We start from the raw sequence: 123,793 nt of genomic DNA on the forward strand, positions 1-123,793 counted from the left end.
CATCATCTAGCTTTTTGCAATTAGATTTCTTGACTCTGGGAAGGTTTTTAATGGATCTACAAAGTGAACTTCTGCCCTCAACGGCTGGGCGGGGAAGACACCAGCGAAAGGAGGACACTCAGGCCTAAGAATAGTAAACTATGTTTTATTGAAGGAAGGAAGAACTTACGCTCCAGTCTGCGCGGGGAGCCCCTAGGACACGCGGAGGGGCTGCAGGGGACTCTGGCCGTTCGGGACAGCTGACCAGGCAGGACTCCGCCGGGGAAGAGTCCTCTGTGGCGCTATATTCTCCGTGCTTATCTTGGGGTTACATGGGGTCACAGCTGGCTACATTCTTATACGTATGATTTATGCTTATTACATAAACTGACTCGTTTACAGGCAAAAATATGCTGAGCTATGCTACAATATCTTTTGGCAGGGTCTGTCGGACAAAGTTAATTGAAACTGCCTGCATCCTCCACTTACCTCCAGTCACATACTCAGTCCACCACTTAGCTCCTCGCCAATCTTCCGCAATCTTGCCCCTACAGTACTGTAGCACACTGAACTGCTAACCCTACCCTGTTAGAGCTGCAATCCACTGTACTGCATTTTAAATTGCACTGAGGTTTAAAGTACAGTGCATGGGATTACATTATTGAATAGTATTTATTTTACTCTAATATTAGGGATGTCTTGCCTACACATCCCACAGTTAGCTGTGTGAGTGTTTGGCTTCAGAAGCATTGGACAGAGGAGTATTGGTTTCCTGCAAGGTAACCTTGATCCAGCCAGGTGCAGAGAGCCTTCAACTCCCATTAAAGTTCATGTGAATCCAGGATATTCAGCACCTGGCAGGATTGCGCCCTAACAACTTTGGCAGGCAGTGAGGTGCAATTTTTAAACCTTCTACAGGAGTGTGCTGTGTTTTAAAACATGGTTTTTCCCCTTTAGATGAAACATTAAGGCACTCACATTACTAGGTCACATTATGGGCTGGTCTACACTGGAAACTCACAGTGGCATAAAATCCACCCCCCTGAGAGACGTAGCTATGCCAACTTAACACCCAGCAGTGCTAGGTCAATGGAATAATTCTTCCATCATCCTAGCTACCTCCTCTCAGGGAGGTAGGTTAACTACAGTGATGATAGAACCCCTCCCATCACTGTAGTGAGTATCTACACTGACGTCTAGAGCAGTGCAGCTGTAGCATTTTAAATGTAGACACAGCCTTTAAAATTGCTTATGAAAACACAGTATATTCTCGGACGACTTTAAAGATACACTGATTTTTAAAACTTTTTATAAGCAACCTGTAAAATTCCTAATACAATACGTGTAGGCTGAACCTATTTTGATGTGTTTATGAGGCATTGACTAAAATAAAACAAGTATAGCATTCCACAGTGCGATAAAAAGTTCTCAGTACCCAGCAAAGCCCTGTACTTGTTGACTTAGATCACACATATGCATAAGAATGTCATAAAATAAGGAAGCAGATGGTTCATTCCACCTTCCCCCCTGTCATTTTCGTAGTCAGAGCTTGATCCTGCAAAAATTTACTCATGAACTGAAATGTATGCACTGTGCAGAACCCCAGCAAAATAAATGGATTACTCCCAGGTGGTGCTCAGCTGGTGGGAATCATCATAGTTCTATTCGCATTAATGGATCTCTGACAATTTACATCAGCTCCGACCCCTACCCCTTGTGTGTAAAGTTAAGCATCTGCATAAGTCTCTGCAGGATCAGCGGGTCCGCGCGCTCAGAAGAGTTTACAGTAACTATATATCAGGATTTTCCCACACCAGATCCATGAGCCAGCCTAACTTACACATATACAACTCAGTCAGACTTGGCCCCTTTGCTACACCATTGAGTCATTGGCCTCCCACCTTTGTTCTGCAAAGTCTTGATTGCCCAATTATTACATTTTCCAACAAACATCTTTACCCCTTCTCTCCTGCCACTCCTTATGCAGGGGCGGAGCTCTCCCTAAATAACCTCATAGCCACCCCATTGTTCTCTTTCAAGTCCTTAAACTCCTTTCTCCCTGGATGCCTACAAAAAGCTGGACAATGGGTAGGCAGCTGGTTTGCTGAGCACTGTTTTTCCAGCTGACCCGTGTTCCATTGTCTCCTCATGCTCTCCTTTTCTGTTTGTTGTATCCCTGCATTGTCTGTGGTCTCCCACTTAGTTTGTAAGCTCTTGGGGAAGGTACTGTCTCTTTGTTACATGTTTGCACAGTGCCTAGCACAGTGAGGTCCTGACCTTTAGATGCTACTATAATATCAATAATAATCTGCCAGTTTAGACAGCTATTCCAAAAAAAGGTGCAATCCATGTTTTTTTAAAAGTAAATAAAGTTTGTATTTTAGCAGAGAATGAGCTACATCCCCAACTGCCCAATCTACAGGGGCAAGTTCTCAGAGACGTAGGGATATTATTCCTTGCGTCTCAAGGCCTGATCTATCCCATTGGACTCAAAGGGAGTGTTTGCTTTGATTTTCAATGGAGTCTGCCTGCATATAGTTCATTTACAGGGTTAGGACCGAAGAGCCCAATCCTGTAAGCATGCATTAGTGAGAGGATTTACAGGACTGGCCTCTACAACCATCAGCAAAAAATGAAAATAACATTTGCAAGGTGGGCATATGGGCCACTGGTGTGAAATAAATTGGGGGGGGGGGGAAACCGAGAAACCTAGTGAACACTCAGCAGTTCAGTTATCATTATTTTACTACACAGCTGTGAGAAATGATCAGGATAAAACAGAAATCTCATAAAACATGACTGGTTTTGAGTTTTACTTATGAATATGAAGCTCAGGCCAGGTTTGCCAGCAGCTTTGCTGAAGCTCCCAAACTTCTCAAGCCAGACTGGGACGATTTATGGTTTTACATTGACACCAGTGATTCCTTGCGTGGTTTTGACACAAAATCAGCAGAAGCCTTGGATTTAGAGAAAGATTTGCTTTGAGATTTGGGATTTGTTTGAAAGTGAAACTCAGAGTGGAATTTGGTGGGTGTAATCACAAATGGATGGAACCTGGGTAGACTTTGCACCAGCCCTTCCTAAAGGAAACACCCAAGTTTTACCCAGAACCAGTTGAATATGCTGAATCTGAATGTTTCCTCTTCTCTTTAAAGCTGTCTTAGTCCACTTTAAATTCTAGAGGTTCAAGATGGGATCCAAATGAAAAACTCTGGATCCAAACACAGTGTTACCGACCCCAAGAACCCACAAATCATGAGTCATCCCAAGATTTTTAACAATAAATTTGAAGTTATCTTTATTTGACTTCTGGATTTTGAGCTTTTACGTCCCCACTCTCAAGCTTTTCTCTGCAGCCTTGGGGGCTAGAAACTCAATTTATTTTTTAAGTAAAAGCTCAGAGTCTCACCTAATCACATGACTCCAGGAGCTCAGACATGTAGAAAAACGCCAACCGTTGGAAACAGGGCAAGTACCCTGAACTTTGGGGAAGAAAGTACTGGGAGTTGAACGTCACATGTTTCTCTCATCTCTGCAATGAGTTAAAAAAAACCTTCAGATCTCGCCAATACCCCTAAACCACATGGGTGTGAGCTGCAGCATCAGGACCCAGCCCTGGAGCCCAGCTTTGCAACTGGCCCGTCTGCAGCGCTGGCTGGAGCCAGAACTGAACACCCCAGAACTCTGGGGATCGGCAGGGCTGAACCGTGCAATGATGACCTGCAAATGGAAGAAAGCTTTGGAAACAACCTGTCCCAGCGAACGGGATGGGATCTGTGACGGCCGGGCTCCGTGCAGAGGCCACTGGGCATCGCTGCCAGGTGGCCCTGCACTGATTTAGCAGGAACTAGCCATTGCTGTTATTGGGCTTGTTAATGGTTCTCTGGCTGCCCCCTTCTCCCGCACTCGCCCACCCGATCGGGACCTTTGCTGAAGCCCCGCAAGCCCCCGGATGCTGCTGGGCCGGGGGAGGGGGGAGAAGAGACACTGGCTGCCCGCAGGGCTGGCACCCCCGGGCTCTCCTCCGGTGGTGGGGCGCAGGATCCCCACCGAGCTGGGCAGGGGAAGCCTTGCGCAGGCGCCAGCGGCCGCCTCCCGAGCAGCTGCCCCGGGCATGGCCAGGCGGGCTGCGCTGGGGGACGCGGCCGCGGCTGGGCGCAGAGGGCCGGGGAGGAGGCGCCGCGCTCCTGCCTTCTAGGCGCTCGCTCGCCCCCGGGGCCCGGCTGGGCAGCGCAGCGGCAGCATGCGCCAGTCCCTGACTCAGCAGCGCTCCAGCGCCGTCCCCCTGCCTGACTCCGCGGGTAAGTGCCCCCCGCCGGGCCGGGCGCTGCAGCGGGCAGTGCCGGTCGCTCGGCGGTATTGCAGGCAGCCCCCTGCCCCTCGCCCGCTGCCCGCCCCGGGGAGGGCACGTCCAGCCCCGCTCCCACTGCCCCGGGGCCGGCTGGCGGCTCCCCTGGCCAGGCCGGCGGCGCCCTCGTTGCTCTGCCCGGGCACCTGGCGCTCTGGGGGAAGCGGGCAGGTCTGATGGCAGCCGGGTGAAAGGCGGGTCGCTCAGCTCCCCGCAGCGGCCCCCCCGTTTACACCGGCAAGGCCCCGCTCCGGCCAGGGAATCGGGTTGATGCCGAGAGAGAGGCCTGGGGCCGGCTGCTCCTGCTCCGCGGTGCAAATCGCTGGCAGTCAGCGGAGTTACCTCGCCTTGCGATGCGATCCGGCTTGGGACCGTCTGTGGCTGGCGTTTCGCTGGCGCTTCTGTGCACGCACCAGTGCAGGGGCCCAAGCCTCCGGCCCCTTGCACAGCCACACCAGTGACGGCATGAGCAGGCAGCAAGTGGTTCAAATCATCCTTTTCTCCAAGCTTGCCCTGGTGAGGCTTCTAAACTTGTTGTTACTGGCCACATTTTGCAAAGCTTTGGCGAGCAGTGGCTTCTCTTTACGCTGGCGCTGGCCTTCCATCCCTCCTGCCCATTGGTAGTGCCCACAGAGGATTTTTTAAAAATCTGCACATTTTTAAGAGCAAGTTTAATCATTTGCTTCTCAAGCATGGCTCTGCAATCCATTTTCAGTTGAATAGGGTGTCTAACACAGGACAATGCAGGTTTACAACAAACACTATATGGTTAGGTAGCTTCCCGTTTGCAATTGGAGCAGCATGTTTCAGGAAATGTTGCAGAATTCATAGCTTCTCTCCAAGAGCTTTCCCCCTTATCTCCCTAATTTGGTGGGGAGCAGGAAGCTAATGTGTTTTTTAGCCTTTTTATGTATCAAGAATACTACCTGCTCTTGCTTTATGCTTTAATGAAGCACTAATTCTGGGTCAGGTTCTGCAATGATGAGGAATGCTGTAGACTTGTTCTTGGGAGCCACTGAACGTATAAACATTGTTTTGTGCAAGCGGCAGAGTCCTGTGGCACCTTATAGACTAACAGACATATTGGAGCATAAGCTTTCGTGGGTGAATACCCACTTTGTCGGATGCATGTAGAGCGCCTTGTTTTGTGCAAGGTTTGTTTGAAAGGGTGTTTGTGCAGAAGTCACAGCTCAGGGTACAAGGTGGGTGACAATGTCTTACAGTGGTAAAAGTAGCTTGCGCTAGAGAGATTGTGAGCCTGAGCCAGATAATAACAATGCCTTTAGATGGCATACCCTTCCTTTTTCCGTCCCCTTTTCATCCAGTGAGCTGGCCCACACTAGAGGTCCCGCCTCCCCCAGGTATCACTTTTGGCCATATGCTTTCATGGGGCTGTTTGGCTATTTTGAAAGAGATATTTTCAATCTATTTAATTTATCCTTATGAGAATCATGACAAATAAATATATTTTTCATGCCTCTTTCTTGTTTTAGAGGAAGATATGTTTTAATGCGGTGATCACAAATCTAAGTATGTTCAATTAAATAATTGCACAAAATCACTAGTACAATTCTAAATAAAGGAAATGAATGGTAAAAAGGCTTAATGACCAAGGAATAAGTGTTAAATATGTGCTCATTGTGTGCCATCTTCTCCACTTCTGATAGTCATTTTATTTTTTAGTCAATGGTCGAATGATATACACATGACAATACAAATAAAGATAAACTACCCTAAACTTTTAAAAGTGACCTAAGAAACTGGTGTTAGCTTGTTTCTTCCAGTGGGGATATGTGTTATATATTAAAGAGTTGTGAATATCAGGACTCCTAAGGTTTAAAATGAATTATCTTTTTGAAGGACAGACGTATTTTAAATACGTTAGCAAAACGTACAACACAAACAGCACTGATCTCTATCTCCTCCTTTCTCCTTCCCAAAACAATTAAGCATGCATTCAAACCCACTTGCATGCTATTTTGTAGATTAAACCACTTTAAGTTTACATTCAAGCTAGCTTGTGTATTAACCGTTGATTAAAGTTGGTTAATACAGCAACTCTGTATGAGACAAAATGCAGGACTAATTTAAGTTATTCTTTTATAAAAGAGTTGATGGCATTCTTTTACTTTTCTTTCCACAAGCTCTGCCCATTTGGCTAAGTTAAACCTGTAAGTCTTTGAGAATTTAAGGTATCCATCTGGAATGTAAATTTATAAAAATAATTAAATTGGGATTTAATAAATAAAATACAAACAATGGAGCATTAGGGAAAGCTACATTTTAGTATTTGTCAGGCAGTAAATACAAAGAAAATGTTCTCCTTAAGAGTCAACAGATTTGAAATGCTTTAGCAGGGCATATTTTGCATTGTTAACTTATTTGACACATTTAGCAAAATACAAAACAGAAAAATACTTAGCCATCTATACACATGCACACTAATTCATCCTGTAGCCAATAAAAGCCAGGGCCTGGTGATGAGATCTGGCCTGGATATTAGGAGCCACTTTGACAATCTTTGAAGGAAATGGCTTTAGGGGAAGCTGTTTGAAATCTTTTTTTTTTTTTTTTATTGAAGCAGTTTTGTACCTGTTCTTTGTTCGTTAATGTTAGCGTGGGTAAGCACTTGTACTAGAGATGCTCTCCCCAGTCTCATGCTGTTAACTCATGAGGCATTATTCCCCTGAGTTTTTGCCAATTTTTCAAGGCATTTTTTCACAGGATATCAGAAATAGTAAACAAATCAATAACATTAACAAAGGAGGATTGAGCATCCACCCTGGAGCCGAACTCATCCCCCTACCACAGTGACAAATTGTGTTAGTTCTGAAATGTACGGTATGTAGAAACTTTTTTCCCTAGTGGGTGGCACTTTCAGACTGCTTTTAAAAAGTTAAAGGACTTCGCTGAAGTTGATGGCTCCAGGGGGTGGGTGACGGGGTGGGGCGGGAGGGATGCCAGTGGGTGGAATAGTGAAACTACAGGAAAAGTTAACTGGCCAGTGGTATGCAGAGCTAAGGGCCAAATATTTGTAGCTGGCTGGCTGTCGCTGTGCATGATAACTGACCATGACGTCTGCAGCTAAAGTTAATTCAGTCAGCCTGGAACCGGAATATTACTGGTATAGAATCATAGAATATCAGGGTTGGAAGGGACCTCAGGAGGGTCATCTAGTCCAACCCCCTGCTCAAAGCAGGACCGATCCCCGACTAAATCATCCCAGCCAGGGCTTTGTCAAGCCTGACCGTAAAAACTTCTAGGGAAGGAGATTCCACCACCTCCCTAGGTAACAAGGTATTATTCCTTGATCCTGCGACCATTACTCACATGAGTAAACCTGATTTACGTATGCAGTCCCAATGAAATCAGTGGGAGTCAGAAATACTTGCACAAGTAGAGGTTACAAAATTGTGATCCCAGTGGCTGTTCAACAAGATGCTGAAGTGTGTGGTACAGCGATGTCATCTGATGCAATGGGACGTTGATCAGGCTGCCCTGATGTCACTGTGTGTAGGGAGGGAGAAGGGAACCTTAAAGAGTTTCTATAATACACAGTGAAATGCAATGTACTGGTCAGTGACCATTCGAGAGACCTACAGAAAACTGGTTTCTTAATGGAGGTGGCCTTCTTAAGGGCTTGTCTACAAACACAAGGTGTTCCACTTTCACTGTATAGGTAGAGTTAAAGCAGTACAATCCATCTTGTGTGCATGCAGTTTTCCTAGTATAAGGGAGTTTTTTACTGGTATTCCTGTATGGGAAGGGGAATAAACTGAACTGTTAAAAGGCACCTTTATATTGATAAAACTGCATCCATAGTAAGGGTTGTACCAATGTAACTATTTAGCTAACAAATCATACCCCTAACCTACATCGTTATATATCAATACAAAATCTTTGTATAAACCAGGAAGAAAGGCTAATTGGGATTACAGCTGATGTGCCTGGGGAATACGGCCTCAAGACAGAAGGCTGTCTCATAAGGCTGATTGCTGTATAGGTTTCATTGTATTTAAAGTGGGCGGGGGGGATGGGGCGTGTCTGGACCAGCACTTCTCTGTCTCTGAATAGGGAGCTTTGAGTGTGGGATTCTCCTCTGTTAGGCTGGTTCTTTCTTCTCCCAGCAGAGTTAGCAGTTCCCCTGGGCTGGTTCTTTATAATACCAGATGGAGACTATTGGGGAAGCCCTTAGAATGTTTAGAAGTTGCTGTTTGGGTGATTCTAAGAACCACAGACTTCGCATAACTCAGATTTAGAATCACCCTGACAGCTCCCAAGAGCACTTGCGATCTAGAAAGCCAGGCAGGGGAACCTTTGGAAATATGTTATCCTGCTAGCTGGACTCGACTTGTACTCAGCTATGTTTACATAATTTATAAAATTTAATTAGAAGGATTGATCAGCAAAGTGATTTAAACTTTGCAAAATATACATTGAATAAGTAGGGTTAAAATAGTGTTTGAACATCACAACTGGTTTTCCTGCTGGCAAATGGAATCATTACTTTATATTTACACTCTTTCAGGTACCCTATACATATTTAAACTTATTTTTAAAAAATCTAGTCCATAATCTAAGTATTTATAGGCAGTTTATATACATTTTAATAATCCACAAATTCATTTTACAAACAGCATCTAAAAATACCTGCAGCTTAGTTATAGTTTAATATTTATGAACTGGGATGAGGAAAAATGGTTGTTATAAATGCCCATTTACATAGAAGATTGTGGATACCTGTATTTATTATCATGTGATGAGATCACCTTTTAAACCCTTCACTTTTAAAGTGGATGGTGGCTGTTTAATTTAACAAAAGCAAATAGACTAAATAATAATTTATTTAATACATGTACTAGTAATAAAATAATATTCCTTGTTAGTTTAATTGTCACAGACATTAAGGGCTAGATCTGGTGTAAATCAGTATAAATCCACTGATGGCAAATGAGCTATGCAGATTTACACCAGCTGAGATCCATTGCTATATATCCTAACAGTGAGAGATATGACTTAATTCCAGACCTACAGTGGTTTATATATTCAGCTAAAGCGAGAAATGGCTGACGGAAATAAAAAAGAGCTGAATATTACATTGTCAGAGAGAAAATCAAGCTTTGACAGCATGTGGTGGTGGGAGGGTGACCAGATGTCCCGATTTTATTGGGACAGTCCCGATATTTGGGGCTTTATATGGGCTCCTATTACCTCTCACCCCCGTCCCGATTTTTCACACTTGCTATCTGGTCACCCTAGGTGGTGGGAGGGGGACTTCGGGAAATGGTTGCTGTTCCCAGATGGAATTAGTGAATTCTATTGTGTATGTGTGTTTTTAGGGTCATTCAATAGAAGAAAAAGAAATTCCCTCTACGTAACTGTGACTCTCCTCATTGTGTCAGTATTAATTCTTACGGTGGGCCTAGCTGCTACAACAAGAACCCAAAATGTGACTGTTGGAGGTTATTACCCTGGGGTTATTGTAAGTATAGAACTCGTAGGTAGGTCTAGAAAACTTATTGCCTACAAAGTCGTTTGTAATGCTGCAAATGTTATAAAAGGGTGACCCTCTCCTAAATACTAACGTCTGCTCAGCTACTTTATTGCCATTTATTATGTATTATTGTTTTGCACATTCCAACTCATGTCCATGTGAAAATCCCATCCAGTCAAATTGCGGTCTTCTCCAATCTAGGCTTGCGCAATAATGATATGTTGATCTACACAGCTCCAAATCCTCCAGATAAATGTGATTTTTGGCTGACATATGGTTTGTTGTAAAACATTTTTAGTTTGCATAAGTCTGATTCATCCAGTGTGGGGTAAGAGAGAAATGCCAAAAACAGCTGGGAAATCAAGGCCCAAAACATTAGTTCCGCTGAGCTCGTGTGTGTAATCGTGTATAAAGTTACATTCAAAGTTGTTTATAGGGTCACAGCCCCAGACTGGAAAAAACTAGGAACAGTTGAAGAAGGGGAAAGAAATTAGTGCTGGATTTCTTCGTTTTACAAGCTGACAAGGGATTGATCCATGTCAAAACTGTTAGCATGCCAATTTCTATTTTAAAATTAAAATGGGAAAATAAGATCCTATCACAGACCTCTTGAAAATCATTCATAAAGCGTAAACATTTATTTAGTGATGGGAATATGATTTTGGAGCCTAAACACCGTGAAGTTCTCTGGTTGGAAGCCAGAGCTGATTGCTAGAGATTGAAAGTTGTTACCTTTTTCCAGCTGTCTGAACTATATGAGGAGTGTTGTTAATCTCAGTAGAGTTTGTACCTCCAATAAAAAAGTGTCTCCGTCAGCAAAAAAAACAAACCCCTTCACTGTTCCCATTGGCACTCAGATTCTTGAGGGCACTGATTTAATTAACATACTCAGCGTAGCAGGCAGGGCCACCTGACTATTCAGATTGCATCCCTGCCTGTTAGTTTGTTAATCGGCTGGACGGAAATGTGTGGTGACCTCACATACCTTTCTGCACATGAGAACATTGTAATCTATTGCTGCGTTATCCAGTATGTACTTAAAATAGCCAGTGTTTCACAACGCTCTGGAGTTTCTCTTTACTCCTTCAAAGAGACTGCTGGAAGGTATGCACATGCTATGAGATTTCCCAAAGAAGCTAGCTTCTATAGCTCCAGAGGAATGGCTTCGTTTTGATTGTAGCACCCTGGGAAAGTCTTGTTCACACATTTGAATTACAATAGAACATGCCGAAGTACAGATCATTCAATGCCCTTGTTACGGCAGAAGACGAAAACCCTAATCCATTGAGTTAACAATTAGTTTTTTTCTGAAAACAGGCGAGTTTTTGGCTCTGTTTGGATATTTTTTCCATAAGGGACTCATTCGGTCACATTTTATTCTTAGTCCCATTGATTTCCCTGGGAGATCTGTGCAAAGATCAAAGGTAGAATTGTTTCTGTAGGAAGTCATCGTTAAACACAGACATATTAATAATACTTAGCACTTTTCATCCAGTAATCTCAAAGTGCTCTATAGTCTATGAGTAAGTAATACCCATTTTATAGATTGGCAACTGAAGCATAAGGAGGTTAAGTGATTTGTCTTAGGTCATGCAGCAGAACTGTAACAGTTTTGAGTAGGAACCCAGGCGTCCTGAATGCAGTGTCTTGTTTAAAAGAAAGCTCATTTATATGCTATCTCTCACCTACTTAGTTAATTTGTGTGGAGTCCTACGTTTTGTTTGAAGTTTGTAATAATAGATTTTACACTATTCTACAGTGTTGACAGTGTTTCTAATAACTGATTGGCTTAGTACTAATTTCTTTCTTTCCTTTATTTTGTCTGTTCTGTGCAAACAGAGTTTACCAAGGTGGCTGATGAAGAACTGTGTTAAATTGATGTTTGTCTGAATCAAGTGATTACTTCCTTGGGCTTTTGTTCTTCTTGTGGGAATTTCAATAAAAATGTACCCTGGGTTGCTTTTTACTGTTAACATGGGAAACAAAAGGAACTGGGGCCAGATCCTCAGCTGGCATAACTCGGCATCGCTCCATTGACTTCCCTGCCTGTTTACACAAGCTGAGGATCCGGCCTTGGAGATATAGGTAACACAACACACAGTCATGCTGTAGTGTGGGATGCCTAACCTTTGTGACACTGAGGGCTCTGTGGGTTATTTGCTGGGAATGCCTAATTTGTGCATTCACAGGAGGCAGTGTGGCCTGTTGGATAGAGCACTGGACTGGGACTCGGGAAACCTGGGTTCTGTTCCCAGCTCTGCCACTGGCCTGCTTGGTGACCTTGGGCAAGACGCTTCTGCTCTCTGCGCCTCAGCTTCCCCACGTGTAAAGTGGGGATAATGCTACTCCTTTGTAAATCACTTGGAGATCTACTGGTAAAAGTGCTATTATTGACATAACTTCAGATATGAAAAGTAAAGCACAGCCACCCATTATAACTGCGCTTATGTTTATAGGCCCTGGTTCAACGCAGCATTTATGCATGTGCTTAAGCCTCATTGGCTTCAGTGAAACTTCAGTATGTGCCTGAAATTAAGAACATAAGAATGGCCATACTGGGTCAGATTAATGGTCCATCTAGCCCAGTATCCTGTCTTCCGACAGTGGCCAATGCCAGGTGCTTCAGAGAGAATGAACAGAACAGGTAATCATCAAGTGATCCATCCCCAGTCGTCCAGTCCCAGTTTTTGGCAAACAGAGGTTAGGGACACTTCAGAGCATAGTTTTGCATCCCTGCCCATCTTGGCTAATAGCCGTTGATGGTCCCATCCTCCATAAATTATCTAGTTCTTTTTTGAATGCTGTTATAGTCTTGGCCTTCACAACATCCTCTGGCTGTGTGTTGTGTGAAGAAATACTTCCTTTTGTTTGTTTTAAACCTTCTGATTATTAATCTTATTTGGTGACCCCTACTTCCTGTGTTATGAGAGAGAGTAAATAACACTTCCTTATTTACTTTCTCCACACCCGTCATGATTTTATAGACCTCTATCATATCTCCCCTTAGATAACTTAGTCATCTCTTTCCCAAGTTGAAAAGTCCCAGTCTTATTAATCCCTCCTTATATGAAAGCTGTTCCATACCCTCAATAATTTTTGTTGCCCTTTTTTATACCTTTTCCAATTCCAATATATCTTCTTTGAGATGAGGTGACTAGATCTGCACACAATATTCAATATGCGGGCGTACCATTGATTTATATAGAGGAACTATGATTTTCTGTTTTATTATCTATCCCTTTCCTAATGATTCTCAACATTCTGTTCGCTTTTTTGACTGCCGCTGCACATTGAGTGGATGCTTTCAGAGAACTATCCACAGGGACTCCAAGATCTCTTTCTTAAGTAGTAACAGCTAATTTAGACCCCATCATTTTATATGTATAGTTGGAATTATGGTTTCCAATGTGCATTACTTTGCATTTATCAGCATTGAATTTCAGCTGCCATTTTGTTACCCAGTCACTCAGTTTTGTGAGATCCCTTTGTAACTCTTTGCAGTCTGCTTTGGACTTAACTATCCTGAGTAGTTTTATATTATTTGAAAATTTTGCCACCTCACTGTTTACCCCTTTTTCCAGATCATTTCCCAGTACAGACTCCTGGGGGACGCCATTATTTACTTCACTCCACTCTGAAAAATGACCGTTTATTCCTATTCTTTGTTTGCTATCTTTTAACCAGTTACTGATCCATGAGAGAACCTTCCCTCTTATTCCATGACATCTTACTTTGCTTAAGAGCCTTTGGTGAGGGACCTTGTCAAAGGCTTTCTGAAAATTTAAGTACACAGTATCCTTTGGATCCCCCGTGTCCACATGCTTGTTGACCCTCTCAAAGAATTCTAGTGGATTTGTGAGGCATGATTTCCCTTCACAAAAACCATGTTGACTCTTTCCCAACAAATCATGTTCATCTCTGTGTCTGATAAATCTGTTCTTTACTATCGTTTCAACCAATTTGCCTGGAACTGAAGTCAGGCTTACTGGCCTGTAATTGCTGGGACTGCCTCTGGAATCTTTTTAAAAAATTGGCATCACATTAGCTATCATCCAGTCATCTGGTACAGAAGCTGATTTAAATGATAGATTACTGTGGTGGGGCGCCTGCCCCACACAGGCAGGAGAAGGGTTAAGGCAGCTTTGGAGAGGCTGCACAGAACCCAGCCAGTCAGGAAAGGGCTCACTGGGAGAGCCAATCAAGAGAAGGCTTGCTGGAGCAGACTATATATAAAGGGCTGCTCAACAGAGCAAAGGCAGTCTCTCCCTGGAGGGCAAGGGGAAGAACTGTCTGCAGAGGAGCACTGGAGATACTGCAGTGCTGGGTAGGGTAGCGGAGAAGTAGGGACGCTCTTGGCTGACCATGGCCAGACTGAAGCAAGGGCAGGGAAGGTGGTAGGGCAATAGGGGAAGTGGCCTAGGGAAAGTAGGCAGAGGGAATAGGAGGAGGGGCAGTAAGTGGCTGCCAGCATAGAGTCCCTGGGCCGGGTGGGATTGGGTCCCCCCCCTTTTTTTCCTACTTGCCAATGAGGAGAGTGGCCTAAATCCAGACTTCAGTTTGCCCCTGAAGCCAGGGGCTAGACTAGAAACTGCAGTTGGCTGCTGAGGCAAATAGAGGGACTGAGGACGGCCTGTCCCCTGAAACGGGGGAGGCAGCGGGCTGGGGCACAGCCAGAGGGGTGTGTCCCAAAGAGGATGCCGCGGTCCAGGAGCAACGCAAGTCCAGGAAGTGGTAGAGGAAGTGGAAGTAAAGGCGAGTGAGACACCTCTAGTAAAAGGCACCCTGGTGGTCCAAGAGAGCTAATTCCCAGCACGACCAGCAGGAGGCTCCGTGGTGGTGTGTCTCCACTGTTACAGTTACATACTACAATTAGTGTTTGAAAATGGATTAGAATTTGGGAGGAGAGTCTGAGGCCGCGTCTACACTACAAACTCTGGTTGCTGCAGTTAGGATATTGCACATGCATGCGCACGCTTGGCTCCTTGAGTGGACACTGTGCATACTCACCAGGAGTGCTTGTGTGAATGCACAGTGCAGTGCACCGTGGGTAGGCATCCCAGTGTGCAACTTGCTATGATCTGGTTCACTGTCTTTTGGGAAATTTTGGCGATGCATTGTGGGACAGAAACAACTCGCACAGAGGTGACTGGGAACAAGGGGTCATGTTCCCATCGTGCAACTTTCTCCATTCCATAATACCATCCTTATCCCATCATTTTTGCGCCTTTTTTTTAAATCTCACAAACGTGGCACTTCTCACTGTCTGCCATCTCTGACAGACTCATGGAGCCTCCACAGCTCTGCACTACTGTCATCAACAGGACAAACAATCCCCTGATATTTGCAGAGCCACAGGAAGAAGCGGAGCAGTGGGGGACATGATGATTTTGTGGAGGGACAGTTTGCTGTGGGACACAGAAAAAACCAATTCAAGGTTATTGGCGGCATTCACGGAGCAGTTGCAGACAGCTGAGTGTTGCATCTGTGCCCAAGAAACAAGCACTGACTGGTGGGATCGCATCGTAAGGCAGGTTCGGGATGACAAGCTGTGGCTGCAGATCTTTCAGATGCAAAAGGCCACGTTCCTGGATCTGTGTGCTGAGCTCACCCCAGCCCTCCAGCACAGGGACACCAGAATGACAGCTGCACTGACAGTTAAGAAGTGAGTGACAGTAACTCAGCGAAAGCTGGCAGTGCTGGATTGCTACTAGTCAGTGGGAAATTGTTTTGGAGTTGGTAAATCCACAATGGGGGCTGTTGCCAGGTAAGTATGGGGGGCCATTAAAGTGCAGGACATAGTGGATGGATTTGCAGCAATGGGGTTCCCGAACTGCGGCGAGGCAATAGGGATATGCTTGCCGTCTGTTTTAGCACCAGCCCACTTTGCCACAGAGTACATCAACAGGAAGGGCTACTTTTCTGTGGCTATGCAAGGGTTGGTGGGTCATCGGTAAGGCTACGAGTTAGTCACGGAGGTCACGGAAGTCACAGAATCTTGAGCACGCGGGTGGCGGGGGAGCCCCACAGCTCCCAGCAGCTGCAGGCGGCAGGGGAAACCCCCACAGCTCCCGGCAGCAGTGGTACCCCGCCACCCCCAGCAGCTGCATGCGACTCCTAGCCCCTGTGCAGCTGCCCTGCTTCAGGTGGTGTGGGGACCTGCAGATCCCCATTTTGTTGGGTATATTTTTAGTAAAAGCCACAGACAGGTCACGGCTTCCGGGAATTTTTCTTTTTTGCTTGTGACAAAATCTTAGCCTTCAACATCAGGGATACTTCACCAACATCAGTGTGGGCTGGTCAGGGAAGACACTCGCATCTTTAAGAGCACAGGGCTGTTCAGAAAGCTGTGAGCAGGGACATTCTTTCCTGACCAGCAGATTACCATTGGGGATGTTGAAGTGCCAATAGTGATCCTGAGGAACCCAGCCTACCCCTTGCTCTCCTGGCACATGAAGCCGTACACCAGCCACCTCACAGCACCAAAGAAAGATTCGCCTACCAGCTCAGCAGGTGCAGAATGACAGTTGAATGTATGTTTGGTAGATTGAAGGGGTGCTGGCGTTGTTTACTCACTGGATTGGATCTCAATAAAAAAGCTATCCCAATGGTTATAGCTTCATGTTGTATCCTGCCCACTATCTATTAGGCAAAGGGGTAAAAGTTACTGCCAGGGTGGAGGGCCGAGGTGGAGCAGCTGAGTTCACACAGCCAGACTAAGTTCGCATGGCCAGACTGAGTTTGCACAGCCAGACACCAGGGCTATTAGAGCTCAATGCGGAGCTATGCAGCTGAGGAGGCCTTGAAAGAGCTTTTTGACAGTCAGCTGCAGTAATGTGTTGCGGTGAACTGTGCTCTGTCTGGCCCTGCAGTTCTGGGGGCTGTTAGGAATTGTGTGGTGCTTGGTGTACATTTATGACTATAACCCTGTCTGGTAATGCACCTATTAATTTTGCAGTGCTTATTGTATATTCATAATTATTACTCGGTGTTTGTCACTGATCCTGCGAGTTCTGGTGCCCTGTACAATAACAAGTAGTGGGCGCTTTCAGTAGCACTTGGCATTCTGCAGCATATATTGTGAAGTAATAAAAATGAATTATTTACCAAAAAATAAATTTTATTGCATATCAAAACCAGTGCAAAATTCCAACGTGCAATTAAAAAGCAAATACAATAAAAACTTGTGAATTAAATTAACGAAACTTCACAAGAGGAACGAACACTCCTGTCCAATTCAGTTCATATTGGCTACACATATAGCAATCGTAGCTCTCACAGGTCAGTGTATGTGAAACAGCCCATGATGCCATGTGAAATGTTGGGGGGTGGATGTGTAGGTAGATGCTCAAATCGAGTTCTCCAACGACTGCAAAGGGAGGTGAGCCCTTGATTGTTGGACCTGTAGGTTATCAAGACTGCAGCATCTGTGTTTGCTGCCGGAGAAGCCCCATTATATCCTGGTGCATCTCCCTCTGTGTCTTCTGGGGCTTTCTCCTGTTTGCTCTTTCCCTGTCCATTCTCTCTACAATCTTCACCCTCCAGGCCCTCTGCTCCTGGTCTGATGCAGCCCTGGCTTGCAGGCTCTCACTAAACGTATCCTCCCATGTCCTCTTCTTTCTTCTCCTTATCATGGTCAGGTGTCTGAAGGGGGGACCCCTTGTTGGAATTTTTAATAATGGAAATATTAATATGGGAGATAAATTCCTTTCTTAAGTCCAAAGGCCAAATGGTTATTTTATACAATTGCTCTACCCCCAACACAGTAACAAAGTATTTATAAGCATATGATCAGTATGCTTACAAATCAGCCAGACCCAGGGAAAACCGTCTCATTCTGGCAGGCTCCAGCATGATCAGGTAGGGTCTGACAAAGAACCCTCAAATTCATAACTCTTTTTGCAAACGTATGATGTCACGGCCAGTTACTGATTTCAGCTAAAAAAAACACTTTGAGACAGCTCACCCTTATGTTCAGTCTTATTCTAGATAAGATTCACAACACCCTTTTTCCCTGAGGCCTTTTCTCCTGATTGCTTCTTGCTGACCAGCAGTTCTTCCATTGCTTCTGGGTTCACATAGGCCCTAATTTTTGAGATAATATTGGCATGTGTGGCAAGAAGGTCCATGCTGGCTCCTTCTAAGACGGATTCCGTCTGTTGTATTTAAAACTATCTGCAGTTGCCCCCTAAGTTCCCTGTAAGCTGCATGGCTGTGCAGGCGCTCAAGAAACCCACCCAGGGACCTGCCCCAGCCGGGGGAGGGATGTCCCTGCTGCCGGATCCCAACCTGCTGGGGAATGAGGCACCCCTCCCCCAACCCCAACTCTGCTGCAGTGCGGCCAGGGCTGGCCCCAAGCATGGCCGGAGTGGCCCAGACCCAGCCGTGGACAGGTCGTCCAGACCTGCTGCAGTGGTGTTGCCTCAGCCACAACCAGACTGGCCGGGCTCCCGCCGCGGCCGGGGAGCCCTCCCCCAGCCCAGACTTTCTGGGGCTGGGGTAGGGGTGCCTATCCTGCAGCCCCAACCCCAGAGCTGCCATGGCGGGGAGAGACCAGCCCAGGTGCTGCTGCTGTGGGGAGAAAGAGCTGGGGGGAGTCCTCTCTCCCCGCCGTAGCCCCTGAGCACCGTCCTGCACCCCAAACCCCTCATCCCCGGCCCCATCCCAGAGCCCTCACCCCCTGCACCCCAGTCCTCTGCTCCAGCCCTGAGCCCCTCATCCCCGGCCCCATCCCAGAGCCCGCATCCCCAGCTGGAGCCCTTACACCCCTTCACCCCAACCCTCTACTCCAGCCCTGAGCCCCTCATTCCCGGCCCCACCCCACCCCACCCCACCAGCCAGAGCCCTCACACCCCTGCATCCCAACCCTCTACTCCAGCCCTGAGCCCCTCATCCTGGGCCTCACCTCCAGGCCTGCACCCCCAACCAGAGCCCTCACACCCCTTCACCCCCCGCAAAAAGTTGCATGTCTGTAAAAAGTTATATGACCAATTCTGAAAAACAAAACCAAACAATAAAAAAATACCTGGCGCTTGCAGTTGTTTCTTGCTACTCTAATAAAATACGAATTATTTGTGCTAAGAGAAGTTAAATCATGGCAGGTGGATAAGATAGGAGCACAAACTGAGAGCAAATCTCTAATCTATCATACTCATTATTGCTACTGTAGCACCTTATCTGACCCCCATCACTACAGTGTCTGAACACCTTACAATCTTTTAATGTATTTATCCTCACAACACCCCTGTGAGGCAGGGAACTATTTTACAGATGGAGAACTGAGGCACGGGGAGGTTAAGTGAAATGCCCAAGGTCACAGGGAAGATCTGTGGCGGAGCAAGGAATGGAATCCAGATCTCCTGTGTCCCAGGCGAGTGCCTTAAGTCCTGGACTATCCTTCCTGTAATGCATTTTAGTGAGCAGGCTTCCGAATTTCCTTTTCAAAACCATCCTCCCACTGATCAGGTGGTTACATTTCAGATACCCCCGCCCCAGAAGAAAACCATCAAAATGGGAAATCACAGAAATTATTACTTGACACTTTATTCTTTTCGTGCCATTAGTTATTCATAAAATGCATAAATCAACATCAAGATATCTGGGGTTAATTTTATTGTTTAGCAAAACTAGCTAAGTAGTTGCCTTTTTACATGATCCATTATGCCTCCTAGGGACCCTGCCTGTTTTGGCCAATGTACCTTGTGCATGACATTGCTCTGGATAGCAGATTCTTATGATGACATTTTGGGGATAAGACTTTTTGTTGGTGTGTTTTTTCTTCTTGTACCTTAAGTTTGAGTTAACGTGTGAGCGGAGAATTGGAGTGAAAGATATTTAAGGGAGTATTTGGTGGGTGTAGGCAAGATTGCCATCCCCATGTGTTCAGAAATCATGAGCCAGGCCCAAAAAATTACAAGCTCGGCTTAAAAACAATGAGATTTTTAAAAAAAAAAGTGATAAATTTATCTTTGGGTTTTAGAGACTTCAGATTTCATAATTGCAAGCTTTTCTCCACAACTGAGGGCTAGAAACCTTCTTGTTTGGTTTAAGGCAAGCTGAAATTCTCGTGTAATCACACGAGTCCAGGAGCTGGGAGTTTAAAAAGAAAAAGCATCACCAAATATCATGAGACTTGATCTGTAAGACAGCTGGGTTTGGAAGTGTGACTGTTTTTGTGGAGGCCACACAATGCTTACTGAGATGTCTTCATATTACATCCAAATGTAAGTGTAAAAGGCCATTCGGGGAAGCTATGTACTCTTTTGATGTGACAGCAGATTCCAATGCCACCCTAAATGCCATCTCTTTCTTACAGTACTAACACAGCTTTGGTTGTTTTGTTCTTTCCCGCACTGAATGTAGCCACCAGTGTATAACATGACAACTCAGGCTCACTGTGTTGTCTTTCCCTTTGGTGATGAATGAAGTCTGGTAAATACCAATAACGTATTTTTCTGTCTACCCCTGCTTTACTGGGTGGACAGGCCCATAGACACTGTTACTGCTGCACGTGCACAAGTTTCATTCATACTTTTCCGTTTCAGTTATTATTGCATTTCACCTTTTGGTCTGTGGCTATTCTCTACAGCCAAGGGCACATTTCTCTTTAAATGTATGTCAGATTAACTGTGTACAGGCACATGCAAGTTTTCTTAAATATCTGCTCTAGATACCTGCTAAACCACCTTGCCCTGCTGCTTAAACGCTGTCGGGTGAAAAGTGCTATCTGTAGCTTTGTTGCTGATAGTGCTGTAGATTCCTATGTTGAAATAATTTTAAAAGGTGTAATTTGATATTTGTGAGTTTTGCTGTTTGCCTCCTTTTTGCTCGGTTTGGACAATGAAAATAGACCAGTCAGTTTCATTTTCTGGTTCTTTTGCATTACACAATAATACTGAAGTATTTGGGTTGCAAACAAAGTATGGAAGGACTTAAATCCAAACATCTGTTTTCATTCACTTTGAGTTGGCTAAATTTCATGGACATTTCGATTAATATAGGTTGTAGAAAACAAATTTTCCTTTTCCAGAACCTAAATGTGGATCACAAGCTACTTGTCTCTGTTCCTTGAATCATTCTAATGTGGTCATTCAGGGACACTCTTCCCTGTTTTATTTCTTGGGTAGCTGCTACCAGCATCTAGACCAAAATCCTCAAAACCTACAGCAGCTGATCAATTGGGTTTTCAGATTTAATAAGAGGATCAATAGCATTCAATCATTAGGTTAATAAACAGACTATATAAAACAGGCACAGCAGGGTCTGTTGTACTGAGACATTATGCTGACTAAGGGCAGTGAGATTATTTTCTACTAGTTTGCTTTAGGATTATTGTTAATTGTCCTCAAAAGCATCTTGTGACACCCCTTTAAATGAGGCAGGAATGGAAGAAGTTAAATGAGTGCTAGTATGAATGTCAGTGCAATAAATACAAAAATTTACTTCTAATGACTAACAATCTCATTGTTTAATTTAAGATTTTGGTGATCCTTGGCACAGTCACTTAGGCCCAGGTCTTGCAAACATTTATTGCATAGTCCTGTTGATTTCCATGGGTCTGCTCCACATACATAAAGTTACTTGCGTGCGTAAATGTTTGCTGGAGGGGGCGTGCATGGGCCAACTTTTTTCCAAGAAGACCAGCAATACAAATCCTCATCTTGCATCCGTTTTCCAATGTTTTTTTTATTTTTAATTTTTTATTTTTAGTTTTTATATTTTTCACAATGTTTCTATATTATTTTTTATTTTTATATGCTTGAGGTAATTTTTATTGCCATGTAAATTGTGTACTCAGCAATTTCAGGTAGGAAGAATTAGAGGCATCACACCACGAACATGATTCCAGCATTTATTGTCTTCAGCTGCATGAGATTTTAAATTTGGGCCTCTTGTAAAAAGAGGAAAGGTTAAATGTTTGAAATACATTTTTTTGTTGCTTCTGGGTCTAACCCTACTCTGTGTGTATGCTAACTATGGTGGGTATCTTCCATATGTAAACATTTGCAATATGTTGCTTTTCAGCTTGGTTTTGGGTCATTTCTTGGAATAATTGGATCAAACTTGATAGAAAACAAAAGACAAATGGTAAGTTCAGTATCTGTGTAGCTAATTTATTTTAAAAATTACCAAAACAATAGTAATAAACCTTCTTTTTAAAGTGCTAGAATGTGTTTGCCTAGCACTAAAGTCACACCTTTGTCAGCCTTACATTTTTGTAGACTTGTTGAGCAGTAACGAATGAACTTCCATGTCTTTGTCTCATTTGTAGTTAAGTTTAAAGGGCCAGCTATTCCGCTGCTGTAATTCACTGTAGCTCCATTAAGGTCATTAGAGCTGCCCTGACCTTACCAGCTGAGGATCTGGCCCAAAAACCCTGAATAAAAAGAGTCAGCACAATAGTATTACTGATAACCCGAAAATACTCTTTAAGTCTGGAACCCACAGTCCTTCCTTAGGCAAAACTTCTGCTTTGCTGGTGCCTTACATATGACTCTCCTGTTACATGGATTAACAGGGTGGCTTGTCCATGGACTGGAGAGCCTGGGCCTAAGTCTTTACAGAATGAGCCAGGTGAGTGGAATCAGGTGATTCCAGTATAAAAGGATCAGGAAGTTGCGGCGAAGGGGGAGAAGCTTAGGAAACTGCAGCTACGTCTTTAGACACTTAAGGGCGTAGTCGAAGGCTCCTGCAGGGCCCTGAGTCACCAAGTGGAAGACATCAGCTGCGAAAGCCTGTGGAGAAGGGCAAACTCCAGGCAGGAGGTACTGGGAAGCAGACAGACCAACCGACCCTCAGGGAGGAAGGGCTGTGCCCAGCTGAAACTGGGATGAAGCCTGTGAGAGTTTGAGTTCTGTTTTCAAAGACTTTGTGTTATTTTGGACAACCGGGAGAGAGAGACTGAACTAAGGGTAGGGCCTGGAGGGCCACTGTACACCTAGAGACTAAATAAATGGGACCCCTTGAGGGGATTCTTTGAATTACCCGGGGACTGAAGAAAGAGGAGAAAGGGCAGGGCACTGCAGACTGACCTCTGGCCACAAGGGGCAGCTCAGGAGGCAGCCAACCCTGTTACAGGACGCCAGAATATTAGCCTTCTTTTCAACTGAATCACATTGTTGACTCATATTTAACCCCCCCCATCCTTTTCAGCACTATTACTGCCTAGCCAGTTATTCCCCATTTTGTAGCTGTACGTTTGTTTGTTTTTCCTTCCCAAATAAAATACTGCACACTTGTCCTTATTGAATTTCATCTTGTTGATTTCAAACCAGTTCTTTAATTTGTCAAGGTCATTTTGAATTCTCATCCTGTTCTCCAAAGTGATTGCAACCCCTCCCAGCTTGGTGTCACCCGCAGATTTTATAAGTGTACTTTCCACTCCATTATCCAAGTCCTTAATGAAAATATTGAATAGTACAAGACCCAGGACTTGATCGCTGCAGGAGCCCACTTGATACACCCTCCCAGTTTGGTAGTAAACCATTGATAACTATTCTTTGAGTATGGTCTTTCAAACACTTGTGCACTCACCTTATACTAATTTCGTCTAATACCCATTTCCCTAGTTTGCCTATGAGAATGTCAAGTGGAACTGTGTCAAAAGCTTTAGTAAAATCAAGCTATAGGATGTCTGCAGTTATCCCTCTATCCACTAGGCCAGTAACCCAGTCAACGAAGAAAATTAGGTTGGTTTGTAATGATTAGTTCTTGACAAATCCATGTTGGTTATTACTGATAACCCTCTTATCCTCTAGGTGCTTACACATTGATTTTATAATAATTTGTTCCAGCATCTTTCCAGTTAGGCTGACTGGTCTGTAATTTCCTGTGTCCTGTTTGTTCCCCTTTTTAAAGATAGGTATGACTTGCCCTTCTCTGGGACCTCATCCATCCTCCATGAGTTCGCAAAGATAATCACTAACGGTTCTGAGATTGCTTCAGCTAGTTCCTTATGTACCCTAGGGTGAATTTCATCAGGTCCTGCCAACTTGAATGCATCTAACTTATCTAAATATTTTTAACCTGTTCTTTCCCTACTTTGACTTGTATTCCTTCCCCTCTGTTGTTAATATTAATTGTGCTATGTATTTGGTCACAATTTACCTTTTTAGTGAAGACTGAAACAAAATAAGCATTAAACACCTCAGCCTCCATGATGTCATCAGTTATTAGCGGTCTTTCCCTGCTAACTAGAGGACCTACACTTTCCTTGTCTTCCTTTTTATCTGAATGTATTTATAGAATGTCGTCTTAGTCCCTTCTATGTCCCTTGCTGGGTGCAACTCATTTTGTGCCTTAGCTGTTTAGATTTGCATGAGGAGTGATTATGCATGAGAAAACGTAGAGAAGTTTGTCATGAATGTTCCACGCTTGCCATGCTCAGAACTTGAAACACTGTTGTTTCTTCTGTTGTTAGCAGTGTGCATGCAGCTTATCTGAGGAATGTTTGGGAAATGACCACTCCTTTCACTGAATAACTCCAATCTGCCGTACTGAACTTCTTGAAATTAAAAAAAAAAAAAAGTAAGCTAAGTTGAAGCATGGAAGACATGAGCCCAACAGGAGCTGTTCTGAGAAAGTTTAAGTTTTGAGCAACTGAAAAGGTGTCAGAGGTCAGGATGGAACTTGGAACAGAACTGTATTTACGTGGGAACTACCTGAGCCCATAACTGTACCTACCTACACGTTAACTCCCTGCCATCTTCCTCCTCCCTTAATGTTCAGGAAAGCAGGGTACCAGGGTAATGGCCAAGAGATTTCCCTGTAGCACCTCATATTCCAACATATCAAAGCACTTTATGCACCTCAGGTGACACCTACAAAAAAGGGGGGAAATGAGCTTGTGCCCTACCTTTTTTTTTTTTCTTCCTTCTTGTTTGTCATGTAGGAAAGGCCTGAAATAATTATTTTCACAAAAAGTTACTTCTTGCTTGTAAATTCAGGTCCTATGAAACCTGAAAGACTGCAGTATTTGGAGAAATAGTGAAATGATATCACAAGTGCAATGAGAGGGGAAAGTTGGGCAGGGAAGGGATTTTTAATCAGGCTTTTCAAAATTATGTTTTCCTTTTGCTTATATCCATTTAACTCCAATGCCTGATTAATTCTTTGGAGAAAGGAAGCCTTTGTTAAAGAATGAACATCTTCCCTCTCCCATCCCGTCAGCTGAGGTTTGAGAGATAACAATGTACATCCTTGGAGAACCCAAGCAAGTCCTCCAGCAAAACCAAGGGAAACCAGTGTTGTCAGCCCTGATATTTATAAGGTAAAAAAAACAAGAAAGAAAAATGTAAACAACCCTTTTGGGCTGTCTTTAAGAAGCAAAAATTAGCACATGGGAGCACTCTGGCCCAATCCAGGAAAATATTTAAGCACAGGCTTAACTTTAAGCATGTGCACTGTCCCCTTAAACTCAGTGGAACTACTCAAGTGCTTAAAGTTAAGTGCATGTTTGAGTACTTTGCTGGACTGAGCCAGGGTACTCAGAACGCTGTACGATCAAGCCCCATGTCTTTCCTGTGCTCCTATCATACTGTATTTGAAATCATTTTTAATAAGTCACTTTTCTGAGGGGTGATGCACAATTCTTTTTTGGCCTTACTGTATTTACCAATCAATCTAAAATCAGATTAAATATTTATTTTAAAGCCAAATGATGTGGCATGATTTATACGGGGGGCTAGTGGGAGTGCCAATCCTACAGACAGCCCAAGAGTGATTAAAACCGAAAAACCTTCTGGAAACAATGGTATGTTTTAGAGAGAAAAAAAAAAAAAAGGATGGGTGAAATGTCCATCAGATATTTATAGAGCAGTGTCACTGAGTAATGTAGGTGGTGGAAGTGGGGCGGCAGATTGTAATTGAAACATGATCAACTTCTCAGGCTTCATACGCAAAAGTATTTTAATGCAGTGTATCTGAGGGTGGGGGTCGATCACGCTCTTTATTCCTTATGGCTTTATTTTCAAGCACCTCTCCAACGGGGTAGCATAAAACAAGATTTATTTTTCATCCAGTAACAAAAGGATCCAAACCACAGATATGAGAAGCTGTAAATGACAGGGAAACAAGATACATCAACGTTCCCCTAATATCCGCTAAAATGAGAAGAGAAACTATTAGTTCAGTATCCCAGCTCTGATATAGAGGTTTGTGCCTTGGCTAACATGGACCTTGCCGAACATTCACTTTAAGCCTTTTCGAGGATGCTCTCATGCTCCTGGGGCTGGCGAGCAGGTTCTCACACTTTTTCGTAGCATACTGTAGACCATCTCTTCACAGGAGGACTGTCTCATGCACAACTCCCCTCCCATCCACAATTGTGTCGCAGCCCCGTGGCAATTACGGTAATCGCTTATACTGAAAACTAAGGTGGGGGAAGGCATTTAAAGTATCCTATGCTGTCTTTTTAACGTGATTGAGTGGACGACACAAAGAGGGTTAGCTTTGTGGGAACAGCCAGCTCTTTGCAGACCACAAAAAATTGGTCCTTAGAGCAATTTGGAAGCCACTGCTCTGTAGGAACTATAGCGGTTTGTGAATCCCACTCATTGCTTAGAAGTCTTCCTTCAAACTAAATGCAAAGCTGAACCCAGCCTCTAGGACGTGATCCTCTCCAAAGGATGCTAGTCGGTTTGGCCCATTTCCCCACTCAAGAGTACAAAGGAAGTTACTGCCACCACTCCTGACTTGTAGAGACTGGTTTAGTCATAACTATAATGTGGATCTCTGTGCTGCAAAATTTGTGTCACAGTTATGGGGTTGCTGGTGTCTCTGAGTGTACCCAGGTGATTGGCCTCATGCCCTTATCTGTCTCGGGGAGGAGAATTTCCCACTGTTAGACTGGAATCTGGGTACGACACCCCGCTGGTACCACCCACTTATTGCCATGCAGGCCTGACTAGACACCTGCATTTCTTCCCTTGGGAAACATGATTGACAGCCTTCATAAAACAAGCAGGTTTCTTAGAGAATGGAAAAAAGCATTAAAGAAAAGGATTTCAAAACAGCAAACAGCTGGCATGCATGTTTAGTCACCCAATCTTACACTTCACTACTAGGTACGTTAGATGGGTTCCTTCTTAAACTGGGCTTGCTCTGGTCCTGTAACGCTCATTGCTTTAGGAAGCCCAGGAGTTGTGGGCCCCAGGCTGGTCATTGATTTGATTCCAGAGAGTCAGTGTGTGTCACTGTCTCCTGGACTACGTTTTTCCCTTCAGGGAACACCTTTTCTCAAAGCCCCACCTGCCTTAGCTGTGGATGAATCCAATTATTCTATTGCCCAACGGCTTTTGTTACAGGGCCCAGGTGTGAAGACTTCCCTTAGCTTCAGACTGGTTTTCCCAGTGGCCCAGCCAGAGCATCTAAGGCCATGTGTACACCACAAAATTATGTCGATCTAACTTACATCGGCATCCAGCCGCTGCAATTATTAAATCGCTTGCGTGTGCGCACACTTGGCTCCTTGTGTCAACAGTGTGTGTCCTAACCACAAGGGCTTGTATTGATTGTGTTCTCAGCATGGGGCATAGTGAGATGGCTCCTGAAAGCCAGTAACAGTCGATGTAAGCAACGCAGTGTCTAAACTGACACCACATCGACCTAATTACCTCAACTGTGACTCTACGCCGCATGAGGAGGTGGTGTTAGTATATCGGCAGAGGGAGGCACTTAAGTCGGCAGGAGCCAAATTTAAGTGAAGACACTTCCACAGCGAGGTCGATGCCAGGCAGCTTAGGTCAGCCTAACCCTGCAGTGTAGACCAGGTCTAAGATACTGCTCCAGGGATGATTGCTCCGTTGTTTGGCAGCTAGACGCCTTCAGCCATAATGGCTTGCCATCACAGGTCTCACGTCTGTGTGATTAAACTGTCTGCTCTCTCTGACATTCCAACAAACCGGAGGCCACTCATCCAATTTTAAACAAGACGGCCCTCTCTTTTTGGGTGATTTGTCCCCCATCCAGTACTGAGACAAAACCAAACATGGTTTTGTCCAGGATTGGATGCCTTTTCGAAGAGCGCGCTGCTCCATCCCCCTTAGCGTGATGACCTTGCATGCACTATGTGAGGTCACGCAGGTGGGGTGGGGGTCACGCCGTCTCTGGAAGTACTGGAACGTCTAGTATTCCAGGAATGCGTGAGCGGCCATCCTATGCTCAGAAATCCTGCGCATTTTGGGAGTGCAGATGAATGTTCATTGTCGAGCACCTCCACGTTCATCACAACCAGTAATACAGTTTGGCACGGTTGGCCGCACTGTTCCCTCTAAGCTGTGCGCGTGTCCGCCCGCACACGGATCCTAAGCCCCGCGCGCACGGCAAACCACCACACGCACAAAAATTTGCACAGAAGCACAACAATTTGCGCAGAATAAATTTTTTGTGCACATGGCCTGTCAAAAATTAGAGGGAACATTGGTTGGCCGCCCCTGCAGGAGAAGTCCAGGAATAGGGTTGCTGCTGGCCAGGGCCAATGTGAGTTTGCAAAGCTGGAGAAGCACCTGCCATTGCTGATCCTAGTGCTAGCCAGTGCTGTCCAGCCCTCCATTTTGTGAGTGCTCTGTTCACTGCAGAGTACAGGGATAGTCCCATACATGAAAGTGGCTCACACACCTTAACAAGATGCCTTGCTGCAGTAAGTGCATAACAAATGTTGCAGAGCTAGCTTATAGCAGAGAACCCGACCCTCTGTGTCTGATGTGGTATGAAGGTGTTTGTTTCACTTAGCCCAACCCATGTTTATTGCAATCCACGTTTGTTGCAAGAGCAACACGTTCCCTTGTGATGTGGTCATTCCCCCAGCAGGCTTGTCTGCTGCTTGCAGCTGGCTCATGGTGCTGCAGCACCAGGATATTCAGGCGCTGGCTGAGTAACCACGCCTGCCCTGCATTCTCAGATTACGCCTGCCCTGCATTCTTTATGGGGCTGCCTATAAAATAAGAGAGTGGCTCGAAGTTGGCTCTGTTGCATTTTTTCGAAGCCCTGAGCAGCCTATCAGGGCACGTCTATGCTACAGCAGCAGCCTCGATGCTTCCTACGTCGATGGACGGGGTTTTTCCCGTCAATGTAGTTAATCCATCTCTCCGACTCACGGCAGCTATGTTGACGGAAGAAAAGAATCCTTCCATTGACCTGGCTGCATCTACGCTGGGGGTTAGTTTGACCTAACTATGGCAATATAGATGTATCATTTTTCAGTACCCTAAGCAGTGTAGCGAGGTCGATCTCATGTTCACCTGTAAACTAGGCCTGGTTTGTTACCTGATCAGGACATCGCCCTTGGGGTCTGTCCAAAAAGGTATCTGTGACCCCAGCAAGGACCACACCATGACCTTAGGTTGGCTGGTGATTGCAACTTTGCCGTGGCAGCAGCTAGCGCGTGGGACACGGTTCCTGTCTGTGTTCTGAGAGTGTCTGCTCCTGGCCCTTTGTTCCTGTCAGACACCCCTGGTTTTACAAGGATGGTTCGTATGTTGCATGTTAACATAATATTCACTGAATTGTTTAGGGCCTGGGTGAGGCTTTAAAAATACTGTTTTCTCCATGACCTGCTGCAGTGCATTAGCTTGGTAAAAGCCTCCAGCAGAATTGTTCAACACTGAGGAAAAGCATTTGACCCATTGCCTCTCTTCCCCTTGCTCCCACATATTATAGTGTAGAGTACATATTTGTCACGGCAAATAGAAGGGCTTTCTTCCCTGCATAGACTAGAACTCAGCACAACCTTCATTGTAGAACTGCTAATGGTGCTTCTATAGTCATATCCTGGGTAGCTTCTCCAGTATCAGGATAGAAATTAAATTGCCATGAAGATACCTTCCTGTGTCTGTATGCACAGGAACTGTAGTCAGTTACGCTTGCCAGATAAAAACTTGTAATTGGATCAGGGTACCGATTTTAACTATGATTGTGCAGTGGCCGTGGAACTCCTACCAGAAGAGATGAAACTCTGTAATGTTTACATGGGAGGCTAATAAAATACAACAGTTTACTAACTTAGGACCTGATCCTGCAAACATCTATTACTGCTGTAGTTCCACTGGGAGTCAGAGAGACACTCAGTACATATTTGCAGAAGGAACCCTTCAGTAATCACAGTGGCTTATTCAGATTAACACTACAGTATGCTGCTAGCACGCTGCTAACAGACATGTTTATTAGCTGTGGGACAGGAGAAAGTCTCAGGCATTATGCTCCATTTAGAAAGTTCTTTTAAAGAAGGGAGAAAATAAACAATTGACTGACCTAATTGTGCAGGTGCCATCTTCCTTCTCTCCCTTCCACTGCCCTAAATCTGCTGTCCTGGATAATTGCTAACGTCAACCTGCAGCTACACATGGCTTTGTGTAGGCCAACAGCTACATCTTAGACTCCAGCTGGGCAGCCAGTGCAGATTGCTAAAAACACCAGTGTAGTGTTTGCACAGTGCGATGTCTTGCTTGGCACTTTGGGGCCTGTCACTGAGGACCTGGCCATGGTTCATCCTGAGAGCCACTGTGAGAGAATCCACCTTCTGGCTTTCATGGGGAAAGTGTGGAGAGCATTTCCTGGGGAGAGCGTCTCTCTGACGCACTCCCTGTAGAAGAAATGTAACCGTATGTTGTCTCGGTGTCATTCCCTCTTACAGCCCCAGCCTCTCTTCTCCTCTCCCTCCACTTCTTCCCCTCACTCCCTTTATATTATCTCATTCTCCTCCTCTTCCTTTTCCCCTCTCCTTCCTGTCTTTTCCATCCCATGTTGCCTCTACTTCCCATTACTCTCCTTATCTCCTGCCTTCTGGACCACTTTCCTTTCAGATCTGCTTGAGTCATTTCAATGTGAGTTAACAGCCTAAGCCAGTAGCAGCTCCAAGCCCTGCTAATGTTCCTCTTACGGAGATTTCAGGCTTGCATTAAGCTGCCTCAATTGCACATTTGGCCAACCTGCAAGGTTTTTCTAAGGGTTTATCTACACTGCGAAATTGACCGGCATAGCTATAGCGGAATAATTATTCTGCTATAGCTATGCTGGTACAACTCCCCTGTGTAGACAATCTATTCTGGAATAAAAGTGACTTTATTCTGCAGTAATTACTCCACTATAGCTATCCCAGTCAATTTCCCCAGTCAAGTTCTGGAGAACTTGTGTCCCTGCAAGCAAATGGACTATGTGCCACTCCCTACTTGTGAACATCCTCCATGTGAATGTGTATATTTATTTGTCCAGCTTCCCATCATCACTTTGATAATGCAGCCTGCTTAGCGGAACATTTGTGTACTTGCATCACTAGCTTGGCAATAGAGGAGATTGTCTGATTGTCTTGCTTGCTCCCAGCAACCAGTTGCATTTGCCCTCTTCTTTTTAAGTTATTTAAAGTAACTGGATCCTCGTGAATACGCTCACTGACAAGTGCTATTCTGTGGCTTGGTCAAGACAGGGCATATTCTGGGTTCTTTGTCCTCATTCACTCCGACAGGCTCAAATACGTCCAGTCCCCAACCTGGATTTTCCTGCTTTCTGTGCTGATCCCTGCCTCACATGGGAAGGAGACCTCTGGGGCTGAAGCTGATTTGTCTCTTGATCACAGAAGGCTAAAGAAACCCCCTTCCGGTGCTGTCTCTCTTGCATGAGCACTTTCCTGTCGGGGCCTTAGCATTTTTCTGCTCTCCCTGAGAGGCACCTCAGTGGCTAAGCTGGTTTTGTGGAGCTGTGACAGACACAGCAGGAAGTGTTTCAGATAAAGAAATAAGCCAGCCTTTTCCAGGTAACTTTGGCAGGCAGTAACCTGAGCTCAGGACTTCCTTAAGCTTCCTGCTAACCTCCTCAGTTCCTCCCTAGCAGCAAACTGGATATGATCGAATCAGTAATGAGGTGGATATATGATCCCAGCTCTGTAAAACGACTTTTTCTGTCACAGGGGAGGGATTTCTGGCTGAAAATAGTGAGGCTGGCTTAAAAATCATGAGATTTTAAAGGTAATAATTTGGGGTTGTTTTGGGGCTTCTAGTTTTTGAGGACCGGTGTTCACATTTTTAAGTTGCTCTCCATAACAAGGCAGGTTAGAAACTTACATTTTGAGAGTCTTAAGTAGTCACGTGACTCCAGGAGCTGGGACTTCAAGACAAACACCCAATACCAAAAAACTTGCAGTAAATTTGCAAGTGTTGGCAATGCCATGCTACCCCTATTCTACCTTCTACCAAAGCAGCCCATTCACATGGGCAACAGCAACTTTCCATTCCTGCCAGTAAACAAATGACCGATTTCCTCAACATCAGAGAATGGAAAAAGCATAGGAAACAACCGTTGGAGCATTTCTCTGTTCTGCAAGGGAAATATGCCAGTTCCCTCCAAGCGGTGTCTTCTGAAGTAGCCCATAAATCCGGCTACAGGGCTGCCTTTTCTTAAGGGTGAAAACAAAACCTTGACAAAACGAACAGCTTTTAGTCCTTCACATATAGATGTGCCTCCCCGCCTCCCCATCTCTCGACACTCACTGAACTGGCTTCTGAAGAGACGAGGATAATTTAGAGAGAAAGAAAATCGCAGTATTTCAAGCCTGGGGCAGAGAAGTATATGGAATACACCAGCAGCCTTTCCAAAGGGAAGCCTCATTCTTCTGGAATGCAGGAAAGTGAAACCAAGTGGAAAGGAGGGCAGAAAAGGCTTGGAGGGATTCATATTATAGCAAGGCGCTCTCTCCCCTCCCCATGCTTATTAGCCAAGTCAAGTGGATTTTGGCAAGGGGATGATCAAACAGTTGTTTTCCATAGGCACTTTGGCAGGCAGGTTCGGGCCGCAATATCCAACCAAGACAGTTCATTAGGAAGAGCAGGCATGGCATTCGTTCTTAGCCCCTTCAACAGAAGGCCAGCCCTTCCTTAGGGCATGTCTTCGCTGGGGAGAGGGGGAGGAGTGTTCTTAATTCAGGTTAGCTAACATGGTTAAAATAGCAGTAAGAATAACACAGCAGCTTGGCTTTTAACTTGGGCTCGCAGCACTGGCTAAAGCCTGTAGGAGAGCGTGGGGTTGAACTTGAGCTGATCATGGCTTAGCTGCTGTGTCTGCTGCTCTTTTAACCTGAGTTCGCTAATGTGAGTTAAGAATACACCTTGCTTTTTTTCTTTTCTTTCTTTTTTTTTTCCCCAGAGAAGACAGACATACCCTTAAAGATAATCTTTAAAGCAGGGTAGATTGGGTGTCTGGCCCTTCTCCCCCCCCCCGCCCCATTTCTTTGTTGTATTTTAAACATTTTTAATTCTGCTATTTAATAAATAAACCCTTCGCAATATGCAGATTAGCCCGTCTTGACCACCCTCTTTAGGGTTGCAGGCTTCCATGGAGGACCAGAGAGCTGGAATGTGCTCCTCAGCCTCTAATTGAAAGTGTGGAGGGGGGATGACTCATTAGCCAAGAGAGTTTTTCTCCTAAATGTCTGTCAGGTGACTGAGTGAAACGGGTGGTAGCAAAAAGGAAAAAAACCCACAGCCTGACTGAATATCTTTTCTCCTTGGCTCTGCTTTCACTGTCACTAGTGATGTCCTCATTCTACCCATTGTCCAGTTGTCCATGGAGACTTCCAGGAGAAACACGGTAGAGGAGCCCTGAGTTTCTCATGTAAAAGACACGCAGAACAAGGTCTTTTATTTAGACATTGGGAAGAAGTGCGAAAAAAGGGCACAAACCCATTATTTTGCCCCCCCAGCAGATCATTGTCAACAGTGAATTTCCTGGCTTTTTGGGTTCGTCGTTGTTACATAATATAATTTAGAAGTCTCATGCTCAGCTGCTGCAGCCAAGTCACTGCCTTCAAGGGACCAAGGGGCCAGCCTGGGGGCACCGCAGCCCTTGCTGGGATTGGGCTGGTAGCCAGCCAGCTCTCCCACTGTGTGTGTGTGGACAGCTGCATCTGTCACTGTGCAGTTCTTCTCCACATTGGAGATGGGATTATTTGCCTGATGTTGAATGTGGGGGAGAAAACCCGCAAGTGAGATTAGCCCTCCCCCCAGTAGAGGAAGAAAGAGAGTGGGCGAAAGAACAGCTGCCAGAAGAGGGAGGCAAGAAACTCCTCCCCACAGCAAGTTGGAGGGGAGGGCTGGGTAACCTGAGCCCTTTCCTCTCAAGCGGAGGGAGATGTTCAATCCTAGAGTACTTGATGATGCAGCTCAGTGAATCAATCTCCTGAGACATGGACACGTTGTCGTGGGGACACACAGTGCTACGGTTCTGCCATCCAACCTGGATGGCCACTGGGATGAAGTATCAACCCTCTGGCCTCAGGGCTTTGTCCCCGTGTGGGCAGGGTGCAATACACAGTTGGCCAGATCCTGTCTAGAGAGGAACTCGCACTGACTGCACGTCTCCTTGTTTTCTTGTTCCTGAAAGTTGGAGCCTTGCAAAACACCATGGTCTAGCTTCATGGAGATCCAGCTCGTGTGGATCCAGACCTCCTGACTTTAACTGTGATAGTTGGGCTCCAAATGGAACTGGAAAATTAAAGCGAAATTCATTTGAAAGGGTCGAGTTTCAGCTCAAAATCAAGGGAAACCAAGAATTTGGCCTGGGATTTGGCACTTGCCCAGAAATCAGCTCTGAGCTTGCTCAAAAGGTTGGCAACTCTCAGTGAATCTTTCAATGAGTCTGGCTTGTGGTGTAGCAAAGTCTAAAGCTGGGTGGCCTGGAATCCTGTCGTTAATCCTTCACTCAGCTCTGCTGAATACCAGGCAGTAAAACAATTCGTTATTTCTCAATGGGCCTCGCTCTTGTCTTATACTCGCAGTCAGGAGCTAGGCACTGATCTTACAATTGGATCCTTGCAGGCAGACTTGTGCCTGCGTAGTGCTCTGCTGACTTCACAGGGACTCGCCATGGTGATAAGGGTCCTTCTGTGGATTTGGTGGCAGGATCGGACCTAAGTGAGAACTCTGCTGAAGGCAGTGGCGTCACACGGGTGTAGAGCTGGTTTGCGAGGAGAATCAGGCACATGGTCCCTTCCCTGATGACTTTACAGCAAAAAGGTCCATTCTTGCAAATCCTCCATGCCCAGAATAGCCACTGAAGACAAACAGAACCCTGCATGCAGAGAACTTCCAGTGTCAAGCTCTGTTAGACCATATACAGATGGGTCAAAGAGAGACGTGACATGGTCTTGTAGTACAGATGGCCTAGGCTAGTCACGTGTGTTCTGGTTCCAGGGTTTTATATAGGAAGCATCCTTTCTTGAATATCTAGCCCATTGTAGGGATTCCCATAAAAATTCTATAATCTCAGCAAATGATGACCTTGGTCTAGAAACCAAGAAGAGTGAAAAATCTGTCATTTGCTGACAAGCATGTTCAGTCAATAACAAACTCTTTGGAAACAGCCCAAGTATTTCTGTTAATTTAACAACTGGAATACGTGTTACTGTGTGACAGCAAATTTTAAAATAGCAACACATTTGACTTGTTGAGCAAATCAATTGCTACAACACTTAGTGTAGCACTTGTAAGTCTTGATTACCCTTATGTTACAACAGAAAATCCCCAATACACTTCTCCAGCAGAGACTCAAGTGCTGTTTCGCTGTCGGGTTGCCACATGGGTTGTGATGCATTCACAAAAACTTTCTTTAGTGACAAACTCTTGCCTTTTGATGTGCATCCGATTGATTGATTTCAGTGAGAACTGCATGTGTGCAGCCTAGGGCAGTGTTTGGACCTTTGATCATCTGGACGTTTATTGATTGGGATAGATAGGTTTATAAATCTCCTTATGTAAGTGTGAAGTAGTAAATGTTTTGTAGAAGCAGATGATACTTTTGCTTTGTTTTCCTTCCACAGCTAGTTGCATCCATTGTCTTCATCAGTTTTGGAGTCATTGCTGCGTTCTGCTGTGCCATAGTCGATGGTGTCTTTGCTGCCAGACACATAGTAAGTATTTCCAAAGGAACATGCATGCTGCTATACCTACGCTCTCCGCATTCCACACCGTAGTGGATCAATCCCATGTCTGAACTGAAGGGAAAATACCTTCTAAAAGACAACTCAGCAAAGCTTTTCTGTCTTCTCTGTACTGTGTTTCTGTAGCCATGGTCTCAGATACAATATTCCTCTTCAGTTACTGTCCAATGTGTGATCTTCATTTTCTCTGCAGAGTTCAACAGCCACCTAACTTGAGCAGTAATTACATTTCAGTGGGGGATGAAGTGATAGGTTCAGCTGATAAAGTACATCAGTGTGAAGGGCTCTCTGTATGTGTTACTGTTCTGGTGTAGCAGCTGGATGGGTAGCAGTGAGATATAGTGGGAAGAGTTTAGTGACCTGGAACTTTGTGTAAGGAGACATACCATCGAATAGATGCTGGTGATTTCACTGTTCCTGCTCCAAGGAGTTTACAATCTAAGTATAAGACAAGAGACAACAAATGGATACAGACAGATGGGGGAGCATAAGGAAACAATACGACAGTATTGGTCTGTACGGTAGGCAGTGGGCTCAGTGCACCAGCTGAGATCTTAGATGTATTAGCTATATTGGCGTATATTAGGTTATTAAGGCCATACAACCTTAGTTACTCCTGGGCCATATTTTAGAGAGTGAACCCCTAGAATGCCTCAAACCACAACAAAGCGGTCCAACCCTCAACAATATAAATGACATTTCTCTGCTTGTCTGTCTGGCTCTGATGAGTAGGTTTCTTTTCCATCTCTGACTTCCATGTTTCTGTGCAACATAAAGTATTAGCTTAGGTAAAAATATCAAGCTGTTTTTAATTTCTGGCTGATCCTGGCCATGTGGGGTGCTCTGGACCTGATCTCAGCACTGCTATTTAAGGATCACAGTAGCTGATTTTACCTGCTGCACAATGATGTAAGTCTGAGATTCATCTTTGCCAACCCCCCAATGTTTGTATGCGATGGCGAGAGCAGATCAGTTGGAACAACAAGAGTGCCAGGCTCTGGTTTCTGCATCTTGATTAATGAACCTGGTTTTGGCTTTGCTTCGCCTTGTACCTGTCCAAGAAAATCACCTTTTACAAGTGTTAATGTACCTCTGAGTATGTCATGTTCTTTCTGCTGCCATTCCCCTACCCCAACACTCTGTTATAAGCATTGGGCCAGATCTTTCAGAGAGCGCAGCTTCCAACAGCTCCCTAAATAAAGAGATGTCTTCCCTGCTCTTGCCTGGGCTCTTAGTTGGGAGTTGCTCCTAGTCCCTCCCCCCCTCCGTCCATATACAAAAATCCCTCTCCCTAGGGCCCAGGCTAGCTAGCTGGCTCATCCTGGCATCTAGGCTGAGTTGGAGTGAGCCTTTCACTCAGACTGGTAACCCACCTGCTTTGCAATGAGGATGCAGGATAAACCACTACTATGCTGATAGTCCTCCAGTGCCTTTCCACGGTTCCCCCTCTGGGCCCGGAACGACAGACGAGTTCTCCCACAATTCACATGAAAAGAATCATAGAACAGCTCAGCTTATTGCAGCATAAAGAACCATGGGACATGCCCCCAGAAGTCCTAGGGACACCCACATAGAGGATGATAAAAAACGGTTACTCACCTTCTCGTAACTGTTGTTCTTCGAGACGTGTTGCTCATGTCCATTCCAATTAGGTGTCGTCTGAGAGTTTTTCCTCTAGAAGCACCTGTCGGGTTGGCTGTGGAGCCCCCTGGAGTGGTGCCTTGAATGCGCTCGATATATGACCCTGCTGACCTAGCGCCTCCTCAGTTCCTTCTTGCCGGTTACTCCGACAGAGGGGAAGGCGGGTGGGTTTGGAATGGATATGAGCAATACATCTCAAAGAACAACAGTTACAAGAAGGTGAGTAACCATTCTTCCTTCTTCGAGTGATTGCTCATATCAGTTCCAGTTAGGTGACTCCCAAGCCTTACCTAGGCGGCAGGGTCGGAGTTATGGAATCACTGATTGGAGCACCGCTCTGCCGAAAGCTGCATCATCTCTGGCATGCTGGATGATGGCATAATGAGAGGTGAATGTATGCACCGAGGACCAAGTTGCTGCCCTGGCATGAGGCTTAGGATAAAAAACAGACAGGAAAATGTCCTGACTAGTGTGGAAGTGTGACACAACCTTCAGAAGAAAGGCCTGTAAAGAGGTCTGAGTTGCACCTTATCCCTGTGGAAAACCATATAAGGTGGGTCTGAGGTAAGGGCCTTTAACTTAGACACGCTGCTTGCAGATGTAATGGCAACCAGAAAGGCTACCTTCCACGACAGATAGAGAAGAGAGCAAGTTGCCAGCGGTTCGAATGGAGGCCTCATTAGCTTGGAGAGGACCAGGTTAAGGTCCCATGCGGGGACAGGCTGCCTGATCTGGGGATGTAGCTGTTCCAGACCCTCAAGGAACCGACCATCCATAGGGTTGGTGAAGATGGAGCATCCAGACGCTCCTGTGTGGAAGGCCGAGATAGCAGCGAGGTGAACCCTTATGGAGGACGCTGCCAGGCCTTGCTGTTTCAGGTACAGAAGGTACTCTAAGATGAGAGGTACAGGTGTCTGGAGAGGGGTGTACGACGCTGGTCGCACCAACAAGTAAATCTTTTCCACTTTCCCAGATACATGGCTCTAGTGGAGGGCTTCCTGCTACCGAGTAGACCTCCCTTACTTGTTCTGAGCACAGAAGCTCCACGGAGTTCAGCCATGAAGCTTCCAAGCTGTGAGGTGGAGAGGCTGCAGGTCGGTGTGATGAAGATGACCAAGGTCCTGAGTGATCAGGTTGGGGTGGAGAGGCAACGTGACCGGGGCGTCCACTGACGGTTCCAGGAGCGTGGTGTACCAATGTTGTCGAGGCCACGCTGGTGCCACCAGAATTATCTCTGCCTCATCCCTGCAGACCTTGAGTAGGACCTTGTACACGATAAGGAATGGGGGAAAGATGTAGAGCAGGCGGCCTCCCCAGGGTAGCAGGAGTGCATCCGTAATTGATCCTGGGCTGTGTCTCTAGAAGGAGCAGAACATTGGGCACTTTCTGTTGCTCCAGGTGGCGAACAGATCGACCTGGGGAAACCCCCACCTTTGGAAGATGGAGTGTATGACATCCAGCCGGATGGACCACTTGTGATTGCAGAAGGACCTGCTGAGGTGGTCTGCCAGTGCGTTCTTAACTTCTGATAGAAAGGATTCTTCCAGGTGAATGGAGTGGGCTACGCAGAACTCCCACAGCTAGAGGCTTCCCGACATAAGGGAGAGGAACGGGCTTTACCCCACTTGTTGATGTAAAACATGGCAGTGGTGTTGTCCGTCAGAACTGCTACACACGGGCCTTGTAGTTGGGCTTGAAAGGTCTGACATGCTAGTCACACTGCCCTCAGCTCCTCGATGTTGACATGGAGGGACAGCTCGTCCTGTGGCCGCAGGCCCTGTGTTTGGCAGTCTCCCAGATGCGCCTCCAATCCCGGAGCCGTCGCGTCCATTACCAGGGACAAGGAGGGCTGAGGGCTGTTGAAGGGGACTCCTTCGCATACTGACCGAGTGTCGAGCCACCAATGAAGGGACTCGAGCACCTGTCCCGGCACCATGACCACTGAATTCAGGCTGTTGTGTCCCAGGTGATAGGTTGAAGTGAGACACACCTGGAGTGGCCTGAGCCTCAGTCTGGCATGCTGGGTCACGTAAGTGCAGGCTGCCATGTGGACAAGGAGACTCAGGCATCCCCTTGCTGCAGTGGTGGGGTATTGCCTGAGGCCTTGAATGATGTCCGTCATGACTTGGAATTGGGACTCTGGCAAAAGTGCTCTGGCCTGAACCGAGTCCAACAGCACCCCGAAGAATTCTGTTCTTTGGGTCGGTGGCAAGGTTGACTTGTTCAAGTTGAGGAAGAGACCCAGTCTCTCAAATGTGGATCTGACCAATTTGACCTGAGACTCCTCCTGCCCCCTGGTGTGGCCTCTGAGCAGCCAGTCGTCGAGGTAGGGGTATACCTGCAGCTGCCTCCAACGGAGGAAAGTGGCCACAACCAACATGCACTTGGTGAACATGTGGGGGGCTGTAGAAAGGTCAAATGGAAGGACCATAAATGGATGATGTTTGTGGTCAACCAGGAACCATAGGAATCATCTGTGTGCAGGCCGAATGGTTATGTGAAAGTACGCATCTTTCATATCGAGGGCAGCGTACCAGTCTCCCGGATCCAGAGAAGGGATAATTGTACCCAGGGAGACCATGGGGAACTTCAACTTTACCATGAACTTGTTGAGTTCTCGCAGATCTAGAATGGGTCTCAGACCCCCCCTTGGCCTTGGGGATTAGGAAGTATCAGGAATAGAACCCCTTGCCCCTGAGCTCCTGAGGAATCTCCTCCACCGCTCCCATAGCGAGGAGCCCCTGCACCTCCTGGATAAGGAGTTGCTTGTGAGAGGGGTCCCTGAAGAGGGATGGGGAAGGGGGGTGGCGGGGAGGTAGGAGCAGAATTGGAGAGAATATCCCACTTCTACTGTATGGAGAACCCAGCGGTCCAAAGTTATTTGGGACCAGGCACGGTAGAAGTGGGACAGATTATTCAAGAAAGATGGGGAAGGATCCGGAATTGTGGCTGATGCACTGTCCTCAGGTGAACCTTGAAAAGGCCTGCTTTAAACCTGATGATGGTTTAGTCGGGCCCTGCCCCTGCCCGGGCGGGGGGCAGGAAGACTTGTGTCTGCCATTCCTGTCCCATCTCCCAGAAAAGTCCTGCCTTGGCTGAAGAGGATAGGAGCACTGCTGCTGCTGAGGCTTGAAATGTTTGCGTTGGGTTGCCAGCGTGTGCCTACCCAAGGGTTTCATGGTCGCCCTGGAGTCTTTTAGGCTATGCAGCCTAGAGTCAGTCTGCTCCACGAACAGGCCCGCTCCATCAAAAGGCAGATCCTGCATGGTCTGTTGAACCTCGGGCGGAAGGCCCGATGCCTGCAGGCATGAGCTACAGCTCATGGTGAGGACGAGGCGCGCTCCGCTGAGTCTGCAGCGTCTGGTGAGGCCTGCGTCACCGCCTTGCCCTCCTCCACTATCACTCCAAACTGCTCCCTGGACTCTGTTGGCACTTGCTCCTTAAACTTGAGCATCGAGTTCCAGGAGCTGAAGCTGTATCTTCTCAGAATTGCCTGCTGGCTGGGAATCCTGAGTTGTAACCTCCACGAGGAATACACTTTGCGGCCATATAAGTCTAGGTGCTTGGTGCCCTTGGACTTAGGCACTGGGGCTTGTTGCTTCTGCCTCTCCTTTTCATTTACTGCAGCCACCACCAATGAGCCAGGCTGCAGGTGTGTGAAGAGGTACTCGTACCCCTTAGATGGGATGAAATACTTCCTCTCCACACCCTTCGCGGTGGGAGGGATGGAGACCGGGGTCTGCCAAATGGTCTTAGCATTGACCTGTATAGTCTTGATGAGGGGTAGAGCCACCCTCGACGGGCCTTCCTGGGCCAGGAGGTCAACCATCGGGTCCTCCGACTCCACCATCTCCTCGGCCTGCAGGCCCATATTTCGTGCCACCCTGCGAAGGAGGTCCTGGTGGGCACGGCTATGGGAGGCCTCTATGGGAGGCGGTCCAGAGACGGAGGTGCCTGCAACCACCTCATCCAGGGAGGATGATGAGGAGGCTAATGGGGGAACAGGGTCCTCCTGACCCTCTTGGTCTCCAGGGGCCTCCTGTCCCTCCTCTCTGTCAGGGCCAACCACACCTGGATCAGGCTCAGAAACTGGGGTTGGTTCCAGGGGAGGTAGTGCAACCAGTATCTCCTTGGCACCCCTACGGGTGGAGTGACTGGCTGATGCATCCAGTACCAGCAGTTCAGAGGCCGCCAAACGGGAACCCTTGGAGTGGGTGCCCTGAGCCTGGTGTGTCCATCGGTGTGCAGGCCCCATGTCAGGGTGCCTTCCATGCCCTGACCGGTGCCGGCCCTGCTCTGAGTATCTAGACTCTGTCTCCAAGTCTGAAGACAGAGACCAGGACCACGATGGCCAGGGCAGTGCTGAGCAGAGCGGGACTGGAGAGCGGTGCTGTGAGGCTGGGGAGCGGTGCCGCGAGGCTGGGGAGCGGTACTGAGATTCGGGGTCTGTGCGGGGACACTGACCAGTGCCGGGATGACCGGTGCTGGGAGTGGGACCTGCTGCACGATGGGGATCGGTGTGAGCATCAGCGTCATGATCGGGAGCGCTGGCACGACCTGGACCGGTGTCACGAGCGTGACCAGTGCCGCGATTACCGGGACTCAGAGCGGTGCCATCATTCCACCGGCTGCGCTGAGGGACGAAGCATCGCCGGTTTGCCTCTAGACGTTGCCACGGAGGTTTGGCTCGAAGGACCGTGGTGCCGTCATGGTAATGAGGTCCCTCATGGCATCTAACGTGCCCGGAGTGGATGGCAGTTCCACCTCCTCAATGACCTAGCTCGGGGTGTCCAACGGCACCGGACTCGACAGTCCCGTGGCAGTCCCCATTGGCTCGTTCCAAAGGGGTGGGTCTCAGAGTCGGAGATCCACTCCTCCCCTGCTTCCAGTGCCGCTTCTGCATCAGGGAGTGGGACCGGTGCTGGGTCGATCCCACCGGTTTTGGCACTGGGAAGCGGTGATGCCGCGGATCTCTCCCAGAGTCCTCCCACGGTGCCGCTTCTAGCCCAGCCACCGGGGCACTGTGCACTGATGAGCTCGGTGCCGAGTCTTGCCGCGCCAATGTAGGTTGCAGTCTAAGTGCTGCCCCCATAAGGAGCTGCTTGAGGCAAAAGTCTCGCTCCTTTTTTGTTCTGGGGCAAAACGCTTTACAAATCCCGCACTTGTCCGCTTGGTATGCTTCCCCCAGACACTTCAAGCAAGCGTCGTGGGGGTCACCTGTTGGCATGGGCTTGTTGCAGGACTTGCAGGGTTTGAACCCTTGGGACTTAGGCATACCCCAAGTCACCATGGGGAACGCGGTCGGGGTGAAGGGGAAGACCCCCCACTCCCAACAGCTATCTGCTGTAACAACCGAAAACACTAAAACTAAACATAATGAGGCTTGGAATAACTAAAGTAAACTAACTGAAAGCTAGGGAAAACGAGGAGAGCTTGCTAAGCAAGTCACCACAGTTCCAATGACCGTCACTGGCAGTAAGAAGGACCTGAGGAGGCGCCGGGTCGGCAGGGTTGTATATTGAGCGCCATGAAGGCGCCACTCCAGGTGGCTCCACAGCCGACCCAACGGGAGCTGCTAGGGGGAAAACTTTCTGGCAACCATGCACACGGCACACGCACCTAATTGGTGCGATACGAGCAATCACTCGAAGAAGAACCTACTACTGCTGTCGTTGACTCCCTTAGCTCAAGAGGCAATGGTGCGTGCGGTGGGATTTAAAGGTTCTAACCCTGCCGATGATCCATGTGGGTGTCAGTTTGATGTCACATGATGCACAGGGCTGAGTGCAGCCCCGAGTGAGGACACAGGAACGCAGTTATGGCTTTACAGCGTGGCTGCTCACACCTGGGCTAGGCTAACCTAGGCCTGTGTGCTGCTCACTTGGGTTGACTCTGCAGTGAAGACATACCCGCCTCCGTGGCCAGATTTTCAAACAGTTTTCCACAGGAGCTGCTGGGTGCTAAGCGCTTCTGCAAAGCTGGCCCCTTCACTCCGTTGCCTGTGTGGGCACGGTGCTCTTTTGAAAATCCTGCCCAGCCTGGCCCGTCCTCCCTGCTCAGATATGTGACAGTGTGCTAGATTTGAACCTTGGCTTGGCTTTGAATGATATGCTAAACTGCTTGTTTTCTTCTGCAGGATCTTAGGCCCCTGTACGCAGGCCGATGTCAGTATTATTCCAAAAGTACGACTCCACCCGAGGTGAGAGCGGTTTTGGTGGCATCGCTTTCTAACAGGGCTGGCAGTGGCGTGGAGGTGTGTGCCCTGCAGACCAGTCAGGGACAGAGCCCCCCCAGGATGGATTCATTCGTTCCCTGCATGCACAGGAGAGCAGGACTTTGGGAAGGGCTCAGCATTGGGGTCTTGGAGAGGGAGGAGCGTGAGGCTCCAGTGATTGTCGGGGAGCACAGCAGTGGAGAAGGGTACGCTGGAACACAGCGGGGACTAGAGGGGGCATTTAGGAGTGGGGCGTGCTGGAACTAGGGTTGGGGACCAGAGCGAGCAAGCCTGGAGTCCGTTGTGAAGGAGGTGAAGGACACACGTGTCCATTTGTGTAGCCTTTTCGGCCCTCAGCAGGTCAACATTTGAGGCAGAGGCAACTGTGCCAGCGTTTCCATGGCAAACACTGACCGGGGGAAAGTGAAGGACAGCTCTGCCCAGCTGTAAGATAAGCAGCTCCCCATCCCAAACTGGGACACCTTCTGACAGAGAAATGTGTTCCCTAAAAAGGGGGGAACATCTACAATCACATGGAGTGGGTGAAACCTGTGTGATAAATCAAGTGTATTGCGCGCTGCTCTGCATCCTCTGGGACTTTCCTTCCAAATAGCTGGGCCGCTTTCAGGAGCTGCTGAATAAAAACAATCAGCCTGCCAGCAAAATCCATTTTTCTTCCCTGGCTCCCCCTCCCCAACTGCAATGTCCCCCCAGCACTTGTCTGGGGTGCAGGATGGGCAGTGGTCGGTGCTGGAGCAGTGACAAGGAGAAGATCGAATCTCGCTGGCCCCAGAGAGGTGACATCTCCAGAGTAAGCCTGGCAATAACCGAGATCGGATGGACACACGCACCTGTATCCAGTAACCATCCAGCGTTCGCCACCATGTCATGGTCTTGGCCTAGGGGTTGTACCAGTAGAACTATATCAGTAAAAAGTCACCCCCTCAGCCAACATAGTTATACTGGTACAAAATCTGTGCATAGACCAAGCCTCAGAGAAACAGGACCGAAGGCCATTGCTCGTCTTTTCCTGGGTTCCTTGTATCCCCCTTCTCTTTGTGTTCACGCAGGGGATCTGTAATCCACAGCGCCGGGGACCTTGCACACCTAAAATAAAAACCAACACCTGCTTCTGCTGTGACCTATACAACTGTGGAAAGTGAGTAAACTAAAAATAGCATTCAGCATCCATGCCAAGAGCAAATATGGGATACATTGCTTTGCTCTTGTTTAAAGAGGTTAGGGACTCCTACAGGATATGGTAGGAGCTATATATAGGATTGGTTAATTATAGCTATTATAGAAATAGATATCGCATTATTACTTCAGGTAGCAACCCTACCGTATTATAATGGAAGTTGGATCACGTAAAGCTGCCATAAGATAGTCTAGTCTTTCAAAAAGAAAAGGAGGACTTGTGGCACCTTAGAGACTAACAAATTTATCTGAGCATAAGCTTTCGTGAGCTACAGCTCACTCACGAAAGCTTATGCTCAGATAAATTTGTTAGTCTCTAAGGTGCCACAAGTCCTCCTTTTCTTTTTGCGAATACAGACTAACATGGCTGCTACTCTGACATCTAGTCTTTCAGTATGTTCAAAAGGTTAATTACCAAGCTACTCCCCTATGGTACCTTTTATCTGATGATCTCAGTGTGCTACATAAATGTGAATGGGTGGAGCCTGGCACCTTCGCGATGAGGATGGCAAGTATTATCCCCACTTTACAAAAGGGGGAAACTGAGGCTTAAGGGATATGGTCAACTTGTAAACTATTCAGTTGGGTTTTTTAAGCTTAAAAATCATTTCAGGTACTACACCTGACACCCATATCCCCTGCCACATGTTGTGACTTTACTTGTTTTTTTAAATGTGTGTGTTCTCTCCCCGGGGCTGTCTGAAACAGCAGAAAACAAAAAACAGCACAAACTGATTATAAAGTGGGAGAGAGGTGCAGGAAATGGTGAAACTGACTCTATTCAAAGTGCTGTCAAATGCACAAAGTCAGCAGTGAAAAGAGAGAACAGTTTTGTCTCTAATCTCTTCCAGCTACTGTAATCTTAGGCACACATAAAAATAGTCAAGGAATGTTTTTCAGACGGAATTGTAATGTGTAAGTTGACAATGTCCCTATAAAGCCAAAATTTTCAGCTGTGGTTTCTGGTTTTAGGTGTTTCTAGCTTTGGATCCCCCAACTTAAGACAAACTTGGGGGGTGATTTTCAGAAGTGCTGAGCTCCTGCAGGCCCCATGGATCTAAAAGGGAGTTGTGGGTGCTTAGGGCCTCTAAAAATCAATCTCCCAAGGTACCTCAAATCGGGCCCCTAACATTAGAAGGCACTTTGCAAACGTTGGCCATGCTGAGTTGCCGCAGATGATAGAGTCTGCAGCAGATCTGGGCATAGAACTCCGGACTGGGAGACTGGAGATCTAAGCTTTTATTACAAGATTTTTTTCACCTATTTCAGAGCTGAGCAAATAATGGATTTTTTGGGGTTTGAGACTGAACCAAAAAAAAAAATCCATTTAGATTAGAACCAAAACAAAATGTATTCTTTTTTTTTTTTCAATTTTTTTCATCAAATCAAAAATAGTTTGTTTCAACTCCATCAAAACATTTTGGGTAATTTATTATTGTTGTTTCAATTTGGCTGTTTTGGGTTTGTTTGTTTTTTCTTAATTGGCCAAATATTAGTTTGGAACTGAATGTTTTAAAATGAAACATTTTGACTTTTCAAAAAAATAAATCTTGGCCACGTTTGACCTGAATTCACAAATAATTTCAGAGCACCCCCCAAAAATACATTTTTTATGAAAACATTGATTTGGCAGAAAAATATACCAGTTCCCCAAAGCTCCTGCAGGGTTTGGACTTTGCCACATTATGTGAATTTGTGTGTGACCATAGGAATCAAAGTAATTTGTGAGTTCTGAGACTGGCATGTTCCAAATGCTTATAGTATCCTAACCAGGATTCATTAGGCTCCACTATAGATTCATGTGATTTACTTCCTGGAGTGGCAATCAGAAAGGAGTGATTATGGAAGACCCCAACATTTAGGATTCAGGGCCGTTGTGTTGACAATGGCACTCCTCCTGCCATATCCAAATAATGTGGATTTTTTTTATTTGATATTTTACGGGGAGGGGAAGCTTAAATGGGTAAGATGAGATGTGTCTTAGATGAAATCTAAACCCAGGGTCCCGAGGGCTTCGGGTCATGATCCTATGACCGTATTCTTTACGTCCTGGCGTCATCGTTATGTAACATTGCCGGGTGTTGTAAGAGAGCTGCCAGTCCTTCACCGGCGGTAGCTGCTGTGTTGCATTTCAGTAGAGGACTGGGCTGGTGTGTGTGCAGAGGTTATCAGGCTGTAATGCACTTGGGAACGTTTGGATTGAAAGGCTCTATGTAAACATCTGATGACCTATATATTGAATATCAGCTTTTTACCAAACTTCATTTAAGGGACTCCAGGGTTCAGTTCCCAAGTCTGCTACTGTGTCAACTTGGTCAAGCTATGTGTCCTCTATGTCTTTAAATTGTCCCTCTATCAAATGGCTATGGTAATGCTTACCAACCTCTCCGGGAGGGGTGAGAAATTTAAAGTGTGGAAGGAGCTGTGAAGTCAATGGTGCTGTATTAGGACAGAACATTTGGTTAATTATCTATTATTCTGGCAATAAGCCCAGTGTAACTGGAGGACATGAGGTAGAAATGTAAGAGGCAACTCCGAGACTGCAGCTTCACCCACCCATAACTCACTGACTTCAGTGACATTCAGGGGGGCTTGCGGGATATGTTTGCATCACTGTGTATTCAAGATGAGTATTCTCCACAGCCATGATCATGTGGGGAGATGTCAAAATTCAGGTCACAACATGATGGGCCTACTCCAGCAGGCCTTACCTGTGGAAACATCCCACTGATGTTTGGACCCCTGGTCCATTGCAGGAATGCATTCTGTGGTCCAGGTGGGCTTTTTTGGATTTTATTATACTGTTGTTTAATTCTTTTCTAATCCAGCAGAGTGGAAATTTCTGGTGGGTACTATGAATATATTGATGTCAGCAGCTGCCAGGATATCATTCACCTTTACCACTTGCTCTGGTCAGCGACAATTTTGAACATAGTTGGATTGTTTCTAGGGATCATCACAGCTGCAATCCTTGGAGGCTTTAAAGACATGGTAAGATGATGCACGCTACTAGAGAAATGAAAGGCACATGATCAGACAAGTTTAGACCTACAAATTTCTTAAAAACCTCACTGGCAGTGATATTACAGTACATACAGGTAGTGGTTGTTTAAATATCCTTTGTTTGGTTTGGTAGTGGTTTGTTTAAATATCCTTTCAAACTGTGTTTGAATCCAGATCATGCACCAATGTGCTTGTGCTGTGAAGAAGGAACTGGAATAACTATAAGCAGAAAGTGAAATTGACTAAATTGGCGGATCCGACAAGACTGTCTAAGCATAGGGAATTGCAAACGATTAACAAATAAGCACATGAAGAAATGTAAGATTAAGTCAGTGATGATAATCTCAGACATTAATTCCACTGTGGAGGAATTCCCTTTTAAAATGAATATTTTGCCTGATGTCCCTTTTAGGAAGAAACATGTTTCGGTGGCTCTTAGGTTTATGAATTGATTAATATAATCATGATGGTAAAAATTCTGAATTTTACAGGATACTTACCATTCAGTTCATCCAAATTTATCCACCTGGTTTCTTCATTGTGTAAAACAGCTGAAGCTGATTTTTGGGGGAAACCAGATAAGATAATTTGTGCCTTGGAAGAAGATGGAAATACTGGTCTGACAATAAGTGGGACTTCAGTAGGCTTGAATAGGGCATGTGCTATGCCATTGGTTTTCAACCTGCGGGTGCGACCCAGTACTGGGTCGTGGAATGTAAGGCATTTGTAAAGCCATTCTGAAAATCCACTTCATTTGCGTACTAGCGTGGGATGGGCTTTGGCCAGCCTGTTCTGTTCGTTCTTAAAGGAAACGCACTGAATAGCTAAAGAACGAATTGACTTCAAAGCAATCAGACTGAGCTGCAGGTTGTTCATTCACCAGAACTGGGCTCTGAAATCAGTCACTGTTCCTTTAAATCACTTCTGCAGTCATGCAGGTGTCAGTTATCTGTGAGTGTGGGTCAGGTGCAGGTTAACCTTTGTGTTCGACTGTGTGTGTCTTTGTCTCAACAGACTCCCTCCCTGCCTACACTGAACTGTACAGTTGAAAACGCACATCCCTCAGTGTCCTATTACTCAAGGCCACAGGTGACTTCTTACAACACTTACTACCACAGCACTCCTCATCTGCCACCATACTCAGCGTATGACTTCCAGGTACGGCACGACAGAGAGTGGCGTTAAATAGATGAGGATACCCTAGCCTTGGGACCACGAAGGTGTCTCTTCCCCAGAGGTCTACCGAAGGCAATCCCCCCTCCTACCGGGGGCGCTAGAACTTCCCTGCAAACCTGCACCTTGTTCTGGAGCCCGGTATTTGAGTTTCACTAAGGGCATGTCCAGATGGCAGTCACAGGGTGCGGCTGCCGCTCGAGTAGACGTACCCGAGCTAGCTTTCACCTGGCCCCACAAGTAATTACCCAGGGTTCCAGGCGGGCTTGTACAGCCCAGGCTCAAGTGCACGCTGCCACAGCTTCGCTAGATTAAAGCTAGCTCCAGTATGTCTGTCTGAGCTGCCACCACACCGCAGCAGGCCTAGACAGGACTTCCTCATGCTAAGGCCAGGTGGTAGTGAGGTGCATCCCAATGCTGGGTACCCCTGGGAAATGTGTCACGTGCTGTTAAGGGCCAAGCCGAGAGGTCCCTCAGAATAGGTTGTATTAGATCTTCATAAGATGATCCTGCATGGTCCTCTACGTCCCTTCCCTATGGCCGGAGTATCCTCTGGGAGCTGTGCCAGGACTAGGAACGTTTGTGCTGTTGGATTTAACAAGTGGATCCTTATTTATGATTAGTACTTTGGTGGCTTTTTTTGGATTGTTTAAGAAAGAAGCTGCAATGTACATTTCAAACTGTCCCTTGTCCTCAGTCTTCTCTGTTTAACAGTAGTCGTCTGTAGCCCCTCTGATGCTACCATGTAACACTGACATCGGGAAGATTGTAAAGCGTTGAGTATTCCTCAGCTCAGGATTTTTAAGGCTTGTCATACACACATTCTGTACCAATTTCACCAGATCAGTGCCACCCCCCAGACTGTGGACTTACACCACTATGAAAGAGCTACCTTGGGATAGCTTATTCCTACACATTTATCAAACTGAACTATACTGACAAGCCCCTTTCTAAGGTGCTGTACTGCTGAATGTGCTATTCCTAAACTGGGACAGTTTAATGGGTACAAAACCTGTGTGCTGACCAAAGGGAACGTTTTCAGAAACACTTGAGCCCCATTTTCAGAAGCGCCTTGGACACCAGGGAGCCTCGGTCCCATTGACTTTCAATGAGACTTGAGCTCCTAAGTCAGTAAGGGCCTTGGAAATTGTTCCCTCAGACTGTTCCAGTTTCTTATCCTCCCTTTCTAGGCCCTGCATAACTTTGCCTCTCCCTCCTTACCCATCTCTGTCTCTCAGTCCCCTTCTCCCCTGGTGGTAGCCTCAATGCCCCATTTGTCTGCATGTTCCATGAAATGTCTCTGCACCTTCTTCCACACTGCTCCCTCTTGCGTGGAATGTGAGGCCACTCCCCTCTCCTCGTTAAATCCCTTCCGAAGGACTGCATGTCTTCTGCTACAAGGAGCTAGCCAATTAACTCTTCTGCACAGTCACTCTATCACTTTGACAGAAAACAAAGAAGTCCACATTTCTAATAGAGCCTGGTGTAGAACCCAGGTCTCCTGACTCCATCTCCTTCCCTAACCGCCGGCAAACTCTCTCCAACTTTGTGCACGTGTCATCAGAGTGGCTGAGCTGAGTCTTTGTCAGTTTTTAGGCACACAAACTTCTAGGGGTTGGGTTGAGATTGTTTCATGCCAGGTGTGAGCCTAGACAGGCTTCTTGTGGTCCATGACAGCCCAGTCACTTGAAACGAGCCATTTCCAGTGGCAGTGGTGGCAGACTCATCCCATTGTAACATGCCTAGCAAAAATGAAGCAGGCAGGAAACTGTCACCCTCTGCATGAAAACAGCATTATGCTAGTCAGTCACCTTGTGTGTTGGGAAGGGGCAGGGAATGATCAGCTAGGAAAGGGTCATTCCTACAGTGCTTTGACTTCTGCAGGTAGAAAGCCACGTTTGGCGCTGAAAAGAAAAGGCAAATGAGTGGGTTGTTTCATCTCACTGGCGGCTCATTCCGCCTTTTGTTCCTTTTAGACAGGGAGGAATCAAAAGTGCAGCCCTTTCAGTGGCCTGCTTCATTAATAAAATCTGACTGCTGGCTGGAGCCAAAATAAGCCAGGCCTACTCTACAGCTGCAACAAAGCCGGCTCTCCTCAGAGGCTCATGGCTGTTGCTAGGCAGCAACACATGGGTGCTTTGTAATGTTTAAAACCTAAGGTTGTGTTCTCCAGCCAATACCGCAGCAGCACCCGCCGCAGCTAAGTCACCCCAGATTTCAGACCTGAGAGTTTTGGGGGATTCAAGTGGCTGAAACTTGACAGGGAGGAGGGGCTTGGCCCTAATTGAGAGGTGAGGGAAAGCCGTTTTGCCATCTAAACGTGTAATCAAAAAACAGAAGCCTTTGGTTTCAGAGACTTTTTTTGTGGACTCCCACAATCTGCTCCCCAGGGCTCCAAGCCTGCCTTTAGCTGGTGGCACAATATTGGCACAATAAGCTGTAATAAGATCTGTAATAGGGAAATGAGATACTCCGTGTGTGTATATATATATATGACCTCCAATATATTTTTTTTTAAATTTAAAGCAATTTTCACACAGGCAACCTGCCCCAAAAGGCTAAACCCTATCTTCACACCCTATTGCTGCTTACACTTGAGTCCCACAAAGCTATAAATGCTCTTCTCTGACACACAAGCGGGACACATGCGCTCTCAGTATCTGCCTTTGCAGCACAATGCAAAGATTTTGTCCTCGCCCTAAGTCACTCTTGGCTGTCAGATTACTGCAAGGTACCAAGTAACCTCACCAGTATACGAGGTGCTTTCCAGGCTGCCCCAAAACATTCACGGTATAAAAGACAAACCAAAAAAGGGGGAGAGGTCCAACTGGTAATTTGTTATATCTTGGCATATAATTCAATTGTATGGTTCGTTAAATGCTAAAATGTCTAGATTATCCCCAATCCTTCACAACCTCGCCATTATTGATCAGCCAGGACCAGTGTCTTACAGCTACCGCAGTAGAAGTGGGTCTTTGGGATGGCTCCGACTGCAACGAGGGGAACGCCCAGATCAGCCCAGGAAATGGTGGTCATGGATGGAAGCGTGGGGAATCTTGTGGGAGGAATGAATGAATGAATGAATTGTTGAGGCTTGCTTCATTGTGTCTCGTCACCTTTTCCTAACTCCTTTGTTTGACCTGTTTCTAGACAGATGGCTACATGTTAACAATTTTCTAACAGTGTCAGTATTTCTTGGTGGAATGCTTTAAACCCATCGTTTGCGATTTATATGAAGACAATTTTAGGAGTGGAACTTATTTTGGCCATGTGCCAGTTTTGTTTTTCCAACTAAAATGCTGACTAAAATAGGAGTAAGCTATGCTGCCTTCATCAATTTAAAGGGATACTACTGAGTAGCCTTGGAGAAATATGTAAGTTTTGTGTGACAAATTTGGTTTTACAAAATTGAAGTCCGTCCCCCCCGCATTAATGTAAAAGCCAAACAAATATACAGAAAGATTTGATTCTCAGGCAGCGTTTGCAACGTAAATGTTACAGCAGTGGTCTAATGTATGCAAAACAAAGGATGAAATTGACTAGTCTGTGTTAACTGTGAAAGCTTAGTGAAATGTGTTAAGTAAACAGCAGAAATGATGAAAGGGAAATCAAATTTAACTCTAAATTTCAACCATTTTAAGCTCTTATCTTGCAAACGGTTACTCATCTGCTTAACTTGACTTCAGTGGGGCTATTCTTTTGAATAAAGTTAAACATGTGTATAACAAGTGTTTGCAGGATCAAGGTGTAAAATATTAGTAACATCATACTGTTTGGTAAAAACATTTTTTTTTTTTAACTGGCCACTGTCCCTTTCAGCGTAGGAGCTTAAGAAATGCTTATTTACCTTGTATTCTTTTCAAGCTTGCTATTGACGAATGTACGTGTCTCTCTTCTGCGCAGCATTCCAGTGTGTTTCCAGCCTCCACTCCTTCTGGACTTTCAGACGATCCCCAGTCAATGTCACCATCTCCAAGCTACATGTGGTCCTCCAGTGCTCCTCCTCGCTATTCCCCGCCGTATTTTCCTCCTTTTGAAAAGCCACCCCCTTATACACCGTAAAGAAAAAATGTGCTCTTGAAATAAGTGTGAACATTTTGTATTTATATTTTATTGGGGTGGGAGGGAGAGAACATTACAGACGACACTATCAGATACTGGATTCTGGTCATTCTTGCAAGACTTATGTAGAGGTTTAACAACTGTGTGTAGAGCAAGGATAATTTCATTGAAGCTTACTAGCGTCAGTGACTAGCGGGTGACCTAAATTCAGGCCTGTTTTACAATATGATTCACAGTAGTCCTTGATTTTTAAGAGGTGCTACCTGGTCAGACTATTGATCGCAGTCTGCCATGCTTCATCTTGAGCTGAGCAGTCACGTGGATAAATACGGAGTGGGGTTAGCCAGAACCAGTAGTTGCGCCAGCCTACTCTTTTGCTCTAAAGGTGAGGGTGCTTGCAAATCAGCTCGGATGTTAATTTTGTTTGGCCTTTTGCTTCCTACTGTCAGGACATTGCTGGGCTGTGGAATGTAGTTCACATCTTTCATTGCTTATGGTCCACGTCCTTATCAAAGGAAAATCCAAAGAAGAGCATGAGTTTCTTAAATCATAATACAAACAGATGGAAAAATAATTCTGTAGGATATGATGTCCTGTAGTAGTCCTACAACTGGAATAGAGCCTGCTGAAAGAGAGAGCTGCACTAGCCAGGCTGGCTTGTTTCAGGATGCATCATAAGGTAGGAGGTGTAATACTGAACAGAGTATTGTTAGCTCTGGTATGTGTAAATAATATAAAAATCACACAGTTTGGGTGATTGTGTATCAGCAATTGGATTGTAGATACCTCCGAAATAGAGAAAGATGCAGTTTTCTGTGTTCTGCTAAGAAAAAGCATCCGACACTGTCCACAAGTCATTTCAGCAAAACCATGTGTTTTCCTTCTTTTAGTTGGGAAATTTTTATAGACTGTTTTGAGCCAGCACCCTGTATAAGAACTTTTTTGATGGCTGTATTACAGGCTGCATGTAATGAATTTCCACTATTTGCTCTCAAGATGTAAGTCTCTTGTGGATAAAATTCAACACCACATAAATGATAGCCTAGGACAAAGTTGATTAGAATTTGCTGTTATTGTTGTGACTTTCTTTTAATCTTCAAATGATAATTGTGCTGATCTAGATTTCATGCAGGTTTTGCATGCGTCTTGCATAACAAAAAAGATCAACCTAATTAAGTGGCACAATGCTCCTTTAAAGTGTGGTTCTTGCCCAAGAAGTGATTTCATTTGGCAACTTCCTGTTCAGAACCACTCACTCTGAGCATTTCATCTGTTTACTTTGGGGATAAAAATAAGGTATCTGCTTTTTACTTGTTATACCGAAAAGGCTGGATTCTATTTCAGCTCCTGCACCTAAAGAAGTGTAAACTGTAAGGCTACACCCATTTACCACTCTGTCACCTCAATCCAGACAAAATGTCATGGAGAGCAAAATTCGGCTTGTAGAGGTTTATGCTGTTTCGTGAGCCACAACGAAAACAGTTGGACTTCAGATTGCAGCATCTTTCTACTTGCAACCTAAGCAAATGTGAGATGGTTTAAAAAAGGAAGATACATGTGGGACCCATGATGTCACGTTCAGAGTACAACCACACTTTAACGTGCTGCTTTTAATCCTACACGTTTGCAAAGCATTTTTAAACTCATTTCCCTGTCAGATACAAGTCCATCTAATCTCAAACTAAAAAGAGAATTGTTCAACCAGAAGCAAATGTAGAACTTCTATCTTGACAAGAAAATACTTCTTCTTAGAAAATGGTGGGAGGAGAAACACATGCAAGATACGCACTGGATTTAAAGCAGTAATGTATGCCGAACATGTTCCAGTAGACTTCCTTCCCCCGTTATATATGATTTAAAATACAGCTCCCATAAGTTTGGGCACCAGAAATAAATTAGCACACTAATACCCCTTCTGTTCTAAATTAACCTCACAGCTGTTCAACTCAATCACATCTTTAAGAGATTTTGCATGCAATTAAAAAAAAAAAGTGACAGCACCAGTGGTTCAACTCCCTATGAGAAGTATATTGCATAAATGTTTTTAAAAAATATTATTTTACTTCTAGAGCTTTGAAATAAAAGTTACAGTCCTAACCTCACCTGGAAAATAGTATACCATTTGTGCCTATCTCTATTAAATAGGGCTGCAAGGCATAGGGGATATATTGCAGGTCAGAACTAAGGCGCATTGCACGGTCATGAGGGGAGAAAAATAACTCAGTGCCAGAAAAAAGGATCTTTGGAAGCAAGTGTAACCTAAGCTAACCTAAGCAGAAAACCTAAGAAATTGTCAAAGCTCTTTTTTCCAAACCTTTGAGCTTTATATTAATTGTTATATGCTAGTATATTTAAGCAAAAGCTGCATTCCTGCTTTAAATTCATTATAAAAAGACAACTCAATATTAACATTAAAAAGCATCATTAGGATTTTCTGTTCAGCTATCTGTTTTCCTTCTGCTTCAACAGTATAAACACTGAACATACATGCAATATTATGCACTGTATCCATAATGTCTTATGAGAATGTAAAAATGACATGACTCGTATGTATCTTTTATTACTTCGCAAAAGTAAAATAAAACTCTGTGACTTTTTAAAAATGTTTACAAAGTTGCAGTTTACATTTTAGCAGCTTTTCTGAGTATTAGCATTGCAACCATTGCACTGACATTCCTTGTATGTAACTAGGAACTACAGAAAAAGCCAAGACAGCATTTGCTATTTTAGGGCCCAGAACTGCCAACCTTACTGGGCATGGTGCTTACTACCCTTAGGAGTCCCACTAAAAAGACTGAGCTCTTATTTTGTAAATTGTGTGTTGAAAGAACAAATGTATCCTACGCATTTTATAGCTGTAGTAACTACAATTCTGCAATCCTTATTCCTGAGTAGTTCCATTGATTTCAGGGGGGTTACACTTATAAGTGCTACCCAGGATGCGTAAGGCCCAGTGTAGTCACTGGACTTAAATCCTGCAGCCAGTCTGTATCCTCTGTAGCCTGCTACACACAGAGAAAGTCTGCTGAAGAACATTAAAATGGAAGGCTTTATTTAAAACAGAAGTGAATAATGTAATCAGTACAATATCCCATTCACTTATTTTTATATTAAGTTCAATAGATTATGCTGGGCTTGATCCTGCACCACTCATGTCAGTGGGAGTTTTGCTGTTGACCCCAGCAGGAGCAAGTCCAATCCCTATGTGAATGAGATGTTTTACTAATGTTCCTGATATTCTCTCCAAACTGTTTTTGACAAGTTTCTGAGTAGCTATGTTTTTCCTGGCAAATCCTTTCCCCACATCAGTTTTACTATGCTGATTAGCACTTACTCAAGCAAATAGTCCCATTGAGTTAATTGGGTCTACTCTGGTAAGTAAGTATTACTTATTAAGGGTTGCAGAATTAGACCCCATTTCAATAATAATTATTAGTCAACCAAAGTATCAATTATCTCAACACTATGGTTAAGAACTGCAGATGGAAAAATTCCAAACCATAACCAATTAGAGATTAACTTATTTGCAGCTTCATTAAATATGAAGTCGCTGCACCATGAGTTAACTAAAATACATCAGCTGGATGAGACAACCACAAGTATAAGTTTCTAGACCAGTGCAACCCAATTAGAAGTCAAGTAGAACACATACTGGCTCAAAATACTTTTAGATTGTGCAGTTTACAATATGCACCATTGTTCAACTCATTCAGCTTATTAAAAGAAACCTCTAAATTGCATAAATTTTTTTGAGAATTCACTGCTACCTTAAAAAGTCCTACAGGAGCCAATTATAAACATTAACTCATCGAAAGCTGTGTTTCTCAACCTTTTTGATCCCAGGAATTGGCTTGCTGCCTTCCTAAATTGTCAGGAAGACCTCAGGGGCGGGCGCTGGTCCACAAACCAGTTGCTGAGAAACACAAAATGTCTCAGAAAAGTGGATTGCCCTTGGGAAAAAAAAACATTCTGCACATCTCTAGAATTAAAACTTTTTATTTTTGCCATAGAAAGCTCTAAGAACTAATATCAAGTATTGGTTAATGAAAAGTAGAACACAACTTTAAAAACTATGTTAAGGAAAAGACTGTACAAGTATATACATTACAGTATTGGTAAAAATGAACAATGTTTCACACAGAACAGTTGATAGGTAACAGCTGTAGAACCCAATGTTCAATGTATAGAGTTGTCAGCTTTTGCATCTTTGTATAAGCTGCATGCCTTAGCAGTACAAAATAAATAAGCAACCTATCAATTTTGTTATCTCCATATTTGTTTTATTTATATATTGGAATGCTGTGGTATGAATTCCCATAGAAGCCACACAGTGAGGACTCCTAGCCATCATTATTACATTTTGTAGCAGATCAGAGTTAACTTTTATATTTGTAAAATGATTTTTAGGTTTGCTATGGGATCTCTGCTGAATGTTGTAATAATATTTATATAAATGCATTTTCAGATTCATTTAGTGTAAAGCCAATTTTTTTTCCAGAGCCAATTTCTTAATATTTACAAAATGTTTTGGATTAAGTCAAACCAGAAGGTAATGATAAAGATTTAAAAAACACAAAACAAAACCAAAACCCACCCTAAGTACAATAGCCAGAAATCTAAATATAAAAGTCTATTGCCCCATAAAGAGTTTAAAAGAAGGGATCTAACATGTTTCCAATCCAATAAATACTGGAAGTGAAGTTTAAAAAAAGTTTATTTTACATGACCTCTGGACTTTGGAGATTGAAGCTCACTTCCAAGGAAAACTGAAGACTGAGACACACATGCCGGCCCGAGTCTTCTGGCAAAACTACACCTTTTGAACCACCAATTTTCCAGTTTTTTTTCTAAAGAGACACCTTAGTAGGCACAGTTCAACTTAAGGTTTAAACCTTAGCAGCAGCAAATATTGATAGCCATTATTACTGGATATATATTCTGCAAGGCAAGCTTAATTCCAGATGTTTCACACTAGGTTAATTTACAATATACCCTCAATGTTTTTCATGACATGAGGCCATGAAGCTTTTATCTAGCACACAGTGAGGTAAGTCAGTACAACCTGTGCTATTATAGGCAATCAATATTTATTTCTTTGAAAGGATTATGTGTAACTGCTGAAATGCCATCTATGAAACTCAAACAACATTCAATCTATCACATTTTAAAATATTCCCGATGCCCAAAGAGCAATTTTTATCAACATCTACACAAAATCAACCTACTTTATGATTTGACAATGCACATAGTTTTGAATTAAATCCTAGTTCCTAATTTTAAAAGGGTAAATTTACAATATAAAAACATTTATACATATTGTATTCTTAGCCTAGAAAACAGAAGTGCTGCATACTATACCTAGTAGCTAAACAAATTCTCTTTTCCTCTTCCCATTATTACAAATACTGATTTCTGGTACCCGTTAATTATAGCTTTAATTATATTTGAACCATTTACCTTGAAATATAACTTATCTTTCTGGAAATTTAAGATTGAAGGGCATAAGGTGAAGAAATGTTGGTCTGAACATGAAATAAATGTTTTTTTTAAAAACATGAATATGAGAAGAAAAATCCTAAAGTGTGATTTCGGTAAGAGATTTAATGAAAGGTTACTGATAACTAACACTACGCACAACAATTCTTTTCAGTCCTCTATAAACCTCTGTTTAATTTTCATTTTACCATTTACAAAAATTCAACAAGTTACTAAATCAGAAATGCTAGACTATGTGACTGTGCTGATAGTACTGAAAGTAACCTAGCATTTCTTGTTCTAGTTGAACTTTTACTAAACTATTTTCCAAGTGCCTAAATATGTACCAATTGCATGGGAAAGGAAGGATATTATTAAAACTGAAAGTGAATATTGATATGCCTATGCCATGGAACCTATATAAACGCATTAAAAAAAAAAAAAAAAAAAAAACCAACTTGATTATTGATTTAGTCCTCCTGACAGCAACACTTCCCATTGGGAAAAGTTTTCAGTACTTCATTAAAAATCTAGCTAAACAGGCCTGTAAAATCTGTAGTAGTCTCAGCTACAGAGCTGAGGCATCATTTACATTACTTCTCCGTTTCAGGAAGCATATTCTGCAGTCTTCCGCTAGGAAAAGTATTATAAAAATGTTCAAAATATCTGATGAAAGCCTTTTGACAAAATGAACAAAACAGGAAAGCAGCAACTCATTCTAAATAATCATCATACTCTTTAATAATAAGAAGGTCTGACATTATTCCTCAGGATTTTAAAAACATGCTGCAAAACTCAATCTTTCTCTTCAATGTTCTTTTTTGTCGATATCGTAGCTTGATATTTTTTCCCATTGCAAAAAAGAATAAAATATAATGGTCCAGCCACTGAATACTCTGCTTACCGTACTGACAAATATAAATAAAGTGTGTTCAGTTCAGCCCAAACTGAACTTTTCTTATCAGTATGAACATTTTCACAAAGAGAATTGGTTCATTTTGACCAGAAAAACAAAACTAAGATGCTGGTTCAAAAATACACTGCTCCAAACAAATGGATCAGTTAGTTTGGACCCTTGCAGTAATACACTATTCAGAGTTAATGTATGAGCAGTGGGATTTTTTAAAATCATGTCATATCCAAGAGGCTACGCTGAACCTCTTATTGTGGTCTTGGTGTTAACATCTAAAGAGAATTCAGCATTAAAGTGCTAACATGAAAGAAAAAGTTTCTGTAATAAATGTTTCAAGGTATGGGAAAATACCCCAGTTATTTTAGAAGAAAAACAATGTTTCAAATTATTTAAGGAAACTGTACCTTGTCAAGCTATAACTTTCCTTTTTTTTTTTTTAAATGAAAATTAACGAACTAGAAAAAACACTGACAGCTCCTTGGAAATATCTTATTCTGTATTCAAGTAAACTTTCAGATGAATTGCTACTACAAATGACTTGCAGCTACAAATAATCCATCTAAATGCTACCCTTTGATGAGTTGGTAGAACAAGTAAACTTGGTTTCACTTTAACAATTTGTTTTACAATATTTTTAGCAGTTCATTTGAAACAGTTGCACCTTTTCTATACTGAAGCTTTTTCAGCACTTAAAGCATTTCAGTAAGACTCTGGTATTACAAACTCAAATTCAGTACTACCCTCTGATAGATTTTGTTTAAAAAGTGATTCACTTCCCTGCTGAATGAAAATATCATCCCAGGTCATTGGCTTGGTTGGAGGATTAGAAGTTGTTCCTTCAGCATCATCTTTTCCTGCACCAACACGATAAACAAGTCCATCCTCATTTATTACAGGTATACTGCTTGAACGATCAGTAATATATGCATATTGTCTGATCTGTAAAGACCTGCAAGGATGCAAACGATAAAGCTTGGTATCTCCAGAAGGGTCTTGACTATGAACTGATCTTATATGTGAAGCCATAACCTGATAATTGATGAAAGATTTCCCACATGTCAAACACTGGTACCTTCGCTCACCAGTGTGGTGAATTTCATGTTTTGTACGGTATTCTGCAAGAGGGAAAACTTTTTCACAGTATCGACATGGATACTTCTTCTCCCAGGAATGAACGTTAAAGTGTCTCCGCAAACTTGTCAGACACACATAGGATCTCTTGCATACAATACAAATGTAGTAGACCCTTCCATCCACTATGAGCTCATAGTGATCATCATGCTTTAGCTTCATGCGTTTTCTGTTTGCAGGATCATCACCAGATGTTCTCGGCATCTCGTCAAGTTTGACTTCTCCTTCATCTGGGTCATCTTTTACAGGAATTACTATGTCATATGTATCTTCACCAATATTTGCATAAACCTTACAACCTGTTGACAAGCCTTCTATTTCAGTAGCTGTATCTAAAGTTATGATCTTCTGACCTTCCATCACATGTTTTGATGCTATACCCGCAGAAGAATCCTTGTTGCTTCCAGTAAGAACATCTGAGATTTTTATTTTAAACTCTCCAGGTTTGGAAGATGGTTCCTGTGGAAAAGTAACAACCTGTTTTTTCTGTACACCTGATCCTTCAAATGCTGCTACTTTGGGGGGAGAAGACTGCTGAACCAAAGAACTGCTACTGACTGAACCTGGACTAGATGAGCTAATGATATCATCATCTTCCACATCTTCCTCCTCCTCCTCTTCCTCCTCCTCCTCAACAGCATTTGTTTCCATTTCAGCTAAAGACTCATTATTAGATGGCTGTTGATTCTCCCCAAGCAAATTAACTGTAGGAGACACGTGTTGTTGATGTGAGGAACTGACACTTAGTGATGAATTAAGTTGAGACTGATTTAGCAAAATGATGTTGGGGGTCAAATGCTTTGGAGTTGAGGAGTCAAGTGATTCAGCACTAGTTTGCGTTTGGTTTGAATTGGGTTGGTTGGCAGAGGAAGTGAGTTTTTGAGTTGCTGCAATACTATTTAGAGGGGGAGATCCACCAGTGCTACAGGACGTTTGGTCAGAAACCACAGCAGGATTTGGGCAAGGTTGGCTCTGTGCCACTGCACTGGTCTCTGGAGAACGCTCCTTCGCAGGCACAATTTCAGAGCAAAAGATGACATCATCATCATCATCATCTGAATCACTCACTGTAATTTTTGTAGTTTCATATTCTTCACCATGTAAGGAAAATGATTCTGTTATAACAGGCATCCCACCAATTACATGTTGACTCACATGTTTTGTTGGGGATATTTGTGTTTCAAGACTCTCTTGATCTGAGCTAGAAGGTAAAGTTTCTGAAGTACCATCCTGGATGCCACCAGATAGGCTTTTTACTTGTGACAGAGGTACACCCAGTTCTGCTATAAATTTAACTCCCAGTAATTGCCCTGATTTAATCAACTCATCAAGTAAGTCTGATCGAACTCGGATTATTTTTGAGCTATATATATAGTTGAGTATTTCTGCAAAAATCTCTGCTCTTATAAAGCTCAGTTCCACCACTTGCCCAGCAACTGAGAAAAGCTGGTGAAAATACGTGCTAGAAGCAGAAAGGACATTTCTGTGGGCTCGAAATTTCCGGTCCTCCACGATGACCGTAACATCACAAAAAAGTCCATGGTCACGTTGTTCATTCAAAGACTGGAGTAGCATTCCAGAGTACTGGGTGTCTGTTGCAGAAATCAGTTTTTTTCCCTCCATTCCTTCAGAAAGAGAAGTAAAAGGAACCGTGTTAGTTTACAGAATTTATAACATTTATAACAGCTGCAGTACAGAATCCTCCCATTCAGAATTTTTTGTTTTTCCCCTGCCCAAACTAAGTCTTATTAATGAGGCCTTGTCTACACCTAATATTTATACCAGCATAGCTATGTCAGTTGAAGGGGTGAAAAAACCACACCCCAACCAACATACCTATGTTGACAAAACCCCAGTGTAGGCACAGCTAATGTCATCTGGGGAGGTGGTGTTCCTACACTGGCAGAAAAACTCTGTCAGAGTATTCTGCCACTACATTAGAGAGCTACTCATAGCTACATGCCAGTATAGGTTTAGCAGCGCGGACAAAGTCTGATTCCCACTGGTAAACAGTCCATATACTGTATTGCTCGTAAGTTTCATGATTTCTGCTACTTGTTCTCCATAGCTGTAAATATATCCAAAGGTTTGTGTTCAATAAAATGAGAAACTCAACTGAGTAATAACCAACAAAGCGTTAGCTGGAGACACCATTAACTTAAGGTCAATGTCAGATCAACGTAATCAAGATTTAGGCTCTGTAAAGCTACAGTTTTTAAAAAAAAAATTAAAAATAGAAATATTTAAAAAACAAAAAAGTTTCACATGTAAATATAAGCAACCATGCAAAATTGTCCTGAGTTAATTACAAGCGCAGCTAACAAAATTATGCATGTGCTCTTTACCACAATGACTGATGCTAATAAAAAAGCTATGGATATTTTACTCCCTGTCCAAAAAAATACAAAAAACAAAACAAAAAATTTACTTGCCCCGTGGGAGCAGAAATTTGCAAGCCTACCCTGCCATGTTTGCAACCCAACTACTGCAGCATTATTCTAAGGAAGGAGAGCCAGAAAGTGAAATCAGCAGGTCTATTTTCATCTCCCAGTACAATGCAAAACCATCAGTACAGTGAAAAGGAAAGATTTTTTTAAATGATTTTATAAATTAAAAACACAGCTGGCAAGGAAACAAATTTAATGTCAATTTTTACCCTGACAGGTCCCTTTACATAGAGAGAATGTCATTTTAGACATGGGTTGGTAGCAACAGATGAAATATTAGATATTAATTACAAATGTCAAACTACTTAAAATGGGAGGTGACCAACTGTTTATCACTATAAAATGTTGATAATTACTGACCCCATATTAAGCAAATTTCATGTTCCTTCTTCACTGTAGGTCATTGCAGCCAATTACATAGGCATTTCTTTTTCAAAAGAATTAGCACAAGTACTGTAACTTTAGAATGCTACTTCTTTGGAGAAGAAAATGTAGGTATCAAACAACTTTACTTCAAAGCTACTAAATATAACTTGGCTTTCCAAAAATTACTTGGCTTGCAAGTAATATTGTAGCATTATCAGGACTATTATTATGACATCTTGTTTTTATTGCAAAAAGAAATATGAACTTTTTGGTTTAAAACCAATACTAATTAAATATCAATTATTTCCCTTTATGGTGTCAAGCAATTTCAAAAGAACACAAAAGATACTAACCCTTACAAATGGGTAAACTCTGAGCACCCTGCCAACAACCTCAGCCTCTTAATTGTGGGAATTCAAACACTTGTGTTTTAAATAAAAATCTCTACACGTCAATGGAGAGAAAGGTTCAGTTGCCTTCTGCCTGCTCAGAGGGCAATTTAAGCAACACAAACAGAAAGAATCACATACACTGTGGTTTGTCTGTCTAGATAGCTACTGAGGATCTGCAACAAGAATCAGCCCTGGGGAAGAACCAAGGGCTGCAACACAACCATTTTGAAAGAGGACTGGAGTGGGGGGGAACCCAGTAGGAAACAAACATGGGGGATTAGCCTATGTATCAATTGAAACCCCCTTTTCAACAGTCCCGTCAACAAATATTAACAATGCCTTGCCAGTAAGTCTTTATAATATAAAATAATCTTAAAATACAGGTGATGCAAGTATCATGGAGGAGAAGAAAGACTTCAAGGTTAAGGAGCAGATGATTAATACTGGAGCAGCTTGCTAGACCTCCACATGCAGGAGTGTGCATGTTTGATTGCATTGTTATGCCTTGCAGGAGTGGCAGCATGGGAGGACAGGACACAGAAGGAGATTAGTAAAACTCTCAGACAGGGTACTGCAGGTGTGTGAGCAAAGAGGGAGTGCAGAGGTTGCAGGCAGCAGCATGAAGAGGGCGAGGACAACAATACATGGTAATGGTGGCAGATGGGGGGGGAGGGTGGGAGCAGCTGCATGGGATGGGGTGGGGATTGTTGTGCCTGGAAGCAGTATAGGGAAATAAAAAGGCACCTCAAACTAGCAGATTGTGGAGGTGAACTGCTTTAGCTGGGAAGACGGACCTCTGTGAATATTAACTAGAAGATTAAACAGGGGGTTGAACTTTTGTTCCTTATAGCAAGACGGGTGGGAATGCTGTGTATAGAGGATTAAGGGGGACTTGTATTTATACAGGAACTGTAGAGGGGAGGTAGAGCATATAAGGAGAGCTGCACTGTTGTCACTTTTCAAAGGGGAAAGTGTGTACACTTTAATTACAGAAGACTAGAAGGCTGAGCTTGGGGAATTCTGGGTGCCATATTGTCGGACTAAGTATAGGGCTGGATACAGGAGAGCTGCTATGATACAAGGGGATTGAGAGTCTGAGGATTGTGGCTTCATTAGTGGGGCAATTTGAGGATGCATTTCCCCACAACCACTGTTCCAATATGCAACCCCATTTCTGACTTCAATATTACGCCTTGGGTAAGAGGGTTGGGCGTTAGATATTGGAGGCTGGATATCGCGGGTATAGGGAGTATGTGGGGAAGCTGGTAATTGAGGGAACTGTGCATGGGGTGTTTATATGAGGCTGTAGGCCAGCTATTGGGAGCCAGGTGAGATATTGTGAGGAGAGTATTGGAGGCTGGAAGTTTGGGTAGTAGGTACTAGACATGGGGTGTGTATAGGGCTGGGTAAGGAAGGGGCAATGAGCTGGGCTACTGGGGGGTTGGGTAGGGAGCGTATAGGGAGCTAGTTGGGGACATAATAGGGGGGATATTAGGGGCTGGGTAGGGAGGCGTGAGGTGGGATTTAGGTGGGACACAGAGCACTGGATGGGGTGGTGAGGTGGGTTCTAGGTGGAGGGCTGGGGGTGGGGCATGTGAGGCTGGGTAAGAACAGTAAGGTGGCATATGGGTGAGGGCAGACAGATGGGCTTTAGGTGGGGGCTGGGGAAAGGAAATGGGGGGGACGGGTGAGGACAGGGAGGTGGGATCTAGATGGGGCCTGGGGAGCTGGAGACTGGGGGAGGGCAGGGAGGTGAGATCTAGCTTGGACATGGGGGGCTGGAGCAGGCACATGAGGCTGGGTAAGAGCAATGAGTGGGGATCTGTGGGAGGGCTGGGAGGTGGGATCTAGGGAGGTGTGGGGGGCTGGGTAAGAGCAATGAGGTGGGAACTGTGGGGGCTGGGGGACATGCGAGCTGGGATCTGTGGGGGGCTGGGGCAGGCACATGAGGCTAGGTAAGAGTGGTGAGGGGGGGATCTGTGGGAGGCTGGGGGAGGGGAGGACAGGGAGGTGGGATCTGGGGGGGGGCTGGAAAGAGCCGTTAGATGGGATCTGTGAGGCGCTAGGGAACATGTGAGGGGCGATCTGGGGGAGGGCAGGGGCGTGGGATCTAGGCAGGCATAGGGGGCTGGGTAAGAGCGGGGGGGGGGGGCATCTGTGAGGGGGAAGGGCCGGGATCTAGGCGGGTGGGGGGGGCTGGGTAAGAGCGGTGAGGCGGGATCTGTGGGGGGCTGTGGTCGGTGGAAGCTGGGGGGCTGGGCAAGGGGGGGGTGAGGTGGGATCTGTGGGGCACTGGGAAGAGCAGTGAGGGGGTGATCTGTGGGGGACTAGGGGACATGTAAAGCTGGGTGAGGGGGGATCTATGGGGGGCTGGGTAAGTGGGGTGAGATGGGATCTGTGGGGCGCTGGGGTAGTGGAAGAAGGGGGGGCTAGGTCAGACACGTGGGGGGCCGGGCAAGAGGGGTGAGATGGGATCTGTGGGGGGCTGGGAAGAGCAGTGAGATGGGATCTGTGGGGGGCTGGGGGACATGTGAGGCTGGGTGAAGGGGGATCTGTGGGGGGCTGGGAAGAGCAGTGAGGGGGGATCTGTGGGGCAGGCACGTGGGGGGCCGGGTGAGATGGGATGAGGGGGCTGGGGCAGGCACGTGGGGGGCTGGGAAGAGCAGTGAGATGGGATCTGTGGGGGGGGCTGGGGGACATGTGAGGCTGGGTGAAGGGGGATCTGTGGGGGGCTGGGAAGAGCAGTGAGGGGGGATCTGTGGGGCAGGCACGTGGGGGGCCGGGTGAGGGGGGTGACATGGGATGAGGGGGCTGGGGCAGGCACGTGGGGGGCCGGGTGAGATGTGATGGGGGGGCTGGGGCAGGCACGTGGGGGGCTGGGAAGAGCAGTGAGATGGGATCTGGGGGGGGCTGGGGTAGGTGAAAGCGGGGGAGGGGGGCTGGGGCGCTTTCCGCCCGGGGCGGGGGGGGGCGGCTCTGGCTGCTCCTCTCCCGCCCCCCCGGCCTAGGGGACAGCGGGGGGGCCCGGGCCGGCCGAGCGGGGGGGGGGGGCGCGAGCCGCTGGCCGGGGGGAGGGGCAGAATCTGCCCACACAAAGCGGGGAGCCGCCGCCGCTTCCTGCTTCCTGCGAGGGGAGCGGAGCCGGAGCCGGAGCCGGAGCCGCCGCCGAGGAGAAGGGGCCGGCGGGCCCAGGCCGCGGCGTGGGGGAGGGTCCCGGGTACCTGCGCTCCGAGAGCCGCGCTCCTTCCGCCAGCAGACAACGGGCACCAGCTCGCCAGCAGCCGCCGCGGCCCCGCCCGCCGCCGCGCCACCCCCGCCACGCGGCCGCCAGGGGGCGCTGCCCCGCCGGCCGCCGCCGCGCTCCCTGCCCGCCCCGAGCGCGCTCGGCTCCCTTCGGAGCGCGCCCCCAGCGCCCTCGGCCCCGCTCGGCTGCTCCCGGAGCGCCCGCGCCTCGGGGGCGGGCCGGGCTCGGCGCGGGGGAGCGCGGCCCTGGGCCGGGCCTTGACGTGCCCGGCCTGGCTGGGCCGCGGCGCGGATGCCAGGGCGTCGCTCGCACGTGGGCCGCCCCCAGCCCTGCTCGTTGGGGCAGCGCCCGCCAGGGCCTGCTGGCGCCGGGCCCTGCCCTGGCGGGACCAGCTCGCCGGAGTGGGAAATCGGGACTTTTTTCGGGGGGGCGGTATTGCCTACATAAGACAAAGCCCCTCATATTGGGCTGTCTGGTCACCCCACCAGCAAGGGTGCGGCTCTGCTGCTGGTAACCCTGTACGGAGGCCTCGGATGGGGCTTTGTGCCCCTGGGAGCCACAGCCCCATCAGGAATAGCGTGGCCGCCGGGGCCTTATCTTAAGGGACTGTCCTTCATTTCATTGACTGGTGTCTTAGGGGTGACCCTAGGGTTGCCAACCCTCCAGGAGTGGCCTGGCATCTCTGAGAATTAAAGATTAATCCTTAATTGAAAAGAACAGGAGGACTTGTGGCACCTTAGAGACTAACCAATTCATTTGAGTGTAAGCTTTCGTGAGCTACAGCTCACTTCGTCAGATGCATTGAGCTGTAGCTCAGGAAAGCTTATGCTCAAATAAATTGGTTAGTCTCTAAGGTGCCACAAGTACTCCTGTTCTTTCTACTGAAAATGTTAGTCACCTAAATAGGTTTTATCAACAAATGAAGGAGTTTTAAACAGTCTGATAAAAATCCATTCCCCTCTTAGCTCTACTGTCACTTTGTAATCTCTGGTGACATCACCATTACTAACTCCTCAATATCACAGTCTTTCATCTTCAACAGAACCTGCTAAAGTCAAAACCCAACAAGCCCATTTTCTTTTTAAATAACTTCAGGTCTTTATACATCATAAAGAAGCAATGGGGCAATAGCCTCAGCGTTTTCCCTTTGCAGGCCATCTTCTAATGGAAAGGCTAGAACACCTGGAGATGTCTTCTTGCGATGAAGAAACATTTTGTCTTGGCCGAACAGAGCGATGGATGGGACCAAGTGATGAGATTCACCATTGCCCTGTACTTTGTGTGGTCACGTACCTGCTTTGCAATGTGGGAATGACTACAAGAGATGCAGTGCAATGGTTAACTGGGCGTTCTCAGTTTACATTATTTAGAGACTATAACTTATCCTGTGAAGAATCAGTGATTTTGTGGTGAGCTAATCCTCCTAGAGGCTTGAACTAACACTTTAAAACCTCAGATAGTGATGAGCCACAGTGTTAGAACACTGAAGACGTGAGAAGTAATTCTTCCATTTTACTGTGCACTGATAAGGCCTCAACTGGAGTATTGTGTCCAGTTCTGAGTGCCACGTTTCAGGAAAGATATGGACAAATTGCAGAAAGTCCAGAGGAAAGTAACAAAAATGATTAAAGGTTTACAAAACATGACCTTTGAGGAAAGACTGAAAAAATTGGGTTTGTTTAGTCTGGAGAAGAGAAGACTGAGGCGGACATGATAAGTTTTCAAATACATGAAAGATTGCTCCAAGGAGGAGGGTGAAAAATTGTTCTTAACCTCTGAGGATAGGAAAAGAAGCAATGGGCTTAAATTGCACCACGGGAAGTTTAGGTTGGACATTAGGAAAAACTTCTTAACTGTCGAGGCAGTTAAGCACTGGAACAAACTGCCGAGGGAGGTTGTGGCGTCTCCATCATTGGAGGTTTTTAAGACCAGGTTAGACAAACACCTGTCAGGAATGGTCTAGTTGTTACTTAGTTCTGCCTTGAGAGTAGGGGACTGGACTACAGGATCTATTGAGGGCCCTTCCAGTCCTACACTTCTATGCATTCTTCCGCATCCTGGAAACCCTGCTGGAGTTGGTATGCACACTCCTAACACAAAAACTAGGCAAGGGGAGTTGTTAATACTTTCAGGCAGAAATCAAGCAAGGACAATTATAGCCCCAGAGATTTCAGAAAGTTCTAAGCATGTTAAAACAGAGTGAAAATGGAAACTATTTGATTCTAACCACTTCCCCAACAAATTGTCTCTAATCTTCCTGTGTAAGCCTGCTGAGAAAGTGCTCATAGACCAGCTACAGCAGCAGCAGCTTATCTCCCACAACTTCTCAGTTACTGTCCTGATTGCAGACCAGAGATGTTACTGTTTGCACTGATCTAATGGCTATAGACCCATACCAGTAGCGGGTCAAATCTTTGAAAGGTCCCGAGTGAAAGCAAAATACAAAACTGTATGTAGTACAGACATGGGTGCGCTAAAAGGCATAACAGCAAGTCTGGTTGTGTCTGACAAAGTCATTCCTCACGGCTAGACCTATGCGGTAAGTTCTGCAGAGAGCCAGCCTAGAGCAAGCTGGGTTGAGTTGTGCCTCTCTCTTTTAGGAAGAGCCTGTTTAGTCTCTCTCTGGTTTGGGGTTCTTGTCTGTTACCATTCTGAATACTAAGAAATAAAGTCAAGTGTTATGTTGCAACCTTGCAGCAAGAGTATTTTATGTTTTTATCTAATTTCTCTTTGTAGGTCGTAACCATAGCACTAAGCACCCTGATGCCCTATGACTATTATTTATTTTTATTATTTGCATTACAGTAGCACCTAGAAGCCAGATGCTGTACAAACATAGCTACTTTCAGCTCATCTCAAGATCTGACCTATTGGTAAAAACAATGAGGCGTCCTTGTGGCACTTTAGAGACTAACAAATTTATTTGGGCATAAGCTTTCGTGGGCTAAAACCCACTTCATCAGATGCATCAGGAGTGGAACATACAGTAGGGAGGTATAAATACACAGCATATGAAAAGATGGGAGTTGCCTTACCAAGTGGGGGGTCAGCACTAATAAGCCAATTCAATTTCAGTTGGAAGTAGGCAATTCTCGAGTTGACAAGAAGGAGTGGAAATCACTTTTGTAGTGTTCGTGAGGCCAATGTAAATGAGGTGGCCCATTTCAAACAGTTGACATGAAGGTATGAGTATTTAGCAAGGGGAACCTATTGGTAGCTATACTCGTGGCCTTCAATACTGTTATGAGGTGCCACTGCTTCATCTCTGACATCTAACAGGTGTCGAAGGAACTGTGCTAATAATGGCTTTCCACTCAGACCCTCAAGAATTGTGATGGGCAGCTTCTCTTCAGCCAGAGGGTCCTCACCCATACAGTCATGCAGAGCTCACTGGTGTGACCTCTTTTGCACAACTTATATAAGATTACTGGGGGAGACTGTAAGCTGCTATGGGCATCGACACGCTGACAAAACACTTACTAAACTGTGTCTCTGCTGTCTTAGTGGCTAAAAGGGATAAAGAGAACTGGATAAAAATTAGCTGGCTTAAGCTGAATCCAGGAAAGATGAAGGTGACGAGGGGGATCAGGAGAAGCATTTTGAGGATCCCGGAGGAACTATGATTTTGCCATCAGTACAGGATGCTTGCTCTCCAGTTAAGTGAGGCACAACCTCAGAGTCCCTCTGGACTCATCATTGTTCAGAGACATCCAGATAGTAGCAGGGGCTAAATATGTTTTATCCATCTTCGGTTGCCCAAGAGGCTGTGCCTTTTCCTCTCAGATGTGGATTTTGCCACAAAGATCCTGGCTTTTGTTGTTATCTAAAGACTGAAAAATGCAATATAAAATCAAATGTTGTTCCATGAAATTCACAGTGGGCCAAGGTAGTCATTGGCATACATAAGTGCAACTCCACCACTGCATGCACCAGTGGTAAACTGGATCCTGCCTGGCAGGTGAAATTGTCTGGAATATGTGTGTTGACAGTCCCTATGTTTGTTTATCTGATGACAGAGTGTTCTGTGTGGAGGGCACTCAACTCAGAAATTTGCTTCCTCAGGTTGGTGTGACAGAGCAGTTGTGTTATTTGTTTACTCAGGCAGTTCTTGAGAGTGGGTTGAGTGAGGAGGGTCTTGATTTGGGGGTGTTCTGGGCCAAGGTGTTCGAAGCACCGCAGGCCGGCAGAGGTACTCTGGAAAACGAGACCCACACGCAGCTAAGCAGCGAGTTATTGGCTTTATTGAAGGTTAGTGACACACCCGCAACGGGGACTCCAAGCGTTGCTGTCACGGAGGCGGAGAACCCAGCACACCGGAGCTTTGCCTGGGACGGAGTCTGACGAAGGGGTAAACAGCGAGCCCTAATAAGCAGTACATAAACTTATCTCATGAATATATAATAAGGTACTTCCCAACAGGGGCTTTCCGTGACCTGCACAGGGCCCTGCAGGGCAGATAGAACGGGCCGAAACCAGTTAGAGTTGGTTCTCCATGTCCTACAGCGACCGGGCGGCCTCGAGAAAGTGGAAGTTCCCTAGCTAGGCCGTAACAAAGTCTTCCGCAGTCCCTTACAGCGGGGGTGGGGGGGAAGAGTTCTTTTAGGATTATCCTTGATGTGTTGTCAGTTTAGATGTATGTTTTTGTCGTTCACATTTTTATTGTCAATGATAGCAACACGGGAACTATATACATCAACAAAAAACTATACTGGACCCAATTAACCTGTCCTATCTGTAACCCTGATGTCTTAACAGAGTTAATGATAAAGTGGGGAAAAAACAGCCTCCTTCTTAGCATCTACCTTAAAATGGTGCTTTTCATTCAGTTTTCTCTCTGTGAAAGATTCTTCTGATTTACTTATTACATGACAGGATTACTTTAAGTATACTCACCATTGCTTTCTTGTCAAAAGAACAACTGATGGTCAAAACCAAATCATTTTCCTGCCTTTCAGCTTTCTCCCTTAATGAGATAATCTCTTTTCTTTCGCACCTGTTTTCAGTGGTAAGCCTTAACAGCCAACATTTCAAAAATAAAATGGTCACTGATTTGGGTGGGCCTGTTTTTGGGAGCCCTACTTGAGCTGCCTGGACCAGATCCTCAAAGATATTAGACACCTAACTCCCACTGAAATCAGTAGGAGTTAGGCAACTAAATACCTTTGAGGAGCTTGCCCCCTTGGGCCTCAATTTCAAAAAGTGCTGAGCACCCAGAGCTCCTGAAAATTAGGTTCCAGTTGTTAGGCACCAAAAATCACTGGCCAGTCTAAAAAAAATGGAGATCTAAATCTATTGTCTAGCTCTGAAATCAGTTTTTCTTCCAAGCCAGCATCATTTTCTCCTTTTTCAAGTTGTGCAGAAGGTTTATTGTGATACCTTCTGATTTCACACTGTGAAGTCTGCATCAGAGAAGCACTAGCTGCCTCTCTGATCCTCTTTATAATTAGGGCCCTATCAAATTCATCGTCCATTTTGGTCAATTTCATGGTCACAGGATTTTAAAAACTGTACATTTCATTATTTCAGATATTTAAATCTGAAATTTCAGTGTCGTAACTCTAGGGGTCCTGACCTAAAAGGGAGTTTGGTGGGGGTTGCAATGTTATTGTAGGGAGGTTGCAGTATTGCCCCCCCCCCCACTTCCGCACTGCTGCTGGCAGCGGCGCTGTCTTCAGAGCTGGGCAGCCGGAGAGCGGTGGCTGCTGACTGTGAGCCCAGCTCTGAAAACAGCGCCACCACCAGCAGTAGCGCAGAAGTAAGTATGGTATTGCTACCCTTACTTCTGTGCTGCTGCTTTCAGAGCTGGGCCCTCGGCCGGCAACTGCCAGTCTCTGACCACCCAGCTTGGAGGGCAGCAGCACAGAAGTAAGGGTGGCTTGGTATGGTCTTGCCACCCTTACTTCTGTGCTTCTGCTGGCAAGGCGCTGCCTTCAGAGCTGGGCACCTGGCCAGCAGTTGCTGTTCTCTGGCCACCCTGTTCTGAAGGCAGTGCAGAATTACCACAATAACCTTGTGACTCTCCCTTTTGGGCCAGGACCCCCAGTTTGAGAAACGCTGGTCTCCTCTGTGAAATCTGTATAGTATAGGGCAAAAGTACACAAAAGACCAGATTTCATGGAAGAGACCAGATTTCACGGTCCATGATGCATTTTTCATGACTGTGAATTTGGTAGGACCCTATTTATAATCTTGCCACGGTTGGGACAGAGACTCTGAAGCTCTTGCCATCTGGAAAAGCTTTAATATATCTATCCACCTCACCCATTCACCATCTGTTTGCAGAGTTCCAAATTAGAAAGGTCTCGCTCTTTTTTTCTCGCCTACGTCTCTTAATCTTGCTTTTCCACCATTATTTTTTATTTAAATCTAAAAAGCATTTTGGGATGTAGTTCATATATGAAGAACCACATAAAGGAAAGTAGTACTATAGTGCATTAGATGAACCATAGGTATTAGATCCTGTGCACAATTTTGTTAGGGTATTTGATGGGGAAGAACAGTCTTGGGTCAAAAGTACAGTCCTAGGAGTCAGATGGTATTGTTGGAATTGAAAAGAAAAATGTTAAATACACCGGAACAGCTAGTTTATATGTAAATTAAATGATCCAGCTGAAAGTATTTTTTATCTTGGGAAGAGAGGCTGAAAGTGTGATTGTAAAGTACAAATTCAAGGAATCAATTTATAAGTTGTTGCAGGAAAAAGAAATAATAGTTACAGTTCAGCAATACACGGGAAGTTTGAAATTAAACCATCTTAAGAGTAGTTTTCTTTTTCAAAAAAACCTGTTCAAGGCAGAAATACTGTGGGACAGAGAGCTTTTTTTAAAGACTTAATTCTGGGAGACGGGGGGAAATCTTCAGTCATGATAAAGATTTATACTTAATTTATTTTAAAAGAATACATAAAATTTGATAAACAGGCACTAAATAACAGAACCAACCTTTCATGAACATGTCAGGAGCCAGAAATACCTACACTGAATATCTAGGTTGAATTTTCAGTAACAATTAAAATATGAGTCATTTTAGCCTGGACTACCTCTAGGGACAGAAATGATATTCTATACAAAGGGCAATATTTTGATGCTGGAAACACTGCTGATGGCAGAAGGACTGTAAAGCACTAATTTCCATGTCTATTTTTTGTTTTGCATTGCAGTATTTTATGTGTTGGTTGGCTTTTAATATGGTTATAAAGCCTGATTCAATTCCCATGAAAGTCTGTGGAAGACTTTCTGTTAACAGGCCCACATGCTGTTTTACAACTATTAACTAATTAATGCACAGAAGACTCCTGAGAGGTAGGTGAGTATTTTAATCACCATTTTACCAACAGAAAAACTAAAGGAGAGATTCATGGTCTTAGTTTTAGAGGTGATGAGCAACCCCAGCTGCCTTCAGTGCAACTGAAAGCTGAGTGACTTCACTGGGGGCAGGAGGTGCTCAACTGATTTGAAATTCTGACCTCAAGTTAGTCTAGTTCCACAGACAGATTGTGTCAGAGCTGGGATTAGAACTCAGGCTCACTGACCTGTACTCAATTCACCTCTCTCCTCCCACTCTCAGTATTAGAATGAAAGTTGTTTGCTTCCACACTTGCTGTGCTAACTTGGGCAGTGCTTCCACTACATTATTTCAGGGTCTTCCACTCTGACTGCCTTCAGCTTCCTGGTACCACTGAGCCTTACCTCATGAAGTCCAGGTTCAGCAGACAACAGTGCAGCTGGGTTAGATTTTCCCTGGACTCATTCAGTGAGCCCTACCACTAACATACGTAGTATCCTTTTAAAAAAAAGTATCTTTATCTAATTTCACTAGAGATTACTCAAAAGCATAAGGCAAGTGATGTCCTCTGATGTTGTCACTGTCATGATCCCCACAGTACTTACGGCAATGGAAGAGGTATCGCAACCTAACTGCATAGAGACATAATATAAGAATACAATGCATTGTGCAGCTCTCTAGTAACTCTCTTTGTACAAGCACGTCTCATGTAAGGCTGTATGTTTACCAATTTCAATATACAATTTGAACAGATTTCTTGCTGCTTCCAGATGCTGCTCATACCACACATTATAGATCTGGTAACTGGAATGGCTGTCCATCTATAAACAAAATTCAGATATATCCTTCTATTTGATTTGATTTTGGCCTACATAAGATGGCATAGGCCTTACAGTACGGGATAATATTATGAAATGCTTCTTTGGGTATTTATGGCAAGCTGACTTGATGTCAGGACAATATTATACTGTACTTCCCCACGCAAAAGAAAAACTGTTACCTCCAAACGGGCTTTTTTTTTTTTTTTATTAAAGAAAACATCCTTGATAAAGATTTCCTCCCCTGGCACCCATCCTAGAAAGCAAAGGGCTGTTTACTTTTATTACATAACTTTCATAACTCTCTGGATTATTACCGTGTTGCTTATTATGATTCTAAGGTGCACCTGTTGTTTAAGGATTTTTTTTAAAAAAGTTAAAAAGAACATGTTTTCCATCCAAACACTAAGTCTCATATTCTAAGGACTAATGAAAACATAATGGTTTTTTTTTTCTTTGTTTTTCATGTTTGTTTATTCCTTCAGTGCTGATGAAATGTTCTACATGGACAGACTGATGCCCTTTATTTATCCAAATAATATTTACAACACTGATAACAGCAATGCCAGTGTCCCTGCTCTCAACCCTGTGCTGGAAAGACCAGTTTTAGAGTGCCAGTGAAAATCAGTTTCCACAACCCACTAAAAACTTGGTCCCACATTGTGGAGATCTTATTCACATTGGTGAGCAGTCACTCACGTGATAATCACACTGAAGCTAATGGCACTACTACTGTAAGTAACTGTTCACCAACAAGAGTAAAGCCTTTCTGCTGTAAATGCCAACAATATTATTAATGTAAACTGAGATACTGTTTTTGTAGACCCGTCCCTTGAGAACTGGATCAAAGCCACCATAACAACCATCAGATGGAAATAGTTTTTAGTTTCTACCAACTAGGGTTTGACTCATAGTGTTGACCTATATGTGAAAGACTCCATACCACTTATATATGCCCTCAGCCATCCAGCCCCTGAAGTCAAGTTTTCAAACATGAGCACTTTTAAAAAATTACATTTGTTATTTAAAGCACCTACTTTTTAATAACCTTCTATCCATATATTTTTACCACAATGCATCTTAGTCCACTGCAAGCAAATGGAAGCAGATAGCAAATTGCAGATTCTCTCTCTCCCCTATATCCACTTACAGAGAGGGGTTTTGTGGCACCAGTTCTTTGGTTGGGGGAGAGGATTGTTTGGTGTGTGTGGGGGGGGGGGGTTAACTGTTGCAGGAAAACTAAGGGGAAAATGTTGGATCATGCACTTACACATGAAAGCAGGAAGAGTCTGTCATTCTAATTTCTTGGGGAAGGGAATTCCAGAACCATGAGCTGTCCACTGAAAAAGTGCTGTTTCTACTCATTCTAAATATTGTCCTTGTTGTGGACAGCTCCATCATTCCTGAGAAGTGCAAGTGTCATGGATGTTAATTCAGGCAGATGAGACACATCCCATTTGAAGAGAGAACTTTGGAGATTAGTACTGTGACTTTGAAGTGTCTATCTGGCATTCAAAGCTTAGTCTGCGTAGTTGCTGACAGCACGAGATTGCAGAGATGCACATCTGCCTTTTGATGTTGGCCAATAATATGGGCTGCTCTATTGTGAGGCTTTTCCAGAACTTGCATACTCATTCCCATGTAGAGGGCACTGTAATTATCAAGAGTAGGCACAATAGAGCATGGATCAGTGAGGCAAAGTCTTTTTATGACAGTACTTTTATTTCACTCAAACCCACTATTCATCCCTTTGACTGAAGCACTGTGAGCAGCTTGCCAGGTTATCACTGTGCGTCTCAGAGCTTGCACAGGACGGGGTGCCGATGACAATGCCAACACACAGGTTTTGGCTGCAGTTACTCCTGTTCTCTTTGTGCACTTCCATCTCCGGCAGGCTTCTGGCTCCTCCTTATTTAATGGCACCTTTGTAGAGCCCCTGATTACATGACCCAGTGACACTTCACGGCAGCAATGGAAGCGGAGGGAACTAGGGGTTGGGTTGGGATCCAGAGACCTCTCGCTGCTGCTTGGCTGCCTCAAGTAGGGACTAAAAGCTGCTACCATCTGATGGCTGGGCTGTGAGCTGCGCCAGTGCAGATACTGGCCCCAGGCCGGTTCCCTGGTGGGGAATCAGGCTCATCACTGCGGGCAGGGTCACTGGCTCTTGCTCCTCCACAGGGGCTCAGGCCCGCCCCCTCCCCGGAACCGGGGGGACCCCATCCCCAGCAGGGGGCGGGGTGTGGTGGGTGGGGGTGTTGAGCTCCCGTCCTGCTCCCTCGCCAGAGGTCGGGCTGTTTCCCCCGCACCCGCGTGGGGGGCGGCGGGGGGGTCGCTCCTGTGCCCTCCCACCTCGGCTCCCGCGCGTGGGGGGCCAGGCTGCCCGGCTGCCAGATGGGGCCCGCGGGGCGCTGCCCTGGCTGCGCTCCTCCCCTCGTTCCCCGCACCGCGTCCGTCTCCTTACCTGGCCCTTCGGCCCCCTGCCCCTTCTCGTGCATCCCGCAAAGACGTCTGGCCGCTCGCCCGCAACGAAACCTGGCCTAGGAACCAAACCACACAGCCTCGTTGCAGTGCGGTGAGCTAGTGTGTGTGCACTCGGATGTTCGTTTCCTCTTGGCACGAGTACCGGAAGGCGTACAAAGGTGGCACTCGGAAGTTGTTTCCCTGGGGGCGGATGTCAATGGAGGTACCCGGAAGTACTTTCTTAATCAGGAGGGAAGAGTGCAGCGACCGGAAGTGGTGGTGCACGGGGTGGTTCACTAGTGCGCCACCCGGAAGTACCCCGCGGTCGCTGCTGGCGCTAGGATAGCAACCCGGGAGGCTTCTCCTGGTCCCGGCCCGGGGAGGCCGTGATGGCCCCGGTGTCCCGGTCTCGAAGCCCCCAAGGCTCCCCAGGCTCCCGGCGGAAGGGCGGCAGCAGCGGCAGCTCCTCGGCGAGCCCCTCACCCCCGAGACCCAGCCGCCCCCACCGACCTGCGTCTCCCGAGAAGCGGGGCAGGAGGTCGCGGTCCCGGGAGCGCAACGGCGTGAAGCACTCGGGCCACCGGCGGAGCCGCAGCTGGTCCCGCGCCCGGGAGCGCACGCCGGGCGGGCCGCGCTCCTCCTCCGCTCACCACGGGCACCATCACCACGGCGGCGGCGGCGGGAAGCAGTGGCCGGACTACTACGAGAAGGAGAAGGAGGAGATCCTGCGGTTGAGGCGAGCCCCTAACCCCGGGCCTCCCCCGAGCCAGGGTGTTGTGAGGAGAGGCAGGGGCAAGAACCAGCCTCAGCCATCTCGAAACAGCGCCGTCCTCTCATCCCTGATCATCGGACACCCTGCCCTGGCCCCCACGCCAAGAACCAGACCCCCAACCCTGGCAGCGCGCCCAGGGTCCATCCCACCCACGCTCTGGCTATATGGTCCCTGCAGCCTCCTCTCTCTGTCCACTATCCTTGGTCCCACAGACATGAGAGACCCTCCCTTTTTCCAAGTGGAGGAGTGTTCCCTGCAGAGTATTTTTAAGTGCCTTCTCCAGTCTTGTTTTAAATGAACCGTGGCTGCTCACCACTTAGCTACCAGATTCATTGCTTGTTCCACCTTCGTTTTTGGGAGACTTTGTCAGTTTTGCCTTAATTTTATCCATTAAAGAAACTATGTGGGGGAGGTAGTTAGGAGCCCCAAAGGACATGAAATGAAGTAGATTTGAGTCATCTGTATTAATGTAATGGTGTAGCCCCACAGGTATGATAGGGCCCAGCTCATTAAGCTATCTTGGATAGCCTGTAGCTTTGACAAGCTTGGAAATAATACAGTCTACAGCGATGACAAGTGTGAACATGCAGTGGATGGTTCTGCTCAAAAGCAAAGCATCACATATTGGAATTTGTTGTCTCTACAGATTATATTTTCCATTTTATAGATCAGGGCAGCCAGAGGGATGTCTCGTGCAATAATTTGCCACTGGCTAGTTACCTTTGCCTTTTAGTTTTCATAATAACAAATAATGTGTTTGTCTGTGACGATTACATCCACTTCCTAAGACAATTAATTTGGAACATTACATATGTGGCCAAAAATCCTGTTTTACTAGGCTACAAAGTCTGAGGGTTCACTGAAGCTTGCAGAGGTCCGCTTTAAGATTTGTCAGACCTGCATTGGTTCCCGTCCCCTTGGTGACTGAGAAAACTAACATTGAATTGAGTCTTGGTTTTGGAGGGAATAAACAAATTTTAAATACTAAAGTGAAGAAAATATCCTTTCACTAAATCTAATTTTAGAGACTAGAAATGCTGCTAAAACACAAACTACTCAGGTTTTGAATATTAGCACATTGGGTTTTAATGCAGTATCTGCCTTTACAGGAGACTAAATGAGAGAGAGAGGATTGGTGAACTGGGAGCACCTGAAGTCTGGGGACTGTCACCAAAGGTTCCTGACCCAGAGTAAGTAATTTCTCTTGCGGGTTTTTCTCCTTCAGGAACTCTGGTCTGGAGTCTTATGTTAAAATAGTATTGTTATTAAATGTTACTGTTACTTTACAGAAATGTTCTTGTTCTGCTTTTTTTATAATTCATGTTACGCGTCTCCAAAGTTGTATCCAGTTATGACTGTTTAGTGATTTGATTTTTCATATAATCCCAACAGATCAATTACATGAGGTTTCAGCAGTTGTAGATCAAATAACGTTGTCTTGTGGTTCAGAGAGTGCCTCAAATATTCGCTATTTAATGGTTTCATTCATTACTAACACAGGCTCTGAATCCTCAAACAATTATATGTGTGTTTGATTTTGGATAAATAATCTGCACTTCAAATCATATTTCATAATTAAGATATTTTTGTTTCTGTTCAGTTCCGATGAGCATACCCCAGTAGAAGATGAGGAGGCGAAATCTAAGAAGAGTAGCTCTTCAGATTCCAGTTCAGAAGGTATTTTGTTTTGACCATAGAAGTTGTTTGCACACTAACAGAAGATTGAGGGTTAGAATCTATTCACCTTACTTACAAAGACTTCATCATTCGTCAAGACTTCTACTGACTTCAGTAGGACTCAGCAAAGCCGGCATGATAGAGTTCCATGAGAGGGGGATGCTAGCATACTAGGATCCAAAAATATTAATGGAGTGCCAGACTATAATCATCTTGCAGGTAACATTCTCTTTTTAAATCTTTACAGAAGAGAAAAAGAAGAAGAAGAAGAAGAAAAAGGAAAAGAAAAGAAAGAGATCCAAAAGAAAACACAGAAAGCATTCTGGGGACAGTGACAGCGAGTCTGAGTCTGAGCTAAACACCAGTGGTAAGAAAAAAGGCTTCTATTAAACTGTATGGACTGAAACCTATTGTATGTGTTCTTTATGATCATGTGGAATATTGCATCTGTTGTGCTGGCATCCTCATGATATTCTGGGATTTCATACATTAGTTGCTCGTTATGGGAAAAAAATCTGTGAATCTGTTGACCTACAGAATACGTTCTGAAGACAAATTTTTCTCTTGTCCCAAGATCCATATAAATTGTAGTGAAGCTTTTTTTAATTCTACTTGTACCTGTGTTAAGCTCTAATTTTTTCTGGCTCTATTCAAGACTAATATTGAACGGTTTCCCTTTGTGCCCTTTTCTCATTCTCATCTCAGGGCTACCTCTTGTATTTAGAATAGCCTCTGTTCCTGTGCACCAAATAACCACCCTCTCTACTCAAATGTCTCCTCAAAACACATCCTCTATGAAGTCTCTCAGCCCTAATCCACTTTGTGCAGGATGTGAAGTCACAACATTCTAGACCAGAGGCAACATACAGCCTCTGTTGCTGGACTTCAGTAGCCATTCTGATAGAAATTAATCACTAATCCTTTATTTTAAATTCTTTCACTGTTCTGTTGAGTTTGCAGTGTCTCTTGTTCCTGTACATGGGGTCTGGCCATCAGGGAATGGTATCCTGAATTTAATCTATCAGGCATTTCCGTTCAGGTGGTGATAGTATATGAGTACATTGAATAATATTGTTTTGACTGTGTTTGGATATTGTAAATGACCTGGAATTGAGACCTTCCCCTCTAATGCACGGTTACTCCTACGGGAATTCTGCGCTTAATATTTTAGAATTCTGCAAATTCTCCGTATTTTATTTGTCAAAATAACACAATACAATCACGCCAGTTTCAATTATTTTGGTAATTTATTTCAAAATACCTGTCAGCAAGTATGTCTGTAACAATACAGACCAAAAAAAAAGATTCAGGCAATGTTTTTTTGACAAATAGATTCCTTACTAGGCATATTAATACAGAACTTCAAGTAATTCATTTAAACTACAATACAGAAACATATTTCCCACACCCCTCAGAAGCAGTGCAAAGCCTTGGGGGAGTTGGGTAACGGAGGAGCTCAGGGAGAGGAGCCTGGGAGTGAACCTGGAGGGTTGGGTGTGGATGGGAGAAGTATGAAACATGGGCATGGGGCTTTCAGGGGTGGGGATTGTTAGAGAGTTGGGGAGTCTCCCCCATGCAGACCCTGGACCACTCCAAGCCTCTCCCATTCAGTCAGGCACATGTGCCCCTGTCCCCGTGTGTCCCTGCAGCACCCCTCACATTCAGCCCCTGGCTCAGTATTGTCACCTCAGTAGTTCCTGAGCCTGTGCCAAGTCATTTCCCTGCACATACACACACTAGCCCTTTTGAACCCCAGTCTGTGACACCCCCCCCCGCCCCCCCAGCAGCTTGATGTGCCCCACTCTATCTACCCTAAACTGGTGCCACTGACAGGGTGCTGCGATGAACGCAGCAGGCTGTTCTAGCGCCACAGCGGCCTACGATGGGTGAAAGACGTAACTGCAGCACTTCTCAGCAGAATGTATTTTCTGTGGGCGAAAAAATTCTGCGCTGGACATGAATTCTGCATATGCACAGTGGTGCAGAATTCCCCCATGAGTAGTAGCTAATCACTAAGCCATTCTGGTGTAGGGTGAACTGAGGAATTCAGGGGCATTTCTACTTTTATCGCAGGTGAGTAGCTCAATGTTGCAATACTAGTTCTCTCCACCTTACTTTAGCTGCTGTTGTGGGGGGCGGGTTATATTTCCAATAAAGTGCAGTACTTTCTTCATTTTATTACCGTGGGTTTTTTTGGTGATTGTTTGTTTGATTTTTCAGATGAAGATAAAAAGAAAACAAAGAAGAAAAAGAAACATAGAAAGTAAGAGCAGTCTCTTAAAATATTGCATTTAAAACACTGCTGTTTTTAAATCTGTATGTGTCTTCCATGAGGGAACAGCGATATTATGATACTGTTTCCCTAGCTGATGAGTAAGGAAGGGCCAACACTTCTGTGTCTCCTGTAGTTAAGGGGCCCATGGTATCATGTAATAGCCTCACTTCAGAATCTTCATGACTCTACCTCAGACCAACTGAATTCTGGCTAATGAAGGACCCAGTCCAAACTTGAAAGAGGAATCTGCCAAAGAATGGTGTGTGGAAGACCCACAATGGTATTTGTTGGATCTGTAGAATGAAATGTTTTTTGTGACTTACTGAACAGATAGATACCAATTGAACCCTCCACTGGGATGCTGCTTGAAAAATTGATCAAGTAAGCCTGGCCTCTAGCACTATTCCCTTTTCCCTGTTAGGCGTATAAATGTCTGTCTGTCTCATCTTTAACTTCGTTACAGAAAGAAGTCTAAGAAAAAGAAGAGTAAGAGGAGTAGGAAGAAATCCAGTGATTCAAGTAGTGAAGATTCTGATGATGAAGCTCTTCAAGGGGATGATCTCTGGATTGAGAGATCAAGTAGGTTCTTTCTATTTTACACTTGTGTTAAACTCCTAGGTATTGTGTTCAGTCATATCAGTTGCTGATATGTTGATGTCCTGTGTAACTGACCTGACTTAATCAGGTGTGTGACAAATTTGTGCAAAGCAGAAGGTAAAGCAATAATATTTGTGATTATTTGTATTGCAGAAAATACAGACGCTGATAATTTAATTGGACCAGAAGCTCCAAAAATGCATGCATCTCAAGACGATAGGCCTTTGAAGTAAGTAGTCATATATGATTTACACAAACAGATCAAATCAAGGAAAATAAACATGAAGGTTGCCATGCCAGATAGTACCTGTAGCCAGGAGTGAAGGTGATGTTTTCTCGCAGACTTTCATTTGTTAGAGGCACTAAATCTGTGTTTTATTCTTAAACTGAAAACCTACTGAAATCAGCTAGAACTTGCAGCATGTGTACCTGGTAACTATTGTTAGACAGTTTGTTACATTGTTTTCAATAGAGTGGCCATGATACAGTATTATTTTTTCAAATACTTTCTGCAATGTGGTGACTTTATCCCAGCTTACCATTAAATCAAATTCTCCATTATAATTAATTAATTTTGATTCAGCTCATGACTTACAATCTCTGTTATTGATGGAAACTGCCAGAATAAAGGAAGCACAGACATTAACTGGAGAAATGGCGATGAATGAATAGGGTGATGAATAGCGAGAGGTCAAGTGAGTTACTCTTAGTGACCCTTCCGCTTCAGCTGTCCCAGAGCACCAGTAATGCTTCAGTAACGTGTCCGCCCAGAGGAAGGCCGTCCTGCAGTAAATGGAACCTTTTGTTACAAACTTCCTTGCTTCAGTGAGTCTGGAAAGCCAGCATGGGAGCGAGTGTTCCAGTATGTCATGTCCAAGAGTTTGAACAAACTGTTAATTCTGCTGCTGCTCTGGTTGCATGAAATACATATCACTTAGTTGAGTTCTCAGTGCTAGATTTATCATGGCTCCTCTGCGTTCACTCATGATTTAATTACTCTTATGACCGCTTCAGTTTGAAACTGATGACTTTTTTTTTTTTAATTAAAGCTATGGCCACGCTTTGCTGCCTGGTGAAGGTGCAGCTATGGCAGAGTACGTAAAGGCTGGAAAACGCATCCCTCGAAGAGGTGAAATTGGCCTGACCAGTGAAGAGATCGCATCGTTCGAGAGCTCTGGTTATGTAATGAGTGGTAGCAGGTAGGGGGTTTTTTGATGATGATACTTAGGGTGAGATTTACGCCTGCATAGGAGACCCAGTTGAAAGCACCAAAGAAAAGTTGCTACGTGTGTATATTATGCAACAATCAAAAAGGTTAAACAGTCTGCGACTACAAACATACTTGTTCATCTCTGCTGATCTACAGTAAGTTTGTTACAGGTGTGTTTTCCCAAGGACAAATATACTCTGCAGTAGTTTCCCTTCTGTAAAATGGGGATACTGATTCAGACCTCCTTTGGAAACTTCTTCGAGGTCTACAGATGAAAAATCACGATATAAGAGCTAGGTATTATAATTGCACTAGAATGTAAATATAGTCTGAGTTCAGATCACTGGAAGCCTGATGTTTAGATAATAGAGACGGCAGTGTTGGTGAGTTCCAGATAGCATATTGGATAATAGGACAGGCAGTGTAGACTGTGCAATACGGGGTGGGGAAATAGTCTCCCAAAGAGGGATAAATGGTTTTTTGCCTCCTGACAAATGCAATGTTCTCCTCAGGCATCGCCGAATGGAAGCTGTGCGTCTGCGTAAAGAGAACCAGATCTACAGTGCCGATGAGAAGAGAGCTCTGGCATCTTTCAACCAGGAGGAGAGACGGAAGCGAGAGAACAAGATCCTGGCTAGCTTCCGGGAGATGGTCTACAGAAAGACTAAGGGCAAAGAAGACAAATAACTCCCTCCCACCCCCCCTTTTTTTTCCCCCAATTGTACAGCACGGATTGTAGTAAACAGTGGCTATCACCTTCTTGTGACTTGGAAACAGCTGTAAAGTACTGCAGTGCCTTCCACCCGATGGGATGCATTTCTCAGGACTGGATCATTTGTATCAAGAAACAATCACCCTTAGCAGGCTTTCTTGGACAACTCATTCACCAGCTGTAGGCAACTGCCATTAAGGGAAGTACAGAATCCTGAATGAGACTGAGGAGCACTCAAGGAGATTCATGATCCTACAAGATGGTAATGCACTGTATTAGACCTGGATATGGACACAACAGGATACCATCATCAGCTGGGCTGCTGCTGGTGAAATGAAACATAACTATCTTCCATTTATTTTGGTTAATCATCGTGGACAAAATCAGACTAGACTTCACCACCATGAACAGACTACTATTAGTAGCAAAAAATAAGGAATTCCTAAATAGCCATTTAGATTTGATGATTGTTCATTTATGATGCAATTGCGAAAAGTTCTTTACGCACTGTACATTTATGGTTTCCTTTTAGTTGTTTTGAGAAAGAAAACTCACTTCATGGCTTGTGGTTCAGATTCCATTTGTAAATAGAAATATATTTGTAATTTAATAGATCTTGGTTTCAACTATTTTAAAAAAGATCACAAGCAGTGTATATTATAGAAGTAGTAACTTTAAGGGTCTGGCCTAGAACCTCCAAAATCCCAGGACACTGAATAAAAAAACTAAAAGCTTTTCTCCTTCTCTGCTTAACTGCTGTACATAGATATATCTGTCAGGTGCGGGGCAGTAGTAACCAGTGTTTAGAAGTCCTGGAAATACATAAGTAGTAACAGAGGGTGGATTTTAATTCCAGTTCTGAATTTCTTTCCTCTTGGAAATCTTCTAGATTAAACCCTTACGATTTTAACTCCTTGTATTTTAATTTTCTTTTTTCAGTAGTATTAATCTCTTAAGATTTGCGGTTAGAGGCCTACTCCTGATCAATTCTTATCCAGTATTCCCCCATTGCCATCTGGTCATCATATTTCCAAAATGAGTATCCTGTATATCCTTTGACTTATTCTTTCTTATATACTTTAAAAAAAAAAAAGTAAAATAGCATCTGAATGTACTTTTAAAATCCCTGGTTTCTAGTTCTGAGGGGTGGAAATACTTACACCCTGTGGTAGGTTTCCATAAAAACTTTAGAAATCCTGTTATCCACTTCTGTTGGATTTATAAACCTTGTTTTAACATAACATTAGGCTTAACCTACCTCTCATCATTTTAAACTATGTGTATCCTGATCTTGGAACTCTCTTCTGCTGGCGTTTCCTATGTGTCTGTGCAGAGCCAGTTGCAAGATCAGGTCCTTAAGCTGTCGATGTTAATGTCACACTAATTTAAAACATGTCTGCATGATGTAGTAGCCAGGTACCATTCTTGTACGATCTAATTCAGAAGGGCTAGTAAAAGAGAAGGAAAGGCAAAACAAAGAAGCCTGTTCCCGTGCCCTTAGTTTATTTCCATATAACACCAACAGATTGTAGGTGCCCTTTTGAATTGGATTTAATCTGAAGCAAATCTTTATTTAGAAAGTTATGCTCTCCATGAGAATTCTCTTGCTTTCAATGATGTCTTTGAGCCACTTTTCTCTAAACCGACACTGTCCTGGTCTAGAAAAAAACAGAACAAACAGTGTAAGAATAAAGGTAGCAGTCAGCTGCAAATCAGAGTTCTGGCAGCTGGAAAGAGGCCCTTTGAAGTGGGCAAGCCTATCCCCTGGAAGAATGAGGCTTTTTAGGCCTGTGTAAATCCATCACTAATTCAGTACGCAGGAAATAGACATAGGACATGTACATGCTGGGATAAAGAACTATGCTAGCTCGGTGGGGTTTGAGTGTTTTTTTGCTGGTGGGATTTTAGTGTGGTTTCCCTGAGTCGCATAGACAGGATTTTTTTTTAAGAACCCGGCTATAGCCAGCTCACTTTCCTGCCTCTGCTGAAGCACTGTCCTACAACTTGCTTGGGATATAAAAAGATAAATTTACATAGATCTTGTTCGAATGCTAGTGGAGCTAGGTTGGGCTCCCAGTTTGTATAAGGCTGTGAGTTGTTATTAGCATTCCACATACACCTCACGGATTAGACTCTTAGCCCTGCTTCACCCGTATTGTGCCACAAATCCCAGAAACAGCCTGGAATTTTCCCTGGGGGGAGGCCCCAGAATTTGTAGTGTCACCATAGTTGACTTATGTCACAACCACTCAGCCCTGGTGGAGGGTATGGCCAAAACACAAGATCCTCAGCTGGTGTAAGTTAGAGCAGCCAATAGCAGGGCAGGGCCAGACAGCATCAGCCTGCTGGCGCTGATTCCCTGACACACTCAGCTATGGTGGGGTGGGGCCTATCTGTACCCATTTCTAATATAGCTGGACATACCTGAAATTAACCATGGTTTAAGCACAGTTGCTAGGGCCCTTCTACAGTGGTTCATTGCTTTAAAAAAAGCTACAGAAAAAAATATACCTGTGAATGAACCTATTTGATTCCAAAATGAAGAATACCTCAACTGGCAAGGTCTGCAATAGATGAAAGTGGGGGTACAGTTAAAGTAGGCATTTTTATCCATTACAATTCTCTCTTGTGAAAGGTTGCATGGCTAGAACAATGTCATCCGTTATCTTATTCTAAGAGCAGAAGGTATTTGCTTACACACAATTCTAAGTCTTTCTCGAGCCAGACAGCTAGACTTTACCAAGTCGTATTACAGAGTGGGAGATCTACTGGACAAACCACAGAATTGCAACTGAGTGAGTAAGCAAGCAAAAACCATCAAAGGAAGTCAGATGGGTCAGTGAAAACTTCAATTATTTTGACATTTAGTTTTGTGATAGTTCTTCATAGTATTACAGCACATTTGCAAACAATGTAAAATGAATGAAAGGACCACAGTAGCATGCACTCTAAGGTTACATTTTAGCAGCAAAGGGGAGGGAAGGCCAAAGAACTATCAATTTTAGTGAGGGTCTCTCAGGTTGCAGCATTCATATCACAGGCCCCTTCCTGGAATATTAGTCACAGCACATTATAGGATGTTTTCTCATTTTGCGGAGAGTCCGATTCAAACCAGAATCTTGACAGGGATCAAGTATTGATCTAATCACTTGTGCAGTTATGAACTTCACTTAACTTACTCGGACAAATTTTGACAGCGCCCCCCCCACCTTACATACTGTAATAATTTAATTTACTGCTTTCTCATTCCACAGAGGGAGTAAAGTGAAATTTTTTTACTTTCACATTTCAAAGGGGAAAATGAGATGGTTGAGTAATGCTTTGAATACGTACAGGTGGTTTAATTTTGGAGATCTCAATGATGAAATAGATGCATGCTGTTGTTCGTGGGATGGGCTTCCTGCATGTTGGGATGCTCCAGCGAACCCGGTAGTGGTACCTCTTGCTGTACGTCAGTTCTTGTTCCTGGAGGTAGTCTGACCAGTGAAGCCAGCTCCCATGAAACTCCCACGTCTGCTGAACATACACCACACTATAAAACTTCCACTCTCTAGTACAGATGACTTAAGGGAAGTGGGGAAAAAAAGAGATTGTGTTGCTCTTGTTTAATTCTGCCACACACATCAAGATTGAGGGGACATGGTAAAAAGGAAATGCTACTTTTAAAAACTGTTTAATCACAGTCACCTCAAGAACTTATTTCTGCAGCATATTACTGAGGCAAATAGTTTAACAAGATTCATAGAAGATTCAATGTACACAGAGCAGCGTTTGTAATAACAGAAGGCAAGTTAAAGTTAGCTGGGTTGTCATCCTAATGCTTCCAAGCAAAAAGCTTGATTGGCTGTAGAATTCAGAAGGATGTTTCTTCATTCAGTATTGCCTACCGTAGTTGACTTGGTGCATTTCTAATTTGTGGCACTTTTCTTATACAAAGCACCTTAAAAACCATGAACATGAGGTGAGGCAAGTGACTATTTTCCCTGTTTTGCAGATGGGGACATGACACACAGCTTTAGGGCCAAGTTTTCAAAATGTGTCTCTAACTTTGGATGCCTCAGGTTTTGGGGGGCTCATGTTAGACACCAAAAGCCTGGTTTTTCAGAGTTGCTGAGCTCCCTCAGCTCCAGATGGGTGCAATGAGAACTGCAGGTGCTCAGTGTTTCTGAAAATCAGACCCAAGGGGTCTCAAAATTTGGATGCCTAAAATTTACAGGTACTTACAAATATTGGCTCTAAGTAACTTCTCCCAGGCCACATGAAATCAGCATTAGAGATGGGATTTTAACAGGTCACCACTGGAGGCAAGCAATCCACTACACCAGAGGAAACAGTGCTGTCTTCTGCTTTGGCATTTCCTGTATTCATGGGGCACTAGACCCTCAGCTGTACTTTAAGCTCTATTCAGGTTCTTGGATTTTTCATGTAATATTTGTGAAAAGCTGTCTAGTGAAGGTGACAGTGAAAAAGAACCTATTAGATAGTCTAAACCCAGGTCCTCAGAAGGGCTTAGGTGCCTAACTCCCATTGATTGCAAATAAATATCTGTGAGGAGCTGAGCCTAAGCTTCCAAAGGCAATTTCACTGCATGGGCATACCTGAGTCTCATCCAAAGGCCATTAGGACACTGAGTTTTGCAGATAGGAACAATAAGGAAATGGAGAGCACCCAAGCACATGAGGAGAGAGGGCATGCCGACCAATTGGAAAGCCACCCAAGGGTGCCATTGAGTAGTTAAAAGGCCTGCTGAGGAAGCAAATTTGGGGCAGGATGCCCAAAACAGTGAGAAGGGTTTCAGAAGCACAAAAGGAGTATTCGGAGCGATCAGGGAACAGAACCAAGCTCCAGAAAATGTCCAAGCACCTTCTCTGCATGACTCAAGTGACATCTCAGTGGGTGTTCAAAGCTCTCAAGTTGTTAGGCTGCCATCATTGAGTCAGGTGGAGAAGTTCAAACCCCCTCCCTGCCTCCCCCTGCCCTCCCCCCACGCACACTTATGGGGCACTGTAAAGGTAGACTGCTCTACAAACACATCTGGACAAAGGGTGCTGGGCCTCCGTTTGGAAAGTAGACTGTAAGTACTACCAGCAATAAATAATAGGTCGTAACTTCGCTCATCAGCTTCAGAGGGAGCAGGCCATGTTGGCTCGGTGCGTTTACAGCTATACTGAATGAAAGAATGGCTCTGTAACTTACTGACATGTATTCCTCAATTTGCTGCTGTCCCCTCTCCACTGTAAAGTCCTTGCATGAGGTCCATTGAATGTTTTGGATGATGTACTCAGCTTCTGCAAACAGACAATATACTGCTTAAGCCGCTTGATGGGGCTCTGACACGCTAAAGGACTTTCAGTGGAGCAGGCTCTGTATTTCAATACCTCTCTCTTTTTCTTGCAAATCTCGAAGATGCTCTTTTGCATCCCTGATTACATCCTCAATTAAAATCTGTGCTTTTTCCTTGATGACAGCATCTTCGTCTCCCACACCCATTATCATCAGCTTTAGAGAAAGAGAAATTGACAAGTTCACTACGAGAAGGTCAATACATGAAACTTGGATAGAGCTGGGCTTTCTTACCTTGTCTACCCCCAACAGACCTTCAGCTGATCTGGAAAGAGATAGCAAAACAGCAGCTGCTTTCATTGGTTAATTCTCTTATAGCCCCTGACCCCTTATTCCCTGTATATACCCACACCAAAGTCTGGTCCTAAAATATCTCCCTGCCAATATTAGAAAGCAGCCTCTCCTACTCTCATAAACCAGATAGGTTTAGTGCATTGGGCTGAGCTCTTTGCTGCAGTAATATGCAGAGGGAAGTTCAGGGATTTAGCTGGCAGGTCCCACTGACAAGAGAGTGGTGATATTCCTGGGGCATCAGGCCTGAGCCTCAAATGTGACACTAGATTCTTCAGGTTCCAGGGGGAGAGAGTGGAACTGCTCTCATGCCTACCTGTCTGAATGCACCTTACAGGTTTTTTCCTTAGTGCTGGGATCTGCTCTATCCCCTGTAGCCTGCAGATTCCCAGGGCTCATTAAGCAGCTGGCTCTCTGGGTTCCTTAAAAGAGTGTTTGCACACAGCCGTCACCAGGCAACACTGGTGGCAGCCAATAGAAAAACAGAGTCGATGTACAGGCATTCCATTGTGTTTTAAAACAAGAAAAATAATTGCTTAAAGTTTAGCCATTCAGCATCATGGCTGTGCAGATATTGTCAGTGTCAAGGGGGGGTTCCCGTTCTGCTCCCACTGAGCAGGATCAAGCCCTTAGACTGGAGCTCCATGGAGCAAACTCTGTCTTCCTCTATGCTTGTGCTGCACCGGGTATGCAATAATAATCCTAACTAGCAGCAGTTCATTGGCCAATCTTCATGGAAGAGTCCTGCTAGGGAACAGGTGGCCAGCATTAGCAGGGATATGGATTTCAGGATCCAGCAAGCTTTTGTCATCACTGCCTTCTATGGCTGTGTGACTTACAGCCCCTGCAATGGGTAAGGAGAGATTGTTCAATCCCTGGTTAGCCTGTGCAGGATTTCCTAGATTCCTTGTGCACAGCCTTAGTCTGAAGTCAGGGGAGGAAGACTGCAGGGGGTCAAATCTTGCATGGGTGTCCACTGGTGACAGGAAAGGGACTTGCTTGAATTCTTTACCACTTATTAGCTCCGATGCTCTGCCCTGTCATGAGCGTCCCAGGGTGATGGCACAGTGGGACAACGCTGCAGTCGTGTTTCCATTATCTTGTATCTGCCTCCAGCCACAAAATGCCCTATGCACAGGCTGCTCTGACTGTGTGTACTGTGTCCTCTGCATCATTCAGGCTAGGCCTGAGCTGTGCTTAGTGGTGCTAACTCAGTGAGGTGGGGGAAACTGGGCAAATTTGCGGGGACTGGGAATTTGCTTTTTGGCAAACTTTCACTACAAAACAAATTCATAATTTCATCCCACAATTTCTAAGTCCAGAAACTTTGCTCTTCATTCCATTTTCACTGGTTGGCAGGCTTCACATGGAAACACATGACAGTCCTATTGGGTTTGTCCATGTTTCCCTGTGAATTCACCATGGTGCGAGCAAAATAAGTTTGAAAAAGTCAAGGCTTGCCTCTGAGACCTGGCACTGGGGGAAAGGACTGTGGCTGTGTGACAAACCAAAGCAGTTAGCAAGTATGTCTGAATGAGAAATGTTGCTCGGGAAGGAAAGCATGAAGGGGAAGAGAAAGAGAAGTAATCATGAAGTGGGCTACAGCATGGTTTAGTGATCAGACCACGGGATTGGGCGTCAGGAGAGCGCGTTGCAGTTCTGGCTCTGATGTTGATTCAATGTGTGTCCTTGCACAAGGACCAAAGGCCAACTTTTGAAAAATGCACTTTGTGTTTGGGTGGAGCAGTTTGTGGGGTGTCCAACTTCAGATACGTAGGGCCTGCTCTCAGAGGTGTGGAGGCCCCATCGTTCCACTTGGAATCTATGGGAGCTACAGGTGCTCAGCACCTCTGAAGATCAGCCTCTGGGGCCCAGATCCTCAAAGGCATTTAGGCACCTAACTTGCATTAAAATCAATAGGATTAGGTGCCTGAATATCTTGGTGGATCTGGCTCTTGGTGTCTAAACCAGTGTTGCCAACGTGCTATTTCCTTGTCAGTGATGCAGTTTGGCTGGGGCTGGAGCCAATGGTGACATGAGAAGCTGCAGCCTTCTCACAAATTTCAGCTCTGCTGCCCCCTCCACCTGGAAAACCCTCTTTGATTGGCTGCCTTCTCCACTTGCCCTCCTGGAAGAGGGAGCAGGCAGAGCCCAGCAGCACAACGTGGCTCCAATCCCTCCTTTCCTGTGAAAAATGGGTCAGTCTGCTCCCCCCTCCATCCCAGAAATACCAGGCCAGGTAAGGGGGATGAAGAACCCCTGGGGGAACAGCAGTGAGGCTGGGGGTCAACACTGACTTGGAGTTGAAGGGGCAAAACTGATTGCTGGGGAGTGTGGGGCTGGGGAGAGCCAGAGTTCACTCATTAGAATTGTGGGCTTGGGGAGAACCTGGAAGCTCCATCCAATCAATCGGGCAGCAACCAGAGCTCCTTCAACGAGTGTGAGACTCACCTCACCCACTATGTGTGGGAGAGTTGGCAATGCTAATTGGTACATGTGCCTGGCAAAGGAAGAGGGTTCAAAATCAAAAGAGAAGCTAAACTCCACAATAGATTTACAAAAAAGATCTTATGATTCAGCTGGGAGGAGGAACTGATTCAGATTTTGTAACTCTTGGGGTTGGCGGCAATGAGGTACCCAAATTAGAGGCCACTTCTGAAAATGTGAACCTAACCCCCTTTTGTGTCTCAGTCCCAGATCCTCTGAGGATAATAACAATACCTGTTGCACAGGGATGTTGCAGGGTGTATAGATTGATGTTTGTGACACAGCTCTCTTCAGATGGAAGGTGTTATGGAAATGCTATTATCATTACAATGAAACATGCCAGAGGCACAGAGAAAGCAGGGTACCCCTAAAGCAGCGTGGAAGTAGGCAGGGATGTGGGAAAACAGGAAGTATGGCTCAGCAGTGGAAGCACGTGGAAACCTAGAGACCATGCCCCGTAGATTGTACAGTCCACGAGCCAAGGTACACTAGAGACTATTCCTTGGAGTTGTGAGTAAGAAGGACCCAACGGAGCCTAGTTTACTTCTGGGAGACAAGAAAATTAAATGAAAGCTAAACACCAGAGAGCCGTCAATGAAACCCTGCTTTGATCATTAGCACTCTCTGCCTCTGTGTTCTTAAAAGGTGTTTTGCCTCCTGCCCCTCATTCAATGCACCTGATTAATCACACAGGTCTGTACCCAATACTTTGCAATAATCCTTGTTTCTTTGTGTAGATGGTTCAGGAATGTAACAGCCCCGGCTGTGTTCTTTAGTGGGAAATTGGATTTAAGGGTCCCAGCTGAACTGCAGAAATTGATCCATTCCAACAGACTAGTAGTTCTCCTAAGGCTGCAAAAATGGGACCCGGAATTCCCGCACTAGCAACAGCAGATCTGTAGCATAGATAAGGGGCCCATTGAATTTAAGCAGCTTTACCATGACATCATCTAACCCTCTTTAGAGCTCCTTGGATTATAAGGCCAGGTGGATGACCCTGACTTCCCAAAGCTTGATGCTAGGCAGCCCTCTGGAGGCAACTAGAGACCCTGAACCAGATTCAGGCCAGACCCCAGCCAGTGAAGCTTGAGTGCATAGTGATTTTTTTTTTGAGTCACCAATGAAGAGAATTCTAGCCCCTTCAAAACACTGGGCAGGGGGAGTGCCAGAGCAGGGAGTCCTTCACAGAAAGCAGGGGAGAGAGATTCTGAAAAGACAAGTGTTGTGAGCAAGAAATGCAGAAGGGGGAACAAACGGAACCAGGTGCAAGGTGCTGTGTTGACATATGCTGCAGAACTGCCCAAAAGCTGCAGGATCGATTACACCAGACCCAAAGAGGGGGGATAGGGCTTGTGACAGACAACCCAAAAAAATTTACTGTCTGTCTGGGAAGAGGCAGACCTTGTTCATCCGGCTGTCCAGACATATGTTCTAGTATATCCAGGGTAATCATCAGAGAGGGAATCTCTTCCAGTTCTCCATCAAGTCATGTTCTATAAGGTGAGAAGAGTCCTGCCATTGGATTTCCATTATAAAGAGCCCCACTGGGCCCAAGTGAGAATATTGTCCATGTTGCCACCTGTCTAGCTATTCCCATGATCATCCCTTTTTCTTTTCTTTTTTTAAGAGGTAGCTGTCCTGGAAAATCTGTACAAGTGCTCAGTACGCACTGCCAGCTCCCAGTTTTATGGACTCAGGATAATCTCAGAAGTCCCTTTTTTTTTTTTTTTTAAACTTCAGTGGTGGCAATCTTATCCATGGAATGTGGCTGGGTTCCCCCATGTGAACAGTCACCCAGCTGCTGTCTTGGACCCAACCTTTGGATCCCACATGCTTCCAAGCTTCATGGGTCTGGGCAGAGTCTGGACACTGGTTCTAAATCTGCCCTCTCAGGCATGCTGTGTTGACATGGGGAATCTGTCTGTCCAATTTATGAACGATGTGAGATTATGAACTCTCTGTATATATCTTTACCAAGCTGCAAACTGTTGCATGTTAAAAATGGAGTTTGTAATCTCTTTGTCTCCCTGTTAGACTGGAATTCCAAAGGTGGCTGGCAAAAGGATAACAGAAGAGGGTTGTTAACTTAAGTGCTTGACCATTGAAATGTAATAGCTCTAGACCAAAGACTGGCTGCCAGCCAAGAGACCTAGTTTGTCGGGGAGAAGTTGCCTAACAATGAAATCCTCTGGTAGGACTCTGTGGTCACCTGTTAAGGGGCTGGAAGAATATGAAGGGCCAAAGCTGCTGTCTGTGCACAGTCATACTCTCTCCAGCCATCTTTCACCTGTTTAAGGTAGGGGAAGCTGCTGCAGGGGCTAGATGAGGTAGAGGGAACCCTGCCGACCTCAACACAGATGGTTTTCCAAGGAGTCCCAAGGGAAGGCTGAGCTACAGTGGGGGGAAGATCATGTAGGTTTTTATTATTTTTGTGTGGATCTGTATATATCTCTTTTCAGGTTTCAGAGTAGCAGCCGTGTTAGTCTGTATCCGCAAAAAGAACAGGAGTACTTGTGGCACCTTAGAGACTAACAAATTTATTTGAGCATCAGCTTTCGTGAGCTACAGCTCACTTCATCGGCTGCATAGAATGGAACATATGTACAGATAAGTTGGAAGTTAGCATACAAACTGTGAGAGGCTAATTAGTTAAGATGAGCTATTATGTGATTAAGTAAAGAGCAACTGCAGCATAGAGCCCTGTGCAAAGGGACTGTGCATGTTATAGGCCACCCTTCCCATGTGCCTCCTGAGAGAGTTAAACTGTAATGCAGAAGCCTCGCACCTTCAGTGGGCTTCTGGGAGAAGGTGTGTTTAAATTACTGAGGTATCTTGGGGGTCCGTGATGGAGCTGGGGGCCTGGGGCGGGTGGGCTGAGGGGCTCCATTTCAGTGAAGGGGTAACTGACTGTGACAGCTGGTGCCCAGGAAATATGCTACAGCCAACGGAGGCCCCCAGGGAAGCTTATAACAGCGGGGATTCCGAGAGGCTTGGATTCCTCTCTCAGCAATCTTGTGCATGGCCAAGAGAGGGCACTGGATCAGATCTGTGACAGGGAACTAAAAGGATCTTTGCAAACACTCGGGGACAGAGCACTACCTGAGTGGAAGTGTCTCTCTCCCAGTGCAAAGCAGAGTAGCACCAATGTGCTGGGTGAAAGGGCACCTGGCGATAGGCATGGTCCAAGCCGAGAAATTCTCTCTGGTTAGACCCTGTTATCTATTTCTTTTCACTCATCTCCTAGCATCTAAAGTCCCAGTGCCTGTGGTGGGGGCAGGAGGGAAGTCTATGGGTGCCAAACACCTGGCATGTTGATTTTCGGGAAGACTAAGGGTAAAAGGATCCAAAGTGGCCTTGTCTGGCCTTTCACCAGCTGCACGGTTTAGCTGGGATGGCAAGGAGCTCCACATCATCAGCAGCAGGGGACTTGGCATCCTTTCCTTCTCTCCCTTGTGCCCTCCTACTCAGTTTTCTCTCCCTGATCTTCACACACACAGAGTCCCTTTTTTCATCTTCTGTCCTGTCTCCTCCCTTCCCACTCTCTCTCCAGTGTTGTAGCTGACCGGCTTGTGACAGGATCTTTGGGCTTTGTGTTTAATTGATTCCCAAGCTGCCTCCATCTTTCAGAAGATAGGCTGAGGCAGGAAGCATGATGAGTTGGTCATGGACTGAAAACAAAGCCACATGATCTGAGTTAGCCTCCACGCCAGCTAACCTAGAACACCGTGTCCTTATAGCTACCGCTCAGGGTGTCCTTAGAAAAGTATTGGGGTCTCAGGGCTTAGCAACACAAACAATATTTTAAGACTCAAGACAAGGGATGGGTCCAATCAGAGCCCCCTCCAAATGTGGGGAAATTCAGATCTAAATGTTGGGTCTAATTTGGGCTAAAGTTCTCTTTTATACTGCAGTGGAGCCAGGGGACTTCCATTTACTTCAGTACATGTACTTTTATTTCCTTTTTTTAAAATATCTACATGAAACCGAATTTTGAGGCAGTTTTATTACCAAGCCATCAATAGGATGGAATAGAGTCACTATAACATCAGAGGGCAAGGCAGCTTCCCCAGCATGCATATGTTAACCATAAAGAACCCGATTTCCAGAAGTGCTGAGCACCCGTAACTACCATTGACTTCAGTGGGGTCTTGAAGTGTTAGTATTTCAGAAAATCCGTCCTGTCCCTTCGTGAAGAATGTGTCTAGGGAGGGCCTGATTCTCCACTCACACTGGCTCTATCCCAGTCGAGCTCCTCCTGATTTCCCCCAGTGTGAGCAGAGTAGATCAAATCTTCTGTTATTTAATGGTTTTTGATCCCTGTTTTGCACTCTTGATGCCCCACAAAGGGGTCAGGGTGGTTTTTCTCTTTCCTTCCCTGCTTGGCTCTGCCTACAACAAACTCCCTTTCCTTTTTGTGGTTCTTTAATCTTCCTTTAATCTCTCCTCTCTTAGTCTTGTGAAGGCTGCTATAAATTTCTCACCAGCAATGTGAACAAATGTCCATTTGTTCTTGTCAGGGTACAGAGAGCACCTGGCCAGCCTTGGCATTTGCCATACAAGCAGAGGCTTTGAAGGGAAAGTTGATAAGCCCTTTAATCTTTCTTATGATAATGTTCAGGAATTCTGACTCATGCTTCTTCAGCAGCTCCCTTGCATTTTTCTCGTACTAACTCCTATTTGGCTGGAAAGCAATTTTGTTTCGGTAAGTGAGTCTAACCAGAGTAATAGCAATTCAGTGGAAAATGTCACTTCTAAAGGTGTAAATTGAGATCAGTGCATTTTCTCTCAGTTGTAGGTAATTTCACTGTGATTATGTAAAAAGAAAGTCATGGACCCTTCACATCTCCAGGTCATGGGTTTGTTCTGGCATCACTTACTCATGAAAGATTAATGCCAAAGAGCGAGCTGTTAGGACACAGAATGCAGGGAATGGATGCTCGGGGATTGACAATGAGGATATAGAGTCTTTAATCCCTAAAACAGATTTGTTTACAGTCCAAGCTGGTAGTGGCCAAAAATTACTACACTCTGATAGCTGCTTAGTGACCTTTTACAGCAAAAATACTAAAGAACTGGAAGAACGACATGGGGGTTAGTCTGAGAGCCCAGCAGTCCTGAATGCATGAATGAGGAGTGGGTAGGGAGGACAAAGGCAGCAGAGAATGATGGGTTATGTTTTTAATTTGCCTTCCTGTAGAGTACCAGTACTACTGTAATAGGGGAACTGCCCTCATTTTGCAACTAATGCTCAGTATATAGAGAGGGGCCAACTGTGTGAAGTTTGGATTCGGGGGGCTCAGATCTAGAAGTTTGGTTCAGACAGACCCATCTCCAGCAAAAGCAGAAAGCTCGCCTTGTTATTGATCCCTACAGCATCATGAGTCATCTTGGTCTCTACACAACACTTGAAGGACAAGGTTCCTGCCCTGAGCTGCTTACTGTCTAACTCAGACCAATAGAAAACCAGGAAGGACTCCAGCACAGGGAGGGTTGGAGACCTCTTGGCATGGCTATTAACATAAGCAAGCAGGAGAAAGAAGTGGTTTCTCAGAGGGAAGTGAAAGCAAAATACCCTTAGTTATTCTGAAAGATCCCTTATGCAGATAGCTAATAGCTAGAAATCACTGAACACATCCCTCATTCAGAGGGCGTGTGCACAAAAAGCATTCAAAACCCAAGGCTAGAAAATGAATTTGTTCAGGGTAAGTGACTCAGCAGAGCCCTGCTCCTCTTTCCTCTATCTTAAACGAGTCTGCAGTCAGAGAGGACTTATTGTTGATTCAAAGGAGAGGCAACCTCTTGTCCCCCAGTCATGGCTCACTGGAGTCCTTCACTTCGCCTTGGCTACATCGTCTTTTGGAACATTATTTGTCCATGTGTTGCTTTTCCAACAGGAGCCCCAGCATCAGCCTGTGAGAATATGATGCCTGTGCATATGGGGGTCCAGCCCCAGCCAAGTCCAGCCCCCTATGAGATCCAGATTGATGCATCTTCCTTTGTGAACAGGCAGCCGATTAATGGTAATTAAGTTCCAACTTCTTAACTGGATTGGTAAGATTTACTTAAAATCCATGATTTCTTCATAGTTGTTTGCATTTGGCATGCTTTCTGTGTAAATGGATCAGTATTATTAGGGAGCTTCTCTTCTTCATCATGTTTTCTCCCTAAAATGTGTTTAGTAAACTTCTGTTTAGTGAAATGAATTAAAACAACTGTGAGCAGATCAGCAGGAGAGGACCAAGAGAAACAAACTGAGAACTACATGGAGACGAGAAGTTGACCTTACAAACACTATGCAAGTTATTTTAAAGTCTGCCAGGCCTGGGTGCCAAGCAAGTAATCATGATATGGCTGCATTTCTGTTATAGTGATGCTGATAATCTAGTGATGAATCAGACAAAGGTTAGCCCCTCATAGGATGAATCCAGCATCTGGCAGGATTGGGCCAATGCCATGAAATCAGTGGATGATTTTTACCTGGTGCCAGATAGTTAAGGGAATTCTTAACTGGTGCAGGGCTATCACCGATAGGTCAGTGATTTGTTTCTGTACCAAGGCAGTAAGGAGAAATTAACATCTGCTAGCTCTTTGGTAGCCCATGTGAAATGAGTTGGTGATCAGATGCGTAACTGAGGCTAGAGATGTGAATTTCCCACGTCCCATAGAGAGTCAGTGGCAGAGTTGGGAATGGAAGCTGGGAGTCCTGACTCCCTGTCCTGTATACTAGTAACAAGGCCATCCTTCCTCCCTGCTGACTCATGCCCGGTTACTTGCTTAGCCTAGGATGCAGTGTCTTCTTCATTTCCTTTCAGTCCCAATATGTCTCTGATGCCTTTCTTCTTCACCTCTCTCTATGGCTACCATCTGACCCTCTCTGCCCTCCTTTTCCAAGAGCCCAGACTCCCTCTCTTCACTTCTCCCCCTAGTCTATTCCTCTTCCGGTTCTTTGTAACCCTGGGTCCTAGAACGAAAGAATAGCCATACTGGGTCAGACCAATGGTCCATCTAACCCAGTATCTGGCCAGTGCCAGATGTGTCAGAGGGAATGAACAGAACAGGGCAATTTTGAGTGATCTATGCAGTTTCATTCAGTTCCAGCTTCTGGTAGTCAGAGGTTTAGGGACACCCAGAGCATGTGACAGTGTCCCTGACCATCTTAGCCATTGATGGATCTATCCTTCAGGAACTTATCTAATTATTTTTCTGAACCCAGTTATACTTTCAGCCTTCACAACAGTCCCTGGCAACGAGTTCCACAGGTTGACCGTGTGAAGAAATATTTCCTTTTGTTTGTTTTTAAACCTGCTGCCTATTAATTTCACTGAGTGACCCCTGGTTCTTGTGTCATGTGAAGGGGTAAATAACACTTCCCAATTCACTTTCTCCGCACCCGTCATGATTTTATAGACCTCTGTCATATCCCCCCAGTTCTCCTTAGTTGTCTCTTTTCTAAGCCGAACAATCCCAGTCTTTTTAGTTGCTCCTCATCTGGAAGCTGTTCTATACCTTTAATAATTTTCATTGCCCTTCTCTGCACCATTTCCAATTCTAATGTATCTTTTTTGAGAAGGTTTCAGAGTAACAGCCGTGTTAGTCTGTATTCGCAAAAAGAAAAGGAGTACTTGTGGCACCTTAGAGACTAACCAATTTATTTGAGCATAAGCTTTCGTGAGCTTGCATCCGATGAAGTGAGCTGTAGCTCACGAAAACTTATGCTCAAATAAATTGGTTAGTCTCTAAGGTGCCACAAATACTCCTTTTCTTTTTTTGAGAAGGGGTGACCATAACGACCTGTAGCATTCAGGTTCTGTCTCCTTGTACACCCTGGCTGCCTCCTGGAGGTGGAATGTGCTGCTGTTCAAGGCCAGGAAAGGAGGAGGCCTTAGGTGCCTGCTCAGAAGCCCCAGGAGCAGCATTTAGGAGCTGGGAGAACAAGCTAAAGAGGAAAACTTGCTCCTTGTCCCTAGTCCTGCTTCTAATCTCAATGGGAGCAGTACCCAGTTACCTGAGGGCAGAATTTTATCTAAAGCCTTTTTCACAGTCCGTCTCTGTGGTATTTATATTGCCCCAGGCCCATAGTAAAGGAGCACCTCACTCTCCTTGCAGACCCCTGTGAGACAGAGAGCTACTATCATCCCTGTTTTGCAGATGGGGAAATCAAGGCACAGATAGACTAAGTGACCAGCCCAGGGTGCCACAGGAAGTCAGTGGCAAAGAGGAAATTAAGCCAGTGTCTCCTAAGTCCCAGGCTGGCACGCTAATCACTGGGCTATTTTTGCAGACACAGCTGATGTGCAAAGATATATCTGGTGTATCTTTGGCGTTATTAATGGTGGTGACCGTTTTGAGAAGCCAGTCCCAGCTATGGGTGATTAACATGTGATAAATGCATATACTATCTTCCAGTTCAGATTGTAGGGCCGGGATACAGAGGCCTGTTGCTGGAAGCTCGCACCTTTGGCTCCACGGCTGCACTTGGCACTTGGCAGAATCCTGCCAATAACACTAAGTTCTTACAGGTAAGATGGGAGCTTCTCATTTCTAGCCTTATGGGGCATCGTGGCTTAATAAATACTGTGAAATTAAATGTAGCGAGAGAAACAACATATAACAGCAAAGGCAGCTGGGTGGGAGCATTTGGATTGATCAGGGCACGTTGTATGCGATGTCTATTACCCAGGCTTTTGGTGAGGGGAGGGGGATGTTATCGTTGTTAAGGAAATGGGATTTGTTTGTTTGTTTAGTGCAGTCGTCCCCAAACTTTTCCTGTTGTGACCCTCCCTCATCTGTAATGCAATCTGTCCCATGGGGCTGAAAGCGGGAGCCACTGCCAGGAGTCAAAGCTGGGACCTTGGAAGATGGCAATGCTGGGGCTGCAGCTGGGGGCAGAATGGGGCTGGGTGGTGTTCCCTCCCCACCCCAAAAGGAGGCTGGTCCCAGGGCCCTCCCCCAAAAAATGTTCCTTCCGTGCCACCCCAGGGGAGCGCTCTCCACAGTTTGGGGACCACTGACCTAGTGTGTGTGACAGGTACACTATTCATTGTAATTAAACAAGTAATACATGGATTGATATTCTTTTCTTTGCAGTGCTCTGGAAACCCAAAAGGTGCGATTACTCATTCTAACACCGAGTTAAAAACAAGCCTGACCACTTATACCTGGCTGCCCCCAACCTCTGGTTGCCCTGCCATTATTACATTCATGTAAGCAGCTTCATGACAGAGTTCCCTTTTAAATGAAATCCCCTCCCCCTCCAACGGACATCTCAAACATGTTTTCTTCTCCTTTCTCTCCCTATACGTTAATACAGTCATAAAACATTCTGTTGTTTCATATAGGGCAGGATTTTCAAACGCACCAGAGTGATTCTAGAGCATAAGCCCCATTGACTTTCAGGTCTTGTGCTCCTAAGCCACTTAGGTGCTTTTGAAAATTTAGGGGCTCAATCAGCAGCAGGGTCTCCCCAGACAAGTGAAAGCTGCACATAACTAATGAGCGCTGATTCACACCATTCGGATTACAAATGATATTAAAGCAGAAGAATGTTGCTATACTGCAGGAATAGTATTTTGATCCTTTCTGGGAATGGAAGGATCTTCAGTTGGGAAGCCATCTGAAACGGTCAGCCGCAGCTCACTTTCCTGTGTGCAAGAAAGGGTGGATTCACTTTCCCATGAGGTTAGGCTTACATTACCATTTGCTAATGAATTTATGAGCTAAGCAGCAACACCATCACAGAACGGCTACAATGAGTTACTGGAATATCGTTGGCGGGAGGTAGGGAGAATTCTTCCTATTTTATAACCATGTTACACTGTTCTTTTTCCTCTTGAGCAGGGCAACTGTAGCACAGTCTCGTGAAATTTACTGGCTCGGTGTCCAATCCAAAGTGATCTGGAGAGGTGAGTAATTTAGTGAATTTATCATTCCAATTTAAGGCAGTGGATTGTGTATCTAACTGCCATTAATGCAAATATGAGTTAAAGATGCATCAGGAGAAAAGCCACTGGTGTATCAGAAATGCAGAAGGTGCTAGTCTGTGTGCAGTTTGCTTTGAAATTATTTTTCTTCACCATACAAGGGTTCAGTTCACTAAGCTGGAATTTACATATATAGTTCTTAATCTCTCCTCCTAAATCATTCACTCCAGCCCCCTAATAATCTTCTCTGAACTCCTTCCAGTCTGATGATATAGTTCTGTGAACATGGTGCATGTAACTAAATGAAATATTCTAGGTCTCCTATGAAGATATGATTCCAGTTATGGATTAAACTGTCAGCCACTGCTGCTAAGCTAATGGGAGTCTTGCACAGAGAAGAAAAAATAGACTAGTTACTGTAAGAGCTGACTCTCTCCTCCATCTGGAACGGGGTAGAAGAGTAACTTGCACCAACAGGAATTTGTGTATGCAAATATCCAAGTCATCAGAAGGGTAGAGAGCTGGTTTTGTTTCTGGTTCTTCTAGGGAATGACTATTTTCCTCTCAGTTCAGCTAATAAAGAAAACCTTTATGCTGAGCGCCAAATGATGCATACCAATGTAACCCTACTGTAAAGGTTGTCATGCATGCTGTTGCACAGCCTATTGAAAAAAAAAAAAGAGCCACTATCTCTCTTTCAGTGTTAATTATATGAAGACTTAATATCTACAGTTGCTCAAATCTGGGTCTCGGGGTGCACTTGCGGGGGCTCAGGGCTTCAGCTGCAGTGGGGCTGAAGCCCCGAGCCCTAGCAGGTGCATCCTGGCTCTTGAACTTCTGAAGATTGTTGTAGGTGGCTCAGTAAATTTGGCCAACCCTGGCATAGTGCGTGCTAGTCTCAAAGACTGTTCAGTTACTAGCAGGAGTGATCCAAACTATGCAGAAACAGTTGTCCGCTAAAGTGGCTCCAACGTAGTTATTAGGCAGCTCCAACATTGTAAATTATGTAGCTACTTATAACACATTTGAGGCAGGGAGTGGGAGTCAGGCCTCCTATATTCTGTGATCATGGATAATTCATGTAAACTGTACCTCAGTTTCACCATCAGTAAAACAAGGACAGGCAATGCCCCCCTCACACAGATACTGGGGCTTAATTCATTGTTTGTAATGTGCTCTGAGTTACTGAGTAAATAATAAAAGGAAGTAAGATACTGTCACCTCCTCTTCAATACTAAAACAAAAGGTCATATTTAAGCTGATTGCTCATTAGAACAATTTAAAGGCCATTATTTAAGAGATTGTCACTGCCCCTTGCTTAGGGATCATTATTCCTGGGCTTTAGTGTGCAGTTAAGTATTGGTCTTATGCAAGAGAAACAGTAATAATGACTTATCTGCCCCGCCCTCATTTCTCATCTCTTCCTTGGTTGGTCCCACAATGAATCTTACCTACCTTCTCGCTCCCATCATCATTGGTTTTGTCAATTCCTTCTCCACTTCTCTTCCTAATATATATCTGCCATGAGGCCCACAAGTATTAACACAGTATAGTGAAAATGCCATCAACCAGCCATTATTCAAAACAAGGAGAAAGAAAATGCATTAAGACAGAACCTTCCTTTGGGTTCCCCTATGCAAGTCACGTTGTAGGGGCACGCACAGCATCTTGTCTGGTTTGCTATACAATACTAAGTCTACTGTGTGAGCTTAACATAATAATGGGCTTATTTTAGGAAAAAATCCATGATTAAAAAACTCTGCATAGTTCATTAATTTGGGTTTAGCCTACAGGTGCTAGCCTGTGATATACAGGAGGTCAGACTAGATGATCTAATGGTTCCTTCAGGTCTTAAATGCTGACTGTACGGGGAAATTGCATAAGATTCTGAGGGATGGTATGAGGTCTCATTTTAATTGGAAAAGACTTAAGCTCTGAAACCACAAATCATACTTTAATTCAAATGCCTAGAGTGAAGGGGATTTGGGACTATCCCCACTGAGCTAGCTAAGCATCAAGCCTAGGTAATTCACCAGAAAAGCACTATCTAGTTGATGTGCTTTGACACAAACATCATAGGTAGAATCTAAATTTTACACTGAGCGTGTCTCATCCAAAAATCAGCTGTCTTTATTGGTATTCATTTCTTCTGTATATGCTTGGTTTAATGGCAAGAACACTTTTGAAATGTAATTAATCCATTTTAGTCTGATTGATGGAATGACTTCCCTGAGACAGGAACATTATATTTTAAAACCAACATAATAAATGATAGAGCCAATCCTATCAGTCAGAAAGATATTCAAAAGCAAGAGACAAGTAAGGACACAAGGCAACTGTACACCCTTTGAAAACCTGCAACTACACAGAACAGACAAGGCGTGAGGAAGCAGAGTGAGCAAGTCATTTTATATGGTTGTCAGATTAATAATCAGGTTATTAATGCTTAAACACATCAGGGTAGTAGTATAAAATGGTTAGAGCAGGAGACTAGGCACTTGTCACACTGTGCTCCATTTCCCACTTTGCAACTGACTTACTGTGGGAGCTGGGGCATGTCACACAACCTCTCTGTGCTTTGGTTTTTCCATCTAATCTAGGTACAATGCATACATCTCAATCTCTGTATAAAACATGCTGTAAACGCAAAGTAGTTTGAAAAGTTTCTTAGAAGTTAATTAATGCCCTGTTCATTGCTTCCACAATAGCTGTGTTTAGACTGTGTTAATCCATAGATGTTGGTTGCCTGAGAAACCAGAGTGAGTACTAGGTATTACTACTGATTGTGAATGGGAAGTGAACAAGTGACAACTGTTCATTGCTTTTTCTCTGTAGTTAAAACAGGGTTGAAGGAGGGAAAAACTGATGATCACACTAATATCAATGTTGCCTCAACTGTGTAATAAAAACTAATTCTAAATTAAAGATAACATCCATTTTGTTTTCCAAACTACAGAGTCTAAAGCTACATGTGGTGCTGAGAAGTTTACATGGACAGTTACTGTTGTGACAATGATGTCTTTCCACTTAATATAAGTAGCCAGGCAAAAGCAGTAAGTGCTGGAGTTTCAGAGGATCTATTCAATGGCTAACAAATACAGACCCTGTATACAATCACTACATTTGCTTCTGCCATGAAGTGGATTCTGGAAGCCTAAGGCCTACGTCTACACACGTTATACTGTTTTTAAACTGTACCAATAGAGTTAAAGTAATACAACCCTCTACAGTGCAGTTATACTGGTACAGCTTATTCCCTACAGGCATGTTAGACAAGTATAACAATGCCCTCTCAACCCTAACCAATGCCGTTTTAATATTAAATTATCTGTATGTAGACTAGGACTAAGGTTAAAGTTGAGTAGTACAAAGCAATAGTGGAATCTCAGAAGCTAGAACAGACCTGAGAAACAAAATTAATGCCATGACTTCAACTCCATTCTAAATTAGAACCTATATAAGATCAGCACCTTTGATTTGTATAAGGAATGGTATACATCAGGATATCACGACAATATCTGTATACCTTTTCATTATACATCAATTGTACAAAACATCTTTCAGAATTAACGGACAATGGCCTGCTGCAATAATATAATTAAACCTCTGTTATTTTACCCTAACTAAATAGGCATTGTATTCGCTAATGGCACATTAACAGCAGTGGTACACTCCAGAAGTAATTTCTTAAAAGGCTGGTCATTTCATTAAGTAATGACTGTATTGCTACTATTCTTTGCAACCTCTCCTTTTTGAGAAGGGTAACCTACAAATGATCACGTGACAGCAGAAGTTGATGCTTTAACAGCTTTGTAATGAATACAAAGTTAAGGCTTAGCATTGCTCATTGCATGCCAATTTCATGAGGGGGGACACAACCTCAATAAATGGTTATTTTTGCTATTTACAGCAGCTTAGTAGTCTATTAGTGTATCTGCAGAGAGTTCTAAAGGTTACTGAAAGTAACAGGCATATAAATAAAATAGATTTAACTCTCCCTGGCACTCCACTAACTTTTGTTGCAAGTTTCTTAGCTGGAAGAACATCTATAACTTTAGGGTAATTGCCTACCTCTGCTATGTATTCCTTTTTGTATGTTTGACTACAGAATGTTTATGGATGGCTGTATTATTTTCAATATACACCTTTTAAAGTTATACCAATAAAAAATTCAGAAACCCACTTTCATTTTCAAGGTTTATGTGCACCATATAACACATTGCATCAAATATAAATGCATGTTTACTGGAGCTAAACTGCTTTGTACAGGAACTAGGACTCTTCATTCAACGAGTTGCTTCTTAGTCAATGTTCTCCAATCCCTGAAAAATAGAAAGTGAAACACTCTTAACTATCCATACAGAATTTACACCAATCTCACCGCCTTGTTTACATTTCACAGAAACGTACACACATCAACTTACTACTCTTTTTTTAACTATAAATTCCTCAGCAGAATAAGATACAATTTTTTAAAAAATAGGGGGAAAGAGAATCACTAAAGTACAATTAAGGGTGGGGTGGTAGCACTAGGCAAACTATAGTGATAGCATCACAGAAATTATGAAGGGAAGAGACCCACCTCATCAAGGCTACCCCATGCAAATTATGCCATCCCTACTTAGTATGACTAAAGGTGCCCTGAAAATGTTTTTCAAAGGAATGTACGACACACCCCTTGGTTCTTTACATTAGACATTTAGGTCTTGTCTGCTTGGGAACATTCTACGCTAACTGCAGAACCAGTGAAATTACATCACTTTAGGGGAGAGTGAAAAGTTGAGCAATTCAGCAGGAAAGGAAGGGAATTTTGTCACTGTTTAAAACTTGTTTTTATTAACCCCTATTTCACTTCAATGACTAAATAAGGCTTGGGAAAAGGACGTAACAAATTTAACATTCCAACCCCTTCCACTAATGTGACAGCTCATAATACACATGCTTAGAGACTCCTAGAAAAAACTGACCAGGACATTTCTAATAAAATATTACAGGCTTTCTTTGTATGTTATAAAGCAACAAATACAGGCACTTAAAAAAGCTCTTTCCAGGTCACCTTTAAGTACTAGCAGTAACAAGTCTGTACTGAAGGTATCAAGTGAGAATGAAAAGACACTAATGCTAAGAGAGTCAGGCCTACGGTTTGTAAAGAAGATTGGTCTAGATTTGAACCCATCAAAGTCCACTGATTAGCTGTAAGACAATATATTAAAAATAAGCACTTCTTGTCTGCTCCAGTTAGCAGGCTAAGTTCTACCCTCGGGTATCGTCAAGACCAGTGGCTTTCTACTGAAGTATCAGAGAGCAGAACCCAGTCAAGGGTCTAACTCAACTCAAACAACAGCGAGTGCTCACTGCAGAGACCTACAACTCTACTTTTCAACTCCTGGTTAGTTGAATTTTGAGGCGTTTGGATTTTGTAGAGTTCAGCTGCCTTGTAGTTACAGATCAGCTTCCTTTTCCGTTGGAAGGGATTTACCTTGGACCGATGGTATTCATTAACCCCCGACAGTCGCCGGTCTCTCTCCATCAGGTGCCACTGGTAGGGCTGGCGAGCAATTCTCTTTTCCTGCGCACGAAGAGCAACGTGTCACCGCACTGGGAGACGGCGCGGGGAGCAGGAGGCTGCCGCCGGGCCAGGCCACCGACCCGGCCCCGAGTAGTTCCCGGGGTGGGGGAAGGGGAGCGGCGCCCTCTGCTGGTTTCCAGCGGCTCACTCGGCACAAGCACCGGGCAAGGGGTGCCCCCCCGCCAGCGCCCACTCCCCCCCCAACGTCACCGCCAGCGCCCGCCCCAACGACACCCCCCCCGCTGCCGTGCGGAGCCGGCCCAGCCCCTCCTGGCTCCGCCCTGACCTTGCCCCCGTTGAGGTATCTGTGGATCTGGGTGAGCGACACGCCGGGGATGGTCAGGCACAGGCACATGACGGCCACGCCGGGCAGGATCTCGTACCACATCCCGGCGCCCGCTCGAACCGCTCCGCCGCCACCGACCGCTCCACTAGACCGAACCTCCCCAAGCTCGGCAAACGCGCACGCGCAGGCAGCACCACTTCGCAGGCGCATTAGCCCCGCCCCACGGCGCCGCCTACCCAGCATGCATCACGGCGGCGTGCCGCCGCCATTGTGGCGAGTCAAAGACCGCTGGAAGCGTCACGAGTACAACAGCGATAGGGCGGGGTTAGGGTCCCCTCAGTGACAGCGTCCCACTTGGCGTGCTACGGGCGCCGGGAGCTTCCCATGGCCCCGATGACCGGCCTGCTGGGAGCAAGCCGCGAGCGGTCGCCTCCGTTAGCCCTAGTGCATGCCGGGAGCTCCCATCCCCCCAGGGCTGTGTCCTTGAGGAGGCGCCTCCGGCGCGAGGCGGTGGTTCGTGGCCCTTTAAGGCTGTGATCCCGCGAGAGGCGCCGCGGCCAATGGGCGAGAGGGGGTGTGGCTCGGTGGGCCGGAGGACGGGATGAAGGAGGATAAGGAGAACACTAGGCCTAAGGAGAAGCGGGCGCCCGGGGCCCCCCTGGATCTCCGGGGGGGCGGGGAGCCCGAGCGGCCCAAGGACAAGAAGGAGACGCTCAGCAAGGTGAGGGTGGGGCCGTCCCGTGTCGTTGGGGGAGCGGCTTCAGCCCCTGGCTGGGCCCCGCGGAGGTTTCAGTCGAGCCCCGTGCGGAGCGCCGCGGACCCCAGCGCCTCAGCTCCCAGACGGGGCCTGTGGTCGCTGTTCTGGGGATGGGGCCGTGCGGGGGCAGGGCGCCCGGGGTAACCACTTACAAACGCGGCGGGTGCCTGGCAGCGTTTCGTTTTCCGGGGCCCAGCCTGGGATACCGAGGTCTGAGCCCCCTTGGCGCTCGCGTGGCGTTGTGAGTGTTGTCAGCAGGGCCTGGGTGGCAGCCGGACCCACTCGCCATCACTTGGGAACCGTTTGGCCCAAGTCATCCGCTCGGAGCAGCACATGCGGTTAGTGGTAGACTAGGGAACAGAGCTCAGGAATCTTTCCTTTGAATTTCTTGCTCTAATCACTGAACCACGTTTCCTCACTTGGGGCCTGAGACTGCTCCCCTTGGGAAGTGAGTAGGAGTCTTTTCTTTGTCTTTTCTTTGACTTAAGTGGGAGCTGGATCAGGCTCCCAGTCTTTCTGTGCTTCCTTGAAGAATTGTGATGTTTCTAGGTCACTCAGTACTTTGGATATGAAAATGGCATTGAAGTCATGCTGGGTGAAATTTCACCCATCTCCTCATGAGCCACAGTTGTTGTCTTAGCTCTGTTATCCTACAGCATCTTTCAAATAACAAATCTGAAATAAAGTCAGGGGCAGACACTAATTTACACTCTCTTAAAATTCTTGTGTTAAGGTGGTAATTCGACGCTTGCCTCCCAGTTTGACCAAGGAACAACTTGAAGAACATCTTCAGCCTTTGCCTGAACATGACTATTTTGAATTCTTTGCTAACGATTCCAGGTACAACACTTCAAGTTTCAATTTTTTCATGTAACTCTAGTATGTCAATTAATTTACACTTGTCTATAGTGTATATAGTTAAAATCATGAGCAACTAGCCAACTTCATTTCATTACACATTACTATTTTTTGTCCTTTTGCAGTTTGTATCCTCACATGTTTTCCAGAGCATACATCAACTTTAAAAACCAAGAAGACATAGTACTGTTCAGGGATCGTTTTGATGGTTATGTTTTTGTTGATCACAAAGGCAAGTAAACATAAAACTTGGTTATATACTAAAATGTTTGTATATCAGATATATTAGATTGTCAGGTAGTTTATTCCCAAATTTTTTCTTATTGCACGCTTTCTTTTAGTGCCATAATTATACTTGGGTACCATATATCGCGATTAAATATATGGTGCCTGCATGTAGTCTTTTCAATAAACTTCATCACGCTTTGTGTAGTAGATTTTAAATATAGCTTAAAATAATAACAATAAAACCCCCTTTTTAAAGCAGTATTAGTGCTAAATTTTCTAAACAAACTGCTTAAGGGGAATTCTAGCCCATTAGTAATTTACATGTATATAATCTAAGTTTAGTTAACAATATACTGAACTGACACTTATGTGGTTTGTTGGGAGCATTCAGCATCTAATACTAAAGCTTATTGGTGTTTTTGCTGATATCCTCTAACATGTATATTCTGGGTGAAATTCTGGCTCCATGGGAGTCTTGCCACTGTTTCCAATTGACTTCCGTGGGGCCAGAATTTCACCCTTAAACTTTTGTTTTATTTGGATATTTTTATAGGTGTGTTTTTTTTAAGAGAGATTTTACTTTTAATTTTTTTATTTTTCATCTTCCACCAACCAGTTGCTTTTTGTGAAATGGAGCTATGGCAATTGAAGTCTCAGTTATTTAGACGGCATTGAGTGGCCAGCTTCATGTTCCAAGCATCGATTTAAATTATCTAGATTCTCTGAAACTACTCCCTCCCTCCCTCCCCTTAGACATGGTAATTCACTATATATACCTTACGTCGTAGATACATTGAGTCCATGCAGCTTATTGTGTTTCTTCTGAAAGACACCCTTGAAAATCAAGTTCTTCTCTGTTCTGCATGGACGTTTTGTCAATCATATTGGCTTTTGTCAAGAACAGACATTTCCCCTTTCTCCATGTTCGCAGTTGAACACACAGTGTTCTCCCCCCGCCCAGTGAATGAAGCAGGAATTGCGGGGGGGGAAGGAGGGAACAGTATGTCGTCATAATGCATAAATATCAGGATGTTGAATTAAGGCTACCTGAGCAACCTTAGCTCTGGCATTTCCTAACTTTTGAGTATTACATTTTGCAACTTTAACTTCCTTTTAATGTAATTTTGTATGTATTTTGTGTGTAGTCTGGAAAGTGCTTTGAGACCCTCTTGCGATGAAAGGGTTATAAATAATGTGTTCACGTGACAAATTTCATAGCTACTATCTATTTATCTGTTCTAGTATTGTTTCTTATAAACACGCCCCCAGTGTCCCTCCTCCAATATAATACATTGTCAAGATTTTAGTGTGTTTTTTTTTTTTTTTTTTTTTTTTTTTTTACCTTGGTGATTAAACAGTTTTAACATTTTACTATTAACAGGTCAGGAGTATGCTGCCATAGTTGAATTTGCACCTTTCCAAAAATCTGCAAAAAAGAAGAATAAGAAAAAGGATGCCAAAACTGGGACTATTGATGATGGTATAACTACTAGAATTGTTTGTTGCATGCATGAATATGTGGAGATTTATGTAGTGCATGGTATCTGATAACAGAAATTTGAATTTATTTTGACTGTGTGGTGTCCTAGTGTAAGAAAATAATGTTTGATACTAAACACTTAACATGCAACAATTATGTTTCTTTTCTTTTTTTTTCAAAATAACTTGTCTATTTTACTATAACAAAAGTACTTATGGTATTATTGATATTATGATAGTACCTAGTGGGCCCCCGGCAAGGTATAGGGTCCTGTTGTACTAGGGAACGCCCACACATGTAATGAAAAGATGGTCCCTGTCTCAGTTAGCTTTTGCAGGCTTGGTACACTAAAAGAAAAACAGACAACTGCAAAACCAATAAAATGTCTTAATAAGCACACTATGGAATAACGTTGTTAAAATCTTGCATTATTACTATTAATTATGTACTTTACAAAACGTAACCAGACATAGTCCCTGCCTCAGAGTTTGATTTAACTTGGCTAAAGACAAATATCGAGCAGCAGCTCATAAGACTATATGACCCATTCTTGTTTGTTCATAAGTTTGAAAATGCGGAGTGACTATTTGAAACTCCCAGAAGAGGGGTCAGTATGTATATTTTGTAGCACAAACCAATCTTTCTCTCCAGACCCAGAGTATAAGAAGTTTTTGGAAAGTTACAGTGCAGATGATGAAAAGTTAACATCAACTCCTGAAACACTACTAGAGGAAATAGAGGCAAGAAACAAAGAGTTAATAGGTATGAAAACTGATATCTTAAATGTGAACCTCTTCTCACAGTATAGGAAAACATATGACGTACAATATTTTGTAGGTTTATGACTTCTGAACTTTGGGGACTCTACATTCCTTTTTAGATCATTTAGTATCATTAAGTCCTTAGAGTAATACTACAAGTGAAGATCTACTTTTATTCATCTCTGCTCCAGTCCCTCTTTTTAGTTTAAATTGGATATAATCTTCTCCGCTATGTATACTAAACACGTGTGTTATGTGCTGTTAAATTCCAGTAATGGGTGCATTGGCTCCTTTAATATTAGTACTGTGGGATGGGAAGTAATACATGAATGTAAGTTACGACTCATTTAGTTTAGCTAAAACATTACATGAGGAGACGTAGCCATTTATAAGCAAATGAAGAGTATACATTTCAAGAAGAGAGAGAGAGAGAGAAGTTGTGGTACAAGTAAGACTGAAACTGAGCAAAACCTAATATAGACTGAGATAAGTCTTTCCCATCTAACTTATGAAAACATATCTTGATATTTGTAAAGGCAAAAATATTTATATTCTTAATGTTTATTTAGCTAAAAAGACAACTCCCCTTCTGAACTTCTTGAAAAACAAACAGGTATGATTTCTCTGTATAATCTATGTAGAATCTTTTTTGGTTACAGTTTTTGATAATTTGCTCTTAGAACTTTGTGTATGTACAGTGATGTCTGTCTAGTAAGATTTTTCTTTTGTGGTAAATGGATCTAAAGACCTTGTTTTAAATAATTCTCCCAGAGCTACAGAATTGTTCAGGTAGGTGGGAGCACTTCCTGCTTCCTTTTCTCCTCAGAATAAAGTTGTGACCCATTTTTTTAAAAAGAGTGGGAGGGGGAGGAAATGTCCTACAACTGTTTTTTATGCTACAGGACTGAATCCATGTTGCTCAGCAGATGGTAAGTGTAGTGGAGCAGGTCTAGCAGGGAAGCTGGACATGCTTGTAGAGGAAAAATGAAGTGTGTACAGGGCCTTAGTCTAATGATTATAACCATGTTTAAAATGGGATCAGGTTTTCTTGTACTCTTTATCCCAAATACTTGGTATAACCTGGGTTCATGCTTAACAAACTGTTTAGCGGGGGATTGATACTGGCTCCCAGAGTATTGATATCAAGCTATATTTTGGTTAGTATGGTGGCTTAATAACAGTCCTTGTCTCAGTGGAACACTGAGTCATGTGAGCTGCAGCTGTGTGATTGGCAAGCCATATTCTGTTTAAAATACTGTTTGTAGCTACCAGGACTCAAATTAATGCCCTCTTGGTGATTTCTCTCCTATGAACCTATTTTTCTACCAGGTTTGTGTAACTTTTTAGGGTGGGTTCTGAGGTGTGGGTGTTTTCATTTTAACTTCCATTAAAATATGGAGTTAATGATTTCTGAAATATACATAGTAATGCTGCTCCAGTGAATTTTGAAGCTTTCAATAAGTTGCTTAAAAGAAGGGTACAAAGGGAGACGCAATGTTTTATAAAGCAGTATATTTTAGAGAATTTTGTGTCATTTCAGGACATGGTGTCTTATGGAACTTTTAAAAGTAACTTTTTTTCTAATGTGGGAAATGTGATTTTTTTTTTTTCCCCCTCCCCCTTCCAGAGACTGAGAGAAGAAAAAAGAGAGGAGAGGAGAAGAAGGGAACTGGAAAGAAAAAGACAAAGAGAAGAAGAAAGGAGGAAATGGAAAGAAGAAGAAAGGAGGAAGAGAAAAGAAGCAGAAAAACTGAAGAAAGTTGACAAATGCCCAGAGAAAGAAAGGGATAAATCAAAGGATGAACCAAAGATTAAAGTACAGAACATGTCATTGTTATAGACTTTTCCTTCCCCTTCCCTGTAAAAGTTGCATACAAAATGTGTTCACTGAATACATAACCAAGAGTAATTCATGATCTTGTAGGTGTAGACTAGTTATTTCATAATGTTCATGCTTTTGTTAAAGTACAGTAAGGATTTGTATGTTGTTAGTTTCTTTAGTTTATCTCTAATAAGAAATTTTCATTTGAATACGTGTGTCTATGCTTTTGTTCCTCAGAACATATGAATTTAATATAATCTGGGTAACTGGATATATTTGATTATCATCTTCCGTATTTGATCTTGTTCTCATACTGTACGGGGAAATGAATCCTATTCTGGGATTGGGATCATTATTTTAGTTGTAGACATTATTACCTCTGAGCACAGTGAGTATGGAATTAACTAGTTACATATTTGAATATTTCTCATGTTAAGCAGAAGTCACTTCAACCAAGTAGCTGAATTATACTGTGCTGCAGAGTAGAATTAGAATGAGCCTTTGATTAAAAAGAACGTGTGTTTTCTTCACAGCTACTTAAGAAACCAGAGAAAGATGAAAGAGACTTGGAGAAAAAGGAAAAGTTCAAGAAACTGGAAAAAGAAAATGTGAGGGAGGAAAAGGCTGCTGGCACGCTAAGCAGTGTGTCAGCCAAACGATCCGATGGAGAGACTAAAGAAGAGAAGGGAAAAAAGTTAGTTAGTATTCCAGTACTTAGTACAATACGGACCCGTTTACGTGCAGATGTCAGGAGTCCAACCGTCACGACGGCATGTTAAAAGACCGTGGGTTAAGAGGGCCATGCTGAAAAAAGTGTCTATGATTCACTTAGGAAAAAAACGCTGTTATTTTCTGCTCTTTCTGGCTCACATTTTTATTCTTATGAAGTCTGTCATTCGCCGCAGATGAAATGCGTTGGCGGCTGATTCATCGGCTTATCGGCTTTCTCCAATAATTGATACCCGCGCTATGCCATGACGCTTTTTAAAACTACTTATAAGCCCCTTGCTGGCTTGGAGTGATTCATCCCCCGTTAAATTTCCAAATGTTGTCGCTTGGGCTTGAAGAATTGACCCACTTAGTGGCATTCCTTTCAGCCTTTCCTGAGCAAACCACGTGCGCATGGCTTTCTCTGTTGTGGGTTTTGCTGACTAGCGCACACGTTTTCACTTGCGCCCCACGGCAGAATCGATACTTTGTACAAAGCCATTCAGTTTAGATTAGTTTTTTAGCCATCCTCAGAGAGTAGATTCGGCAAGCCCAATATCTTTTGATACGCTGGCCTGGGTTTCTCCACTATTTGCTCGATCTATTGCCGCTAGCTTTTCTCCTACAGTGTAGGAACGCTGACACTTGCCCTCCTGCCATTATATTAGGCCTACGGTTAAAATTTTTTCTAATGTAGTATACATATTACTATATAACTCTCTAGTGTGACAATGACTAAGCGTGCATGATACGTCTTTACCAATATCGGTAAAGTCATACAACATGTTTCCGCTCCGCACTTCCTGTCGATTTCTGTGTCAGTGTTAAATACGTAGCACTAGGAGGCATGGCGCTACCACGTGTTAAGCGGATTCGTGCGTAAACGGGTCTGTACTGTATATATGACTTACCAGAAAAACCCAACCCTTCTAGACTAGTTATTTAAAACTTAGGGTGTGCTGTTCTGGAACAGCTTTTGAATTCAAATGAAGTAATGTCTCTGATCTGAATTGTCTAGGAGAGTGTACTCATGATCGGGGGTGGGGGGAGGTCCATCTGGACTTGAATTATTTCATATCTGTTCATTTAATAAACAAATTTTAGTGTTTTATCAATAATACTTGGGCTTTCAATTGAAGATATTTACAAATGGAGCCCAGCTCAGGAGCTGGAGCCCAATTCAGGAGGCACAGCCCTTTGGCAAAGATGGCTTTAAGCCACCTCTGTGCCCTCCAAATTCTGGGGCTGGCTTTGGGCTTCCACAGTCTCTAGCATAAATGAGAACAGCTCCATAGATTGCACTTATAGCAGCTTCTGAGAGCACAGGGGCCACTTTAAGTCCACAATACTCATAATGCATATCCCTTTAGAGGCCTTGGCAGGAAGGAAAAGTATGGCCGTTCTTATGCCAGAATGCAGCCCAGAATGACAATCGTGCTGCAATAACTAATCCTCACAACATCCATGTGATGTATACAGGTGTGGGTTTTCCCCATGTGTCAGAGGAATGAGACAGAGATTTAAGTAATTTCCAAGGCCACAGAGGGAATTAGTCAGCTATGTGACTAGAACTGTGGGACTTCCTATCTGTAGTGTTCTTGCTCATTATCTAGGATTACATCCTCATTGCAGTTATTTCTGTATTTGTAGTAAAATATGACTGTAGGCTTCTAGGATATTTTAACTCCTGTCTAAAATCTACAAATCCGTGTCTCACAACATTGATGCAAATTTGGAGCTGTAGTATTGATTACACAGATCTATGATTTTGATTATCCAATCTTCTAAGCTTAATTTCTCGCTGTGTTTTATACAGATCTGAAGATGAATATGGAAAAGATTACAGGGACCGGGAGAGAGACTTTGAAAGAGAGAGAGAATATGAGAGACTGCAGCGGGAGAAACAGAGACGCCAAGACGAAGAGCGTCGTAGGCAGAAGGAACGCTTTGAGAAAGAAAAAGTTTTTAGAAGAAAAGAGGAAGAGGTGAAAAAGGAGATAAACTCACTCAGAGAGAAAGGAAGGAAAAGTGATCTTCCAGATTTTACAGGCAACACAGAAAAAGCTGAGAAAATAACCAAAGATGACAAAAAAGAGGATGCAGCTAAGAGAGATCGCATCAGAAACAAGGTGCTGGCTCTCTTTAAATTCACACCCGCTCTATAAGGCCTCGTTTTTGGTTTTATGGTAAATGTTAATTAAGGGGAGGGTCATGCTATTTCTTACCTTTTTGGAATTTTTTTTTCCCTCATATAATTCAGCTGTAAACTTTGCTGTCATGTATGAGGGGAAAAATAGACCGATCTTGTAAGCTTTGCTGCTGCTAAGATGAACTTAGTCTTGGCAAATTTCTTATTGCCTTTATAGGAATTATGTACAAGTCCAGCTGTTACTGGCAAGTTCTGAACAAAAGCGAATAAATGTCTGTCCTGGTTTTGCCAGCAGATAAAACATTGGCTTTTTAACTTTTGTGTCACCAGAGAACTGATATGGTAGGACCAGATTCTTGCAGATGCTGCGTGTGGGTTAATGCCAGAAAGTACATCTCTGTAAGCGAGAGAAAATGATATAGCATGCAGCCACCCCTATTATACCTTCTCCAAAACACTGCAGAGGCTGCTGCGTCAGGTATAAGAGAGGCGCACTGCTATGTATTGTCATAGCACAGACCCCATGTTAACGTACATATCGTTCTGTATGCAAAATACCCCCAAAATATGTATTCCTTCCATTGATAGGAATACATCCAGTTTAGATGTGTATTAATTCTGCATTTGCAGCACCTACGGTGTATGTTTTTCATGTTTTAGTTAAAAAATTTTCCTTGGGAGAAGCTTTGAAATTTGCTCATGTGCTTGAAGAGGACAAACTGAATTGTTCCTTAAAATATTATCATTGTGAATGCTTTAAAATACTTGGGTACATAATCTAAAGCAGCGTTCTCATCTGTACTATTTCGGCAGTTACTCTTTGTCATTGAACTTGTAATGTTGGGTGTCACTGAATAATTAATAGTATTTTGGGAAAGTCTGAAGTGGTCTGTGTGGTGTGTTTTTTTTTTTTGTTTTTTTTGTTTTTTTAATCATCCCTTTAGAAATTATAGGAATTAGTATGATGCTTTGGCTATAAGACAGTCTGCTACCTTCTGATTTATTTCAGGATCGTCCAGCAATGCAGCTATACCAGCCAGGAGTTCGAAGTCGAAGTAGACTGTGTCCTTATGAAGACATTGCTACAAAGTCTGCAGACCAAGGAGCAGATAAAAAACAGGAAAGTGAGACCAGTAATACAAAAGAAGAGGAGTGATTAGCACACAGGCCTTATGTGTTCTGATTATCTAAGCAGCCAAAGAGCATGTACTACGCAATCCAGAAGTGCCTTCAAAGAGAAGGAACAAAGGAAGAAAAGGGGACATTGTGCTGTTGGATGTTTCTGGTTAAAGAACCTCAGAATTTGAAATGTGTTCTCATTGTTATTGGAATTTATTTTCATAGCATCAGACTACAATGGAGAAGAAAATGTTTGCAGTTTGCAAAGTAGAAAAGCTTTTTGTGGCCTTAAGTATGAGAAATGCGAGTCATGTGGTCAGGAGGAATGACACCTGGATCTAAAACCAGAGCTCTTTTGTAAAGCAGTCCTGAACCAGTGTGTGTTACACTTAAAAAGAGGAGCAAAGTTAAAGCTGCAGTTTTGCTCAAAAGCTAACATCCTATATTGCTATGCTGCGAGGTGTTTGGTCTGAGACTACAATAGTTACAAATAAACACTGTAATCCTAGCACTAAAACAGAGTTCTCAGACTGTGGTAGCTGGGTCATCAATGATCTGGGGAAGCCTTTCCTGGTTTTCTGCAGAACAAACCTTTTCAAGATAGAAGCAGTAGGAAGTTTGGAAAGTGGGGAGAGGCCTTATAAAGAATCTTCCATGTAGGAAGTGGGTTACTGAATGAAATAGTTGAACTAAAAGATTGCAGTGTAGGAATAATTTTATTACTGGGTATTCCTTTTTTCGATAAATTGTCATGTAATGTCTGTCTACCTACACTGAAACAATTTTTTTTTTTAATTCAGTATAGCTGTGTAAAGCGTCTGATTCTTTTCAAGCATTCCCTCTTTTTTTCAGTGTCTTAAAAGTAGGAAACTTGTCATTTCAGTCTCTGCTTCATATTTCCTGATCCATTGGAGTGTTATTTCACTGCCCAGAAGAAACTTCACCAATAATGATCCTCTTGAAGCTAGCAAGTTTTAGCCTTAGCTGTTTTGTACTAAAACCAATAAAATATCTCAAATTAAAGATACTTTAACTTATTTGTCTTCAGTGAGACTTTTCTGTTTGGGGGCATGACACGGAGCTAGCCTTATCTCATGAACTGTATTTATCCTTTATCAAAGCTTTTCACGCTAATACTGTACATTAGTTAAGATTGTCAAATGGCTTCAAACTCAATAACAAAAAATCCCTGTACTCTGCGGAGAACAACTGAGAATACTAAACTAATATATCACTGTAGCTAAATTACAGTGCATGTTACTTTACCAAAAAAAAAAAAAAAAAAACCTGTAAAAAATAAAACTGTTAGTGGAGAGAAACCTTCCAAATGCAGAAATGAGTCTTTCCTTTACTACTATTAAAAACTCCACCTTTCCCCTACTTTTCTCCTAAAAGGCCAATCTAACATTTAAAAAAAAAAAAAAAAAACTCCACATCTGTTAGCAGCGAGGGAATAGCCACAATGGTCTTCTCTCTTTCTTTGCTGGCTGGCTGATCTTAGTCAAAGATGACACAGCAAGAGAGGCGGGCCTAATGATATTTTCTTCTCGGAGTCCAGAGTAATTTGTCATAATCATTAGTTCATGGAAATAAGAAGGCTGGTCTCCAAGTTCCATTTGCTGCACCTCTATAGTCACAAATAACCAAAGGGTCTTCTCTTAAACTGAATGTAGGTGCTTTCCTTTCAGACCATTATATACAGATCTTTGAATTAAATACTACCTACCAAAACCCTTTGAAAAAGCAGTGCTCTCTATTTCTGAGGTACCATATAATGCAGTCAGAGTTGGAATCTTTCAAGGTAACCAATTTTCATCGCAAATTGTATTTGAATTATTTTTTAACCATTGAAGAGAAAATGTCTGTAACTAGTAACACTTCCTTTCCTTGCTTGTACTAGCTGTGCTCAATCTCATTTTACCAGAGCCAGATGTTTTAGCACAGCCACTCAACAGGCTATCCCATAATTGTTCATTACATACTTTCTTTGAACTTCCTATTTGGTACAGTTACTGGCAGACAGGAAACTGGACTACCTAGACCACTAATCTGACCCGGTGTGGTTTCTTAGATTCCAAGGCAAAAAGTGAACATTGTGATAATGTAGTATGACCTCCTGTATAACAGGACATAGAACTTTTAGAAAAACGTACACAATTTTAAAATCAAGGTTGGATGTGATGGAGAATCCACTATGACCCTTGGTAAACTGTTCCAGTGATTAATTACTGTCAGAAAATTATGCCTTATTTCTAGTCTGTCTAGCTTCTGCTTCCAGCCATTGGATCATATTATACCTCTTTCTGCTAGACAGAAGACCCCTGTTAAATATTTGTTCCCTATGTAGATACATATAGCCTGTAATCAAGTCACCTCTTAACCTTCTCTTTGTTAAGCAAAATAGATTGTTGTGATTTTGATATTCTTAACATTGACTTCAGAGTGGCTATATAATTGGTAAAAAATTGGAATGGGCCCCAAATTTTGATTTGGGGGGCGGGGGGATGTTGTTTACCTTTAAGCTTTTAAATGTTCATCTTGAAATATATCCCATTCCTTTTGACTCCTCGCATGCTAAGGTTGTGATTAGTGATCTGTTCCCTACAAAGGTAGACAGTAACTTAATTACTGCCGTAAACAGGTTGTAGTAACAAGTTCACCTTTCCTTAATCACAATTAGGATGGTGATATTTCTCAGCAAATTATATATGACACATAGCAACGCACAGGTTACCCAAGACAGCAGCAAAGTATATCTTACATTTACATAGCTCCTTTGGTCCACTATGATCCTAAAGCACTTCATGTACTCCACAAACTGATCTCCAAATTACTGAATACACAGAGATCACTTCTTGCAAAGAAGTTAGCTCAAGGGTGCAACATCAGCTTATTTCAAAGCTCAGAGCAACAGTCCACCGTAGTTTGTTTGGAAAAAAAAGTCCAGGAGTTTAGGAAAGGAGAAAGTTAACTACTGGAGTTGCGATTGGGCTCTGACAAGAGGGTTAGCTGCAGCAATCTCCTACAAAAAGTAGTAGGGGGGTATTTCATTACTGCAAGTCTTTATATGCTTTATATGTCTGCTGAGATAAAGGTGACATTTCTAGCAGCAAACTACCCCCCACTCTTGTGGTAGGAAATGGTTTAAGTCAGATTCAGAGGAGGGGGAGTGTGAGCTACTGACTCTTTATTATGGCTTTTCTGCACATGCCTCTTGTGCTCCTTTAGGGGTCTGTCTACACTGGCAGAGTTACATCGCTGGCAGTTACACTGCTGCCCAGCACTGTGGCGGATGGGGAAGGGAGGGTCCCAGGAGGAGGTGTGGTCCCAGGACGGTTAAAGATTTGTATATGTCCAGGTATCATATGCAACCTTGTCCTTTGGAGTACAGTGCAGTGGGTACTGTACTTCAGCAAGGCTAAACTGCAGAGGGATGTGTGTTGAGTGCAGTGGGTACCGGGAATCCACAGGGCTGGGCTGTGATGGGACAGGAGTGGAATGCAACGGGTACAGACTGGAGCCAGGAGGTTGATCAGAGTGTGCTGGCGGTGTCTGGGGGGCGCATGGGAAAGAGTTTTGTGACGGTGGCTGCAGGGGTGGACAGGCGCAGAGCTGCTGGGTTTGCAGTGCTAGTAGTGCTTGGAGTGTGTCTGCTTGGAGCTCCATAACGTTTAAGAGTTGTTCCGTGGCTTCTGGCGCAACATGTTCTCCTTTCGGTCCCTCTTCTCGCTGTCCTGCCACTCCTTCAATTCTTGTTTTTTGGCCGCGGAGTACATCATGACATCACGCAAAACGTCTTCTTTAGTTCTTCGTGGCTGCTTTCTAATTCTGCGCAGCTGTTCAGCCAGCAATAACAAAGAGGGAGGCTGGGCTCCCAAGGTCATATCTGTGAAGCCAAAATGCAACATTTTACAGAAGCAGTATTATTTGCAATACACAGACCACTGATCCAGTAATTTAAAACACAGCCACTATTCACATACCTGTCACTAACTGGCTGGCCCCAGGCAAGCACACATGAGCCACAAGACCCCCAAAATGGAGAGTAACCACAGGGGCAGGGGAAATCAGTGTTCCAGGACCATACTGTACACGTGGCTCTTGGGGGAGAGCCAGCACTGTAGGAGGCCTTATAATCATTACTGTCCCCACATTTTCCATAGGCTGTGTTCATTAGGGAAGATACCTCGCTGCTGAGGGTGAGCAGGGAATCAAGGGAGGGTCTTCTCCAAGGGCTTCTGCCCTGTCCCTTATGCAGCTCACCTGTGTGCAGAAATTCCCCCCCCACACACACACACCCCCCCAGTGACCGCAGAGTGGCGCAGGAAAGTTACCCTTAATGGCGCAAGAAACAAAGCAGCTCTGCCAAAGAACCTGTGGTCTCAGATTCCCCAATATTTCCATGAGAGTTCTGTGGAGACCTCTGAGGCAGAATCCCAAGAAGTGAGGGAATCAATCAACACCCTGTTCTGCCACTCAGACTAGGCATGTGGTGGTACGTGCATCATACAGACACAAGCCTGCTTTCTGCAACCCTCCTGCCCCCATCAATTCGCTTCAGCGATTCACAAAATCAAAGCCACTTACCAGGGGCCTCCTCCCCTATTTGTGCTTCGCCAGGCTCCGATAGCTGTGACGGGCTAGCCTCCTCCAGCATAAAGAAAAGCTCCTGGCTGCATGCATCTGTGACCTCCTAGTCATTCTCTGCCTCTGGGTCCTACTCCCCATCCTTGTCCAAGATTTCCTCCTGGCTCGGTTCACTCTCGACTGGCACGCAAGCCACTTAGTATCACAGTGGAGGTGGGGTCACCATCAAGTATCGCGTCCAGCTCTTCATAGAACCAGGAGCTCATGGGCGCAGCACCGGAGCGGCAGTTTGCCTCCCACGCCTTGTGGTAGGCATTCCACAGCTCCCTCACTTTGACCTGCACTGCAGTGTGTCCCAGTCATGGCCCCTTTCTGTCATGCATCATAAAATCTCTCCGTAGGTATCATAATTTCTACGTCTGGAGTGCAGCTGGCACGGGACAGCCTCCTCTCCCCAAATGCTGCTGAAGTCCAGCAGCTCGGCATTGCTCCAAGCGGGGGATCGCCTGGTGTGTGGAGCAGACCTGGTCACCTGGAAAGATGCACTGAGACCACTGCACCCGTCACTGAGCAAACAGGAAGGGGACTTTCAAAATTCCCAAGGAATTTAAGGGGTGGGCTCATGC

At 44.5% G+C, this 123,793-nt stretch overlaps 7 protein-coding genes across 15 annotated transcripts; 4 read left to right on the plus strand and 3 right to left on the minus strand.

The window, feature by feature from the left end:
* Positions 1–4,144: 4,144 nt before the first annotated feature.
* TMEM255A (transmembrane protein 255A) lies at positions 4,145–58,932 on the plus strand. 3 transcript variants are annotated; one of them, XM_074962553.1, is made up of 9 exons: positions 4,145–4,280; positions 9,667–9,809; positions 21,843–21,905; positions 35,620–35,709; positions 43,517–43,579; positions 44,665–44,753; positions 47,623–47,782; positions 48,809–48,952; positions 52,871–58,932. In XM_074962553.1, exons 1-9 carry the CDS (start codon positions 4,223–4,225, stop codon positions 53,027–53,029), a joined length of 969 nt encoding a protein of 322 aa, XP_074818654.1. In that variant the 5' UTR covers positions 4,145–4,222; the 3' UTR covers positions 53,030–58,932. The 3 variants fall into 3 exon arrangements, with proteins under 3 accessions (XP_074818654.1, XP_074818653.1, XP_074818655.1); XM_074962552.1 differs by having other exon boundaries at positions 47,620–47,782; positions 52,871–58,931; XM_074962554.1 differs by lacking the exon at positions 21,843–21,905 and having other exon boundaries at positions 47,620–47,782.
* Positions 57,013–77,700, minus strand: ZBTB33 (zinc finger and BTB domain containing 33). Of its 4 annotated transcripts, none has more exons than XM_074962540.1 (2): positions 77,561–77,700; positions 57,013–62,173 (listed from the first exon to the last, which is right to left on the minus strand). In XM_074962540.1, exons 1-2 carry the CDS (start codon positions 77,592–77,594, stop codon positions 60,117–60,119), a joined length of 2,091 nt encoding a protein of 696 aa, XP_074818641.1. In that variant the 5' UTR covers positions 77,595–77,700; the 3' UTR covers positions 57,013–60,116. The 4 variants fall into 4 exon arrangements, 2 of the variants coding, with proteins under 2 accessions (XP_074818641.1, XP_074818642.1); XM_074962541.1 differs by lacking the exon at positions 77,561–77,700 and adding an exon at positions 66,975–67,056; XR_012640794.1 differs by lacking the exon at positions 57,013–62,173 and adding an exon at positions 71,578–77,218 and having other exon boundaries at positions 77,561–77,664.
* A 167-nt stretch (positions 77,701–77,867) lies between these two features.
* NKAP (NFKB activating protein) lies at positions 77,868–85,623 on the plus strand. Its single transcript, XM_074962555.1, has 9 exons — positions 77,868–78,295; positions 79,441–79,521; positions 79,932–80,008; positions 80,256–80,375; positions 82,229–82,271; positions 82,747–82,862; positions 83,034–83,109; positions 83,930–84,079; positions 84,603–85,623. Exons 1-9 carry the CDS (start codon positions 77,949–77,951, stop codon positions 84,775–84,777), a joined length of 1,185 nt encoding a protein of 394 aa, XP_074818656.1. The 5' UTR covers positions 77,868–77,948; the 3' UTR covers positions 84,778–85,623.
* Positions 85,403–90,889, minus strand: AKAP14 (A-kinase anchoring protein 14). Of its 4 annotated transcripts, none has more exons than XM_074962560.1 (7): positions 90,753–90,814; positions 90,380–90,410; positions 90,181–90,330; positions 89,999–90,090; positions 88,136–88,318; positions 87,314–87,366; positions 85,403–86,460 (listed from the first exon to the last, which is right to left on the minus strand). In XM_074962560.1, the coding sequence occupies exons 3-7, from the start codon at positions 90,296–90,298 to the stop codon at positions 86,376–86,378; spliced, it is 531 nt and encodes a 176-aa protein (XP_074818661.1). In that variant the 5' UTR covers positions 90,299–90,330; positions 90,380–90,410; positions 90,753–90,814; the 3' UTR covers positions 85,403–86,375. The 4 variants fall into 4 exon arrangements, with proteins under 4 accessions (XP_074818661.1, XP_074818659.1, XP_074818658.1 ...); XM_074962558.1 differs by having other exon boundaries at positions 85,404–86,460; positions 88,136–88,315; positions 90,181–90,301; positions 90,753–90,869; XM_074962557.1 differs by having other exon boundaries at positions 85,404–86,460; positions 90,181–90,301; positions 90,753–90,869.
* Positions 90,890–98,675: 7,786 nt separating this feature from the next.
* On the plus strand, positions 98,676–106,963 carry LOC141993179 (putative defense protein 3). Its single transcript, XM_074962562.1, has 5 exons — positions 98,676–98,943; positions 101,330–101,442; positions 102,011–102,126; positions 102,761–102,825; positions 105,800–106,963. Exons 1-5 carry the CDS (start codon positions 98,736–98,738, stop codon positions 105,877–105,879), a joined length of 582 nt encoding a protein of 193 aa, XP_074818663.1. The 5' UTR covers positions 98,676–98,735; the 3' UTR covers positions 105,880–106,963.
* Positions 106,964–107,026: 63 nt separating this feature from the next.
* Positions 107,027–108,919, minus strand: NDUFA1 (NADH:ubiquinone oxidoreductase subunit A1). The gene is made up of 3 exons (XM_074962563.1): positions 108,699–108,919; positions 108,323–108,412; positions 107,027–107,165 (listed from the first exon to the last, which is right to left on the minus strand). The coding sequence occupies exons 1-3, from the start codon at positions 108,906–108,908 to the stop codon at positions 107,145–107,147; spliced, it is 321 nt and encodes a 106-aa protein (XP_074818664.1). The 5' UTR covers positions 108,909–108,919; the 3' UTR covers positions 107,027–107,144.
* Positions 108,920–109,017: 98 nt separating this feature from the next.
* On the plus strand, positions 109,018–119,522 carry UPF3B (UPF3B regulator of nonsense mediated mRNA decay). The gene is made up of 10 exons (XM_074962561.1): positions 109,018–109,419; positions 110,189–110,295; positions 110,439–110,545; positions 111,923–112,021; positions 112,673–112,783; positions 113,352–113,395; positions 114,410–114,598; positions 115,138–115,298; positions 117,129–117,441; positions 118,471–119,522. Exons 1-10 carry the CDS (start codon positions 109,300–109,302, stop codon positions 118,615–118,617), a joined length of 1,398 nt encoding a protein of 465 aa, XP_074818662.1. The 5' UTR covers positions 109,018–109,299; the 3' UTR covers positions 118,618–119,522.
* The last annotated feature ends 4,271 nt before the right edge of the window (positions 119,523–123,793 follow it).

This window comes from Natator depressus, chromosome 9 (genome assembly GCF_965152275.1).
Source record: "Natator depressus isolate rNatDep1 chromosome 9, rNatDep2.hap1, whole genome shotgun sequence".
In the NCBI taxonomy this organism is placed as follows: Eukaryota; Metazoa; Chordata; order Testudines; family Cheloniidae; genus Natator; species Natator depressus.

Bases quoted from the DNA above. Each gene is read 5' to 3' on its own strand.
- TMEM255A (XM_074962552.1), top strand. From the start codon at position 4,223: ATGCGCCAGTCCCTGACTCAGCAGCGCTCCAGCGCCGTCCCCCTGCCT. The intron at 35,710-43,516 runs GTAAGTATTTCC...TTTCTTCTGCAG, and splicing joins TCTTTGCTGCCAGACACATA to GATCTTAGGCCCCTGTACGC. The intron at 43,580-44,664 runs GTGAGAGCGGTT...GTGTTCACGCAG, and splicing joins AAAGTACGACTCCACCCGAG to GGGATCTGTAATCCACAGCG.
- ZBTB33 (XM_074962540.1), bottom strand. From the start codon at position 77,594: ATGCACGAGAAGGGGCAGGGGGCCGAAGGGCCAG. The intron at 62,174-77,560 runs GTAAGGAGACGG...CTCTTTCTGAAG, and splicing joins GCAGGGGGCCGAAGGGCCAG to GAATGGAGGGAAAAAAACTG.
- NKAP (XM_074962555.1), top strand. From the start codon at position 77,949: ATGGCCCCGGTGTCCCGGTCTCGAAGCCCCCAAGGCTCCCCAGGCTCC. The intron at 78,296-79,440 runs GCGAGCCCCTAA...CTGCCTTTACAG, and splicing joins GAGGAGATCCTGCGGTTGAG to GAGACTAAATGAGAGAGAGA. The intron at 79,522-79,931 runs GTAAGTAATTTC...GTTTCTGTTCAG, and splicing joins CCAAAGGTTCCTGACCCAGA to TTCCGATGAGCATACCCCAG.
- AKAP14 (XM_074962557.1), bottom strand. From the start codon at position 90,835: ATGAGCCCTGGGAATCTGCAGGCTACAGGGGATAGAGCAGATCCCAGC. The intron at 90,091-90,180 runs GTATTGAAATAC...GTCTGTTTGCAG, and splicing joins TTTGCAAGAAAAAGAGAGAG to AAGCTGAGTACATCATCCAA. The intron at 86,461-87,313 runs GTATATTTTTTT...GTTTTTTTCTAG, and splicing joins TCAAATAGGTTCATTCACAG to ACCAGGACAGTGTCGGTTTA.
- LOC141993179 (XM_074962562.1), top strand. From the start codon at position 98,736: ATGGCTCACTGGAGTCCTTCACTTCGCCTTGGCTACATCGTCTTTTGG. The intron at 101,443-102,010 runs GTAAGATGGGAG...TTTTCTTTGCAG, and splicing joins ATAACACTAAGTTCTTACAG to TGCTCTGGAAACCCAAAAGG. The intron at 102,127-102,760 runs GTAAGCAGCTTC...CCTCTTGAGCAG, and splicing joins CCTGCCATTATTACATTCAT to GGCAACTGTAGCACAGTCTC.
- NDUFA1 (XM_074962563.1), bottom strand. From the start codon at position 108,908: ATGCGCCTGCGAAGTGGTGCTGCCTGCGCGTGCGCGTTTGCCGAGCTT. The intron at 108,413-108,698 runs GTCAGGGCGGAG...CTTCGTGCGCAG, and splicing joins GATACCTCAACGGGGGCAAG to GAAAAGAGAATTGCTCGCCA. The intron at 107,166-108,322 runs GTAAATCCCTTC...TCTATTTTTCAG, and splicing joins ATGAATACCATCGGTCCAAG to GGATTGGAGAACATTGACTA.
- UPF3B (XM_074962561.1), top strand. From the start codon at position 109,300: ATGAAGGAGGATAAGGAGAACACTAGGCCTAAGGAGAAGCGGGCGCCC. The intron at 110,296-110,438 runs GTACAACACTTC...GTCCTTTTGCAG, and splicing joins TTCTTTGCTAACGATTCCAG to TTTGTATCCTCACATGTTTT. The intron at 112,022-112,672 runs GTATAACTACTA...CTTTCTCTCCAG, and splicing joins AACTGGGACTATTGATGATG to ACCCAGAGTATAAGAAGTTT.